At 36.9% G+C, this 144,179-nt stretch overlaps 1 protein-coding gene across 2 annotated transcripts; it reads left to right on the top strand.

The window, feature by feature from the left end:
- Positions 1 to 54,785: 54,785 nt before the first annotated feature.
- Positions 54,786 to 131,050, top strand: FBXL4 (F-box and leucine rich repeat protein 4). 2 transcript variants are annotated; one of them, XM_054557908.2, is made up of 10 exons: positions 54,801 to 54,985; positions 73,097 to 73,214; positions 73,861 to 74,444; positions 83,192 to 83,537; positions 89,069 to 89,313; positions 101,372 to 101,585; positions 124,342 to 124,413; positions 129,244 to 129,319; positions 129,479 to 129,556; positions 130,533 to 131,050. In XM_054557908.2, the coding sequence occupies exons 3-10, from the start codon at positions 73,933 to 73,935 to the stop codon at positions 130,694 to 130,696; spliced, it is 1,707 nt and encodes a 568-aa protein (XP_054413883.1). In that variant the 5' UTR covers positions 54,801 to 54,985; positions 73,097 to 73,214; positions 73,861 to 73,932; the 3' UTR covers positions 130,697 to 131,050. The 2 variants fall into 2 exon arrangements, with proteins under 2 accessions (XP_002817221.1, XP_054413883.1); XM_002817175.5 differs by having other exon boundaries at positions 54,786 to 54,985; positions 129,244 to 129,556.
- Positions 131,051 to 144,179: the final 13,129 nt, after the last annotated feature.

Genomic DNA, 144,179 nt, shown 5'->3' with positions numbered 1-144,179 from the left:
GAAAGCTCAGACTGGCTAGCAGGCAAATCTGACAGCTACTGGATCTTGCAGCAATAACATTCTAACCAATTAAAAGCTGAGCTAGAAATAGTGGTTTGTTACTGAATGGTGTTTCAGAAACCAATTGGTCCAGATTAACCAGAGGATCAACTTTTCCAACTGAATTTAAAGGTCGCAAGAAACTGACTAATTAAAGAGAAAAGCATTCAATTAGAAGGGGAAGTCTTACATATAGAAATTAGTTGAACAGACCTTGCTGTATTATTTATAGATAACTAAACTGCTGTCTTATTTTATGGCAGGAGTTCATAGCCAAGAATAAATATGTTCATTATTTTAAAAATTAAATGAGCAATCAGGTACTTCTAAGAAATTCGTCTACTGAAAAATGGCATTCATGGGTTTCTAACATCCACAAGTGTGTTCATTTTTTAAAAAGATTTTTAGCAGGTAAATACAGCCTACTGTTGACTGATACTCAACTCTGATGGAATCAAAGTCAAGTTAATGGTTTGGCTTTTGATATGTGGGGGCTTCTGAGATCAGCTCTTCAGATGGTGCTTGCATAGATAAGACCATGCCAGTGGTCCATTCTTATCTGGGCCACTGAAACAGGTGTGTGTGAAAGGAAGGCTTCAGTACCTTCAGTGCAACTTGCCAGGCTTTCACCCACTGTATTCGTGATGACATTTCCTCATTGGAGATACCACTCCTTTAAGAATCACTCTTCCTGCAGTTACCTCCCCAACAGGATCCATCTCCTGTGGGAAACTGTGCCCCTCACACACATAGTAAGAGTAGCTTGCTATGGGTGGAAGGATGTTGACATAGACTTTAACTGAATGAATGGTGTACAGGTAAGCATTAAAATGATTTCTTGCTAATATTATTTCCTGTACCTAGCACAATGCCTAGCACATAGTGGGTTTTAATAAACATTTGTTCAGAGAAGTTTGGGTGTAGGGAGTGGAATTGTACAGAGGCAAAGAGAGAAGTGTTAGTCTGAGGGAAGCAAGGTATTGCTACTGACTGTAAGGAATTAGAATGGCCAAATAACCCAGTCAATTTCAGTTTTTATTGTACACATATAGAACTTGAGTTAAATGAACTGGATTTTGATGTGACAAGTACTATTGTGTCAGAGGTGTGTGCTAAAAGTTAAAGTATGACATCCCCATTGGTTAAAGGAAACCTTTTGATCTCTCTCTGTGATATGTGTCAACAGCCCCAAATAGGCATCATTTGATCCAACCCAAGCTCAACAAGAGATCACACTGGATCTACCAACAGACAACCAGGGAGCTGTCAATTTCCTGGACACTTCCCTTTGGTTGCTTGGCCCAATGTTCAGTCCAGCTGGAATGTTCTTACGAATGGGCTTGAACACTTGAGCACTAATAGCAGCTCCTCATGGATGAAAACCAGATTTTATGTCCATATCAAGGAGGTAATTTTCAGCAAGTGTACACTGGTTTGGTTGTACTGACTGTTAAGAGATCAAAATATTTTTGTACCAGTGGTAAATGTCTGCTGCCACAAACACTACCCACCCTCCTATACCGAGTGCTCCCAGCTTGCTGCCTTGGTTTCCCTCACTATCCAGCAATGCCTGACCCAAAAGGGTTCTTCCCAGACTCTGGACCATAGCTGCAGCCAGTGTCCATTCTTAGGGGTCAGTTGTTGCATGGTTTGAATATTGCTCCTGCCTATATCTGTGCTAGGCTCTTTTCAGTTACTCCTCAAGTGTTTTTGTGTTTCTTCCTCACTGATTCAGTCCAGAGAGGTTACCACATTCACTCCTGTTTATTAGAAGCATATAAGCGAACTACCTGCAGTTATCAATGAAGCAACTAGTTAACATCTTTAGCCTATCGACACAGAGACTGGGCCCAAATATCCCAAGGTGAAGTTTAGAGGTTATAGTTATCTGGTTTGTTTAGATGTGAAGGCAGTCAAACTAGTTTTCTTCATACCAAATACACTTTGCTGACTGAATTATTTAGGTTGGCTAGTTAGGGAGACTAAATAAATCAGATAGTTGACAATCTCACTTTGTTCTAGGTAAACCTCACTGTTAGCATTTTATAGAAAGAAATACAAGCACTTCAAACATTTTTAGCATTAGCAAAATTCCTTTGTTGATAGTTCATTTTTCTAAGCTATCAATTTGTTTTCTTTTCTTTTAAATCAATTTTATTCAAATTGTAAGAAGTAACCATGACCAAATTAGTTGACAAATGTCCATATTTTAAAATACAAAGCCCTTATCCTTCTAGTAAAACTTCAGCTTAAACTAAAGTTATTCTTCATGTATGGTGGCAGAATGAGCCTGAGCACAGCACTGTTTTTTCCACTTCTAAGACTCAGCTGAGCTACAGTTGATAGGTTTTGCCAGAAGTACATTCAACAAATGCTGATTGAGTTCTTATTATGAGCCATGCACTTTTCTGGGTTATATGGATTCAGCAATGAGGAAAACGAAGTCCTTTCCCTCCTGGGGCTTAAATAACCCTAAACTACTATGCTATTGACTAGAAAAGAATCACAAATTCCTTAAGTGTTTTGAAGATCTTAAAAAAGATTCTGCTAAATTATTTTTTATCTTACTTTTCATTAATTCTAATACTTTTCCATTCTATATTATATCCCACCTGACAATGCATAAACCTGTAAAGAATTTTTAAAATTTTAGAAAGATCCTTCTGATTGTATTTACCATTTACTTATGCTACAAATCATTAGATGTATTCCTACAACCTGTTAATAAACTGCTTTCCCCTACATGTTTCAGGAAAGGGCCACCTTATTTGTTGGCTTTAGTAAAATGTACAGTGCTTGGGAGGATGTATCCATCCTAGAACCCTCCCTGCACTGTGCTGAATTAGCCCTCACACCGGCATCTCTGAATGGAAAGCTCTTCCCTGCTCATCTCCACCTGTGGAAGTTCTATCTTCCTGGTCATTTACAGAGTAACTTCTTTGCTCCACACTTTCTCCATTATACATGATATGAAGGGGGAAAAAGGCGGGGTATTACAGCTATCTTAGTTTGTCCATCTGCTGTAATAAAATACCATAGACTAGATGGCTTATAAACAACAGAAATTCATTTCTCCTAGTTCTGCAGGTGGGGAAGTCCAAGATCAAGGCACTGGCAGATTTGATGTCTGTTGCAGGCCTGCTTCCTCATAGATGACACCTTCTTGCTGTGTGCTCACATGGTGGGAGAGGCAAGCCAGCTTCCTCAGGCCTGTTTTTATAGAGGCACTAATCTCAGCCATGAGGGCTCTGCTCTCATGATTTAATCACCTCCCAAGGGCATTTAACCTCCTAATACCATCACCTTGGAGATTAGATTTCAACTTACGAATTTCAGGGAAGCACAAATATTCAAACCATAGCAACAGCTATGTGAAGACCAACCCTTCCTTCAAAGCCTTGCTCAAGCATTGGTTGCTCCAGGAACCCTTCTCAGATTCCCTGGGATGGAGAGCGCATCTCTCTTTCCTGTCTGCCGTGGTTCATTATTTGGTACCCTAGGGCTCTTTGCGTATGTGCCTGCCTCTTCCTCTAAAGTTGGCACTTGTAGAGGGCAAAAGCTGTATTTTAATCACTTTTGTATTTCCCAGAGTGCCTAGCACAGTAAGCTATACAAAATAGTCACCTAATAAATGCTCATAGAATAGAATAGAATAAGTTAGTGTTGATGCAATCCTTTATTACTCACTTGAAAAGATGGAAAGAGAAAAAATTGGGTTGAGCTAAACCATACTATGTTTGCAATATACTGTATCAGACATAAAGGTTGTTCAACGTATTTGTTTCAAGTTTCTTCTAGAACATTCCTTCAAATCCTAGATATACTGTAGACTGGAGTGCTGAAGTGAATTACACATGAGGTGCCCAGTCTCACGTACACAGGATTTACAGAATTCTCTGTGCTTTGTGGGACCCCCAAAATGAGGAAAATAAAGCCCATCAAACTTTTTTTGAAATCCACTGGAGAGGAATAAAATACAAAAAGGCAATCATGCAGTAGCAGCAGCAACCAGGCTCTCTAAGTTGTGTCAAACTGCCTGACTAGTTAGAGTCGTGTTCAGGGCGTCTCTCTCGCCTGATTCTCTAACTCTCCCTCTCTCCTTCTGCTGCCTTGGGAAGCTTTCTCTCATTAAAAGGGATGAGAAACTAGCCACATCATTATATTCACTTAAGGCAGAGTTTAGCTGGTCAGTTTTTGCCACTGTCAGTAATAGCTGCCACTTTGGGATTTTGAGCTCTTATTGGCATCATGGTTTGGGTTGGGATTTTTATTTGTCTTACTTTGAAATTTACATGTCTTCAGAACAACTAAAATTCACAAGAACAAACTAATTAATGGATTCCATTTTTGACAGCTACAAGAAGACGGATGAGAAAGTAACATGCTTCTGGCAGTGTGTTATCAATTGGGAGGCAACAGTGCATTCCCTCTATGTGGAACAGTGAGCTGGAACCGACACTGACAGATGACATGGCCCTTTGACAGTGACGCCTGTATAAGCTGACAGCTCCACTTGCAGTCAGTCAAGTCCATGCTTTGCAGTGAAATTTTAACGGGCTTGATTTGCAGAATATTTTTTGTCTACTTCTCAGCTTGTGGTAGAAGTGAATAAAAATTTCAAAGCATTCACATTAAAAGAGGATTCTAGGATCTGTTATCCAACCTTCTTTTCCCCTCAAAGCTAATAGTAATAATAGTAAATAAAGCATAATCTTGGGGGCAAAAACCTGTAGGATATCTAGGAAAAGAACAATTCTCCTCCTGAAAATTAGGTTTTCTATAATGCAAGGTAATTTATATATTAGTAAAAATCTTTTAGGAATGATGAGATACCAAATTTCCCAAATTAATTATAATTAAATCATAAAATATGTGTGTATGTATGTGTATATATATAAACACACATATGTGCATATACACATACACAAATCATATTAAAGGAGACTGATTTAATTATGCTTTTAAAACGTATTATATGATCAAGTAAACTGCTTCCAAATACTAGAAAATATTTTTCTGTAAGAGAAAGAATCTTGCTCATTCACTTTCAGGTTTTGGGTCATGCTTTCCATTTTACCTTTTTACAATCTATTCTCTTTGAACAAGACATAGGCATGAAGCTGATTTCCTGTGTGACTTTTGTAAAGTTACTATTCTGTGTTTCAATTCCTTCACCAACAAAATGTAGCTAATCACTCTGTCACCACCAACATCCCTCACAGGCTAAGAGCAAGAAATAAGGTCATCAGGGGTTGCAAACTAGTGAGTGGAAGGCCAAATTGGACTGGCAGGGGTGTTGTGAATTTTTGCATTTGAATGCCCCGAGGCTGGGCAGGCACCTCCAGTTTACATAGCCTCTGCTCCCTGTCTAACACTGTATCTCTTTACACATTTATATAACTTGCTTGGGCCCTGAAGGCAATTGAATTTGTCACTGTGGCATCATCAACCAATGTGTTCGCACTACTCATAGAAACACATAATAATTCTAACATTCTTGGTTTCAAAAGACTCACCATAAATGGATAAAATAAATAGAATGTAATGATGGAGACAGGCAAATACAAATGAAATAGACATACAATGACAAAGAACAGCTAAAGTTAAAAGCTAATATTGACATATAATGCAAACTCTGTTCCTAGGGTAATAAGCTAGCACTGCGCCACACACTCTGCAACTGTCCTAACTAGTCCTTCCTCTTGCTCCCCACTTCTCCATAAACAAATACAGCAGAGAGCTGAGTCTAGCAATCTTATGCCAGGCAAAGATAAATGATTCACTTGTTATTGAGATTATCTAGCCAATTAAGGCGACTGATGCAACTGCTATGGTTTTAATGTTTGTCTCCTCTAAAACTCATGTTGAAATTTAATTTCCATTGTAACAGTATTAAAAGGTGGGACCTTTTAGAGGTGATTAGGCCATGAAGGCTCCACCCTCATGGGTGGAAATGGTGCCCTTGTAAAAGGGCATGTTCAACCTCCTCTTGTCCTCTTTTGCCCTCTTACCTTTGACATGGGATGATGCAGCAAGAAAGCCCTTGCTGCAAGATGCCAGCTTCTTTATCTTGGACTTCCCAGCCTGCAGAACTGTGAGCCAATAAATTCCTCTTTATTATAAATTACCCTGTCTCAGGTCTTATGTTATAGCAAAATAAAATGAACTAAGACACCAACCTTCATATATGTATAATTATAAATGATTAAAGAAAATGAGATGGAAAGCATATTAGGAGAGATGAGTTTTTGAAATGTCTTGGAAGAAAAATAATTCATAGATTGGGAGAGGAAAGGAAAAATCCATTTTATGCAGAGAGAATGGTTTATGCAAAGGTTCAGAGATGGGAAAGTCTTGAGTTATCATTGCTAGAATAGAGCACATGCAGTTCATAATGAGGAAAAGATAAGGTTGGGTTCCCTGGATTAACTACATATACAAAGTATTACAGCATATTAATTTGTAAGGAAACAAAATTCACAGACTGCATACAAAAACCAAGTAAAATATAATGACCTTCCATTTGTTTTATGGTAATTGGACATTTATTTCATAAAGTAAGTACTGCTATTATACCATGACCCATGATGAAAAGGAAAACTTCTCAGTTTACATTTCACCCATCATAACCTTGAATATTAAAATAAACTTACGTGCTTCATTAACTAGAAAATAATTCTCTTCCATGCTTTGAATTTGCCTAGGGTGTGGTTCTCGGTGAAGACAAGTTCAATTGATATGCTTGAAGAATTCTAATTAAGAAACAAGGTAATTTCAAAGGTATGACATTTAATGTTTTACTAGCGACTTTTTAATGCCTACTTTTATTCCATCCTTCAGTTTCTTGAAACTTTATATGGTTTTTGAGATTTAACTTTGTGATTTCTATATCAATTAAACCTTATTGGCCACCTCTTATACCAGAGATGAAAATTATCATAGGCTGATAAAGAATATTTGATTAGTGCCTAGTATGCTTAGAATAATGTATCAATGAATATTTGTCAGATGTCTATGTGTTAGGTGCCCTGGTGATGAAGCAGTTGATAACATAAAATAGATAATTGTGGAAATAGATTTCCTCATCAAATTAATGCTCCTTGTCAGGTTTCTCTTTTTCTTTAATCTCTGAACAAACAATTTTTATTGGGAAAGCCATTGATCAATTATATGATAGAAAAACACAAAGTGGTTATACTATAATATCAAGTATTCAGGTTACATAAGAGTTTAAAATAAGATGAGTAAATTGTAAGAAATTATTAAACATTTTCCCATTATAGATTGAAAAATGGAGGAACCAAAATTCAAATGAATAACTCCACTCAGGTAGCAGAGAGGTATTTAAGTCAGTTGGGACTCTTACATACTCAGGACATGCAGCGCTCTTGTCAAATCTCTCATTGCCATTTCTGTGGACTACAGACCATTGCATTCCCTCAGTGGAACTGAAAGCCTATTTGTAGGAGAGCCACAACCAAACACCACATTGTATGGGAATGAAAAAATGAAGCCAGTCAGGAAACACATGGTGAGATAGATTACTTTTCTGTGACTGGATTCCTCACCCCTGCCATTTTTAACCAGGATAACAAATGTTCTTTGTTTGGACATCATTCTGAGCATATAAGGATTCAGGACAGGATTACAGGTGGCTAAGATCAGAAGTAACGGTTCCTGAATTGAATGAGCAATATGTTCAAAACATTAATCTTAAAATTAATTAAAAACTCTATTTGATTATTTCTGTATACCTAAATCAAATTATCTGTGTTATGAATTTCCAAGAAAATAGGTTGTGTGGAATTATGTTGGTTGGCATATTCCTCTTTCCTCATAAGTCAAGATAAAATTGAAAAATGGAACATTATCTGATATTAAATGACAATTTTAATTAATAAGAATTCTTTAATAGCAAATATAACTAGTAATGAGTATATTAACTACAAACAGTCTTTGTTTTTGAAAACCTATTGACTTCATTTATTTATTTTTTCTTTTCTTTCCTAAACATAATTTTGGACTCAATTTCTTCGGTGTTTGCCTTCTCACATCTTCTGGGACTCCACTCAGTCTGTCTTACAAGAGCCAGGAAAACCAAGACAACAGCAACTGAGTCGGCTCAGGCTACAGATATCTTCCCTTCCCCTCTTCTTTTCTTCATTCATTTAACAAACATTTATTGACTGTGTGCTGGACTGTGCTTAATGCTGAAGACAGTGATGAACAACATAGGCATGGTCACTGTCCCCTGGAGCTCACAGTCTCAGCAGAGGCAACTACTCAAGCAGTCACAATGCAATATAGGAGGTGCCATAATGGGGAAACATAGGAAGGGAACCCAACCCAAAGGCCTGGGAAGACTTCCTGGGAGAAATGACACTTAAGCAGACACCTCAAGGATAAAAGGGAATTGGCCAGTGAAGAGGTGGAACATGTTCCTGGCAGATGGTACAGCATATGCCAAGGCCCATAGGCAAGAGACTCTGAAAGAAATTCGATATGGCTAGAATAGAATGGTGGGGATGAGACTGAAGTTAGATAAGTAGGCAGGAGCTAGATCACGTGAGGCCTTACAAATCATGCTAAGTTAAGACTTCATCCTTAGAGCAATGGGGGAGCCACTCCAGGAACTTCTATTTGAAGCACATATACATTATCTATACTCCCCTTGATGTCACAGGCAAGGAGGGGAAGGGGGACGTAATTCCTTTCACTGACAAATACCATATTATCCTCTTTATCTCATTATGGGCTCTCTCTTTCTCCCCCCACCCCCCACCAAGTGTGTATGTGCATATGTGCTGGCAGAAAAGAATTTCCCATCTATCTGGCATTCTTTCTCCCCCAGAATGGTCTTCCAAAGGCCTGTCTGTCTTCTTTAGCCTCCAAACCTCCTGTAGGAAAACAGCCTGTTGCATGGCAACAGTGATGCCATCTGGAAGCAGAACTGCCATGATGACCGATGTTTCATCCCTGCATGCCACGGTATTCTGCAGCAAGATCTTCAAACTATGCTCATAGCATAGATAACCCCTCGTAAAGAAACAATACCTATAGCATGGACAACTCTTCATGAAGATGCTTACTCCCCAGTGATCATGAGTTTCAAAAGAAAGTATGCAACACGACCACCTGCACATATTTCACCAAAAACACGACGTCTCCCAGCCACTGAGACATCGTGTCTGTTGGTAAGTCCCTATTACATGTTTCTCTTTGAGAAACTAGACTTGTCAGCCTCTCTCTTCAGCTTCTCAGCTTCTTTTGTCTTTGGGGATATGTTTGCATAGATCTGTCACCGTGGAACACCTCCTTTCTAAAGTGGGTCTTCATTGATGATACTATAATATAATATATTTATATTATATTATTATTGTTTCTTTTTTTTTAAGAGACTGGGTCTCATTCTGTTACTCAGGCTGGAGTGCAATGGTGCGATCATAGCACACTGCAATGTCGAAATCTGGGCTCAAGCCATCCTCCCACCTCAGCCTCCTGAGTAGCCGAGACTATAGGCATGTGCCAAATATATATATATTTTGAAGCCCCTACTATTGCCAGTCATTGTGCTAAGCAGGGAGATAAAATTGTGGGCAAAGACACCCTCTGCCTGCTCATTTGGAATTTACATCTTTGTCACAGTTTCTTAAAAAAAACCCCACTAAGTTAAATAAATAATAGATATTTTCCAGCAATAAAGGAGTAAAAGTTTAGAAGCACAGAGCAATGTTTTTTTCCTAAAAAGAACCCTTCAGAGAATACAGATCTGGATTGAAATGAATTATTGGCTCATGTTTAAGCCCTGTTGACATGATGATAAATAAATATTTAGGCAAGTTATAAACTGATGTGTGAAGGCCACAGCAGTATCTTAACTTCCTCATCCCCTCTCCCTGCTTCACTCAGAAATGTTTTGTGAAAATGTTTCAAACTGCTGTAGAATACTGTCACACCAAAGGCAGGTTTCCAGGAAAAAAAAATGTGGCAGCAGCTTCTCTGCCACCACAGAGATGAATGTTTTTCAGTTATTTATATCCCATAGCATGTGACTCTATGGCAGGCCTGAAGGTGTTAGAGAGCAGGAGAGAATAGGGTACTTTCACCAAGGAGAACACGTGAGAGGTGATTGAAACACATGATGACAAAAAGAGAAGACATGAAGGCAGGAGAAAATAAAATGTATGCAGTTTTTCATAGGATTCAATGAAGATGATATTAATTAAACGTCACTTGAGAAATTCACATCCCATAGGTGATACGTATTTTGCTGATATGATGGGAGGTTGACTCTAAGCTTATGATAATTAGTCAATGAGTAAGTATTGACCACTTTTGATTTGTACTGGATGGTGCAGGGACATACAGAAGAACAGAAATCCAATGAGGATGTGAGAGAGTTTTGCTTTATCTTATTTCTATGCCACTCGTTCCCACTCTCTGGTGGGGAGGAGCAACTGATCCCTTGGGTGAAGGTACCAACACCTTGGAAGACACTCAGGGTCAGGTACTCTTCCCTCTGGTTTCTCTCATGCTGTTCTGGGACTTCCTCATATTGGCCAAAGCTTTAGAGAGTTAAAAAAAGACACTTCTGTAATGAGGCTGTAGATGCTGCAATATGGACATTCTTTATCCAGGAACACTTGGGATGCGGTTACCATCTATTGAAGGCTCATCTGGCTAACAGAAATGCTGGGGAAAACTTCTACTGAATTGAAAGTGCATTTCAAGTAATGTTCCAAAATATGACTATCCATCTGAATCCCTGTAAGGGCTTTTAAAAATATGCACGCATAGCCTAATACCAGACCTACTGACTGATTCAGAAGATTCAGAGCACCAGAATCTTGATTTTTAAAAAGATTCCCCAGGTGAGTCTTATGCAACCTACACTTTGATGTGTTTGGGAAAGACTAAATGGCAACCCATACAAAGACTCTGCTGTTTAATACTAAACACTTTACCTTTTGAATTTCATTTCAATTCAACAATGATATTTTAAATATCTACCAGGTGCTATTCAGAAGCCATCCATAAAGATGTTTGGAAGTGTTTTTTGTTTGTTTTTGAGACGGAGTCTCACTTTGTGTCCCAGGCTGGAGTGCAATGGCACGATCTCGGCTCACTGCAACCTCCGCTTCCTGGGTTCAAGCGATTCTCCTGCCTCAGCCTTCTGAGTAGGTGGGATTACAGGTGCCCGCAACCACACCTGGCTAATTATTGTATTTTTAGTAGAGACGGGGTTTCACCATGTTGGCCAGGCTGGTGTCGAACTCCCAACCTCAAGTGATCCACCCCCCTCGGCCTCCCAAAGTGCTAGGATTACAGGTATGCACCATTGCGCCCAGCCCGGAAGTGTTTTTTTTAAATGTAAATTAACAACTGTAATCCTTAGCCTCTACTGAGCCTATCACAGACATCAGCTAAACAGTTACAACAGTCCTATGAGGTAGATACTATTATTATCCCATTTACAGATGGAAACACTGAGGCTTAGGCAGTTTAAATATCTTGACTAAGTCACGTCAGGATTTGAATTCAGGTGAGTATAACTCAAGAGCCTTGAGCTCGTAACCTTTCTGCCTATTGAATCTCTCTATATACTTTACCTTAGAAAGAAATACTATTCAGTGTATTGTTAAAGTAACTGGAAAAATTGTTGCTTTCTGGATAAAATGCTTTAAGTGGGCTACTTGCCTAAAGAACTATTTTTTAAAGTTAAGTTAGTGGGTGAGCAATATGTCAGATCTACTCACAGGTAAGAATCCAAATTTATAATATTGCTGAATTAAATATTTATGAATACGAGTAGACAGTTACTTATTTACATAGATCGGTGTGAATATAGCCAAATATAGATGTCTGTAATTTTTTCCTCAATCAGCCTTTTCCTAGAATTCCTACTTTGATATATTTTAGCTGACTTATATTTACCTCAATGCTGTGGTGTTTATGCACTTCAAAGTTGGCAGATTTTAAGGTATCTTCTAAATTTGCCTGTGTCCAAATTTAGACAAATAACAAAATGACCTTGATGCAAATGCCATACTTTATTGAATTATGGGAAATAATATGTGACCACAGAAGAGGGTACATCAGTTTGATCATGCTTTTTAAAATTATCTATTTTTAGTACAGACCTATATAAAATAAATGTTTTCATATAAGGTTATGCTGTTTGCTAATGATTTTGGTTTGGCCAGAAAAGAGAGTATGAAAGATAAAAAAGCATTTATAATAAACCCATTGGAAACCAATAATATATGTCATAATCTTAGAAACTCCTTCACTTTTTAATTACATATTTAATTATGGTGTGACTGAGCAGGTTACTTAACCTCTTTGTACTTCAGCTCCCTTATCGGCAAAATAGAGTTGAGAGTAGTACCCTCCTCTCTGGGTGGTAGAAAAGATGAAATGAAATAGTGCATGTAAAGCTGTTTCAACAGTACTTGTCACAGAGTAGGCACCCAATATTAATGGCTCTCATTATTAATTCAATTCAGCAAATATTCACTGAATGACAATCATAAAAACAATTGATCATTTTACAAATAATAACTTGTATCTCAGACACTAAGCCACACACTATATTCATATTATCTCATTAAATGTTCATAATAACTCTATGGAGTCAGTATACTTTTAATCCCACTTTACAGATGAATAGACAGGCTTAGGGAGGTGATATAGTTAGAAGATGCTGATACCAGTGTTTTAACGAGCAGTCGAACTCCCTGGCCCTCCTGACTACCAGACTGTGACTCTATATCTAGTACCACACCTGGCACTGAAGGCAATGGTGAGCTGAAGAGCCAGGGTTGCTTACCCTTGGGAAGGCTACCGTCTAGAGGAGAAGGCAGCCATCAATCAAAACATTACAAAAATAATTATGATCCAATGCTTCTCTGAGAAATTGACATTTAAACGGATTACAGATCCCCCAAGGAGTTAGCCTAGTAAAGGAAGGGTGGTAGTCACTAGGGGAATATTTTAGGTCAAAGAACAGTACAGGCAAAGCCTAGAAGTGGGAAGGAACATGGCTCACTCCAGGAAATGCCATTTAGCTTCAAACAGCAGAACACTCATGTGAGGCGATCCCTTTTAATCCAAGCAATAACAACAGAGGGAGATATTCCACAGAGGAAGAACTTCTGAGTAATGGGGCAAGAGAATCTTCCAAATCACAGTCAACACAGAAAACATGTAAAACCTAAAACCTGAAGAGTTATAACTCCATTCTTGTCATGGGCACCACAGACATTCATGGACACGAGAAACTCATAAATCTAAAAAAAGCAGGATTTTGTAGGAGGCATTTGCAAATAAATTTGCATATAAAGGGTCATGCCTCTAAGGACCAGCAGATTATGGTTGGTAAGCCAAATCCAATTGTCTATCTGTTCTTTTACAACCCACAAGCTATGAATAGTTTGTACATACATTCTTTCACAGTTGAAAATCATTCCAAAAGAGAATAATATTTCACAACATATGAAAATCACGTGAACTTCACATTTTAGTGGCCATAAGTAAAATTTGAGTAGAACACATCTACATCCATTTATTCATATTGCCTCTGGCCACTTTTATGATACACAGGCAGAGCTGAGTAGTTGTGACAGAGACTGCATGGCCTGAAAGACCTAAAGTATTTCCTAACACCTATATGGCCTTTACAGGAAAAGTTTGCCAAGCCCTAATCCAGCCTATCGTCATTGCTGGGAACTATGTAATTGCAAAAAGGAATTTAAAAAATAAGTACAAATGCCCCAATGTCTACAAGGCAAAAAGTCTTTGCATTTTAAAACCTAAACTTCGAACCATTGCAGACATTGAAGGAGCAATCTCAGTGCAATTAGTTTGTAATTTTCTATACAAAGAAATTGCCAGCCCAGCAAGTTCTAGTATGGATCTGTGATGCAAGGCAGAATTAGTGGCTGTCTTGTTTGCCTTTGTCTATCCAGTGCCTAGACCAATGCCTTGTTCATAGTAGCATATGTTCAATAAATATTTGTTGGATGAACCATTGACATGTCAAATAGATGAGGCAGAATCAGTATAATGAAAGATAAGGCTTTTGGGCAGCATTAGAATAGCAACACCACCCTAGCCTCCTAGCTGAGAGCCTCACTGATTCTTTAGTGGTAAAAGACCATGGTTATACCTATAATCAATTGTGGAGCAGTCTGGTATTGATAGAGTAGAAACATAATCACTTTTTCCCTTTCAAATCACAGCTTTTAACTACAATCTGAAAAATTTTCCTTTCTCATCATTCCATAAGAACATTATCAACAGTCTCTTTCAATTAAAAAGTCCATTCTAATTGAAACTTCAGTCTCACATCTGATTTAGTGTTCACTTCTTCTTCCCTCCCCAGCATCAGCCTGGCATCAGCCTAGCTTTGATAGAGGGACTTGGCTTTTTCCCCTTTTCCTCTCACAGGTTTGCACAAGGAGGAGGATAATGGAAAGGGAACAGAATCTCTTATTTACCTGGGTGTAGCCATGGGCCTGTCAGCTGTCTCTGCTTTCCTGGCCAGGAATGACCCTCTGGGTGGCAGGTATCTACATCCTGTCTCTCTCATGAGATGAAGGTGTTCCAGGTGTTCGACAATGAGGGCTCTTGCTCTTTAGGAAACTTTGCAGGGATGTTGCATCTCCCACTGCACCATGCCCTGACTTTTGAGGCTCACTTGGCTCATCTCTTCCAATGCCCCTACTTTCTTCTCTAGGAATACACCCCACTATATCTTGATTCCAGTGTCCTCTCACTCTTGACTTAAGTTCAGCTACCTTAAGTTCAGCTAATTATCTCCTTTGTGTCCATTTGATCCATGGAGAACCCAGCCATCTTTGCCAGACCAAATGGTGGGAGTAAGGCCACTTGTATAGTCTTCTCCTCACCTTGCCATCTCTCTCTGTTCTTTCTACTCAAAAAGACACTGCGAGTAACATAAGTACATGTTCAACCAGAGAGTGAGAGGCCAGTCTCTTCTTTTGACAGACAATCTCTACAAGCAATCCTCTTAAAGCCTTCTTCCTAATTTGGAAACTGTTAGGAAAGAGGAAATAGAAAGAAAACTCACAGTGTTCCCCATTGAGTTGATAACTTATGACTCCAGTAATTCCTTTGAATTCTCCCTCCCTGTTGTTTGGCCAATTCTTAATAAGCTCTGAGGAGGTATTTGTTTTTAATTGTTTTCTGATCTCTTTATAATATGAGGTAATTGATTCCTCTTTAGTTTCAGTCTTGGGTCCTAGATGCCAATTCTAGGGGAATAAAAAATATTTCTAATTAATATCTTATTATATCTTTCACATTTTCCAGTTTACTGTTCACAATTTCTGCTACCACCTGACATCTTGAGGGGAGGAGGGGAGGCATTTCCTCAAACCCCAGCTTCTGAACACAGGCCTCCCTTCTGGCTCTATAAGTCCTCCATCCCATATATTCGTATATTCTTTCTGCTGATATTTTTGTGGCTTACTAGTGCCAGGTGCTTTTTGGGGGATGGGGGCAATAAAGAAAACAGAAAAATTGGCTACCCCATGGAGCTTACACTCTAGGTTAGAGCAAACATTCTCCAAACATTCTAGTTTAGAGCAAACATTCTCCAGGAGTTTAGCCGTAACTCCTTTCAGGTTCTAAGGTATAATAATCTACCTACATGAATGTCTTGGGCTGGCCCAGATTCTTGTTCTTCTTCTGTCTGTCTGTCTCTCTCATTGACTAATTCTTAATCTGTCTTAGCTATACTCCTTTGGCTACCTACAAGACCTCTTTCTTTCTAAAACTGTCCTCTGCCTCTTGATCCACTCCACTGAGTTTAATTTTGATCTCTTGTACCCTGAAACGAGAACCACTGAACTCCTGGGTGATCCACACCGCTTCCTCATCTTTTAGAATAGATGTCTCCTGCCCCTTTGCTCCCTGCCCCTTTGGACATGCCTCCATTAGAGCATTGACCATACTTGAGGTCAGGGACTAGGTCATTCCTTTTTGTAACTCTCTCCCCCTCACAGACGCACACATACCACCACCTCAACCTCCATCACCATCACCCCCGCCCATGCTACAGCTGTCAACACTACCATCTTTTTGTGTTGGACAGAGTAAGAATTCAACAGAAATTGTTTGAGTTGAACTGTTTATCTATTAGCAATTAACCTTTCACAATGCCAATGTAGTCTTTTAATAACTCTGCCAGGTCATGCAATATAGAGCCTCTTCCACTTCCAAGCTGGCAATGAGGACAATTTACTGCAGATGATTCTATGGGAAGTGACTGACTCTCACTGCTCAGCTCCCCAATAGCTGTGACTATTGTAAGAATAACCAGAGGCCTCCAAATTCCATGTCCTCTCATGATCCATGAACTCGAGAAAGATAGAGACATAAAGGAGAGGTCTGTTTCAAAAAAGCTTTGCAGTGTTAAGCCAGCTTTTGAAACCTTATTTATTGTGTTTCATAATACGTCAATTTAGGACTCATGTTTGGTCAACTCTGCTAAAAAATGTTAGAATTGCAATCTGAGCTTCCTTTGTTAGTTTGAATTTTCCATAAAAGAATTTCTTCTATAATGAAAATAACCAAAAGGCCTTTCATTCATGAAAATATTTGAGGCATCTGAAAGCCTAGTACATGTAGGAGTACTTTTGTACTGGTCTTTTTGAAGGAAATTTCTTTTAACTCTTTTTTAACTGTATCAAAAATGTTATGACAGCTCTCTCGGTACTTGCTTCTTTACAAATGACCAAAACATAGATGCTAATTTTATAAAAATATATTTTCACTGGGAATGGACAAAATCAAGGTTAGTCACAGTCAAAGAAAATAAAGATCAAAAAGCCTCCTGGGGTAATATGCTGAAAAAAAATGAATTTTCCAATGCCAATTTATGGCAAATTTTCTATGTCAATTACTGATTAAACAAAAGAATAAATAGAGAGCTTTACATGCCACTTGTTCTCCACCTGACTTGGAGAAATTGTGAACCGTACACACTTTCCCTAATTTTCCCCCTCATTACTTGAAACTGAGCCAAAGCCTTGGTCGTTGAGTTAGAGAATTGGAAGAGCAATCCCTGGAACCTTTAGCCACTCATTGTTCATTAGTAATGTGGTCTTTCAGGAGATCTTGGAGGAAAAAAGTCAAGTTTAACATTACAGAGGAGAATGTAAAGGAGGATTACATGAGGGATAGACATGGAGGGGATGATAGTCATTAATTTAAAGTGGTTTAGAATAGAGCTGGCCGTTATTTGTTTCTACTTGAGAAAACAGTAGATGATTCCCCTGTTAATCCATTCAGTCATGTTACAAATATTTATTTTTCATCTATTATGTGTCGTGATGAAGAGTAATAGATAATTAAAGCTAGAGAAAAAAGCACTCAAGTAATAAAATTAAACTCATTTATTTTTAAATTTTTAAATTTTTAAATTCTGGCTTCCATGAAACCTTAAAAATTTTTATATTTCTGGGGTTTTCTCAGAATTATGAAAGGCAAAGCAGAGAGGTTATGTCAGTGTGTTGTTGAAAACAACACACTGACATAACAGGATTGGTGATTACATTTGGTGTGTCTCATAAAACAAAGTAAGTATCTAACATGTTAGAAAATTAAAATTTTAATAATAAAATTGTTTATAATTGTAATAATATGTTAAGAGGGAGATTCTTTCCTTTCTATCCCTACAGAATAAATTCCAAACAAACATATATGAATAATTCAGTAGCTTAGTAATTAAAAATACAAATTAAAATAACAATGAGATACCTTTTTGCCTTCAAATTGACAAATATCATTTACAGTGATAGTGCCTGTTGTTGGTGAGAGTTCTTGAAAATATGCAACCTCAAATAGCTATCGGTAGGGGTGTGAAGTCATACAGGCTTTCTGGAGGACATTTTAATAAATATAAAAAGCTCTAAAAGTATTCATTCTTTTTAATCCCGCACTTCTGCTTTGAGGAATGAAAGCTATACAAAGAGATAAATATCCAAGGATGTTTATCACAGCATTACTAAAATAGCTCAAAATTATAATAATCTAAATGTCCAACAGTAGAGAATTGTTAAAAAAAATTAGATTGTATCCATATTTTGCTATATTTTAAAGTAATTCAAATCACACTGTAGAATTGTCAATGCATGGAGAAATGTTCACAATGTATTAAGCAAAAAAACCCTAAATGCAGAAGTGTATTAATATGTGTGTATTAGTCTGCTTGGGCTGGGCTGGCATAACAAATACCATCAACTGGGTGGCTTAAACAACAGAAATTTATTTCTGGTAGTTCTGGAGGCTGGAAGTCCAAGATCAACGTGCCAGTTGATCTGGTTCCTGGTGAGAGCTGTCTGCCTGGCTCATAGATGGCTGCCTTCTAGCTGTGACTTCACATGGCTTGGGAGAGGACGTGGCAGGGAGTTCTCTGGTATCTCTTCTTATGAAAACATTAGTCCTATCAGGCTAGGGCCTTGCCCTTTTGACCTCATTTAATATTAACTACCTTCCACAGGCCCTATCTCCAAATACATTGGGGCTTAGGGCTTCAATATTTGAATCTGGAGAGTACACAAGCATTCAGTTCATAATAACACATATAGTGTCAAATATACAATGTGTGCTATATATATACGTGGGAAAGAAGCCAGAAGGATATACATGAGGTATATTAAAATGTTAACAATGTTTGTGTTTGGGTAGTAGGATTAAGGGTAGTTTATATTTTTTCTTTCTTTGTGCATTTCTGTCATTTCAAAATGTTCTATTGAAAATGTATCAGAAAACCACTATAAACAGCATATGTGTTTTTAATTTCGACACCATAGCACCAGCCCTCACTGAGCAGACCATGTGCAGAGCAGGCTGCCCGTTTCAGGGCTGGCCCCGGAATCGCTCTGGGCAATGTATGCACAGCACAGTAGGGAACAGAGAAACTTGCTGAACTTCCAAAGGAACCCATAAGACAAAGCTTTCATGGGATTTCAAGAAACAGCTACTTTTCCGGGAAAGCCTTATTATAAATGGGGTTTCCAAAGAATATGAAAGCCAAATAGGAATAACTAACGCCTGAGTGGCACTTTTAACTTTTCCAAAGCACTCTCCCATTTATTAATTCATTTGATCTTCATAACAACTATGCAGGCAGGGCGTCTATTAGTATTCCTATTTTAACAATGAAGACATAAAGGTAGAGAGCGATTAAGAGGCAAACTCCAATCACAATTAGCAAAGTGGGATCCAGATGTCCCAGCTCTCAGTCCAGCGCTCCTGCACCTGCCTGGGCACCCTCACACATAACACAGCCTCTGGGAAAATCTAGGATTTTTTCAGCTCTTATTAAAAGAAAAAATTTCCTTAGCTTTCTTGTGAAAAGAATGAAGCCAAATAGGGCTGTAAGAAATAATATAATTCAAAAGGCAAAATACAGCCTGCTATCACCCAGACGGAAGGCTTTGCAGCTAGCGTGTTATGTGGTTATTTCTGGTCTTAAGAAGGTGTCAGTTTTTTCATTGACTATATACTGTTGCTCATCTGCCCTGAGACCCAGACAGGTAACAACTCTTTGAAAGCTAAGTGCAGTGAATCCCACCATGGTAAAGTGCTTTAGGGACAGTGAGTTGAGTGACTAGTTGTGTGATATAGAATTATGTGGTCCTAACCTTCATCTTAATTAAGAATGATTTCCTATCTAAGGACATTGTTTTCTATACTAGATGACTTCACAGTTCTACTTAAATGCAGTGTAAGAATATAATCTAAATTTTTTTTTTGTTTTAAACCCTCAAATATGGCAGCTTGGGAGATACTTTACAACTCTATTTTTAATGAACTGATTTAACTATAGATATTATAACTGCAAATAAAACACATTTACAAAAAGCTGTTGTCTTTAGAATTGTAAATCTGGCAAGGTTTTTAGCAGTAGAGTCTTAGATAAATAAAAAGTTGCATCTTTTTAAACTGTGGGTGTTAATTGGGCTTTTCTTATCATCATGAAGAATAAAAGCAGATGTTGATCTGAAACAATGCCTTATCATGCATAGTGGTCTTAAGGGAATGCATTTTCTTTGATGCCCTTATTTGTTCTGATTTATTATCAGCCAGATTTACCTGCTGGTCACATACTTATTCTGACTTGGAAATACCAACCAATGGTAATTCAGGAGATAGCTATTACTAGAGAGAAAGTATCCAACAAGAATGTCACAAACGTGTTTTGTCAGTGGACTATAGCCGTGTCAAGGTGAGATAAACTAATCGTTTCACCTTGACGTGCTAAATTAAGTAGTGTGAAGAAATCAGAAGACAATGGTGAATAAAATGAGCTGAGTGAATAACTTGCTATTTCTTGCATAAATAAATTTTTTTGTGATGATTAGAGCTTAGTGAATAAGTTCAGGGGTGGGGGTGGGAGAGGCAATTATTTCACATAACAGAAGAAAGCATCTATAATTATTTCATGATGACTATTTAGAGTCAAACAGAAGTTATCAGAAGGGATGTAGTTGTATATTTATTTAGTGAGCTAGGAAAGGCAGACTTTGCCATTCAAACTCTGAAAAGTTGGATTCAAACCCATCTCTTTCCAAATGAAAAAGAAATACTATGAACATGGTCATTTAGGAGAAGATCAAGTATTAAGAGAATGAATGTAAATACTAGAACCTGTTGGGTGTAAAGCAAGTAGTAGAAGAATGAGCAAAAACAAGAAAGCTTGCTCTTGTCGTCCTGTCTTTCTTGATTGTACTCTTTTTCTCCTTCATTTAGTTCATTTCACTTCAAAGACAGTATTCATTGAGCATTTTCTAAGTTCAAGGTTCCATGCCAATAGGCCCTGTGAATGCAGCAGAATCAGTTACTACACACCGGGAACTCTAGGATAGAGAGGTAGTTCTAGTAGATGAATTTCTTGCTTTATTTAAGTGCTGCCCAACTGGGAGACTTTCCACATCAGATTGGATATGAAAAAGTAGCTTCAGAGCAGCTAATCAAGGCTGAACAAAACAAATACATATTACTAGATAAAATGTTGATGAGCAACAGCTGCTTCTTGGGAGTGTCCAGTTAGCCTCTCCCTCAGCTGTGTGTGCATATGTATGTACATGTACATGTTCGTGTATATGTGTACATGAATATGTGAGTGAGCACATGTCTATGTGTACATATGTGTGTATTTCTGTATATATATATATATATATATATATATATATATATATATGTATGTGCCTCTAGTAGATCAACAGTCAGTATGGCATGGAATCTTGCAAGTTTAAGTGCATAAGTCCAGGACTTTAACAATTCTACTTTTATATTACTATTTATTCTATTTCTAAAGTTGGTGATTTTCCGTTGTGTATGTATTCTAACAGAAAACTTCCCCAAATTTCCCTCACTTACATTGTTCCCACTTGTGGGTTTACATTATGCCAACATTTTGGTTGAAACTTCTCTTGCCTACCCTAACTCTCTTCGGTTTATACTCTTTTTTTTAACCAGTACTGACTAAAAAATTACTTTACCAAAGCTAGTGCAGCACACATGTACTTGGAATTTTTTTGCTTTCCTTACAGAGGAGCAAGCTGACAATGTCACCGAGAGTTGTAACATTGCATTTTTTCCATTAAAATGGGGCAAAGCAAGGTCAAATGCCAAACCTATTATGCTTGGCTGCTGCTTACAAGAGTGTGAATTCAGGTTTCCTGCTTAGCACCATGTAAGTGTCATGACATGCCATTGTCATAGGAAGGGCACCGGGCTTAGGCTATGTAGTGAAGGGAGTCTTCCTGGAGGAGGCACTGTCTAAACTGAGATGTGAAAGATGAGTAGGAGCTAGTCAGGCAAAAGGGAGAGGGAGAGAAAGCATATTTCAGGTAGAAGGCCCAACAAGGGTTATTTCAGAGGTTAGAGAAAGTTATACGTTTAAGAAGCTTGTATTAGTTTGCTAGGGCTGCCATTAGAAAAGGCTGGATGGCTTAAACAACTGAAATTTATTTTCTCAGCATCCTGGCAGCTAGAAGTCTAAGATTAGGCTGCTAGCATGGTTGGTTTCCCCTGAGACCTCTCTCCTAGGCTTACGGATGCCTACGTCCCCTCTTGCTGCCTCTTCACATGGTTTTTTGTGTGCACACTCGTATCCCTGATATCTCTCCTTTTGTGTTTAAATTTCTTCTTCTTATAAGGACCCCAGACAGATTGGATTAAGGCCCATTTTAACAGCATCATTTTAACTTAATCATCTCTTTAAAAGTTCTATCTCCAAATACAGTCACATTCTGCATTTGTACTACAGTGCATAAATACTGGGGATTCAACATATGAATTTTGGGGGACACAATTCAGCCCCATAACACAACTTAACACAAAATTCAATATTATAAAAGCACTTATTAAAGACAAAATATATGCCTAAATCTCACAACCAAACCACAACATCAAACACATCAATATTCTGAGACAACTCAAGAGACTGCATTAACTATTTCACAAGGAACTACTGGTCTATCTCCTTTCCCCTCCAAATGGAACTGAAGACAATACTTTTTCTACATGAGTTGAAGATCTGGGGTTAAAAACATCTTAGCAACTTGATAGTAGCAGTTTCTGGAATATTTGTTAGAAAAACAAAACCTCTGCTTTAAACCTGAAGGACTTTGGGGAAGAACTAACAACACTACCACGTGTGATTCTTGTCCAAGCACCTAGAGTGACATGGCTGTGAAAAGGCCTGTTGGCCAAGAGTCACTTTTGTCAGCTAATGACACAGAGTGTCATCATTTTTATTAAGACTAAAGAAAGTCTGTACGTGTATAGAGCATATGCCTGTCTGGGTAAACTTGTAATGAAAAAGGTAATCACAAATAAGGTTTGGGCCTTTAGGGCATATCACGATGGTCTAACTAAAGAGAGTGACCTCTGCCTGAGCTGTCAAGAGACACCATTTGAGTACAACAAGTTCTGCTTACTGTGATCCTGATGTCACTTTTGGCACTGATATTCTGTGATTCTATATCCCTAGTATATCGAGTCATGTCTGAAAAGTATCACAGCTAAAGAGTTAATGCTGTACTTATTCTTTGTCAACATCTCCAATCACGAACGATGAGCTGATGTCAGAAAGCTGGCCTCACATACCCCCAGCCCTGAGACCGTGGGGATGGCACTATTAATGGTAGGACGCTTCACTTTTCTTTTCTGGGTCTCTGGGCACTAGGCAGTGAAACCGTGCAAAACTTAGAAAGCTCTTGCCTTCATGATTTATGGCTATAGCCACTTCTTTATTCCCTTACTTTCATAAGCACCAAATTCTGTTAGAAAACTTAGGGGAAAATCTGCCAATCCTGGGCTATTTTGAGGTTTCTTCATCACCTCTTGACCTTTGATTTGACAAGCCAAATAGCAAAATGAAAAATGGGCTCTGTAGTCTTGCCTATGATTACCAGCCAGGATAGGCAGCATCCGGAAGGAAAAACAAAAAAGCCACCAACCATTTGGAGTAAAAGGCTCTGAGCTAGTAGCAAAGGAGAAACTTGAGAATTTGGACACAATGTCCCAATAAAGGAAAGTAAATTATTTTAAGTTTGACAAATTATGTTTCTAATTTGCATCTATCTTTGTGAGATAGAAATGGAAGCTTCAGGAATTGCATGCTGTTTTAAGTGGCCGTCTGTATCAGGCACATCTTAAAGGGTGATTTTGACATTCTTGACTTCTGCGAGAGTGAGGCTATTGGGTCTATATAAGCTACTTGGTATTATTAATATCTTTAAGATAGTCTGCAAAGTTAACATTTTAAAATTTTGCTTGCCAACAATCATGATTTTCCTGTATCGTGTTGTAATTTTGTATGAACATCAAGGTATTTCAGTATTGTTGACAGTTTTCCATTCTTGCTATATATAACATGTCTAAATTTGAAAGTGAAAGCAAAGTAATGAGGAAATTTGCAAAGCACAGAAATATATTCCACTCGTTCCCTTCCTGAATTTTTCCTTGCAGGTAAGGAAGAAAGTGCAATGTGCCAGTTAATCTATTTAAATGAAACCATAGCTTTTTAAGATTTGAGGGAAAATATTTTTCAGACATTTACATGCATAAACAATTGCTCTATGAAAGCTAAACTTAGTCATACAATCCACCTAGATCTTTAGAACATGCGCATATATTAAACCACTTCAAAATTAATAAAACTCTCTAAATTATGCATGGCGCAAAGGGTGAAAAAAGTTGATAACAGGAACTGCTGCCTGGCTGGTGCCATGCATTTGGTAATGCACTGAGAGCAACCCTATGGCTATGCACTAGAGAAGATCATAATAAGGTATAATTGTTGCTTGCTCATTTGTTCGAACTCTAAAACTATATCAAATAACACTTAATTATACACATAGAATACCATTACAGCAAAGAACTCACACTTGAATAGCTCAGTATAAGTGAGGACATTTAATATTATTTGGCTCCAATAGGTGCAAAAAAGATACAAAGTAGCAGCTGCTAATTAATCTGGAGTTCTAGGTTTGCAACCTCAAAAGAAAATCTAAAGAATATTTCCTGGAGTTTGAATATGTAAAGTTTTAACTGCTCCATCTGGTACATGCCCTCTGATTACCCACAATGTTGGCTGGCAGTTTGAGGGACGCATTTGATAGCCAGCCAAGTTTAAAGGTCTATTGGAGGTAAAACAATGCCCACCCTTTAACAAGAGTGCCATTGTTCCTTAACAATGAAGCTCTCTGGCTTATTTGAATGTCAACAATTCAGAAAAGTTGATGTTTGGAGCCATCAAATAAAATGTTTTTGTGAAACAGTTTATTATTTCAGTGGTAATTATTTGAATCATTCATGGTAAAGGATGTTTGCTAATGAGAGCTTGGCTGCTGTAAATTCCAGAGAGACTGAATGCTCTTTGTGCTGACAAAAAGACCCAAATCACTGGAGAGTGACTGACTGGACAAATCATTCATCTATGCAAATGCCAGCCGAAATGGTCAGATGCATTTATTACCCTCCTCATTATAGTAAACAAGGCAGGAATCGTGACTGGCAGTTATCAACTTGCCCTGAAGTATGATTTGTTCTCCTACCACTATTTAAATGAGAGGAAAAAAGGCATGCCACCAGGGACTTTGTTGGTTTATAAAAGAGTAAATGTCACATAGCCCAGTGCTTAAAGACTTTTGATTGACAAATGTTTTATTTGACATATCAAACAATGATGGTTTTCACATCAAATAGTCCATATTTGTTAGCAAAAATCTTAACCCCTTGAAGTTTGGCCAAAGCTTTTAGCTCGCTTCTGCCAATGCTTAGAAACTAGAACACAGATGGCAAGTTACATTAAAGGCAATACCAAATATCTCTACACATAATGTGCAAAGACCTAAAAATACTCTGCATTGGGTGACAGAAATGACACAGTGTTTTATCACAACACATATAGTGTAAAATGTTCTTCTGAACTGATAATGCAAATTAAAGTGATGTTGACCTACTTGCACTTACTAAGTATTCTTCTGCTGTTTAGTGCAAGATAAGCTAAACATTAAAGAATTTATACAGCATATGTCACAGTGAAATCTAAATTGTCTGGTGTAACTCTTCTTAAATGTCACAACAGTGTCACAACACGCTCAGGGTTTCAGGGCTTACAGTTAAAGCCACAGCACCCTTACATAACCCCTTGTTCTCATGTGCTCAAAACTTTTCCCTTCTTGTTTCCTGTGACTTAAGTTTTATATGCTTCATTTCAGCCTGGTTGATATTTACAAGTATACCTCGTAATACAGAAGCATGCCAGGCAGATATGTGAGCTTACAGAATTTGTAATCGAGGTCGTCACTTGATAAACAGCATATGACAACTTGCCTGAGAGACACTTAGGGCGATGTGTTCCCACACATGCTCTCCTCTCCTTTGTTGCTATATTTTAGGCTGTCACCACTGCTGGAGTTTGGTGCCTCTTCATTCTTTGAACTGCGATGGAACTGTTCATTTTCAAAAGCCAGAAGTAACTACAATCACTGGAAAAGGTTCTAAACAAACCTAAAACTGTGGTTTGTTTTCCTAGCATAGAATACAATATGAAATTTTCATGGAAACGAAAGGTTTTTCAGGCCATTGTGTTTCATTCAGTTAAGCTGACGTATTTTTTGGCTTGTGTATTATTATTCGAAACATAAAAATACATTTAGTAGGCTTCACTGATATAATTTGAGTATTTATGCATTTTATCAGAAGGAATAATAGCATCCCTCCTTTAAATATATGATTATAAAAGTTTGGTGGTTCTTAAGTAAAATCATATCATCTTGGATTTGAACTTTGTCCATAGAAACATTTCTATTTTTATGATAAGTTGTAATCACAAAAAAGAATATAGTTGTTAGGGGATAACACTTATTCCTAATGCTCCTGCTTCCTTCCATGTGCGTGGGGGGCCGTCCATTAGGAAACCCTCGGCCTATGTTGTCCCCATCACTCAGTGGTTTCTGGGCCTGGTGCACTTGGGAAAAGACTAACCTTTTCTCTGACTATCACTTTGGGTTACATCTGCCTGGAGAAAGCATGAGCTCTGATCTGCCTCTGGAGGGGGAAGGTTGGATCTTCAGCTCCTCCTGATGCTGAGTGTAAATCTGCCTAATTCTGGGTGCAGCATTAGGAAGCCCACAGGAATGCCATGGTCTTCAGTAGTTCCATCAGAAATTTGATCGTTATCCCATTGACTCTTTTATCTCTCAGTCAGTTCAGAACTTGGATGAGCAGGAGAAGTATTTTAATATTAATGTATAATGAAATTAATTTCATTAACAAGGTTTTGAGAACATATTTCTTCTGTACAAGATGGCACAAATGAATTAAGAAAGTCTGGACTCAGCTGGCTCTGGTAAGTTCAGAGATTTGGGGGTTGAACAAGAGATGGGATCATGGGAAGTAGCAGCACAAAATAAAGTTACTGGGTAGTGCCTTGATAGGGCTGCATGAGAGGGGAAGTCCCTTCTAGTGAGAGACCCTCCAGTAACAGCAGCAAGAGGCCACCACCTAAAAAAGGGTATAGGGCAGGGAAACTCACAAGGGAGAGGGGAAAGTCAGAGAGGGGGCTTCCAGGTCTAAGTGATGTTGCTCAGCAACAAGGTGGGTGTTTCTAGGTCAGAGAACTCTGAAAGGCAACAGAGTTTTGGCATCTTTTATAGCTACACGCTTTGTCTTATCTATGGTGAACAGATGTTGGGTGCGGTTTCATGGAGTATATAAGTAGGTAGGCTCTGAATGGCTAAAAATATGTTTATTTGGACTATATTTAATGGATGTGAGGGAATTTGGGTTTGCTGTTGGCTTTGGGCTAATGGTTCCAGCCTACTGTGAGGAAGTAACATTGGAGCCATTCTAGGCTAATAAACAAGACCTGTCTCTGGCTCACTTATATAACACTGGCTCAGTCAAATTTCATTTCTTTTAGAGGATATATATATATATATAACAAATGCACTAGGCTTTGTTTGCTAACTCACTAAAATTTCTCTGGGGTGGGAGATTTTGTCTTAAGTAGAAGGGAATATAAAAGGTCCAAAGTGAAAGCACTTTTCTGATCAAATGAAAACTTGTAGTCCTGAAATCACACTATGTACATGGCTACCTATTTCACTTTCTGTATGGGCTGAGAAGTACATTTCTTGATGGAAAGCTTCCTGAGGGCATACTGTTTCAGATCAATGGCATTTGCTTTGGCTCCAGCTATCGACTTTGCAGTTTTTCATTGACAGTGAGATTCCATGTATGAATTTGTCTAGTCAAACCTGGACTAGACCAGCTATTTTTCTTACACTGTCTATAGTCAAACCCTGTCTTTTGGTCTGTGGTTAAAGCTGCTCCTTAAAGAAATAATCATCTTTGTCACAGGGCTTTTGCTGAAGAAATGGTTTCATCTTGCACGGTAATTTCTGTGTACTGCTATTGATGATAAGTATGACATGGTGTTACTCTTCCGGTTTATGCCCCAAACACAGCCTTCATTTTCCAGCTATAAGAGTGTCTTCATCCAATTGACTCTGCCGATTGAAATTCTGCCCTCTGAAGTGTTACCTTGGTCACCTTTGGATGATAGGATTATGAGCATTGAGATTATTTGCTACTTTAGCCCACTTTATATTGTCTCTATGCTATGCTATGTTTCATTTTATAATTAAGAAAAGGCTATGAAGCTATAAATAGAAAATACTCAGATTCAAATGATGTCATCAGTTGCTCTCTGGTTCCTCTTTCTTTACTGCTGGACTATGCTTTATTTATGTTGATCTTTTTCTCCGTCTTGCATTCTTTTCATTTATGCAAGATGGCTGCCAATTGTCCTTAGGGTTACAGTCTTCCTGGCTCATGCCCAACAGGAAAATGTGAGAATATTAGTTCCAGCATTCTCATTAAAAATCCTGAAATTTACTTTTTTGGACCAGGTTAGGTCATGAGTTTATTTGAACCAATCATTGTGGTCATAAAATATGATGTATTGATTGGCTTAGGCCTGGGACTACCCCCTAGGGCCAGGAGAGAGCCTCACCTCACCCCAACAATGAGAACTGAGCATGGGGGAGAGAAGCATCACTAGTCAGGAATTATCCAGTGAAGAACAAATGTCCACTCTGTGTTTCTGGCCACCTTCATGTGAAGTGGCCAAGAGAATAGTTACTAACACTACAATGTTGGTGGGATTCTTATGACTCTCTTTAACATACCTGAGTTACCTTTTCTGTGTTGGTAGCTATGATTTTTGTCATAAAGATTTTTAAAAGTTATTTCATTTTTCAGAAGTTCCATATAGTTTCATGTACAGCACCTTGAGTTCCAGTTATTCCAGAACAAAATTTAAAAATAACAATACATTAGCACACATAAAGTTTTGTAAATCATGCAGACCTGCTAAGGCAACCGTTGATAGATCTACAGTGGGAGACTGAATATACAAACAGGCATTAGCCAGGCTGTGTATGAAAATAGAACTCTGGCCCACAGCGTGCAGCAATCAGTCCACGAAACTAACTCATTATCTGCAATAACCAGCATGGAAGCCAGTCTGCTGTAAGTCAGATTTGTAGGAAGTAAGACCACCATCTCTAGCAATTGATTCTGGAAGCCAAATAATAACCTTTGTAACAATTGGCCCCAAATGGCCAAGATTTGATTAGTAACAGAGAGCTTCATAGTTTTTGTTCTTGCTCCCAACTCAGGACCAACCAGAGAAAGCCAAATTTGAACACTTAACCAATCACATGGGATGTCCCACTTTTAGTTAGTCTGCCTACAGCTTCCCCATGCCAACAACCTCCAATCAGGGCATACCTAAAGATTTTTTTTTTTTTCTCAACTATAAAGCTTTCCCATTCTTCTGCCTGCCTGTGAATCTTTGCCAAAATGCAAGTGATGGTGGCTGACTCCTTTGATATATTATAGCAAGTTCTGAATAAAAAGCCTTTGTTTGTTCTCTTATTGATGGTCTTTATTTCCATAAGTTACTTGAGAAACCACCTAATCAATTAAAGCATGTATCCTATAGTCTTTTGTATGCCTGCAAATAAGTTTGTAATTCTGTTCACTAAAATGGTATTTTTCAGTTACATAGTAGCAGATATTTAAAAAATATTAATTCTGGCAGGGTCCTCATATTGGTATCTCTATTTTACAAATGAAGTGACCTAAAACCGCTAAATTGAGTTACTTATAATGAATAAAAGGCAGAGTTAGAATTTGAATTTGACAGTTTTGTTTCACAGCTGATCTTTAAACAAACAGATAATAGAAACTATAAGAGAAAAATAGGGCTAAAATTAGATTTCTTTTTTATATCAATGTCTGAAGAGAGAAAAGATTGAAGTTTATGAAATAAAGAAATATATCTATACTATGGATATCCTCTGATATTTGAAAGGCAACATTAAGACAAATGAAATAAATTGCTATTTTGTTTGGGTGACGTAAAACATATTTCTTAGTTGCTGTGTTCTTTGGACTGGTAAAGGATAATAGAAAAGTGGAAGAATTGTGTAGTTAAGCAAAAATCAAAGGCCTACCTACTTACTTCCCAGGACTGATTATACCCATCTTAGCAATCATGGACAAGCCACTTTACCTCTCTGGACCTCAATTTCCTCATCTTCTAAAATGAGGTTTGTAACCTCTATCTGCCAGACTATTGCAGGGATTAAATGAGGTAACATGTGAGAATATCCTCAGTAACTGGCATTTAATACATACTGGTTCCTTTTTCCTCTCTGTTCAGGGTGTTGTCACTATCAGAATCATAGCTGTACATAGATGGTATAGTATCATCATTACTGATTTGCCAGTCAGTCATTGTCTCTCCAGATTGGATTTCTCCAGGATAGGAATGGAAACTTAGTTATCTCTGTAAAATTAGTGCCTCCTTGGACATAAACACTCTGCAAATGATCACTAATGTAGATAATCTTGGACTTCAGGAAGGAAGTACGTATTCCACAAGAAAAGAATAATGTGTGTGATATGACAAAGGAATGACATAAGATAGCAAAAACTAAAGTGATAAAATGGAAGGCACTGAGTAAATGAACAAAAAAGAGTAGGTGATGTTGGGAAAAACATCATTAGAGATGGATGAGCCTTGAGGTAGACATTAGCAAGGGAGAGGATTTTGCTACTAAAAAGAGGTACAAAATGTAGTGCAAGAGGAATGTGTAAAGGCATAGAGGTAGAAATAGACATGAATGTCTTGGAGGGATGCTGAAAATATAAGCTTAACTAGCAGAAAATTCATCTGACAATGAAAAGAAAAAGAAGATTGAATAGCTATGGTCACTAATGTAGATAATCTTGGACTTCAGGAAGTATGTACTCCACAAGAAAAGAATAATGCATGTGATGTAATAAAGGAATGACATGAGACAGCAAAAACTAAAGTGATAAAATGTGAGGCACTGTGTTTATGTCCTATCAGGCACTAGTGATACAGAGATAACCAAGTTTCCATTCCTATCCTGGAGAAATTCAATCTGGAGAGAGAATGACCGGCAAATCAATAATGATGATACTATGCCATCAATGTACAGCTATGATTCTATTTAATCTGTTAAATGGGGTCTTGAGTTTGTCAACAGGTATGTCTGAGTAGCTAATAATTGCCTATACTTGCAACAGCCTACATCCTCTGCCAAACAAACAAAGAAAGTCATTAACATAAAAACAGACTATTCAAAGAGTAGAGCCAGAGTCCTTAAAAGGGCTCCCAAAGCGCTGCTGATCTGATCCTCCATGGTGCTGCCCTGACTGCCTCTCCTTCCACTATCCTCCTGGCCTGCTCCACTCCACTTACACTGGCCTCCAGTTTCTGGAACATTCTAGGCAACGACCCACAGTAGAGTCTTTGCCCTGCTGTTCCCTCTGCCTGGAATGCTCTTTCTTTCTGGCATTTCCTTCACATCCTTCAGGTTTGTGCTCCTTTCTCACCTCCAGGAGGTTGGCTTGATCTCCACCTCTAAAATAGCAGCACCTCAACCCCACCCTACTCTCTTTATTCCTTCCTACCCTGCTCTACATTTTCTTCGTCTCAGAGCACCAATCACCTCCTCACCTACCATAGATGTACTTATTTGTCATTCTTATTGTTTTATATCACCACTCTGGTGTAAGCTTCATGAGTGAAAAGTCTTAGTTTTATTCACTGAGGTATACCGAGTACCTGGCACAGAGTAGGCCTCAACAAGCAATCATTCACTGAATACATGAAGAAATAGAAAATATTCAGTTTTACCAAATGAAAACAAGAATGAGGTTCCAGATTCAAGTAAACCCTCTCTCTGGAAGTCAGTTTTAGGATTATTGATATTTTAGCATTTCAATTTAAGATCCTGACCATTTTACTACTCAGACCTATACAGAATCTGGACTTGTATGTTTTTCATTCATTTACTCCACTGAAAGTCATTTGAACTTTATAGAAGTTGGAGAAAAGAAGAGAAAATAATAGATGGAGGGCCACAGATTTCACACTGACATTAGCTGCAGCCAAGGAGACAAATGCAGAACAGAAAGCCCTCAATCAATGAACTTGGTTTCAAATGTGTATTAAGAAATCCTGAAGTCTTAATTCCTTTTCTCAGAAATGTAGAAAGGTCAGGAACCTTGGTGACAGAATTTTGTTTGATCTTTCAGCTGAGGTTTCCAAGTGTTTTTCAGATATTTAAATGTGGATAAAAAGGTCAAACATCTTGAACTAAAAGTTATGACTAGGCTTTAAAACTTGATGCGTTAAACAGCTACACAAACTAAATCATCCTTCATCAGGGAGCAAGAGTAACTTAGAAACAAAAGCCATGACACTTACACATTGTCAGCACAAATGGTAATTTGGCAATCAGCGTAATTCTGAGCAAGAAAACTTCTTTTCCCAATGGGGATAATCGTTCTAAGTATAATGAGAATCTTGTGCCAAATGGAAGAAAATAATTTAATCATAAACTAAAAATTCAAAGAGAAGTTTCTTATTAGGATGAATAATATTATTTACCCATGGTACTCCAATCATGTGTCTTTGGTACTTTAGACAGGAATTAGAAATTGAAACACAGGAGTCATCTTTAACTTTTGTTTTTTCTTCTTAATACACTGTATTATATTAATCAATCATCAGAGTTTATAAACTTTTCTTTTTTTTTTTGTGAGACGGAGTCTCGCTCTGTTGCCCAGGCTGGAGTGCAGTGATGAAATCTCAGCTCACTGCAAGCTCCACCTCCCAGGTTCATGCCATTCTCCTGCCTCAGCCTCCCAAGTAGCTGGGACTACAGGCATCTGCCACCATGCCCAGCTAATTTTTTTGTATCTTTAGTAGAGACAGGGTTTCACCGTGTTAGCCAGGATGGTCTCGATCTCCTGACCTCGTGATCCGCCCGCCTCAGCCTCCCAAAGTGCTGGGATTACAGGCATGAGCCACCGTGCCCGGCCAACTTTTCTTTTGAAATAGAGTGGGCTGGGTCAAGCAGCTCCCTCTCCATCTCCACGTCATCACCATCTCTGTTCCTGTCCTCGGCCACCACTGCCGTGGACCATTTGCTGGGTCCCCATGAAGTGGCTAGGAGCTCTGACCCTCCCAAATTACTCTTTTGAAAATTCACTAATGCTTATACCTGTTTTTTGCTCTGGGCAGGTGGTGGGGTCTGAATACCTGAGATCAGTCATATGTCACTGCATGCCTACATGACTTCAATAGACTAAATATTCTATATATGGACACTTAATTCCTAAGGTGATATATTTGGAGGTGGGGCCTTTTGAGGTGATTTGATCATGCTAGTGGAACCCTCATGAATAGGATTAGTGCCCTTATATAAAAGAAACCCCAGAGCACTCCCTTGCCCCTTTCTGCCATTGAGGTTAGAGTGAGAAGGTACTGTCTATAAAGATATTATGAACCAGAAAATGGCCCTTCTCCAGATACTGAATCTACCAGTGCTCTGATCTTGACCTTCCCAGCCTCCTGAACTGTGAGAAATAAATTTCTGTTGTTTATAAGTGTTATGGTTTGTCCCCACCAAAAGTCACATTGGAAGTTTAATTGCCAGTGTGGCAGTGTTGGGAGGTAGAGCCTAGTGGGAGGTGTTTGGGTTATCGGGGTAGATTCCTCATGAATAGATTAATGCCTGTTAATCTTTGAAGTAAGTGACTGAGTTCTCATTCTCTCGGGAATGGATTCATTCTCTCAAGAATGAGTTGTTATGAAGTGACTTGTTTAGTCCCTCTTTGCACATTCCACTTGCCTTTCTGCTTACCCACCATGCCTTGATACAGCACAGCACATGGCCATCACCAAAAGCTGAGCAGAGGCTGGCACCATGCACTTGAACTTTCCAGCCACCACAATCGTGAGCTAAAAAAACCTATTTTTTCAAGTAAATTACTCAGCCTCAGGTATTCTATTATAACAACACAAAATGGACTAAGACAATAAGCCACTCAGTTTATTGCATCTTGTGATAGCAGCCTGAACAGACAAGACAATGACTGACCCCCGGTGAAAACCCTGAACCCAAGACTTAGTTGAATTGCTTGTTTGGTAACACTCCATGTTTGTTGTCACCTATTGTTACTGGGAGAATTAAGTGTGTCTTTGTGCAACTCCATTGGGAGGGGACACCTAGAAGCTTGTGCCTGGTATTTCTTGAACTTTGCCCTATGTCTTTTTTCCCTTTGTTGATCTTTATCTGTATCTTCTCACTGTAATAAGCCATAATTATGAGCATATTAGTTTTTTTGACTCTTGATACAGATGCATATGCACGCAAACCCACAAATTATTTTTTAAAAAGTAATCACATACTTAGATTTCAAATATCATCTTTTCAGTCAAATTTATGTTTATTACATTATAAACTATTTTCATCATCTACTATTAGCTTAATGCCATAGTTTTCCTCTAATTTATGGGACAGTCAGGAGATCAAAGAGTGAAAACATTAGAAAGTGACATCTGCTTTGGGCATTATCCTCAAAAGTACAACCAGCTGGGACATATCCAAGTCCTCAATAGGCCATGCTCTGTTCCATACAGGCAGCCTCTTTAGGATAATGGGGCAATGCCAGTGGCTCATATCAACCCTATTAATATGAAGTGAGTTTCTTGGTTGGTGAAAATGTTTTGTAGAAGGAAATGAGGGTTATAATGTATTCCATGAGTCAATGAAAAGAATTTATGGCAAAGGCATCAGGTGTCAAAGGTGGGTAGGGAAAGCAAATCCAAATTCAGAATAATTACCTATTCCCATAAGGACAAACTGCTCTGCTATCTATGATGAAAAGAGGCTAAAATGATCAAATTGTCAGCTGAAATCTGTCATTTCCCACCCAGTCTTATGCTTTAGCTACTTTGGTCTCTTTGTGGTTCCCCAGATGTATCACACTATTTTACATCTCTTGGTGTTTGTGCATACTCTCCTCTGTGCCTGGAATACCTTTCCATTGCTTCTCCACATGGGTAACTGCTACTCGGATATTATGTAGTTTTTTTTTTTTTTTTTTTAACTGTCATGCTTAGCAGAGCAGAAACACAGTGAATGTTTTTGAATTAAAATGGAAGATGATATTACCAAAAGAGAATAGAGTGAGAATAAAACCTGATGAAAAACCTTGGAGAATACTTAAATTTAGGCCATATGATACGTAATTCTCTATCCAAAGCCTAAATATATATATAATGATATATTATATTATATATCATTACATATAATCAATATATAATTATATGTAATATGTATCATTATACTATTATATATAATGTGTTATCTATAATAATAAAATAGATTATATCAATTATATATATTATGTTATGTATAATATATAATACATATAGTATACTATTATATATCATTATAAACTCTATGTCTCCAATAATGCAACTATATTTGGCTATATATATGATGTGAAGTCAAAGAAGTGAGAATCTCAGGAAGGAGAGTTGATTGACTATCAGATATCGCAGAGAAGTCAGGGGACCTAACTGGATCTCATTCTCCAGGCTCCTCATTGGACTTTATTCTCAGACTGACTCTCTCCAATTCAATGTTTATATCCTCCTGTTTAAGAATTCCAGTGAAAAAAACAGCATCTGTTTCCTGATAACTTCTTCAAGAGACCTAAGTCTAACACTCACTGACTCTGATGAACCAGTCACTAGCCAGAGGGACACGGTGCTCTGCTGGGCCAATCCTGATTCAAGTGGCCAACCCAGAGCTATTGGGATGGGGTAAGCCCCATCTGAATTTCTTCAGTGGATTTTCCCTAAATAAAGTGCAAGTGGGCCAGGTGCGGTGGCTCATGCCTGTAATCTCAGTACTTTGGGAGGCTGAGTGGGGAAGATCATTTGAGCCTAGGAATTCAAGACCAGCCTGGGCAACATAGGAAAACCCCATCTCTACAAGAAAATAAATAATAAAGAAATTAGTCGGGCATGGTGGTGCAAACCTGTGGTTCCAGCTCTTTGGGAGGCTGAAGTGGGAGGATCACTTGGGCCTGGGAGTTTGAGGCTTCAGTGAGCCATGAGGGTGCCACTGCACTCCAGCCTGGGTGACAGAACAAGAACCTGTCTCAAAAAATTTTTTTAAATAAATTTAAAGAAAAGAAAGTGCAGGTGCTGTCACTAGAGGAAGGTGAATGAGTGTTAGGCAAAAACAATAGAAATCTACTCTAGCAGTACTTGAAGTAGCATAATTCTCAGTGTAATTAGTAAAATACTCTACCAACATGTAGATCATAAGAGGAACTACGGAAAGGAAAATTATTTTTAAAAATTCTGTACATATTTGAATCTATCTCCCTCTTTTGGTGTGGAATGGCAAAATGAGTTAAGTCAGCCCTTTCTGAATTGTGGATGGTGGAGAGCAGTCAGTGCCTCTGGAGTGACTGGAGGAGACCTGTGTGAATGCTTACCTAGAGTTCTGTTTTTGAGGCAACAAATTCAGGACATATGTGTGTGTGTGTATATGTGTGTATATGTTTTCCATACTATCCCTTAAAATTGGCTACAATATATATTTCAAAGTCATAGAAATTAAATTCACTATTTTTTCATTCATTAGTTATATTTTTATTTAAGCTTGAAATATTGGTTAGGAGAAGAGGGTACAACAAAACCATATTTGTATCTACCTTATTATTGCCCATATCTGGCTATATCCATGATGCATTACTTCAAATAATAAAATCTGGCCAAAGCACTTCCTATTAGTAAATCCAGCTCCTCATATCAGCATCACAAAGGTATTCTACTATCAGTGTAATGTGGATTTTAGAGCAGTAAGGGACTACAATTCTGAACTTATCATCTATCTGAGACTGGTCATTTTACAAATGAATAAACTGAAGGTCAGAGAAGTGAGTAAGTTGCCCAAGATCTATCAATGTCAGAGCCAGGTCTACAGCAGGAAGACTGGGACTAGAATTGTGCTTTTGTTATTATATCCCAACGCTCAGTGCTCTCAGACCCTAATGGAAACATCCATAAACATTTAAATACATGTTGCATTTTGATATATGTGGCCCAGTCAAGAATTCTGATCTTTATTTGAGTCTGTCTCAAAATTTGAAGGGTGAGATACTTAGTACACAGGAACTCATCTTAAATCATCCTCTTCCTCTTCTACTGTTTAGCCTGAAATTCCTAGGAGCTTATCAGTCTTTTATTCAAGATCTCTGTCTCTCTCTCTCTCTGTATCTCTCTCTCTGTGTGTCTCTCTCCCTGTCTCTCTCTCTTGTTCTCTCTCTCTCTGTCTCTCTGATCCTGAACCATCAGCATCCATTATCTTACTCTCTCAGTTATCTGTTTATTCCATGCGACCTTTACATGACACATTCTTGTGCCACTCACGACTATCTAGGGATTATTGTTCTTTCTTCTGCTTTGACTTTTTTATTTTTTAAAGAGAATCCATGTAGATGTTGTGCCTGTTTTCCTCTAAGAGCAAGGATGGGTAGAGAAAGTACCAGGAGAAGCTAAAAAGGGCAGTGTGAGGGAAGGCGTACATCTGTGGAGGTGTATAGTAGTGATACTGAAGAGCATATCCTTATTATATTTCAAATCTGGGCTTGCTCTCTCAATAAGCAGAACTGCAGCTCACCCTTGCTCACGACATCTTTGTTCTCATAAGAAACGATTGTGTGGATTTGCCACCAGTCAAGAAAGAATGCTCCATTTAAACAAGGTTTGGCTCCACCATTAGGTTGCCTTTGGTTCCTATATCAAACTCTTCTCCAATCTGCAGTGTTAAAGTGGCAGAGTTGTTTTGCTTGAAGCTGGAGGCATATCTCATGCCAGCTTTTGAGGAGGGATAAAACACAGTTTAGTAGACTCTCCTTAAAAAGTGGCTGAACATCCTGCAGGCTCTTAAGTCTTCATGGACTTTTGTAACATGACAAGCACACTCCTCCTTCCTTACCCTACAGGTTGTACAACGAACTTAACTATCAATAAATATTCAAAACTACAGTGCATACCCAGTATGGTTCCAGGTGTAGCTAAGGTTATGGTTTCTGTCCTGTTCTAGTTGGCTACTCTTCTTGTATTGAACTGGCTTATTGATTTTTTTTTTTCTGTGTCCCACACTGTTCAGGTTCTCTATAATCTGTGTGTTACAGATCACCGCCTCATACCAGAGCTGTTATTGTCAGTTCCAGAGCATGGGAAGCCTTTCTATCAGTATTTGCTTCTTTATCAGCTGTATTTCTCCCTGACAACACGTTCAGCAAAATGCCTGCTGTAGCTGCTTGTTTTCTAGGAGTGGGGTTTTTATATCTGTGCAGCGTTTTCTGCTTCCTACCTTGTCTCCCTGTACACTATACCCTCTCTGCTCCAGGGCAGTGCTGTGGGAAGCACTTTGCAACCCATTCTGAGAGAAAGGAATAGATAGAATTAGACCAAAACAAATTCCTCCACTGTACAGAATGTTTGGAGTTTATGATGCTTTGTAGAGTCTCAGGGTTTTATTGTTTAACCACTTCATACCCATTTTAAAAGTAGATGATAGTTACGGCAAACATGGAATATGCATGCATCTTCCTACTTCAAATTTATCAAAACAAATGACCTTTTTGTATCACAGGATGATGATATGATTTTTCTCTTTTGATCTATTAATAAATTTTCTACTATCAAATTAACGTTGCATTTCTGAAATTAATTTACTAGGTCATTCTCTAACATTTAAAAATATTTAAAATAATTAAGTGTATCTTTTGTTTAGGAGTTTTGAGTCAGTTCTTTTAAGGGCGATTGTTCTGAAGTTTGTGCTTTCTTTGTTAGATGGATGCTGACTTCATATAAAGAATAGAGACAGTTTCTTTCTTTATCTGTGTTCTGGACCAGTTTATATAGCATAGAAACAATTTGTTCCTGGAAAGTTTGAAATAATTCATCTGTAAAACCATCTGGGTCCTGCACATTTTTGAGGAGTAGTTCTGTGACAACTTTATTTTTTCCATGAAAATTGATTTATTTAGGTTTTCTACCTCTTCAAGGGCCAATTTTGGTAATTTATTTTCTTAGACTACTGTTCATTTCTTTAAGATTTTATTAATATAGAGTTGTGCAAAGTATTTTCTTGGAGTTCTTTTAATAGTCTCTTGGTTCCCTTTTCATTTCTAAGTTTGTGTATAGGGCACTTCTGACAGCATAATTGGTTCTTGTACAATAGTTAGAAGTCAAGTCATGCTTAGGCAAATTCTTTTTATCCTATTTATACAATCTTACAAATTAGAGTTCTGGTTCTGTTCATACTATAAAAATAGCAGTGTTAATCACAGAAGCAAATGCAAGGAAAATACAAAATATACTTGTTAACTAGAAGCAAATATTTATAAATACATAAAGCAAATATTTAGAATAAAATATAGATTTCAAATATTTCAAATACTCCATTTGAAGGATTTTTCTCTGTGGAATTATACTAGGTAAGCTTTTTCAAAATGAATTTAGAAGGTTTGGATTGAGGGGTTTTTTTTTAATTTTTTTTCTTTTGCTTGAAAAATACTTTGAGGCACACAGAGGTACTGTTCGTTAATTCAGTGAAGATCTGCCTTGAAAATTTCTATGGCACAAAGTTATTGAATGGTAAATTCTGGAGGATGGGTTTATTTTCATGATAATTCTATATGGCTGATCACAGGATGACAAGGTAGAGGTGAATCTAGAGACAGAGGGAGGGAGCAGAGAACAATGTGTCATGGATATTTCGTACCATATATAGAATTCAGGGCCAGATCTTGTAGATCGTGGGAGGCTATTGAAGAGTTTTAACCATTTGTGTGTTAGGTGGGTGTAAAAGGAATCGTGGTTTTGCAATTACTTTTAATTGCAAGAACCGCAATTACTTTTGCACCAATCCATTTTGCACTTCATAAATACAACTCTGACAGCAATGTGAGGCATAGATTAGAAGGAAGAAAGCATGAAGGCAGGGAAACCAGTTATAACAGAAGGGAAATAAGTTAGAGGTCAGAAGGGTCAGATCCAAGTAATATTTAAAAGGCAAAAGGGCAAGACTTAGAGACCAGTTGAATGTGAGGAGTAAGGGGAGAAGAAACATTTAGATTGGTTTACAGATCACCCATGGCCTGAATAATTGAATGAAATTATGGTAACAGTTCAATTACTTAAGGTAATTCAGAGAGACCCCTCCATTTTAGGATTATTTCCTCAATTTTTTTTAATCTAAAACTGCCACCCCCCTCCCTAGTGGGTTTCAGCTGGAGTACAAAGTAATGCCTAGTGCCTGTACTTGCATTCTCAGCTGAGAGACTCTTACCCCAGTGACCTCTTATGCCTTCCCAGACATCTTCTCTGTATACTGAGCTTGTCAGATGGTTACCAACATAGCATTGCCAGATGACTCACTTTTCCATTTTTTTGAGTACTCTGTAGACTCCCAGTGAATGTTTATAATGTTAGTGAATGCAATCCTCAGTTGTCCTGGGCAATTTAAAGAATTAAAATTATTGTGTATGTGCTCCTTAGAAAATCACTTTCTGATTTAGAATTTCTTCACATACCAATCTGTACTCAAAAACTATTTTCACAGTCTTGATGAAAGCAGGTGAAATTCTGGATAGAACACTTTGAGGAAGGAGAAGCTTTACTGTTTTTTCCATAATCCCTCTCTAATCACCAATCCCAAAATACTTCCAGCCTTTTTCTCCCTTTGTCTTAGTCTGTTTTTTGCTGCTACAATAGAATACCTAAGACTGGGTAATTTATAATGAAGAGAAATTTATTGGCTGACAGCTCTGGAGGCTGAGAAGTCCAATATCAAGGTGCTAGCATCTGGTGAGGCCCTTCTTGCTGTGTCATCTCATGGTGGAAAGAGGAAGGGCCAAGAGAGGACTGAAGTCATCCTGTGATAATGGCACCAATCTCATCCATAAGGGTGGAGTCCTCATGGCCTAATCACCTCTTAAAAGTCCCACCTCTTAATACTGTTACAATGGCAATTAAATTTCAACATGAGTTTTGGAGGGGACAAAAATTCAAACCACAGTACACCTGAATGCTTTTGTTCATGCTACTGTCTTTGTTGGGAAATCCTAGAAATTGTACCTATTTTTTTTAAGCTCAGTTCAATATGCCAACTCCTTTAAAAAGCTGGTCCTAGTGGCAATCTTGTCTTATTTTATGCTCCCATAGAATTTTATTCATGATACTTTTAAACCCTCTTCTTGTGGGTTATTTGTACACATGGATTATGTCCTTGGCTTGATAGTGAGGTCCTTGTTAGTCTTTATTTCTCCTACAACATTTAGCATAGTGCCTTTCACATAATAAATCATCAAAACAAATTTGTTGCGTTAAATTTCTAACTGAAAAGGAATGGTAAAATATTATAATTAGGTTATAATATTATAATAAGGTTTATATGTTATGATAAGCTTTAGGTATTTTAAACTGATGAGAGGCCTTGACTTGAGACTAGGGGTGTGTGTTCATGTATATGTGTGTGTGTGTGTGTGTGTGCACATGTATATTTCATGCAATATATACTGATATGTCATTTCCTTCAGCGTTTCTACAAAGTATTGTTCCCAGTATTTGGACTTAACTTTGTGTATAAATTTGAAAAGGGTCTGAAGGGCCTACCTGGGAAAAACCAAGGAATTTGAGTGATGGCAAGTTAAGACACACATCTAGTGTTAAATCTGGATAGTAACTGGAAGTTTATACTAATTATTCAGGTCTGATTACAAATTAATAAACCCTTATAGCAGCTAAATGTGAAAATTTGAACATCAAAAGTGATAGCAAATATTATAAGAAAGAGCAAGAAAGAAATTTCAATACTTTACTATAGTTCCTACTTTAATTTTAAAAATGTATTAGCATTTTGCTATCTCAAAATATTAGCTAGATATATGGAATAGTGTCTATTTTGGAAGAGAGATAAACCACATAAAATAGTTATTTAGAACAAGTACACATTTATGAATTATATCTCACTAACAATATAATATACATCTTCCATTCAATTATATTAATATCAATTATTTGATATTTGAGATTTTTTTTCAGTTGCAGCATTCCAACTAACGTAACCATCTCTTTCCATAAACAGAGATCTGTGCTAATTTTACACTAATTCCTAAGATGATTAATTGATATATTGGATGAAATGCTTTAAAAAATCTGAACCTTGATTGGTGCTTGAAGTAACAAGTCTCAAGCCATGGGTTAATCAAGAAAACTATACATTGGTCTTCATTAACATATCAAGAATCAGCCCACCAATAACAGAATCACCGAACATGTACATTTACTGTGGAAAATTCAATTACACTTAACTCAGCTTGAAAATATCAGTGTCTTAATAATCTCTTGTTTGATATAGACTAGAACTTTTCCTGTGGAGAGAGCATAGTTCTTTTGCACATTTTCTTTGATTAACCACATTTAAGAGCAGATACAATTATCCACACTTGACAAAATATCTAGAAGGTGAAGTAATTCAGCCAAGGTCACACTGCCAGAGAGAGACCTAAATCAGCTCTAGACATCTTGGCTGCAATTAACACTCTCCTGAATCCAGAAATAAGTAGGAGAACATATATTTCTATGCTTGGACAGTTCCAAGTTATTGTAAGGTCCCAGATGATGTTGTCACCAACCTCTGCTTCCCTCCTAATGCTAATGAAGGGTGAAAAGTGATGGAGGAAACATCTGACAGGAGTTTTCCTGGAAAAGGATACAAATGAGAACCTGAGACACAGCTATGTGTCCCACTATTGTGAGCTGTGGATTGGCAACAAACATTCTATAGTATGGTTTAAGTTTGCTATAATGTGGTCATTCATGAGTGTGGAATGAGTTACAAAGCCCCAAGGCAATATGTGTCCCTTTGAATATGCCGGAGAACAACAGTTGCCATGGATGTGTTCTGGGGAGCCCCTGGTGCTGGTTAATGATAAAACAAGAGGTAGGAGAAGTTTGAAGGTAAGGTGAAGTTGGTAGAGTTGTCTTAGGCTCTTGGTATAATCCTTCCTCAGATTTAATTTTGGTGCCTGGTTAATACTTTTATCTTACATAGAGGGTGCCAGATAATGGGGAAAAGAAAAGGAAAGAAAAGAAAAGAAAAAAGGAAAGAAGAATATGGAATAGAAGCTGTGGTTGGTATTAGATCTGGATTAGAAAATAAAAGGCACATCTACTTACATTTCTCTATCGTATGGCACTGGAAGTGAAACCTATTTGTCACCAAGGACTAGATGCTCTTTAGAAATCGTTCTTAGTTGTATCATTATTTTATGGCACTTAAGTAAAGAGCTTTCGAAAATTATAGAACAATAAAATTTATTCCCCACATGCCTTATTCTCATTAATTGCCCTCTGTGAATGCGCAGAAGTGTGGCTGTTTTTTTCAGACAGATAACTTAAGGCAAGTAAAGTGTTGACAGCAACAGGTAAAAGAGCAAGACGTCCTCTATTTAGATATAAAAACAGCAAAGCTCAAAGAGAATGTGAACTTACTGATTCAACGTGTTTTCAGAAGATGAAGGTCTGTTAGAGTCCTGAAGAAAACAAGACTGAGAAAACTTTGCCCATAAATCAGCAATTACTGGTAGTTAGTCAATATTACAGATTTGATAAAGTGCCAGAGCCCACTAATGATATGAGAACATTAAGTTTTTGGTCACAAAGTCACAGCAAGTCCTTGCTCAGATTTACTTTGGAGCTGTCTGGACTTGGAGCTGTTGCTATGAATAATAAATCTGATGTTTTTCTTATGCCCTCATTTCTGTGGCATTGTGCTGCACTCACACTTGGTGAAAACAAAGGCAGGCTGAAATGCAACAGCAGCTGGAGACGTGACATTACTGGTTTAGAATTTTTACATATAGAAAGTTAAACTGATGAAGCTCATGTATTCTTGGTAATGCCAAAATTCTGTCTCCCAAATTCTGCTGATATTGGTTACTGGGTTGCTCAGTTACTTGCAAGAAGGGTCAGGTATTTAGTCTTCTGAAATGAAAGGAATGCCCACTAGTGCCATCACCTCCTAGGTTTTTATCTTGCACCTGCCTTTACAGTAAAATGGAAATAGAATATGGAATACCTCTCTCCATTCCCAAGAAAATCCAAAAACTGTCCAAATGAGTCAACACAGATGTTTAACAAGATTCTATCCATTTGCTTTGCCCGTGTCTCCAGCTAAAGTTAAGGCATTGCTTTGTAATTTTAGTACCTGTTCATGGTCAGTCTTCGTAGTTCAGATAAAATATTCCGCAAGTGGAATGGCCTACAACTTTCTACTCAGGGTGTAGTTCTGGGTTCGGTGACATCTGTATCACCTGGGAGCTTGTTATTAATTCAGAACTCAGGCCCCACCCAGAATCAGAATCTGCATTTTAACATGATCTCCAGAAGGTTCATAAGCACATTAAAGTTTGAGAAGCAGTGGCCTATAGGTCTTTTATTACTTTGACTGCAAATGGTATTTATCAGGCATTTTATGTAAAAGAATGCCTGCTTAGATACCTATGATAGCAGTTGGAGGCATAGACAAATTGGAATAGAATATCATACCAAACACAATTTATATGTAAGATCTAACTTTTAGTTTAAGTAAACAAATTCTTATTAGTGAGTGAATAAAATACTAATACTGTTATTGTCAAAAAATGGCCTCTCCTACCATCAAAATGCTACCTTCAAAGAAAGTAGCTCAAAACTCTACTCTTCTGAGTTTCAAATACTTGTATTAGTCCCCTAAAGAGTTTTTTTTTTTTTTTAAGTAATTGCATTAGGATTCCCTTCTAGCTGCACTAACGGCTATGGAAGAATATTCATTTTTAGGGAAATAGAACATACAAATATGAAATTAGCTCAAGACCTCTCATCCTATAAAATGGTCCAACACTATATGAATAGCAATCTACTTAGTAAATAGTAAATAAAGTGCTTGGTTCCATAATGGATCCATCGCACTGACCATCGTTAAATTTTGTCTGATCCAGCTCCAATTTGTTTATACTGCCCTGGCAGCCACAGGCATTCTCAAAGGGCAAGAGGCCAGGAGTCAGGTGGAAGGAAAAATGCTGCCTGCAGCCCTTCCTGGATTATCATCCTCTTGTAATCCTAGTGGCTTGCTTTGTGAGTCATCTGTTTTGGAGGAAAAGACCCCTACTCTAAAGCAATCAAATTTCTTACCATTAAAGGCTGAAATGATAAGCAAGAAAAAAATAGTAAGAGAATAATGTATAATAAGGAGCTTTCTCCTTTGTCACTTTTTTTTTTATTATTATACTTGAAGTTCTGGGAAACATGTGCAGAATGTATGTGCAGGTTTGTTACACAGGTATACATGGGCCATGGTGGTTTGCTGCAACCATCAACCTGTCATTTACATTAGCTATTTCTCCTAATGCTATCCCCACCAACCCCCCAACCCCCTGACAGGCCCCAGTGTATGATGTTCCTCTCCCTGTGTCCAGGTGTTCTTAATGTTCAACTCCCACTTATGAGTGAGAACATGTGGTGTTTGGTTTTCTGTTCCTGTGTTAGTTTGCTGAGAATGATGGTTTCCAGCTTCATCCATGTCCCTGCAAAGGACATGAACTCATCCCTTTTTATAGCTGCATAGTATTCCATCGTGTATATGTGCCACATTTTCTTTATCCAGTCAATCATTGATGGGCATTTGGGTTGGTTCCAAGTCTTTGCTATTGTGAATAGTGCTGCAATAAACATACATGTGCATGTGTCTTTATAGTAGAATGATTTATAATCCTTTAAAAGGTTATGTACCCAGTAATGGGATTGCTGGATCAAATGGTATTTCTGGTTCTAGATCCTTGAGGAATCGCCACATTGTCTTCCACAATGGTTGAACTAATTTACACTCCCACCAACAGTGTAAAAGTGTTCCTATTTCTCCACATCCTCTCCAGCATCTGTTGTTTCCTGACCTTTTAATGATCGCCATTCTAACTGGCATGAGATGGTATCTCATTGTGGTTTTGATTTGCATTTCTCTAATGCTTGGTCATATTTTTGATCAGCACATTAAAGAGGCAAAGGCATTTGCACCTCAAAATTCTAGAGACCTTCTACCAATGTATAACCAGAAGAAAAAAAGGGAAAGAATTTTTTAAAAATCATTTTCTTTATTTCTTTTTAAATGACCTGAAACAGAGGAATTTTTCCTAACAAGGCACTGAAGAATCTGACCAAGAAACCCCTTAACAGTTATAGTATCACAAAGGATGATATTTAAAGTTGCGCTTTTAGGGAGCCTCTTATCAGTTTACCTTTTTCCTTTCACAAATTATTCAGGAGAGATACAGGGCTGCCAGATGAAGGAAATGCATTATTGAAGGGTACTGGGTTTGGGGAAAACTTTATAATAAAGTCTCATTAATTATTATAATTATTTAATTTTGAAATACACAAATTATTCTTCAGTCGTTTGTATTTACTATGTACATTATATTACTTAAATATTAAGTACAAGGGGAAATATATTTATGGCTCAATAACAAAAACAAGATACACTTTTGTATGTTTCAAAGGAGATGGGTAACCCAGGAAAGCATTATCTTCCATTTTTTGTTTTAAATTCACAAGTTGTGTTAACATGGGGAAGGAACATTAACAGTTGTGCAAGGGCATGTATAAAATGTATATAAAAAATCCATATATATAAAAAATCCAGAGTTTATCTGGATAATCCAGCCCCCTCAAGTCTTCCACAGAGGACAAAATAATTGCAAGACGTTGAAGACCTTGAATTATATGGAACATTCATATTGAAACTCTCAGACAATCACTTGTCGCTTTTGAGTTACCTGTATGGACAGAAAATCCTTGTTTTTCTATAGATTAGCATGTCACTGTATGAACAGACCACAGGCACCTGCCTAATACAGATACATAGGAGCTCTTTCAAAAGCATCTCCACTTTAAAAAACGAAAAAATAGGGAGGAAAGGAATTGTAGCCTCAGTTGAGCTTACCCAAGGCCCTGGCGGTAAGCTTCATTTTCCTAGCTGTTGGTAGGTGTAAAGTTACCTCAGGAAGAGGGCTCTTTGGTCCTTTGTCTCTAGGTAGTATTTCTCCTGAATTACTCCTGACCCCTGACAATCTTGATTAATGCTAAGTTTTTGAGTATGTAGCCCAGGCTACAGAAAAAGGGACAAATCAAATCAAAACAGCATAAACAGAACAAATTAGAGAGGCTTTTGTTTTTTAAATGCATTTCAAGATATTGCTTGTAGGCCTGTGTAAATTCAGTTTTAAGTTTTATCATATTATTTTAAATAATCTTGCAATTGGTATTCACTTATTAAGGATATTAGAAATTGTTCAGTGTAAGCTGCAAGTTAAGAGACCTACATTCAAGCCTTCACTTTGCAAGCAACTTGTCACAAATCTTTGGGTAAGTCATCCAGTCTTTCTAGGCTTTTCTTTCTTCTGGTGACAATTGAAAGGGTTAGACTAGAATGAACTTGAAGGTTCTATTCTGACATTTTGTGTTGGAAAGGCTCAATTACTGATCTTTCACGTGTTTTAATAAATATTAATAAAATTCACACATTTGCATACTACCTTGTAGCTCACAAAGTACTTTCATATATATGATCTCTTTTAAATCTCTCCAGTACCTGTGAGTTAGGAACGTTTCATAAAAGTGAGAAAACTCAGAGAAGTTGCAACTTATCTAGGATCACAGAACTACTAAAATGGCAGAGCTGGACAGCAGGTCTTCCTACTTCCAAGTTCAATTTTTCCTTCTATTATATTCAGCTACTTCAAGGTTATGGTAATATGGGAGCATATTTAGTTAAGTTTATTGAAGTGTAAAGAAATATGACATCATTAAAAAAACCCAAATTTCTGGATTTAAAGTCACAGAACTAGATTTCATTGACAGCTGTGTCACTCTGATTTGGGGAATTCATTTTGCCTTTCTAAGCCTCAGTTTCCTCATCTATAAAAAAAAGCATTTGGACTCCATGGATTTGGGCTTCTTATTTGAAATTCTAGTTTTTGGGCCAGGAGTGGTGGCTCACCCCTGTAATCCCAGCACTTTGGGAGGCCCAAGCAGGCAGATTACTTGAGGCCAGGAGTTTGAGACCTGCCTGGCGAACACGGTGAAACCCCATCTCTACTGAAAAAACAAAAATTAGTGAAGTGTGGTAGTGCACGGCTGTAATCCCAGCTACACGGGAGGCTGAGGGATGAGAATCGCTTGAATCCAGGAGGCAGAGGCTGCAGTGAGCCGAGATCACTGCACTCCAGCCTGGGCAACAGAGTGAGACTCTGTCTCAAAAATAAATAAACAAATCGGTTGGGTGTGGTGGCTCATGCCTGTAATTCCCACACTTTGAGAGGCAGAGGCAGGTGGATCACTTGAGGTCAGCCTGGCCAACATGGTGAAACCCTGTCTCTACTAAAAATACAAATAATTAGCTGAGTGTGGTGGCACATGCCTATAACCCCAGATACTCGGGAGGCTGAGACAAGAGAATCACTGGAACCTGGGAGGTGGAGGTTGCAGTAAGCTGAGATCATGCCATCGCACTCCAGCCTGGGCGACAGAGTAAGCCTTCATCTCAAAAAATAAATAAATAAATAAATTAAATAATTAAATAAATAACAAAATAAAATAAATAAGTAAATACAATAAAATTATGGTTTTCTTTTTAAAAACTGTGACTATTTCTAGATCAACAAATATTAAGTGAAACCTTTTTATGGACAATAAGAGGTTAAAGAAAAAAGTAGACTCCAAAATTAGTCCCCCTGGCTACTGTTCATGCTCTTTGGCCACTGGGATATTAAAAATCTTGAACCAATATGATTGACTGAACTCTACTTTCCAGCAAAGCAGTTAACCTAAGATTTCACAGAAGGATAAATTATTTTAGCAGAGTTACGTAGAAAATGTATGGAGCTGCATTTTCTGAGAGGCCTTGACTTGAGAGAACTTTCTTAGAAACCAATGATAGAAAACCAAAGGGACTTATTGTAAAGACATTTTTGGCCCTCTGCAATGTTCTGATTCTCTACCCTCTGACATCGTCATGCATACTGACAGTCCTGAAAGTTAATAATTGGTAGACATTTTATTTTAAGATAAAGAAAAATTACTTGAAAATAGTAAAGGGGATGATGGTGAGTGTTTCAAGAGTTAGGGACAAAGAAGAGTTTTGAACCTGCTGCTTTTTTTGCCCGCCTCCCCATCTGAGTAGAACATTGCAACTTTTGAAGCTCACATAGAATAGATCACAACCAGCTTGCTGAGTTGGTGACTTTATGCACAATTAAGCCTTGTTGGGACTTTCTTTATTTGTGATAGTGCTGTTACAGCGTGGGATGCTATTCATTTCCAAACAACATTCCATTTAATAACGAGGCATTAGTTCACCCATTAAATCAGGGCCATCACTAACTGATAAGCATCGCCCTTTTTTTTTCTTTGGCCTCACTTGGCTCTCCTGCCCAGCAAACAAAGCATGGCAACAACATGGCCCTTGAGATGTAAAGGTTGGAGGAAGGGTAGATTGAGCAATGATGACCAAAATTCCATCTAGTCACAGAAATCTAACATTCCCCTAGGCCTTTCCTTTCTTTAAATAAGAACTTTTTATTTCTAAGAAGTACTTAAAGTGCCATTACAAACAAAGCTAAACAAAAAAACTAAATAAATAATAGCACCAACTTCCACATCTCTTAAACATTGAAGAGATGAAAATGTATGGAGGGAAATGCAACAGATAGGCACCCAAAAGATAAGCACAAGAATGTTAATAGCAGCATTGCTTACAATAATCAAAACTAAAAACAGCTCAATGTCTATCAAGAGTAGAATAGATAAATAAATTATGGTATATTTATGTAATAGAAACTCAAGAAACTATCACTACACTTGACAACATGAATAACACTCAGAAAGCTAATGTTGTGAGAAAGAAGCCAGACTCAAAAGAGTGTGTAATGTATGATCCCATCTACCTAAAGGACAAAACTTAGGAAAATTAATCTCTGGTGTTAAAATTCAGGTTACCTTTGGGCAGGAGTAAGGAGAAGATATTTAGGAGAGAATCTGGGAGGTTTCTGAGTACTGGTGATTACCTACTTTTTTATCTGAATGGTGAATACAAGGGTGTGTACACTCATCTTCTGCGTTCTTTTCTGAATATACTTTACACTTAAATAAAAACTTATTTAGAAGTTATCTAGGATTAAGAAACTACTGTTAGACTGAATGTGAGCATTGAGTTCATGCTTATCAAATCAATGAAGTCTCATCAGCAACCATAAACAGATCAGTCTTATTTACTTATTATATTATTTTTTAATCCAGTTTTAATTTTACAATAGATTTAGATTTACAGAAAAGTTGCAGTGAATAGACTGACATTTACAGAAGAATTGCAGTGATAATACAGAGAGTTCCATATATCACTCATCTAGTTTCCCCTTATTGTTAAGAGCTCATGTTACAATAGTATGTTTATTACAACTAAGAAATCAGTATTGGTGTGTTATTATTAAATAAATTCTACTCTTCATTCTAATTTCACTAGTTTTTCTACTAACGTCCTTTTTCTGTTCCAGGATCTCATTCAAAATATCATATTAGATTTTTTGAAAAGATAAGTAAAATCAACAAACCATTAGCCAGACTAAGAAAAAATGAGAAATGACCCAAATAAACAAAACCAGAGATAAAAAAGGAGACATTACAACTGATACCAGAGGAATATAAAGATCATAAGAAACTATTAGCAACAATGATATGCCAACAAATTTGGTAACCCAGATGAAATGGATAAATTTCTGGACACATACAACCTACCAATACTGAATCATGAAGCTATAGAAAATGTGAACAGATCAGTAACAAGTGGCAGATTGAATTAGTATAAAAGGTCTCCTATTAAAGAAAAGCCCAGGACATGATGGCTTTACTTCTACCAAACATTTAAATAACAAATTGTAATTCTTCTCAAACTCTTCCAAAAAACTGAAGAGGAGGAAATACTGCCAAGGTCATTCTATGGGGCAGGCATTACCCTGATAGCAAAATCAGGCAAGGACACAACGAAAAAAGAAAGCTTATAGGCCAGTATTCCTGATGAATATAAATGCAAAAATCTTCAACAAAAGAGATCACTAACCATGGTCAAGAAGGATTCATAGCAGACATGCAAGAATGATTCAACATAAAGCAAATTAATAAATGTGATACATCACTTTAACAGAATGAAGGACAAAAACCACATTGATCATTTCAATAGATACAGAAAAACATTTGACACAATTCATTATTTTTCTCGATAAAAGCCCAATGAATTAGGTATAAAAAGAATGTACTTCAATACAATAAAGGCCATATATGACAAGCCCCCAACAGCTAATATACTGAATAGACAAAAGTTGAATGCTTTTCCTCTAAGAACTGGAACAAGACAAGGATGCCCACTTTCTCACTTCTATTCAACATAGTACTGGCAGTCCTAGCCAGAGCAGTTAGGTAAGAAAAAAATAAGGCATCCAAATTGTATAGAAGTTAAATGGTCCTTGTTTGCAGATGACATGACCTTATATATAGAAAAACCTAAAGACTTTACTAAAAAAAACTGTTATAACTAATAAATTTAGTAAGTTTGCAGGATATAAAATCAACATACAAAAATCAGTAGCATTTCTATACACAAAAAGCACACTATTTGAAAAAGACATCAAGAAAACAATTCCACTTACAATGGCTACAAAAACAACCCATAAAATAAAATACTTAGGAATAAATTTAACCAAGGAGGTGAAAGATCTGTACACTCAAACTATAAAACCTTGATGAAAGAAATTAGAGAAGATGCAAAAAATGGAAAGATACTCTATGTTTATGGATTGGAGGAATATTTAAAATGCCCATACCTACCCAAAGCAATCTACATATTCAATGCAATCTCTAACAATATATCAATGATGTTCTTCCCAGAAATAGAAAAAAAAATCCTAAAATTTGTATGGAACCACAGAAAATCCTGGATAGAGAAAACAATGTTGAGCAAAAAGAACAAAGCTGAAGTCATCACAATGCCTCACTTCAAAATATATTACAAAGCTATAGTAATCGAAACAGCATGGTAGTGGCATAAAAACAGACACATTAACCAATGGAACAGAATATAGAGGCCAGAAATAAAGCCACACATCTATGGTCAATTGCTTTTTTTTACAAAAGGTGCCAAGAACACACAATGGAGAAAGGACAGTCTGTTCAATAGTGTTGGCAAAAACTAATGTCCACATGCAGAAAAATGAAATTAGAACCTTATCTCTCACCATATAGAAAAGTCAACTCAAAATGGATTAAAGGCTTAAATTTAAGACCCAAAAGTATGAAACTTCTAGAAGAAAGCATAGGGAAAAGTCTCCATGACATAAGTCTGGGTAAGATCTTATCTTTTTGGTTAAGATCTGAAACACATAGGCAACAAAAGTGAAAATAGACAAATGGGATAACATCGAGCTAAAAAGCTTCTGCACAGCAAAGGAAACAATCAAGCGAAGAGACAACCCACAGAATGGGAGAAAATATTTGCAAACTATTTATTTAACAAGGGATTAATAACCAGAATATTTTATATAAGGAGCTCAAACAACTCAATAGGAAAGCAAAAACAAAAACAAAAACAATCCAATTAAAAAATGGGCAAAAGATCTGAACAGGCATTTCTCAAAAGAAGACACACAAATGGGCAACAGGTATATGAAAAAATGCTCCGTATCACTAATCATCAGATAAATGCAAATCAAAACAATGAGATATCTCACCCCAGTGAGAATGGTTTTTATCAAAAAAAAAAAAAAAACCAAACAAACAAAACAGGGAACAAGAGATACTGGTGAGAATGTGGAGAAAGGGGAACCCGTGTGCACTGTTGGCGGGAATGAATATTACTAGAGCCACTGTGAAAAACTGTTTGAAGAGTCTTCAAAAAACTAAAAATAGAACTACTATATGATCCAGCAATTCTACTATTGGGTATAGATCCAACAGAAAGGAAATACATATATCGAAGAGATATCTGCACTTCTATGTTTATTGCAGCACTATTTACAATACCCAAGATTTAGAATTGACCTAAGTGTCCGTGCAACAGATGAATGGATAAAGAAAACGGGGTACATATACACAATGGAATATTATTCAGCCATAAAACCCTCCACAAAATCCTTTTATTTGCAACAAACATGGTTAGAACTGGAAGTCATTATGATGAGTGAAATAAGCCAAGCACAGAAAGACAAATAATGCATGTCCTCACTCATATGTGGGAGTTCAGAAAGTGGATCTCAGAGACTGAGAAGTATTGGGGGCGTGGGCCGTGGGAGAGCAAGGGGAGGTAAACATACACTTAGAAGAAACATACACTTAGAGGAAATAAGACCCGGTGTTCCACAGATCAGTAGGGTGACTACAGTTAACATTAATCAATAGTACATGTCAAAATAGCCAGAAGAGAACAATTTGAATGTTCCTAGCACAAAGAAAAGATAAATATTTAAAGGGATGAGTAATCCAGTTATGCTGATTTGATTACAGAAATGAATCAAATTATCACGTATACCCTGAAAATATGTACAGCTATTATGCATCAAAAAGTTGAAGAAAATAAAAATTTTATTTTTTTGTATACAATATATACTGCATATCATATATTGATTCTGTTCATATATAAGTAAATATCCTTACTGGTTTGCCTCATTGGAGCATTCAGACAGCAAATAATGTGTAGTTCAACATTTTATTAAATATTTTCCATCTTAGTGGATATTTTGTAACAAGATAAATATAATGCAAACTAAAAAAAGTGCCAAGGCCGGGCGCGGTGGCTCACGGCTATAACCCAGCACTTTAGGAGGCTGAGGCAGGTGGATCACAAGGTCGGGAGATCAAGACCATCCTAGCCAATATGGTGAAACCCCGTCTCTACTAAAAATACAAAATATTAGCTTGGCGCCCTTGTAGTCCCACCTACTCCGGAGGCTGAGGCAGGAGAATCGCTTGAACCTGGGAGGTGGAGGTTGCAGTGAGCCGAGATCGCGCCACTGCACTCCAGCCTGGCGACAGAGCGAGACTCCGTTTCAAAAAAATAAATAAATAAAGTGCCCTACTGAATCTACCAAAAATAAATCAAAATGAGTAAGAGAGACTGCCAGACCATCTTCTTCATCAGAGGTAATGGTCAGAGGCTTCTGAACGTTGGTATGGAAATGAGCCTGCAGGCAGGATTTGTATGCAGGGCAGAGGAGGTTTGTAAACTAGGTGAATTATACCTTCAGAGTGCATATAATGTATATTATACTTTTCCTCTGCGTATGCGTACCAGCCGTACGTATCACCTGATCCACCAAGTCTGGACTGAAGAAGTCCTAGTAGGACCACACTACACATGGCGAGCCGGTACTCGGAGGGGATTATTCCGAAGAGGATTTGTAGACACTACCCGCTGTGTATGACCTAGGCCCTTTACACGGGCACCACTGGAGCGGGGAAGCCCGCAGGAATCTCCTCCCCCTGGCCTGGGAGCGGGCTGTCCATAGGACCCAGAGCACCTCCCACGGGAAAAACGCTCGGCTTTGCTTCTGGCCCCGCCCTGCCTCCCTCCAGGCCCCGCCTCCCCGCCCCGCCCTGCCCCCTCGGCCCCGCCCCGCCTCCCCGGCCCCGCCCCGCCTCCCCGGCCCCGCCCCGCCTCCCCGGCCCCGCCGCTCCTCGCGGCCTTCGCGTCTTCCTTCCGGGTCGCGCTAGGCCGGGCTTGCGGCGGTTGTGCCGCAGCCAGAGAGTTGGGGAACCGCCCCCGCACCCAGGCCTTCTCGCGCTGCCTGGTCGCTCGTGAAGCCCGCGGCGCGCGCCTCTCCCGGACCCTGCAGGGTACGGCCCTTCCTTTACTTCTCCCTCCCGTGGGTCTCTGTCTTCTTCCTTTGGCGCCGGGGCGGGGCCGGGGCCGAGCCAGCGCGCAGCTCCGCGGTTTGGGGAGTCTGGACGCCTGGCAGAGGCCCCCTTTGCCCGCCCTCCCCGCCCGCGCCCCCGCGTCTCCGCTTCACGCTTGCGGGGCTTGCTGGGGCCCCTGAGAACTGCTGACGTGCGTCGGGCTGTTTCTACGCTACAGTCTGCTTGCAGGCTGTGAGGCGTCGTCCGGACGTGTGCGCGGCTCAGGGTTATTTACACCGCGGGGGACTGCGGGTCGCCCCACACCCGCGCTCGGTGCTGCCCCGGCAGCCACGCGTTGGCCACATGCCCGCCGGTGCTTGTGATTCCTGTGCCTGCTGCCTTGATTTCCCTCTGACATCCGATGGTTTTTGCCTGACCAGGCCTGTTTTCTTTCTTCAGGACTGCTACAAGGTGCCCAGCTACAACCTTGTTTCTGTGTTTAGGTTTAGGGGTGCCCCTAGAGTGTGATGATGACCATCTACTTGGCCTCCTTGTCAACATATTTATAACGGGTAGTTTTGGATTTCCTTGATTTCCCAGTAATCATTGCCACAAACCTTCGAGATGCATTCACAGATTGAAATACAGTATACAAATAACTATTATAGAAGGTGAAGATGGTATAAGCCTGTGGTCAGGTAGTTGCGTTGGCAGGATGCCCGTCTGGCTTTGTGCTCCGGAGGGCACATTACCACCAGGTGCAGGGATCTCTGCTTGCTTTGGTCTGTTCGCAGACACAAGCTGACTTTTCTGCTTCTTGCGTGCACTCCTCGGTTTCTTAAGTTCAGCTATAGGTATATATTTTTTTCTTTCAGGCTCACTTCCTGCTTCCATTATCCTGTACCGCATATTGTATCTGTTGGTTGAGTAGAGAGAGATTCATCCAGAGTCATCAACGCTCCAATAGTCCTTTATCAGATGAAGGACTTGAGGGAAATGTGCATTATGCTCTAGTAGGCACTCTAAAGTTCCTTGAATTGGATTCGTCTTTCCACACTTATGTTCTGAGTACTAACTTTGTTTTAAAACTTCTGCGCCAAAAGTTGGCTTTTCTGAACTCTGCATTTTCAAACTCTTCCCTTCTGTTATTTGAAAATCAGATAAATCAGCTCATTGTAAGATGGATAATTTCTTTACTCATGCCATGATGAAATAAGGCGATTATAGTACTCTGTACAGTGGTACATATGGTACTTACACATGGTCAGTTAACAAAAACTGCCCCTTCTTTCTTTACTGTGTTAGTCTCATCCTCTTAATTTTGCTGTGGTTAACATTCTCGATCTTAACTTCGCGAATCTAACTCAGTGTCCTTTAAAAAAGGCCTTTATCTACATGAATTGTATATAAAATCCACCTCCGTTTTCTTCTAGTGTAGTTAATGATCTTATTCATATTTAATGTGAGATAAGAAGGCTCTAACTTTATAATTTTGTTAGTGACTCCATCATGATTTGTTGAATTCTATTTTTCCCTGCTGATCAGTCCTATAAATACCATAGGCCCTAAATTCCCGTGTATTCTTGGGACTTTCTGAACTGTCGTCTAGTATTCTTTGGCTCCCTGTGGTGATCCTGGCTTCTGTGATGCTCTTATTGCTCTAGGTTTATAATGTGTTTTAATATCTAGGGATTTGAACGATGCCTGACATATTGTAGACATCACTAAATATTTTTGAAATGAACACATTTAGTGGGGGCAAGTTGATTCCCTTTCTTTACCTCTTGCCTCCCTCCCCCCTTTAAAATTTTCCTGCCAGTTATTGAGATTCGTTTATTTTAGCTTGCTTTTTCCATGGTCAGTTGAATCATTAACTGTTAGTAAATAAATCCCTTCTGTTGCTCACTCAGAACTTACGACTAGAGTTGCTTCTTACAGTTACACAGAGAAGCAGCCTGATTAAAAATCTGTATGCCTTTTGACTTTGCATCGTGTCATAGTAACTGTAGTGTGTCTCTCCCCATCACCTGTGATTTAGGATGTTCTGTACCTGGTTTCTAAGAGAAAAATGGTTATCTAAGAGATAAATGACTGTAGAAGTGTTCCCTGGGACATCCTCATATCCATTTGTATTTTACCATCACAACTGGATATCTAAAATGTAATAAATTTTACAATGGACACTTAAAACCTTATTAGCTCATGAAATAAATGTATGCATTCTTTAAAAAAGATCAAGCAATACAGAAATCCTTAAAGGAGGAAGTGAAAGTGCTGTGTGCCCACCTACCCAGTAACCTTGTTCCATAAAGATGATCACTGCTTGCGGATTTTAAAAATACATATATTTAAGTCTACTTTTGTTTCATAAATGGCAGTGTACCATCTATAATTTTTATAGCTTCCACTTAATAATAATAATTGATGAACATCCTTCTGTGTCAGTGCATATAATAGTATCTTGTCTTTTTTGTAAGTCTTTTGGTATTTCATTGTAGGAATAACCCAAAAGTTATTTATCCAATCCCCTGTTGGCATTATTCCAAATTTATTACAAACATAACTGCAAGGATCATTTTTGTGTTTATTCTGTATACTGTCATGTTTGCATGTTTATTTCCTAAGATACGGAATTGCTAGGTCAGAGGCTACATATAAGTGTTAAATTATGAGAGATTCTGCCAAAGTGCTCCTCAAAAGTTGTTGGTAAGAGTAAATTTATACAGTTTGTTAAAATGCTGCTTTTGCCATATCACATTGCCAAGAATTGTCAAGGATCTGAGATCATACCCTACTTGCAAGCTAACAGTTTCATGGAAACTGGCAGAAAATATGAGACTCCTGACTCAGAGACAAAGCACAACAGTAATGGTAGCCAGAGGATCATCTTATGCTGATTTGCTGGAGCCCTGATTTCCACAGGGTGATGTGACAAGAGCCCAGTGACACTAGCAGGTGAAGTAGGTTATGTTACAGGAGAGGAGTCCTTAGTTTAGGGAACCGGAATCTTTCATAGTGAGCTGCAAATAAACCTGTCTGATCTTTGCCAGAGGGGGAGACATTATCTTTATTTTCCCGCATGGTAAACAAACCTGCCCTCTGTACCAGAGGGAGACATCTCTTTATCTGCCAAGGATATTTGCTGTATAAACACCACTGAAAAGATAAAAAATAAAGGCCATCAGTGCCTCTACTTATATGATATGCAGAAACTTGAGAGACCTGCTAAGATGAAATGATTATTTTTTATATTTAGTAATTTTGTGGATGAAAAATGCTATTTTATTGTTTTAGTATTGCATTTCTTTGCTTATTGATGGGGTTGACTATCTCTATGTTTGTTGGTCATTTGTATTCGTTTTTACTTGCATGATCATATCCTTTGCTTAGGTTTCTGTTGAAATGTTCCTCTTTTCTAATTGATTTGTCATAGCTCTTCACATATTGTGGCTATTAATAATTTGGTTCACCATTTGCTAGTATTTTCTCATAGTCTATTCTTTAGTGTTTCTTGGGGCTTTTGCTTTATAAAAATCTTTAATATTTATGTTGCCAGTTCTGCTGTTGTTTTCCTTTATGGCCTCTGGGTTTCCACCCCAAGATTATTAAAATACTCTTTGTACACATTCTGTTATCATAGATATAGATTTTTAAAAATGGTTGCTATGGCATACTATTACAAATTTATTTTTCCAAACTGCTGGACATTTTCCTAAAACATTTATTTTGATAAACTGTCCTTTCCCTGTTATTTGATTTGACACATTTGTTGTAAGATACTATATCCTTAATTTGTTGTTTTTCTCAAAGCCGACAAATTAGTAAGCAAAGTATGTTAGATGTTTACTGTGATTATGATTTTGGTTGAATTCAGCCTTAAAGATAATATGTGTAATTTTTCTTAGTGGATTTTATCTTAAAGAATATAAAGTATCTTTTTTGCCCTATTTAGTGATTTTTTGGCTGGGAGTCTGCATTGTCTTATATGACTCTTGCCTCTCTGTCAGTTTTGTGTGTACCTGATAGGTCTTTTTTGCCCATATGTTTATTATGTTTATTTTCAGTCATTTTACACCATTTTGCTTTACTTGCCTTTCATAAACATCAAACATTCATGTAACTGAGCTGGACTTTTATTTCTCCCTGAAATCTTCCTCCTTGCCAATTTGGAAGTTTGTCTTCTTTTTTTTTTGAGACAGAATCTTGCTCTGTCACCCATGCCAGAGTGCAGTGGTGTAATTTTGGCTCACTGCAACCTCCATCTCCTGGACTTAAGTGATCCTCCTGCCTCAGCCTCTCAAGTAGCCTGGACTGCAGGTGCACGCCACCATACCTGGCTAATTTTTGTGTTTTTTGTAGAGATGGGGCTTCACCATGTTGCCCAGGCTGGTCTCAAACTCCTGGGCTCAAGTGATCCACCCGCCTTGGCCTCCAAAAGTGCTGGGGTTACAGGTGTGAGCCACTGTGCCCGGCCTGGAAGTTTGTCCTTTTTTTTTTGTTTTGTTTTACATTTCATAAAACTTTTTAAAAAGATCATTGTAGATTCATATACAGTTGTAAGAAATAATACAAAGAGATCTAGATCCTGTGTACATTCACCCAGTTTGCACCTATGGTAACACCTTGCATAACTACAGTACAATATTATACTCAGGAAATTGACATTGATACAATCTATAGACCTTATTCAGATTTCACCAGTTTTACTTGTACCCATCCCTGTGCCTGTTTAGTTGTAAGTAATTTTATGTAGATTCCTGTGAACACCACCGCAGTCAAAATAGAGAACAGTTCCATCACAAGGTTACCTTGTACAAAATTGGGTTTATCTCTTAATAAGACAATTTAACCTAGTCATATTAACTATTCTTTCCCCTCTCCTGCAAGTTGGGAAATTCTGAAACCATCTGTAACTGACTCTTTTTTGTCCTCATTCTTCCCATTAATAAGTTGAGACCTGGATCTCTTGCCTTCTTTACATTCTTGGTTTTATTGATTTGATTTCTTTTCTGTAGTTGTAATATTCTGTTCCCACATTGCTATAAGGAAATACCTGAGACTGGGTAAGGTTTAATTGGCTCACAGTTCCATAGACTGTACAGGAAGCATGGTGCTGTCATCTGCTAGGCTTCTGCAGAGGCCTCAGGAAATTTACAATCATTGTGGCAGGCAAAGCAGGAGCAAGGGTCTTACATGGCAGGAGCAGAAGGAAGAGAGTGGGGGGTGCACTGTGTACTTTGAAACAAAAAGATCTCTTCAGAACTCTTATGAGAACACCACTAGGGGCATAGTGCTAAACCATTAGAAACCACCCCCATGATCCAATCACCTTCCAGGTCCCACCTCCAGCACTGGGGATTACATTTCAGCATTAGATTTTGGTGCAGACACAGATGCAAACCATATCAGTAGTTCTTCTGTTTGTTTGGGTTTTTTTTTCTAACCATTTTTTAAAATTTTACTAGTATCGTATCACTTAGATTTAACTATAAGGTCACTGGTTACTTGAATAGTATGTCTTCCCTGTTTTTGAAGGATTTAATTCTGTTTTTTTTTTTTTTTAACTGGCATACATTTTTAAGTAATAGTTTTAGGAAGAGTTATGGGACGTATACTTGCATATCTAGAATATTTTTTATTTAATTTTGTTTTTTCTATGTGAATAAGAGTTTGAGCCATTTTTTTTTTCCTTTAGAATTTCCTTGAACTTAAATCAGCTTCAGTCTTTATCTTATATAGATGTTAGATTTCTTGTATATGTGCTCTAGGTCATTTATTTGTCTCTTAATTTTCAATTTATTTCAGTCACCACCTCTTCTAAGAATTTTTTAAGTTAGTTTGTGCTTATTTCATGGATCCTATAACCTATTTATTAACACTAAACAATGATTTTTTTAAAAAAACTATTGTCCTAATTTTGGCATTAACTTTTCCTGAATGCCATTTGCTGTAATTGCTTAACTTGTTTCCCTGTCTTTAAAATGGTTAATACTATTCAGACATATAAATGCAGATCTATGTTGACCATCTTGGTCCTGGTCTGAAATATTTCATGTCATAAGGGTCACTATTCTTTTTTCCAGACAGGTAGTTTCCTAAGGCAAGATGAGTGGTTGGGGCTGTGTGAGCAGGCTTTGCCCTGGGCAGAATAAGTGGCCAGAACATGCCAACTGGTACATATCTTTAAAGAGAACAGACAAGTAAGCTAGCATGTGCATAACCAAATCAATGCTAGAGTATCGGATTTACAGGTTGACTTGTTTTGATTGAAAACAAAAGCACAAAAACAAAAAACTGGAGGTGTCCAGTTGCTATTGCAGTGAGCTCAAATATTGCAGGTATCAGCTTCCAATGCTGTGTGAAGCTAATCATTGACACATGAGCAGTTTGTTTCTCTAGTAAATTGTGTATTACAGTAAGAAGTGATTTCTTGTGATTCTCACGTATTTTTGATCATACTTAGTGTAATACCATAAACTTTGAATAACACCATGGGACCCTTAGAAAGTGCCAATGGTAATGTCGGAAGTGATTCCAAGAAGCAGACAGAAGTCATGACATTACAAGCAAAAATGGAATTGCTTGTTATGTACTGTAGATTGCAGTCTGCGGCTATGGTTACCTGTCATTTCAAGATGAATCCAGCAAAAGGACCACTGTGAAAAAAGAAAAGAGAATTTATGTAGCTGTTGCTACAACTATACCAGCAGGTGCAAAACCTTGCCCTTTTTGTGAAATACCACTTTATCTCATATTGAAAATGCAGCTGTTATGTGGGTGCAGGATTGCTATAAGAAAGGCATACTTGTAGACTCTAATTAATGATTTGAGAGAAAGTGAAGTTAATGTATGACAGCTTAAAGCAAAAGGAAGGTGAAGGATCTAAAGCTAGAGAATTTAATGCCAGCAAAGGATGGTTTGATAATTGTAGAAAGAAGTTTGGCTTTACGAATGTTAAGATAACAGGAAAGCAGCTGCTACAGTTCAAGAGGCAGCAGATGATTTCCCAGATACCATTAAAATAATTGAGGAGAAAGGATATCTGCTTAAATGGGATTCTTTCTCTCTCTCATTTCATTTTGTTTCGTTTCGTTTCATCTCCCTTCCTCTCTCCCTCCTGTCTTGTCTTGTCTTGTCTTTTCCTTTCTCTTCTCTTCTCTTTTCTTTTTTTTTTTTTTTTGAGACAAGGTCTTGCTCTGTCACCCAGGCTGGAGTGCAATGGCGTGATCACAGCTTACTGTAGCCCCAGCCTCCTGAGGTGGAAGCAGTCCTCCCAAGTAGCTAGGATTACAGGTGCACACCACCACACTTAGCTAATTTTTTTATTTTTTATTTTTGTAGAGGCAGGGTCTCCCTATGTTTCTTAGGCTGGTCTTGAACTCCTGGTCTCAAGTGATCCTTCTGCCTTGGCCTCCCAAAGTGCTGGGATTACAGGCATGAGCCGCTGTGCCCAACCTCAATCAGGTTTTGAATGCAGACAAAGTGCCCTATTCTGGAAAAAAAAATGCCACAAAAGACATTTATTATTAAAGAAGTAAAGCAACCACCAGGATTTAAGGCAGGAAGGGATAGAGTAACTCTGGTGTTTTGTGCAAATGTATCTGGGTTTATGATAAAAACTCTGCTTATTTGTAAAGCTGCTAACCCCCAGCCTTAAAGGGAAAAGGTAAATGCCAGTTATCAGTCTCTTCGTTATGTAACAAGGCCTGGACAATCAGAATTCTTTTTCTTGATTGATTTCATCAATGCTTTGTCCCTGAAGTCAGGAAGTATTTATACCTTGCTATAAGGGACTGCCTTTTAAAGTTCTTCTGGTATCAGACAATGTCCCTGGCCACCCAGAACTCCACGAGTTTAACACTGAAGGTGTTGAAGTATATTCCGCTTGTCTCCAAATGCAAAGTCCCTAATTCAGCCTCCAGATCAGGGGGTCGTAAGGAACTTTAAGGCTTATTATACATGGTACTCTATGGAAAGAACTGTGAACTCTATGGATGAGAACCTCAACAGAGAGAACCTGTAAGTTTGGAAGGATTACACCATTGAATATGCCATTGTTACAGAAAAAACTGTGAAGGCCATCAAGACTCAAACAATAAGAAAACTAAAGAAAACTGTACCAATAGTGTACATGACTTCACAGGATATATGACAGAACCAATCAAGGAAATCATGAAAGAGATTGTAGATAGGGCAAAAAAAAAAAAAAAAAAAAGGGTGCAGGGGGAGGATGAAGGGTTTCAAGATATGGATCTTAGAGAAATTCAAGAGCTAATAGACTCCACACCAGAGGAGTTAACAGAAAACGACTTGGTGGAGACGAGTGTTTCCAAATTAGTGCCAGATGACGAGGAAGAAGACATAAAAGAGGCAGTGCCAGAAAACAAATTGACATTAGACAATTTGGCAGAAAGTTCCAATTATTCTGGACAGTTTTGACTTCTTTTACAACATGGACCCTTCTATGACGTGGACACTGAAACTAAAGCAAATGGTGGAAGAAGGATTGGTACTGTATAGAGATATTTTTGGAGAAATGAAATAGCAAAAAGTCAGGCCGAATTTATAGTATATTTCCACAAAATTGCACCGAGTGTGCCTGCCTCTCCTGCCTCTTTTTAGACCTCCTCCATCACTTTCACCCTGTACCCTGAAATGGCAAGGACCACCCCTCCTCTTCCTTCTCCCTCCTCAGCCTACTCAACATGAAGATCAGATTGAAGACCTTTGTGGTGATTCACTTTCACTTAATGAGTAGTCAATATATTTTCTCTTCCTTATGATTTTCTTAACAATATTTTTCTCTAGCTTACTTTATTGTAAGAATAAATTATATAACTTACAAAATATGTTAATCAACTGTTTATGTTATTAGTAAGTCTTCTGGTCGACAGTAGGCTATTAGTAAAGTTTTGGGTGAGTCAAAAGTTATATTCAGATTTTTTTTTGAGACGAAGTCACCCCAGGCTGTAGTGCAGTGGCACAATCTCGGCTCACTGCAACCTCTGCCTCCCAGGTTCAAGCGATTCTCCTGTCTCAGCCTCCTGAGTAGTTGGGATTATAGGTGTGTGCCACCACAACCGTTTAATTTTTGTATTTTTAGTAGAGACAGGGTTTTTCCCTATTGGCCAGGCTGGTCTCAAACTCCTGACCTCTGGTGATCCACCTGCCTCAGCTTCCCAAAGTGCTGGGATTACAGGTGTGAGCCACTATGCCAGCCTATATTCAGATTTTTTACTGCATAGGGGGTCAGTGCCCCAATCCCATACATTGTTTAAGGGTCAACTGTATAATGGAATTTGATTCAGAATAAAAAGGAACTGAACTACTCTTACACATAGCATCATGGGTAAATTTGGAAGATAGGCTGAACAAAATAAGGTAGAGACAAAATAATACAGTTGATCCTCAAACAACATGAAGGTTAGGGGTGCTGATCCCCCATGCAGTTGATCCAGTTATAATTTTTTACTCCCCATAAGCTTAACTACCACTGAATAGCCTATGATTGACTGGAAGCCTTACTGATAACATATACAGTTGGTTAATATATGTTTTATATGTTATATGTATTGTGTACTGTATTCTTACAATGAAATAGGCTAGAGAAAGAAAATATTAAGAAAATCATGAGAAAGAGAAAATATATTTACTCTTCATTAAGTGGAAATAGGTCATCATAAAGGTCTTCATCCTCATTGTCGTCATGTTAAATAGGCTAAGAGGGAGGAAGAGGATGGGTCAGTCTTGCTGTCTCAGAGATCGCAGAGACAGAAGAAAAGGCACATATAAGTGGACCCACACAGTTCAAACCTGTGTTAAGGGTTAGCCATACATACTATATTATTTCACTTTCATATAATTCTGGAATAAAGGACAATCTGATTTGTAGTGACAGAAAGCAGATCAGTTTTTGCCTGGCACAGGTTGTGGATAGGTGATTGACCAGGGAACCTTTTAGGCTAGTGGTTATATTCTGTATCTTGATTTTGGTGGTGGTTGTGTTGGTTTCTGTCATTGTCAAAACTCATCAAATTATATGCTTAAAGTGGGGTACGTTTTATACTAAAGTTAATTTAACAGTATTACACCATTTTAATTAGTTGCTATTTTAGCTATAATGGCAAGCTATGACAAGCGTATTGTCCTTGAATTTTTGTTAGGCAGGGTGTAAATCCACTATATTTTTTTCTAGGTAAAATGTTTTCTATGTTAATGTATAAAAATATATGGCTAGTATTTGGCTAAAGTAAATTCACATAATTAGCATGACTTTAATAAACAAAATATCATTTTTCTTTCTTCAGTAAGTTCCTTAAATTTATCCTCAACCAGATATCTCCAATTTTTAATATTTTAGTTAAATATCATTGCATATCTGCTAAAGATTTAGGGTTATTCTAGAGTCACAGTTCTTCTCATTCAGATGGCTTATTCTTACCCATCGTTAAACATTGAAGAAAAAGGTAATATATAGGTAATATAGCAGTGGAATCTATTTCTAAGTTATGTTGTATCATCGTACCTGTGTAATTAGAAACATATCCTTTCTTGTCACTTTGTGAGATAGCATGTTGGGCAGGAAGAGGGTTTCCAGATCCATTATATCAGAAAAAAAAAAACAAACAAACCATTCCACTCATCCTATAGCTCTACTTTAAAAAAAAAAAAAGATTCCTTCAATTCCTTTTTCTGCTTTTCTTGCTACTAAAGATCGATTATGAAATATTTCAGAAGTTTAGATATGCTTGTTAAAGAAAGTCTAGGAAAGAAAAAACATATTCTGCAGAACTAACCTTTATCAATTCCTAGTTTAAATTGGTTCTAAATCTTATCTCGTTTTCTGATAAATTCATTCCTACTTGACTTCTTGGGTACCTCTTGCTTAGTTCCTGCCCTTTATTCATTAACTCACCAGAGGTTTTTGCAGAGTCTAATGTATTCCAGACTTTTTGCATTATTTCCTTGCATTTTTGAGATCTACCTTGATTCCTTGAAGAGAGTGGTACTGTTTACCTCTGGTTTTCGAGATTTTTGCTCTGCTTTTAGATTTTTCTTCCTGGCCTGGTTCCCTTGCCTTCTCCATTTGCTTCATTCGCTTGGATTGTCAAGAAGCTTTGAAGCGGGATAGGAGTCTCCAGTCTTCCTCTTGATCCATATGTTTTAGATAAGAACGCCCCCTATTTTTTCTACTTTGGGGCGTTATTGATTAAAAAATACAGTCATAATAAAAATGTTTTAACTGGGGAAGAATTTACTTACAGGAAGACAGAGGCACATAAAGCCTTAAGGTACCATCCTGAGTAGTTTCTATGCTGACACTGTTACATTTTTTCAATGTTAGTTTTTTAAGATCTAGTACAATTAGAATATCAATAATTATGATGAAGAAAAAGGGGAGCTTTTTCTAATGCTTGGCCTTTGCTCCTTTATATCATCACATCTAATACGAGAACAATATTAAGCTGTCTTGTTACCTTTGCTGTTATATTACGGCCTGTCTCTTCTGTCTCTCTCTCTCTTTTTTTTTTTTTTTTTTTTGAGATGGAGTCTCGCTCTGTTGCTGAGGCTGGAGTGCAGTGGTGCGATCTTGGCTCACTGCAACCTCCGCCTCCCGGGTTCAAGTGATTCTCCGTCTCTTCTCTCTTAACTTGTAGGTTATCTCTTTAAGAAATTCTTTTTCAGCCATAGTTTTTCCAGTTCTCCATAATCAACGTACCGTTTTAACATAGATTTGGAGTGCAAAAACATCATTGTATTTGAGGAAATGGCTTTTACCTCTCTAATCATCTCTTTCATGAATCTTTCTTTAATTTCAATCAGAGTTTCTTTGTGACCAGAGTTAAGACTCTTTTATGTATTCAGAAGCTGCTTTTGTACTAACAGAAGTTACTACTTTTTTCATTCTCTTTGAACAGTAAAATTTCAATATATGTACTATTCCTTCTTGGATGGCTTCAAAGAAGTTCATACATTTGATTCTTACCTATTGCGTTTCAGTTTTTATTACCTATTTCCTCTCTCTTTTCCTCTGTATCAAGATATGGAACATTTCTTGCATAATTTTTTTGGTTTACGTGTGCCTTAGGAAGAGTTGCTGGTTTCTTCTCTGTGTTTATTTTAAACTTATTTATTTTAATTCTCTTATGCCATCTACTCTTCCAGTCTCCATAAAACAACAAATGTTTGTTGAGCATATATTGGCATGTGCTAGGCCCTAAGGGTATAGTTATAATTAAGGCATGTTCTCCGAACTTGAGGAGTTCATAGTCTATTCAGGTAGAGAAATATTTCAGCATGTAAGAAATAGCAAATAATACGAACATATAAGAGCAGAGGAAAGGTGCATGGTAGATAAAGTATGAACCTGACCTTGAAGGATGAGTAAGAGAGTGCCAAGCAGTGGAAGAGAGGGGGCATTCCAGAGCCATCCAGCCTCAGTTGAAGATTTCAGGATGCTGAGGCATGAAAGCAGGAGTGCTGCTGAGGGCATGGTGGAGGTTCTGGTGGGTCTACAGCAAGGGTGGTGGGTGTGGACATGAAAGGGAAGGGGAAGGCGGGCTCAAAGTTAGATTGAATGTTCTTGTATATCATGTTATCAAAAAGACAGCCTTCCTTTAATGGTACCTCTGTGTATATGAGAAGAATTAGGAAGAAGAAAACCTGGGAGGAGACTGAGAAGTTACCAGAGGCAAGAGGGGGCATAAGAGCACAAGTTGGTGTAAAAGCTAGAGAGGGCCAGCCAGGAAAGAGAGCTGATAGGAATTTCAGATGCTACATCAAATTCACATTATCATTCCCCTCTTTTCTCCATTGATGCTTTCTTTCATTCCCCTATGTTTTGATTTCTAGATTAAACCAGAAAAGTCCTTCCTCAAAATAGTATGTCTTGATCAGTTTCAGCAGGATTCAGAAATAATGAGCATTTAAGGGTCGTCCTTTTTTCTTGATTCATTACCACATTGAGCATTCTAATTACATTTTGGTACTATGTAGCAAAGCTGTCTAAACTTGCTCTTTTTTTTTTTTTCTATGACTTCATTGACACGTCTCTGTGGGCTCTTTTGCAAGTAAATATTGTGTTACAATTTGCCTTCTATGTATGCCTGTGCCTTATTGCCTGTCCTTTTTGTGTTTTTCCATGTTTTTTCACTTTAGTATAAGTTGAGAATAATCCTCTTTTGAGTTTTAAACTTGTTTTCAGGTTCTTTCATCTCACTGTGAACCTAGCCTTTACACTGTCCTGGCTCTGGTTCATTCTCATTGCTGCCTTTGTTATTTTATTAACAGTCCTTTTCCTTCCTCTTTTCCCCTTCGAAGTACAAGCCGACTTCTCGGCAGCTCCTGCCATCCTGCTTCTCTCCGCCTCATCGATTCCCCATCTCACTTCAAATCTCAGTAGTAAACATATGTTCTCCCTAGTCTATACCTCTTAATTTCTCTTTTCCACTGTTACTGCTTTCTCTGTAATTGTATTATTTAACTTCGTTAAGCATTTTATAATATGGAAGATGTGGTTTAAACCTAAGTTGTATTATAATAAAATCATGTTGTATAAAAGCAAGTTGTTTCCCAAGGAGTATGAAAGTCTCATGATACAAGTTAAAGTGGCTGTTGTTTTGGTATTCCTTGATTGTGCTAGTATAAATGTTCAGTGTAGAGAATTTCTCACTTCATAGTCATTGCTTAGATTAAGCAACAAATGAAATGAAGATCACCCTAATTCTGACTTATTCTAAATGGAAAATAATATTTTTATATGTTGTGAGTCCTTAAAATTAAAATAGCTCTTTGAATGAACAAAAAAAGAAAATGTCTCCCAGAAGGTCCATTTTATAATCACTCTTTTGGACAAATTAAGTGTTCCTGACTAATATTTATTTATTTGCACCAGGTGGGAAAAATAATTTTATCTTTGAATCCCATTCTCCTCATAAAATAGAGTTATTGTATCTTTTACACTTGGTTCATTGCCCATTGGGATATTCATTGGTTACCACAAATTGCCTCCATGCCTTGGCAAAAGTCCAGACAGCGCCTGGACAATTTGGACTTCTGCGTTTGAGTCCTGAGACAATGGCTTCATTCCTTTTTTCAGCTTCATTTCCCAGGGAAAAGTAGAGAGAGCTATCCTTTCTTCTCCATATGTTCTTCCCCACCCCTAAAACACTTTCATGTGTCATCTTAGTAGATTGGAAAGGAGTTTAGAATCAGTGAAGGACGTTAGCAATGGGTTTGTACATTTCTCTTTTTTATTTCTATGCCTTGCTTATTTTCAAAAACAGGTTTTAACTTCTATAGCATTTTCTGAATAGCACTTCTGGGAAAAGAATAAATATATTTGCCTTTTTGGTATATCAGACTCTGCATTTCCTTCCTTTAAAAATTTCTTTTGCCATTTTTAACTTTATTTCCTGAAAAAATTAGCATTAAATATTATTTTTATCCATAGTTGAAAAAAACTAAAGCATCCATTTTACATTTCTATATTGAAGAAGTTTGAACATATAACACATATATTTACAGTTTATAACTCATTTTTACATATGTTGCCTCAATGCAAAATTTTGCTTAACTTTAACATAGCTTAAACATAATATTGCCCATATGACAGTCTTGCTGCTTTTGATATTATCTTATAATCTACAATGGTAAAAGCTGGGAAACAGTTTCAAAGTTTGTGGCTTGGTATGTCAAACAGAATTTGACTTTCACAATTTGTCTAAAATCTTTTTGCCAAAAATGCACAACACAGTTTTATAAATAAAGGGGGAGGAGCTTGGTTGAAGCAATTTGTAGACCATGGAGTGAGAAGTGATGTCCAGAGATTAAGCAGTCAACTTATTCATCCACTGTGGCAGATGGTTTTCTGTCCTTCCCTTGATGGTTTCCAGGAATAACACATCCATAGTCTTCTAAATTAGCTGATTTGTCAATTGGTTTGAATACGTGTTATAGGTTGTTCTTTATTTCCTAAATTTTATTTTTGCAGTTTAACTTGTTAATTCTTTTTCTTTTTGAAAAGAGGATACTCAAATGACTTCTTTGGAAAATGGTTCTTAATTTATCTGCAGCCCTATTTTGAAATAAAGTGTATATGATAAAGGAAAGATTTGTACCATTTCAATTTTTTTTGTTCAGGATTGAGACTTGAGTTGCAAAAAGTTGTCTGTCTGTTTTTGAGACAGGGTCTTGCTCTGTGGTCCAGGCTGGAGTACAGTGACACGATCATGACTCACTTCAGCTTTGAACTTCTGGGCTCAAGTTATCCTCCAGCGTCAGCCTTAAATATATATATTTTTAAATTTGACAAATTTATACTTGTGGTAGGTGAAATGTTTGAATAAAGAAGTAATATAACAGGTAGTTATTTTTCCCCCAATTATAACATGACATACTTCAGTACTTGCTATTATATGTTCTGAGGTGAATCTGGTTCATTGACTCATGAGTACATCCATTAAGTGTGTGCTACAGAAACACCTTATTTATTTATTTGTTTGTTTGAGACAGGGTCTGGCTCTGTCACCCAGGCTGGAGTGCAGTGGTGCAATCTTGGCTCACTGCAACTTCTGCCCCGCCGGGCTCAAGTGATTCTCCCACCTGGGCCTCCCGAAGTGCTGGGATTACAGGTGTGAGCCATTATGCCCAGCCTATTTATTTTAATATATGCTTTGTTGCCCTTCTTTGGAAAAAGTCTTATTCTGGTTATTCTGTTATTTCTTGTTCTTGTGCTGCAAATCCCTCCATTTGGTGAGTCCACTGATTATCTCTCATCATGGTTCATTTTCTATTCTGGTCTGTAACTTTTTACTGTGATGCATCATTAGTAAAGGTTTAGTCTGTTGTATGTTTTGGAAGCATTCCTGCAAAGAGTTTTCACATTTGCTCTTCCCAGGTCCTAAAGTTTTACCAGTTCAGGACTACTTTTCTTTTTTCAGTTTTTGGCATGAGGATAGGGTGGGATTCTAAACCATGAAGGTTGTGTGAATTTAGGCCCACACTCTATGCATGGTTAATGGCTAATATGGTTCTGATTTCCTCTGGTGACTTTCCCCCCATTGCCTTAGTTGATGTCATGCCTACTTGGGCTTCCTGGCCAGTGAGCTAAGTTTTTATGGTCCTGGTTTCATGGATAGGGTGATCCTTTCAGAGTTTTGGCTTTATGAAGGTCCTTCCAACTGTGACCTGTGTTTTGAAATAATGTCTCTGAATGGGTGTTAGGGAGTCCTCTTGTAACCATTATGGCCTGTAACTGGTTCCATGAGTCATGTTAGCTTCAGCCCCTGACCTCTGTTCATTGACTTTCTTTTTTCTGCTCATTGACTTTCTTTCTTTCTTTTCTTTTTTTTTTGGTTTTTTTTTTGAGACAGAGTTTTGCTCTTGTTGCCCAGGCTGGAGTGCAATGGCATGATCTTGGCTCACTGCAACCTCCACCTCTTGGATTCAAGCGATTCTCCTGCCTCACTCTCCTGAGTAGCTGGGATTACAGTCATGTGCCACCATGCCTGGCTAACTTTATATTTTTAGTAGAGACGGGGTTTCTCTGTGTTGGTCAAGCTGGTCTCAAACTCCTGACCTCAGGTGATCCACCTGCCTCAGCCTCCCAAAGTGCCGGGATTACAGGCATGAGCCACCATGCCCAGCCAACTTTCTTCTTAGTTTCTTACTACTGTGGATTCTCTGCACTTGTTTCAAGTTCAGTTATTTAAGTAGTGTTTCAGTGCTTATATTTTTAAATATTTCAGTGTGTTTGGATCTGTTTGGGTTTGAGAGGCAAAGAGATGCTGTTATACAATTTAAAATTATTTTAGATTTTTATAATTTTTTAGTTTGCTCATCACCTTTCTATCAACATGTCAAATATTTTGTGCCTGTTATGTACTGTGTACTTTGAGAAATAAAGATCTTTGGCTAGATTCCCTCCTTCAAGAGACTTATTCCTAATATAAACCCTAGTGGAACTAAGGTATATATCTCATAAAAATGCAGTGCCAGTAGGTATCAGAAAGTAAGGCTACTGATGTGGAAAAAAGTGGTTGGAAAAGAAATAGAGGAAGCGAGACAATGTAAAATACGAAGAGTGGTTAGAACTTGATTGGATTTGCTGGGTTAGACAAGAAGAGATTGGTCCAGCTTGAAGACAGCCTTAAAATACCAAACCAAATAATTTAGATTATATCTTGCAGATAAGAAAAAGGCATTGGAGGTTTTTGAGTGGAAGGGACATTTAGTGCAAATAGTGTTTTATAATCTTAGTGCTGAAGTTTTGGAAGACTAGTGCATTGCTCTATTAAAGAAAAGTTGGGGCCAGGCGTGGTGGCTTACACTTGTAATCCCAGCACTTTGGGAGGCCGAGGCAGGCAGATCACCTGAGGTCAGGAGTTCGAGATCAGCCTTGCCAACATGGTGAAACCCCATCTTTACTAAAAATACAAAAAATTAGCTGGGCATGATGGTGTATGCCTGTAGTCCCAGCTACTCAGGAGGCTGAGGCATGAGAATCGCTTGAAACCAGGAGGAGGCGGTTACAGTGAGCGGAGATTGCGCCAGGGCACTCCAGCCTGCGGGGCAAGAGCGACACTCTGTCTCGAAAAAAAAAAAAAGTTGGTACATCTCCCTTCTTAGAAGTTAAACTGAAGACTTTACAGGTACAAAAATAAGTTTGTTTTATAGTTCCTTGTTGTCAACAAAAGTTTACCTACTCAATGAGGATGGGCCCCAGCCTATGTTGTAAATGAGTGGAGCTGGCTGGGAATGAGAGTGGCCACTGAGAGAGCTCATGCCTCTTGGGATCTTGTTGATTGTTAAAGGTTACAAACTAGATCAAATTTTTAAAAACCACTGTTTGGCCTCAGTGAAATATGTATACAAACATAGTTTGAAACAAAAGCTGTGAGTTTGCAACCTCTTTATAGATAGCGTTCATTATTAAATCTTTATTATATTCTATCATAACATTTAAAAAATACATTATTTAAAATTGTGTACAAAATAGAAAAATGTGGCCTGTTTGATTTCAAGGGTTGAATAAGTGGCTATTTATAATTTTGGATATTTTGACTTTGTGACTTGGACATAAAAATATTTTCTAAAACTCTTGTCTTACAGGTAAAAGAATGTTACATGTCAGCATTTGTACCTGAAGTCAGCATGCAAATTTCAGGGTACATGGATGAATGCCAACTTTTGCATTTCCCATGTGTATCCTGTGACCATTCTATCTGGGGTGAGTAATTTCTAAGTGTAGCTGGCAACAAACCAGATGCCAGCCAGCCATGGACTGCCCTAACAAATAATGCTAAGAGTTATAAATTAAACACTAATCTGTGATCTGTGATGTGTAAGACAGTTAATTTAGTTCATCTGGATTAACTATCAGCACCAAAGAACTATATTCCCATCATGTGAAATCTGAATTTTGTATGTTTGGAAGAGAGTACTAATTAACAGTAGGGAATTTTTGTTAACATGTAAAATTACAGCAATGCCTAAGATTCTTTTGAATTTACAGCAGTATTTTAGTTGTTCACCATATAATTTAAATAATTTTAATTTTCAGATTCAAAGACTTAGTATTTCTTGAGTGTTGGTTATAATTTTGTATAAAATACGGCTTTTTGGATTGTGTATCTTCCATTGCCTTATAATATAGTTTTGCTTCCCATATTGTATGCATAACAATATTTAGGTTTCTTAAAAATACATTAGAACATTTATTTATACCAGACTTCACATTTGTATTTTAAAACTTGTTTTTTTAGTTTCATTCTGAGAAATTACATTGAGGGTAGTAGAGCCTGTTCATTACCTTATCCATGCATTTTTCTGCTTATTTAAATTATTTTACTTCACCAAGCCATTCATTTTTTTAGAACGTCCTTCAAAGAGTTCATGCATCTTACCGAGGACACCTGACCTTTTGAAGCTTCATAATTCACATCTAGATGTCACCGGTCTTTCCCATGTTAACAGTTCTGACCATGTTTTATTATATATGCCTTCGGCGCCGAGCCAGGACAGCTACAAGAGGAGAAATGATGAACAGCCATAGAACTATAGAATCAAACAGCCGGCCTTCCCCTCTCAATGCAGAGGTAGTCCAGTATGCCAAAGAAGTAGTGGATTTCAGTTCCCATTATGGAAGTGAGAATAGTATGTCCTATACTATGTGGAATTTGGCTGGTGTACCAAATGTATTCCCAAGTTCTGGTGACTTTACTCAGACAGCTGTGTTTCGAACTTATGGGACATGGTGGGATCAGTGTCCTAGTGCTTCCTTGCCATTCAAGAGGACGCCACCTAATTTTCAGAGCCAGGACTATGTGGAACTTGCTTTTGAACAACAGGTGTATCCTACAGCTGTTCATGTTCTAGAAACCTATCATCCCGGAGCAGTCATTAGAATTCTCGCTTGTTCTGCAAATCCTTATTCCCCAAATCCACCAGCTGAAGTAAGGTAAGACTAATTTTTTAATGACCTAAGTTATTGGTAGAAAGGTTTTGGTTGCTTTAATATTGGAGATCTTTTTTATTGCAAGCATTGTTTTAAGTAACTTAATTGAATTTGATTTTGAAAATTTTCCTTAGTTTTCTGATGGGGAAGAGAGATCACTCATATAAAGATTTAATGCAGGCTTTATACCTGTAATACCTCATACTATAATATTCATGGCTTACGATATTTGCAGCTCATAAAATTTACCAAAAGCAAAAAGCACAATTTGAACTCATAGGGACATGGGCCATTCTGAGACGTTAGTACAAAGTATGACTTTGAAAATATTTTCAAACAGGCATCATGTTACTACTTTTAAATCTTTTCAGCAACTCACAATAGGCCTGTGAGTGATACGTCAGAGGGGGTCCTTAGGGGATTTGGTTTAACGTTAGTTGAATGTTTTTGCAACACTCATATTCATTTAAAAATCAGTGTTGCTTTAAGTAATTCATACATTCTCCCTACAAGCCTATTTTGCATAACAGCTCCTTGGCTCTTGTTTTTGTCATTCAACCTCCTAATTTTAAAAAATATTAATGTAATGCAGTCTCACTTGTACCCTGTTCTCCATGTGCCTAGGAGAACATTCTTCCCTCGAAGAAACCACTTTTATCAGCTCATTTTCTATCTTTCCAGAATTTCTTTGTGCAGACACAAGCAAATTCAAATATAATTTTATATTTTTATACACAAAAGTAAGCATATTTATCACATTGTTCTGCACCTTGTTTGTTTCACACAGTAGTATATATTGGATCTTTTCTTGTAAATACAAAGAGAGCTTCCTCATTCTTTCCTGCAGTTGCAAGTAATGCATAATGTGTATGAACCCCAGCTTATTAACTAGTCCCCCATTGATGGGCACTTAGTTGTTTCTAGTCTTTTGCTGTTATAAACATTAATGCAGGGAATGACCTTATCATAAGTCACTTCGCATGTGTGCAAGTATATCTGTGGGATAAATTTCCTAGAAGGCTACTCAACCAAGGATAATTTGATAATTTTGTAATGTTTAACATTTTTTTTGCATTTTAACAATTTATTTTTAATTACATTTAATTTTAATTTTTCACAGTTGTAATTTTGATATGTAATGCCAAATTTCTCTCCAAAGGGTCTGTACTATTTATATTCCCACTAGTAGAGCATGTACGTGGGTGTTTTGCCAAAGCCTCGCCTGCAGAGTATGTTAATAAATTTCTATATTTTTGCAATTTAATAGGTGAAAAATGTTATCTCATGTTAACTGTTAAAATTCTTTTATTATCTCTGAGGTTGAAATCTTTTCATATGTTTAAAAGCCATTTATATTTCTTTTTCCTTTAACTATCTGATCATATTATTTGCTCATTTTTTCTATTACTCATGATCTTAGCAGTTTCTAGGACTTTATATGACTTTATTAAATCACTCATTCATTAAATATTTTAGTGCCTACCTAATGTGCTAGGTGTTGTTCTAGGTATTAGAGATGTGTCAGCGAGCAGTGAACAAAATAAATAAAAATCCCCGCTCTCATTCTAGCCTGAGAGCATATCAGGGCACCTGTTCAACTGTAGGATGGCCAGCTGCCAGTGCAGGAGGAGGCGGGCAGGGGTCAGCTGCTACCTCTGTAACATGCAGCTCCTCTGATATCTCTGTCCCCTCATCTCTAAGGGAATACTTCCTGGGCCTGCCAGAAAACATACAGAGTACAGCTCAACTTGGAGATTGCTGGTATAATCTTTACTTTTTTTTCCAGAACTACCTAATAATTCATTGTGAATAATGTTATTAGTCATTTTTTAAACTCAGAAAGCCAGCATACTTTAATTAAAATCAGATTTGTGTTTTCTCCCTAAGAGGAAAAAATGGAGTAGGATCTTTTGTTTTGTTTTGAGACAGGGTCTCACTCTGTCACCCAGGCTGGAGTGTAGTGGCACGATCTTGGCTCACTGCAACCTCTGCCTCCCGGGTTAATGAGATTCTCCTGCCTCAGCCGCCTGAGCGGCTGGGATTACAGGTGCATGCCACCATGCCTGGCTAATTTTTGTATTTTTAGTAGAGATGGGGTTTCACCATGTTGGGCAGGCTGGTCTCGAACTCTTGACCTCAGGTGATCTGCCCGCCTCAGCCTCCCAAAGTGCTGGGATTACAGATATGAGCCACCATGCATGGCAGGATCTTTTCTTATATGAGAATTGTTTTATTAGGACTCTGTCATTCTTCTTACAAAGTTACCTGCTTTTTTCCAAAAATCTGAAAAGATTTAAGAAGGAGATCAATGGAACATGTAATGTGTTTTCTCCAGTCTAAAACTTAACAGCTGCATAACTAATTTTAAGTACAAATCATGCTCTTGGCTTACTGAGAGTTATTGGTATGTGATTGTGATTAAAGTTAACACTTTATTTATACCTGTATCTCTAATTTTCTTTACTGATTTTCAGCTTTACTCTACTGAAAATACCATTACATTTTAAGAGAAAAAAAGGTGACCAATATATTATTAAAATATAAGAAAAAGCCTTTTTAAATTTTACTGATTATGAAATCAATAGATGTTTCATTGTTTAAAAATAATCTAGAAAATACAAAAAAAAAAGGAACATATATGTGAAAAAAAACTGTAATTCTTCTGCCCAGATTCAGTAACTGTTAACATTTGGGTGAATTTTTTATACAATCAGAAACATTTATTGAATACCCTCTCTGCCAGTTCACTGCTAGGAACCAAGTAGAGAGTCAGACAGAGATGGCTCTGTTTTGAGCTTACAGGCCAGCCTAGAAGAGGACCATGAGGAACATGTATTGGCAGAGGGGAGAACCTAATCTATGGGCTCAGAGAAGGCTTCCCTGGGGAAGTGACTTACCTGGGACCTGAGGGTTGAGTGAGGCTCCAGTGTGGATAGGAAAGGAGGAGAGACAACAGCACATTTGAAGGTGAGATCATGAGCTAAGATCATGGTGTTTGAAGAAGTGAGAAAAGTCCAAGAATGCAGAGAATAAGCTGTTGGCAACTGCAGACATGGGAGTAACATTCTTAAGATCTAAACTAGTGGTTTCTAGACTTTGGGATTTTATAGATTTTTTTGGATCCAGCTTCCCAGAAGAATATCTTGAGGTGACTATTCCTGTGCAATTTTTTATGGAAATTTTTGTGGAAATTTTTTATGGAAATACTCTGGGAGAAGCTAATAAAGGAGTAGGGAAAGCATGATGGGAAAAATCAAGCAAGGATGCAATATCATATGAAGTCCCAGTCTGCTGGGAGGCAAAGTTGCTAGAGAGCTGGGCCCTTATACTCCTGCACCAGCCAGATTTTGACCATGGGCTGGAAGGGTGGGCAGGGGGACTGTCAATCTCCTAGGCACATGTCACTCCCTAGATGAAGCCCAAGGTGGTTCTGTGAAGAAGGTTGTAGGTATAAACCCTTAGGAGCAAAGCAAGCCCATCTGCAGGGTGGCACATAGAACTGATGAGATGGGGGGTGTGCATGTGAATGGAGTTCATGTGGGAGGAGTCAGTCACAATAAACTAGTAACATAATAATGATCATAAAAATTAGGGAACTCATAGACTTGTCAGATTATTTACTTTGCTAAATTAACATACAGTAAAAAGACAAAATGCCAATTTTGTCTGTCATCACCATTATTTCATAAAAGTTTATGCATCTGTTTAAAAAAAATTAACCAGTGAAGAGCTTGGTCAATTCTGAGTTAAATGACAAAATCATGTTTCTTCGCCCACAAAGTTGAAAGGACCAGATCATGACAAATTTGTGAAATGATTACTTAAGCAACTCAGTTTATACCAAGAAATTAGCGTGATCAGAATCTTGAATAAAGATTTCTTTCAATGTTATAAGAACATATATGTGTGATAGGTGCATACTAAGTGTGCATTCTCACATTTAGTGATGGAAAACTCCATCATGTACTACTGTTTGGGAACCCACTGGGCTACAGTGCCTATTATTTTAATTTTATATCCCTCCCTTAGGAGTTAACAAACAAGAGTGTGTTGGAGTAGCTCAGGAATTTGCAGGAAATTGACTTCTTTTAGTCCCAGAACATTTAAAATTTAAAAGCAGTCTTTTCCTATTTCATGTGATTGCATTTCTTTGTTCAGTAAATGAAGTGGAAAAGTTACAGGTAGTTCTGCTAGATCTTAAAGTCTCTTCATTTCTTGCCTAGTACCTTATTAAGAGGAAAAGAAAAACGCTGGGCATGGTGGCTCACGCCTGTAATCCCAGCACTTTGGGAGGCCGAGGTCAAGAGTTCGAGACCAGCCCGGCCAACTTGGTGAAACCCCGTCTCTACTAAAAATACAAAAATTAGCCAGGCGTGGTGGTGGGTGCCTGTAATTCCAGCTATTTGGGAGGCTGAGGCAGGAGAATCACTTGAAACCAGAAGGTGGAGGTTGCAGGTTTTATAGAGTGCCCTAGTCCTGTGAATAATATCTTAATGGATGCTTATGTAAGACTCAGAAAATAGGCTAGCTCAGGGTTACCATTTGGAAGAGAGACACAAGGAAAAGGGGAAGAAGAAGATGACAAATAGAGGTCAGATTAAAGAAACCAATTGGATTAAAGTTATTTGGGAATGAAATTTAATGATGTGGAATTTTTTTTCAGTGTTCAAAGCACTCCAACTGTATAATATTGAAATTAAGAAAGCAGGGAGAAAAAAAGAGGCTTTCATAGAATTTGCTACCAAATCCAGTTGCTTAAGTAACGATTTCACAAATTTGTCATGACCTGGACCTTTGTCATGTGGGCCAAGAAACATGATTTTGTCATTTAACTCAGAATTGACCAAGCTCTTCACTGGTTAATTTTTTTTAAAGCATATGCTAGTTTATTAGTTTCCAATTAGAGATGGGCTGGGAGGCAGGGAGTGAATAGATAGACCTGTCAGAATACTTGTTACTTTTATTTCTGTTTTCCTATTATTCCTTCACTTTCAGCTAGTGAAATGGAACAGGGTTGGCAAGATAACTTTCTTTGCTGGCTACTAGATACACTTACTGGCTAGGATAAATTTGGTTGCAGGGAAGCTTTTTGTACTCATCTGCCTGGCTTCAAGCCTGAATACAGGTTAGAAAACTTGCTTTCTTTGGTTTCCATTAATGAAACATCTGTCTTCCTCTCATCTACCCACTGCTTCCTGGTTGCCCTGGAGAAAGTTTCTTAGTGGTATAACAGCAGGTCAGCAGTCGTAGAGAGAGTGGTTTATTGTTTCTGAGCACTGGACACATAGTAGTCATCCAGTACAATCAACAGAAAGAACATTAAATGGGCTGTGTTGGTTACTATCCCAGAATTGAATGCTCCAGATGCAGACTGTAAGCCCAGTCTCAAAGACATTCCAGGCTGAATTTTGCACATGTGATAGTCGAGATTTAAAATACTTAAAGAGTACATTAGAGTTTGTCAGATTTGTCCAGTAAATAAATATAGTGTATGAGAATAATACAAAGCATGTAAATGTACATATTACAAAAGCCATGACTTAAAGGAGTTTAATCATATTAACACTGCCCTGGGGCTAGAGAATTAAAAGAGTTGAGCTTTCTCCAGAATGTGTGTGTGTGTGTGTGTGTGTGTGTCGTGTATATGTGTGTGTACCCATATGTACATGTGCATATGTTTATGTTTGTTTTCTTGTTTTCACTGACTAGTTTTTATTATTCTGGCTTTAGTTTTCCAGAATAAAAAGAAATTCTCATGTTCTCATGTTGGGTAAGATAGATACCTTTCTCATTTTAACTTAGAAATGATACATTTTAGCTCTATTGGGGAATTTTAAACGAAAACTTTAATGCAGGTAGCAGAAAATCTATTTGTATTGGTCTCATAGTTAATTCAAGTGGCCACAGACCTATAAATAATTTTTCTGTTTTTTTTTCTTGTTACTTTTTAGGTTATCAAGAAAAATAAAAGCAAAATATAAAAACTAATAATTTACTTGGAAATTTTTAATATTTAGACATATTTTTAAATCTTTCTAAAAACAGATAAAATCCTGATATTCTACTTTAAGTATAATTTTTGCAGCTTCTGATATATGTGTAACTAATCTTTATGCGATATATAAGTCAGAAGCAAGAATGATGCTAAAATAACATTAATCCTAATATGTTTAAACATGCTAGAAATGTTAAGGAAGTCAGTTTAAAGCATCATCTTAACCCTATCTATTTTGCATGTTCTGCAAGGTAGCTAGAGAGGACTTTTTGTAGATTAATGCATTATTAAAATTGAATATTTATGTTCTAATCAATGTCTTTATGCTTATATTTCTAATTTTTTAATTTGATTTACATTATAATGTATTTCAAATTATACATGAATACCTGTATTGTGTGCATATTTATTTATTGCTAAGAACTTGGCAGAGGTTATTTCTATATTATATTTTCAGTGTTTTTCTTAAGCCTCACAAAACTCCCCATTGAAACTAAACAACAAAGTAGGCTGGTTTAGTTCACATGTGCTGTAAACCAGTATAGGTGGTTATTTCACAGGGTCTTGAGGGGTCCTTGTTTCTTGGAGATGTTCCTCCAGCATCGTCTGGTGTCAATTTGCAGTGGCGACAAAAAAGTAAGACTTAAATTTGAATTTCTTCATGTATTCTATAATTTACTCTGTGATTCTTGGAAATAAGGTATCCAAAATTAGGCATACATTTTCTCACCAGCATTGTTTTAGATGTTTCATGCTTCTGTTCCCCGGCACCTATATGGCTAGCTCTGTTTTACTGCATGTATTTACATTAGAGTATTCAAATCAATTCCTTTGTTAGGAACCCTTGATTTTAGCAATTAATATTTAGGGACATTCTTAGGTTCAGGATGGCACTCCAGGTTTGCCTTTCTGCCTTGTCACCAGAAGAAGATACCCAGCCTGCTTCTCTTTCCTCATTAAACCTGCCACAGCCTGCTCTATTCTTTGGAACTCTTTCCCTGCCTTGCAAGATTGGTTATAGGGTGTAACTAATTTATCCATTGCTACTTTAATGTTGCCTCTGAATACAAATACTCACAGGCTGTTTATGTTGATGGATTTTATTCCTACATTTCAGGAGGGAGTCAGCAAAAATAACAAGTATGGGATTTTAAAGGTTCTAGAAACTGTAATAAAAGTCCCTACTGCTAAAGTTCCCTATTCTGTGGTTCCTGATTCCCTTCGTGATATGTTTATTAGAATTCCTTTGGAGTTTGCTTTTATTCCTGAAGGTAGAAATTGCCATACTTCCCTCTTCATTCTTCCAAGATTGTGGCTATATGCTTTTCTTGGTCCCTTCTGGGCCTAAAAACAGTTGGAGTACCTGTATGTTGATGGTTTCTATAGTTTTGGCTCTGATTTCTCCCTTGAGTTTCACATTCTTTTTTTTTTTTTTCTTTCAGTTTCTTCTGTGCGTTGCCATTATCAGTTATTACTTAGATCTCAGTAGGTCATTGGGCCAGGGAAATAAATGAACAATTTATTGGTGGAAAAAAATCTCATATGATTAATGAATATATAAAAAAATTAAGTGTCATTAGTAATCAGTGAATTACAAATTACATCATAAGGAGATATGGCTCACTATGAAACTAGAGATTATTTTTAATGCTTTCAGTGATCATTCTTATATACTATTGGCATAAGCTTTTTTGAAAGCAGTTTGTAGTGTGTATTGAGAGACTTAAAAATATTCTTTGATGTAAAATCTTTATTAAAAAATTTTACTAGCAAAAGTAAATAATGAGAAATAGAGGAAAGATGATAACTGAAGTATTTTAAAATGTTTCTAATTTTCTCTTCTCTATTAGAAACAATGTTAGAGAAATAGTTAACTGACATATGAGTATAAGTACCTGATGATATTATTATGAAGAATATTTAAATAATTTTGGAAAATAGTTTTATAAGAAGACTTATCTGGAGATGGAATATAAGTTAGGCCTTGAAGAATAGATAGGCAGATAATAGTAGGTTGGGCATTTCATGGGAAGGAAGATAACAAGAGCAAAGACATAAAGGTGGAAATAAGTTTATTGCATGGAAAATAATGATTAATCTGGCTGGGAAGCAGGAGTTCATTTGGAGGAATGTTATTCCCCTTTTATGTGTTTAGATATTTGCTAGATACTAAGGACATAAGGATAACTTAAATATAGCAAAAATGGAAATTCAGGAGAAGGGCATATACAAGAAACAGTTTCTTGAAAAATTTGATGAAACAATGATTTGATAAAATAAAGAGAAAAAGATAATATGAAAGTTTTGCATTTATATGAGGCTAGTGACAAAAATGGAAAAGCTGAAGCAGGAGACCTTTGTGAAGCAAAATGATCAGTTTAGTTTCCGCAGTTTGTTTAAGCCATGCACACAGGGAGCTTCATCTTTGTGTGTTTTATTCTTTGGGTTTACTTATCTTGTAAAATGTAATGTTGTTCAGATACCTCTAACTACATGTTCCAGTTTTTAAACTGATCAATGTGAAATCTATAAAAAAGGACTATTTGGGGACTTATAAAAATAAATTAAGTAATAAGGCCTGTGGCATTTGGTTTTTTAAAGTTTTTTATATCTTGGGAACAATACTTATATTGGATTCTATTTATTTTGATGACTTTGTTTCACACTGTGACATATTGGGCGTGGGTCTATAACCTTAAGGGACCAGTAGATCTCATTCTAAACTGTATTATAGGGAAGTTTCTTTTTTTGGCAGATGGGAGATTCTTTGGTCAGAGAGACCTACGAAGGTGAATGCTTCCCAAGCTCGCCAGTTTAAACCTTGTATTAAGCAGATAAATTTCCCCACAAATCTTATACGACTGGAAGTAAATAGTTCTCTTCTGGATTATTACACTGAATTAGATGCAGTTGTGCTACATGGTGTGAAGGACAAGCCAGTGCTTTCTCTCAAGACTTCACTTATTGACATGAATGATATAGAAGATGATGCCTATGAAGAAAAGGATGGTTGTGGAATGGACAGTCTTAACAAACAGTTTAGCAGTGCTGTCCTCAGGGAAGGGCCAAATAATGGGTATTTTGATAAACTACCTTATGAGGTAAGCCAAAAATATTTAGCAGCAGTATTGGTTTTTAATCTTTAGATATTAATGTTTACTGAGCATCGGTAATTGAGCATTGGTAAGGTATATATAATTTGATGTGTTGTATATTTTGATTTTGGAAAAACTAGACAAAATCATGTTTTAACTAATTTCACTGCTTTTGTTTTGGTTTGGCTTTAATGTTCCTGGATAAACTATTAAGTATATATTTTCATATTGCTAATTAATAATAACCAAATACAAAAACCAGTAATAAGTAACAATCCACTTTAATTCATATTACAGTTTAAGTATGGGCAATACATGCTTAACTTTATATTAGTTATGTTAAAGATGATTTGCTATTAAAAATAATATTAATAAGATTGTGAGATGAATGCTTATTCTATTTAATCCGTAGTTTCTCTAAGTGTCATTTTTTTTTTTTCTATACTAACTCTATTTTATATTCTCCTAACTATAATTTTTGGTCTAGGCAGGTAGTGCTATTACCTTGGAATTATTAATTTTTTTTTTTTTTTTTTTTTGAGATGGAGTCTCGCTCTGTTGCCCAGGCTGGAGTGCAGTGGTGCCATCTCGGCTCACTGCAAGCTCCGCCTCCTGGGTTCACGCCATTCTCCTGCCTCAACCTCCCGAGTAGCTGGGACTACAGGTGCCTGCCACCATGCCTGGCTAATTTTTTGTTTTTTTTTGTATTTTTAGTAGAGACGGGGTTTCACTGTGTTAGCCAGGATTGTCTCGATCTCCTGACCTCGTGATCTGCTCACCTTGGCCTCCCAGAGTGCTGGGATTACAGGTGTGAGCCACTGCGCCTGGCCCGGAATTATTAATACTTTTTTGTGTGTCTAGTCTTAAGTCTTGTTTTCAGTGTGTCCCTACTGGAGTGTTTCTGAGGTATATTTAGCATCCCAGGTTCCCAGATGTCAAATGCTAGTAGCATTCTAGGGCCATGTGACACCAAAACCTCTCCCTACCAGTTTCGAAATATTCCTAGGGGTAAGAGTAGGGCCAAGCATTTCTGTCTCCCACTGAAAACTACTGTGTGGTTAAAACTGTGTATCAGTTTTCTTTTTAAGAAAACTTTATAGAATCAAATTTTAACCACCTTAGATATCCCTCTTCCAAATTGATGTGTATTTCAGATTTCATGGAAATAACACAAATAGCTTAACTTTCATGAAACAATAAGATAGCCTCTTGAATGTCTTAGAGTAATAGTAACTATAATGCTTCTCCAACATATTACAGTTAAAATGCCATGGCGCATCCTGTGAAATAGCTAAAGTTGCCACATAAAGATGAAGTTAAGTGTCCAAGGTAATTTGGTCTTTAAGCCATGGGACCAGGATCCCACCCAGACCTCATGTGATGGAAAGGGAGCTTCACAGATTGGACAAGACTGGCCTTTACTGGGAGGAGGGAGGAAAGATGAAGGAAAAGCTGGATTTGGGGAGAGAGAGGAGCATGAGATACTGACAGTGTTGCTCCTCAGGTCTCTGCGGAGGGTCTGTTGTGGCATCAGTGGAAGCAATTCATCTGGAGGAGAGTGAATCGCTGCTTTGATTCTTACCCACTTGCAAAAACTGTAAAATAGAAATTTAATTTCAGCAAATACATTTTAAACAGTTCATTGAATTTTATCCAGACCTGATAAAATGCTTGACCCATAGAATTTGAATGAAGGCCAGAAGACACTTGAGGCAAAGGGAAGACAAGGTACAAAGATGAGAAGTGAAACTGTGTGACTTGTTTGGGAGCTCCAGTATTTCAGTGTGACCAAAACATAGGATTTGATAGGGGAAGCTGCAGGAGGTGGAATTGAATGGAGGCCCAGGGCTGCCTCAGTGCACAGCTCCATGCACATAGATGACAGTGATTGGGACTCCCTGTCTTTGGCAGTGTGGAGTCTATTCTGCTGCGTCATAAAGGGCTGTTTGGGTTTCACCAAGAGATTTGCATTTTATCCTTTCAGCCAGTGATCTTCAGGGTGGTCCAGTATACAGCCAAATTAGTCAAGGGGAGTCACAGATACTTTACACTTTGCAGATAATTTACTTTTGCTAAAAAATTAGAACATGCCCTAGAGTAGGAAAATACAATAAAGTAAAAATATCAGTTTTCCTTAATCAGTGTATTCAATGAAGTCCCAATTAAAATGCAAACAGAATTTTTTAAAATTGAAAAGTTTGCCTAAAAATTGAAAATACTCATGAAAATTCTGGAAAAGAAGTGTGATAGAGGAGTATTAGTCCTGATTCTCATTTGCAGTCAAACAGTCCACGACATTCCAACACATATACTTTAAAAAACTTAGTTATTTTACTTGGAGGACTATTGATATGGGAGAAATAACATATAGATAAATGGAACAGAATAGAGTCCAGGAACAGGTCAAGAGGATAGAGGGAAATGTATTGACAACTCCCCTGGGAAAGTGTTATATTTCTGTCATTAAAAAAAAAAAAAAAGAAACACAAAAACAGTTTTATATCTTTTCTTCCTTTTTTGCCTTTCAGAATAAAAACGTTTTGATACCAATGTTGTCTAGGATATAAGCAAAAGGGTACTTTCATACAATTTTTATGGATATATAAATTGATATGAACATTGTGAATGGCAATTCTCCACTTGCATCAAAACTTTTAAATGCATGTAATTTACTATAAGGATATATTTTCAAAGTTTGCCAAGATGAACATACATGCATAATACATACACACAATGATATTGCAGTATTATTTGCAATAGGAAAAAAAGCAGGACATACATCAATGAGAAACTAGTTGAATTGTGTCACTTCTGTGAAATGGAAGGAGGTGGGTCTGTATGTGCAGATCTAGAAAGATCTACAAGATATATCATTAAATGAGAAAAGCAAGTTGCTGAATGGTGTATATAGTATCATTCTTTTAGTGCAAATTGAAGAACAGAATTTCATACACATTTATTTGGAAGAGATCAGAAAAACAATGCTTATCTTTGGGGAGAGGGATGGTTAGAACTGAGTGTAGAGAGGAAGAAACTTCTCATTTTAGACCTTTCTTAAATGTTTGGGTTTACTTTTTACTTGAAATTTTTGATTTTTGTGTAATATTTTACACATCAACAGGTGTATCTGGATGATGAGATTTGTTAAAGAAAAATTATTCAATCGTGCTAGGTATAGGGACCACTACAATGGGATTTTGCAGTGTCTGAGAGATTGGGTTCAACAGCATGGGCAAGTGGGAATTAATAGCCAAGGAGCAGGTTGGAAAGTCAGTAAATTACTAAGAAAATTACTAAGAAACATCAGGAGTAAGGGAGATTCTGGCTACACCCTCTTTAAACTCATTTTAAAGATCATGTTGTTGTTACTCTGCGTTTTGTGGTATTTTGGCTTAAAACAGTGAAATTCTGACCTGAAATTAATACTGAGCCTAGATAACAAAATAAATTGAAGAAGAGCATTTAGGTTAATTGCAAAACAAAAAGTTTAGCTAGATAAATACATGAAATAAAAAAAAACCCTCTCTCATCTAAATAAGATTTTTAACATTTAGCAAATATTTAATATCTTTTTGTTTATAATTGTTAGTTCAGAATAGGCTATTTAAGCAGTAGTTCTTTGAAACTAGAAGCCCCCAACTGTTAAGAAAAAATAAATCTTGGACTAGTTCAAGAAGATAATTTTAATTAGAGATAACAATCTCTTGAATTCTGCCTTCTTAGTAATTCTTGTTTCTGTTTGATACTCCATCATCACTGCCAGCTGCCTTAAGCAGACCCCTTATTTCCTATTTCCTAGAATTCTGTATTAGCCCCATGACTGGTTTCTCTTCCTGCCTCCTTGCTTCCAGTAGCACCCCCCGCAATGATCTTTCTGAAACACAAATGTGAACATGTCACTCTAGTTTAAAACCCCTAGTTTAAAACCGTTCAGGACTCCTCATTGCTTTCAGGATAAATCCAAGCTCCTCTGTGAGGCTTTCATAACACAGTCTTTACCACTAGACTCTCTTTTCACCTGGTTTGTCCCTGACTCTCTGAAGCTGAATGTTCCAGCAAAAGAAACTATCATCAGAGTGAACAGGCAACCTACAGAATGGGAGAAAATTTTTGCGATCTATCCATCTGACAAAGGGCTAACATCCAGAATCTACAAAGAAGTTAGGCAAATTTACAAGAAAGAAACAACCCCATCAAAAAGTGGGCAAAGGATATGAACAGACACTGCTCAAAAGAAGACATTATGCAGCCAACAAACATAAGAAAAAATGTTCATCATCACTGGTCATTAGAGAAATGCAAATCAAAATCACAATGAGATACCATCTCATGCCAGTTAGAATAGTGATCATTAAAAAGTCAGGAAACAACAGATGCTGGAGAAGATGTGGAGAAATAGGAATGTTTTTACACTGTTGGTGGGAGTGTAAATTAGTTCAACCATTGTGGAAAACAGTATGGTGATTCCTCAAGGATCTAGAACTAGAAATACCATTTGACCCAGCAGTCCCATTACTGGGTATATATCCCAATGATTATGAATCATTCTACTATAAGGACATATGTACACGTATGTTTATTGTGGCACTATTCACAATAGTGAAGACTTGGAACCAACCCAAATATCCATCAATGATAGACTGGATAAAGAAAATGTGGCACATACATACCATGGAATACTATGCAGCCATAAAAAAGGATGAGTTCATGTCCTTTGCAGGGACATGGATGAAGCTGGAAACCATCATTCTCAGCAGACTAACACAGGAACAGAAAACCAAGTACCGCATGTTCTCACTTATAAGTGGGAGTTGAACAATGAGAACACCTGGACACAGGCAGGGGAACATCACACACTGGGGCCTGTCGGTGGGTGGGGCGGCTAGGGGAGGGATAACATTAGAGAAATACCTAATGTAGGTGATGGGTTGATGGGTGCAGCAAAACGCCATGGCATTTGTATACCTATGTAACACACCTGCACGTTCTGCACATGTACCCCAGAACTTAAAAGTATTTTTTTTTATTTTTTATTTTTTAAAAAGCTGAGTGTTCCTGGCACAGGTACACTTTCACTTTGGAGCTAGGCCTGCTAGACTTTAGTAGCATTCTGTGTTTCTTTTTGTCAAAGCTATTAAAACGTATCATTGTCCTTACCAATCCCCACTGGACTGTAAGCACTCTGAGAATGGGCACTCTTTCTTTTCTGTCGCCAGTGTCTGGCACGTAGTAGCTGTTCAGTAATGCTGAGTATGACAAATTGTATTAGTCAATAGATTACCAAAGTGTGTATTTGCACCTAAGAAAATGAGTAGGCAATATGAGCTGAGTATACTTTGAACAATCTTGAAATGCACTACAGTCAAATGTATGTATGATTTCTTCTATTTGGATACTTCTGTTGGATGTTTATTTACTATATGAAATATTGTTATAAAATGTATGACACTTTTATTCCTTATTAGATCATGTTATATGTTTCTTAGAATGATACTGCTTTTCACTCTTGACGATCTTGGTTTCTCTGTCTCATTTAGCTTATTCAACTGATTCTGAATCATCTTACACTACCAGACCTGTGTAGATTAGCACAGACTTGCAAACTACTGAGCCAGCATTGCTGTGATCCTCTGCAATACATCCACCTTAATCTGCAACCATACTGGGCAAAACTAGATGACACTTCTCTGGAATTTCTACAGTCTCGATGCACTCTTGTCCAGTGGCTTAATTTATCTTGGACTGGCAATAGAGGCTTCATCTCTGTTGCAGGATTTAGCAGGTTAGTACAAAGCCTTGATGAAGTTTTTTTTTCCCCCCTCAGCAGCAGGCTGTACTTATTATGTAGTGGTTTTCATAATAAAAGTTTGAAATTATGTAACATGTACTTACAAAAATGAAAAGGAAATATATTTTGAGTGTCATGTTTAGAATGCTGCTGCTTATAAAAAATAAGTGTTTTACTATCCTCTTCAGCTAAATTTTATATGAATATGAAGGGAAACTATACCCTTTACTTCATGTTTTTTAAATCCCAAGTAACTTTCAGCAGAGCTCCTGTTTCTTCTTTCTCATATTTGCAGCACAGATGATTAACACATTTTAAAAACTATTTCCAAATCAAAATCTATCTCTCTAATGTGATTTGTCAGAAATGGAAAACAATTTATTATAGAACATTTTAAATTAAATCTTAATTACATGTGCAATACATCACCCAGATTTAGAAGCTCATTTAAACTAATTATGTTGAAAATGCAATTGCATGCTAAATAGACGACCACACTTGCAGACCTGCCCAGGTGTTTCCGCTCCTTTCTATTTAAGCATTTAGTTTCCTTACTATTAAATGTCACCTGTTAAGCATTTGAAAGCTTGCACAAGTGCATATTCATTTAGTAATGCCATAGTAATTTTTCTTAGGATACAAACAGGTGTTTTTCTCCTAACTTTGATCATGGTTTTTCTCCTTTTATGTTAATATAATCTCAGCATTTTCATGAAGTTAAATAATGAAGGAGTAGAAACTTTAGAGAAATTTTCTGTTATTTTTAATTAATGAATACTCTTGTATTCTATTTTTAAAAATGAAAAGTGAACTATAGCAATCCCTACACATATCCCCAGTGAATATATTCTAGCTAGAACAGTGGTTTATGAATTAGAAATTCGTATGTGGAGCCTTGTTTCCTTAACTCAGATTATAAAAATAAAGATGCAGTTCCAGAAATAAAGATTTGATATTGTTAGATTTAAATGAAGTAATGATGTTTGAAATAGTAACAATGTGTTCCAAATACTGAGCTTGATAGTTTATGCATCAAAGTGAAAAATAAACCAAGCAGTAATGACTAGTAGCACATGTTGAAACCGTGGATGCACTGAGTTTCTTTTCTGCCAGAAATTGAACCAGGGGAAGGGGTTCGTTGCTAGATATTTGGCAGCTGTCCAGTGAAACACAGTTTAGTCATTTCTACTTCCCTTTGCCCCAAACACACATATTTCAAATTCTTTTCTCTGCTAATAGGACCAAGAAAGAACTGAAGCTAATGAAGTCTGTGAATATTTAGAGTATACATTATCATAAACCAAGACTAACTGAATATGAAAACAGATAGAACAAGCGGTGTCAGTAAGCATTATTTTACATTATGTAGACCATTAGGGTATTTTAATTACCCTCATAGCTCTTTCCCAATGTTTTCCATTATTAAGAATTTATTAAACGTTTGTTTTCACCCTTTGTGTGCAAGGCATTGTAGTAGGTGTTGATCATATACAGAGACATATGAGATATATAATATAGTTCCTGCCTTCAGGCTACAGAGAAGATAAAGATACTAAGATAAACATATAAACATATCCCTTATTTTTATAAACAGAGTAACAGGGTAGTAACTAATGTGTAGACATTAAAGAAAATATTAGTCGTGAATGGCTGAAGTCCAGCTTCACTGGCAAAGTGCTGCATGTGACTGTGATAATAACGAGTAAAATATAAAGCTAATATTAATCAGTTTTAAAAACTTTATGCAGCTTCTGGCGCTTGAGAAGAAACATCACTTATAAGAAGAAAACTTAGCCATGCCATTTTTAAAATTTTTATACTAGTAATGGATAAGGATCTTTTGCAAAGTTAGAGTTTCTATCTACTTTCTAACCCACAATTTATCTTCCATTTTCAATTCACCCAGGATAGTTGCTGTAGAGCAGTTTGAATAATCAGAAAAAGCCATATATGAATTTAAGTTCTCGTATTTTACTGTAGTACTTCAGCCAGTAAAATCATAAATCTTGATGGCATTCCTCTAAGTGTAGTCACTATTCCCACCAAGAAAAGAAAAAGTCGAAGTAAGAGGGAGAGAGAACCTTTTCTTGGGCGGGGCATATTGGAGTTTTGCCTACTGGTTACTGTTGGCCCCCATGACTTGACTGCTGAATTGATAGTTATTATGGCTTGTAGGCAGCATTCCCAGAATAAGCAATAAATATGCATGGCTTGATTATTAATAAATAATCTATGAATAAGTATGGTCTATTTATGCTCATTACTATGAAGAAGACTTATTTGTAATACTTTAAAGAAGAAAAGCACGTTTAAAAACTAGAGACCAATGTTGATGAGCTGCTTTTTGAACAAATCTTTGGGGAAAAAGTTTGATGCAGTTTATTTTTGTTGCTTAAAAGCCTTATCTCACAAGTTAGAACTGTTTAACTGGATTTTAAATAACTTTTTAGGAATTTTTATTATTTAGAATAGTGGAGAAATAGGTTACATTGGAATAAAGATAACTTAAAACTTTTAATCAGTTATTAAAATCCTATTCTAGCTACAGATTTGTGATTTATTACTTTGAGTACTGTTCATGCATATCATTACTCATTAAAATCACATCTATTATAATTCCACTTTTCTAATATGGTTCCCCGAAGTCTTGGATGTTCCTTTCCCTGCCTGCCTGTTTGTGCTTTAGAACTTAATTGTATCATTCTGTTCAAAAAGCCTTAGGTTCATTTTCTCCCTACCATTTTTCTTCAAATATTTGCTGAATGGCCTTGATCTCCCCCTCAGTTATGTGTAGGTTTTTACTCTAAACTCCTCTTACTTGTTCTCAGTAGTTTATATTCATTCCTTTAGGAAACATTCTTGGATGCTTTCTAGATTTGAGAACTTAAGTAGGTATTTTGACATAGAGCTAAAGTTTTATGGTATAAAGAGCTTATTTCCCACTAATATATTTATTCAGTTGCCTGCCTATATTTTATACAGTTGTGTCTTAGATTGTCAACTCTAGAAAGTAGAGACCATTTTAAGATGTTCTTTTCCCTTCTTTCTATCATTGTTGCATAGTACCCATATACAGTTAAGCAGGAAGTTTTGTTTTTAATGGCTTTATTTTGGATCTGCTGTATTAAATAATGTTCCAAGTTATTTGGGATTAAAATGATCTTGAATATATTGGTTTTTTAAAAAAATTATTCTTATTATACTTTAAGTTTTAGGGTACATGTGCACAATGTGCAGGTTAGTTACATATGTATACATGTGCCATGGTGGTGTGCTGCATCCATTAACTCGTCATTTAGCATTAGGTATATCTCCTAATGCTATCCCTCCCCCCTCCCCCCCACCCCACAACAGTCCCCAGAGTGTGATGTTCCCCTTCCTGTGTCCATGTGTTCTCATTGTTCAATTCCCACCTATGAGTGAGAACATGCGGTGTTTGGTTTTTTGTCCTTGCGATAGTTTACTGAGAATGATGATTTCCAATTTCATCCATGTCCCTACAAAGGACATGAACTCATCATTTTTGATGGCTGCATAGTATTCCATGGTGTATATGTGCCACATTTTCTTAATCCAGTCTATCATTGTTGGACATTTGGGTTGGTTCCAAGTCTTTGTTATTGTGAATAGTGCCGCAATAAACATACGTGTGCATGTGTCTTTCTAGCAGCATGATTTATAGTCCTTTGGGTATATACCCAGTAATGGGATGGCTGAGTCAAATGGTATTTCTAGTTCTAGATCCCTGAGGAATCGCCACACTGACTTCCACAATGGTTGAACTAGTTTACAGTCCCACCAACAGTGTAAAAGTGTTCCTATTTCTCCACATCCTCTCCAGCACCTGTTGTTTCCTGACTTTTTAATGATTGCCATTCTAACTGGTGTGAGATGGTATCTCATTGTGGTTTTGATTTGCATTTCTCTGATGGCCAGTGATGATGAGCATTTTTTCATGTGTCTTTTGGCTGCATAAATGTCTTCTGTTGAGAAATGTCTGTTCATATCCTTCGCCCACCTTTTGATGGGGTTGTTTGTATTTTTCTTGTAAATTTGTTTGAGTTCATTGTAGATTCTGGAAATTAGCCCTTTGTCAGATGAGTAGGTTGCGAAAATTTTCTCCCATTTTGTAGGTTGCCTGTTCACTCTGATGGTAGTTTCTTTTGCTGTGCAGAAGCTCTTTAGTTTAATTAGATCCCATTTGTCGGTTTTGGCTTTTGTTGCCATTGCTTTTGGTGTTTTAGACATGAAGTCCTTGCCCATGCCTAGGTTTTCTTCTAGGGTTTTTATGGTTTTTGGTCTAACGTTTAAGTCTTTAATCCATCTTGAATTAATTTTTGTATAAGGTGTAAGGAAGGGATCCAGTTTCAGCTTTCTACATATGGCTAGCCAGTTTTCCCAGCACCATTTATTAAATAGGGAATCCTTTCCCCATTGCTTGTTTTTCTCAGGTTTGTCAAAGATCAGATAGTTGTAGATATGCAGCGTTATTTCTGAGGGCTCTGTTCTGTTCCATTGATCTATATCTCTGTTTTGGTACCAGTACCATGCTGTTTTGGTTACTGTAGCCTTGTAGTTAGTTTGAAGTCAGGTAGCGTGATGCCTCCAGCTTTGTTCTTTTGGCTTAGGATTGACTTGGCAATGCGGGCTCTTTTTTGGTTCCATATGAACTTTAAAGTAGTTTTTTCCAATTCTGTGAAGAAAGTCATTGGTAGCTTGATGGGGATGGCATTGAATCTATAAATTACCTTGGGCATTATGGCCATTTTCACAATATTGATTCTTCTTATCCATAAGCATGGAATGTTCTTCCATTTGTTTGTATCCTCTTTTATTTCATTGAGCAGTGGCTTGTAGTTCTCCTTGAAAAGGTCCTTCACATCTCTTATAAGTTGGATTCCTAGTATTTTATTCTCTTTGAAGCAATTGTGAATGGGAGTTCACTCATGATTTGGCTCTCTGTTTGTCTGTTATTGGTGTATAAGAATGCTTGTGATTTTTGTACATTGATTTTGTATCCTGAGACTTTGCTGAAGTTGCTTATCAGCTTAAGGAGATTTTGGGCTGAGACAATGGGGTTTTCTAGATATACAATCATGTCATCTGCAAACAGGGACAATTTGACTTCCTCTTTTCCTAATTGAATACCCTTTATTTCCTTCTCCTGCCTAATTGCCCTGGCCAGAACTTCCAACACTATGTTGAATAGGAGTGGTGAGAGAGGGCATCCCTGTCTTGTGCCAGTTTTCAAAGGGAATGCTTCCAGTTTTTGCCCATTCAGTATGATATTGGCTGTGGGTTTGTCATAGATAGCTCTTACTATTTTGAGATACGTCCCATCAATACCTAATTTATTGAGAGTTTTTAGCATGAAGGGTTGTTGAATTTTGTCAAAGGCCTTTTCTGCATCTATTGAGATAATCATGTGGTTTTTGTCTTTGGTTCTGTTTATATGCTGGATTACATTTATTGATTTGTGTATATTGAACCAGCCTTGCATCCCAGGGATGAAGCCCACTTGATCATGGTGGATAAGCTTTTTGATGTGCTGCTGGATTCAGTTTGCCAGTATTTTACTGAGGATTTTTGCATCAATGTTCATCAAGGATATTGGTCTAAAATTCTCTTTTTTGGTTGTGTCTCTGCCCGGCTTTGGTGTCAGGATGATGCTGGCCTCATAAAATGAGTTAGGGAGGATTCCCTCTTTTTCTATTGATTGGAATATTTTCAGAAGGAATGGTACCAGTTCCTCCTTGTACCTCTGGTAGAATTTGGCTGTGAATCCATCTGGTCCTGGACTGTTTTTGGTTGGTAAGCTATTGATTATTGCCACAATTTCAGATCCTGTTATTGGTCTATTCAGAGATTCAACTTCTTCCTGGTTTAGTCTTGGGAGAGTGTATGTGTTGAGGAATTTATCCATTTCTTCTAGATTTTCTAGTTTATTTGCATAGAGGTGTTTGTAGTATTCTCTGATGGTAGTTTGTATTTCTGTGGGATTGGTGGTGATATCCCCTTCATCATTTTTTATTGCATTTATTTGATTCTTCTCTCTCTTTGTCTTTATTAGTCTTGCTAGCGGTCTATCAATTTTGTTGATCCTTTCAAAAAACCAGCTCCTGGATTCATTAATTTTTTGAAGGGTTTTTTGGGTCTCTATTTCCTTTAGTTCTGCTCTGATTTTAGTTATTTCTTGCCTTCTGCTAGCTTTTGAATGTGTTTGCTCTTGCTTTTCTAGTTCTTTTAATTGTGATGTTAGGGTGTCAATTTTGGATCTTTCCTGCTTTCTCTTGTGGGCATTTAGTGCTATAAATTTCCCTCTACACACTGCTTTGAATGTGTCCCAGAGATTCTGGTATGTTGTGTCTTTGTTCTCGTTGGTTTCAAAGAACATCTTTATTTCTGCCTTCATTTCGTTATGTACCCAGTAGTCATTCAGGAGCAGGTTGTTCAGTTTCCATGTAGTTGAGTAGTTTTGAGTGAGTTTCTTAATCCTGAGTTCTAGTTTGATTGCACTGTGGTCTGAGAGACAGTTTGTTATAATTTCTGTTCTTTTACATTTGCTGAGGAGAGCTTTACTTCCAAGTATGTGGTCAATTTTGGAATAGGTGTGGTGTGGTGCTGAAAAGAATGTATATTCTGTTGATTTGGGGTGGAGAGTTCTGTAGATGTCTATTAGGTCCGCTTGGTGCAGAGCTGAGTTCAATTCCTGGGTATCCTTGTTAACTTTCTGTCTCGTTGATCTGTCTAATGTTGATAGTGGGGTGTTAAAGTCTCCCATTATTATTGTGTGGGAGTCTAAGTCTCTTTGTAGGTCCCTCAGGACTTGCTTTATGAATCTGGGTGCTCCTGTATTGGGTGCATATATATTTAGGATAGTTAGCTCTTCTTGTTGAATTGATCCCTTTACCATTATGTAATGGCCTTCTTTGTCTCTTTTGATCTTTGTTGGCTTAAAGTCTGTTTTATCAGAGACTAGGATTGCAACCTCTGCCTTCTTTTGTTTTCCATTTGCTTGGTAGATCTTCCTCCATCCTTTTATTTTGAGCCTATGTGTGTCTCTGCACGTGAGATGGGTTTCCTGAATACAGCGCACCAATGGGTCTTGACTCTATCCAATTTACCAGTCTCTGTCTTTTAATTGGAGCATTTAGTCCATTTACATTTAAAGTTAATATTGTTATGTGTGAATTTGATCCTGTCATTATGATGTTAGCTGGTTATTTTGCTCGTTAGTTGATGCAGTTTCTTCCTAGTCTCAATGGTCTTTACATTTTGGCATGATTTTGCAGCGGCTGGTACCTATTGTGCCTTTCCATGTTTAGTGCTTCCTTCAGGAGCTCTTTTAGGGCAGGCCTGGTGGTGACAAAATCTCTCAGCATTTGCTTGTCTATGTAGTATTTTATTTCTCCTTCACTTATGAAGCTTAGTTTGGCTGGATATGAAATTCTGGGTTGAAATTTCTTTTCTTTAAGAATGTTGAATATTGACCCCCACTCTCTTCTAGCTTGTAGAGTTTCTGCCGAGAGATCTGCTGTTAGTCTGATGGGCTTCCCTTTGTGGGTTACCCGACCTTTCTCTCTCGCTGCCCTTAACATTTTTTCCTTCATTTCAACTTTGGTGAATCTGACAATTATGTGTCTTGGAGTTGCTCTTCTCGAGGAGTATCTTTGTGGTGTTCTCTGTATTTCCTGAATCTGAATATTGGCATGCCTTGCTAGATTGAGGAAGTTCTCCTGGATAATATCCTGCAGAGTGTTTTCCAACTTGTTTCCATTCTCCCCGTCACTTTCAGGTACACCAATCAGACGCAGATTTGGTCTTTTCACATAGTCCCATATTTCTTGGAGGCTTTGTTCGTTTCTTTTTATTCTTTTTTCTCTAAACTTCCCTTCTCGCTTCATTTCATTCATTTCATCTTCCATCACTGATACCCTTTCTTCCAGTTGGTCGCATTGTCTCCTGAGGCTTCTGCATTCTTCACGTAGTTCTCGAACCTTGGCTTTCAGCTCCATCAGCTCCTTTAAGCACTTCTCTGTATTGGTTATTCTAGTTATACATTCGTCTAAAGTTTTTTCAAAGTTTTCAACTTCTTTGCCTTTGGTTTGAATTTCCTCCTGTAGCTCGGAGTAGTTTGATCATCTGAAGCCTTCTTCTCTCAGCTCGTCAAAGTCATTCTCCGTCCAGTTTTGTTCCGTTGCTGGTGAGGAACTGCGTTCCTTTGGAGGAGGAGAGGCACTCTGCTTTTTAGAGTTTCCAGTTTTTCTGCTCTGTTTTTTCCCCATCTTTGTGGTTTTATCTACTTTTGGTCTTTGATGATGGTGTTGTACAGATGGGTTTTTGGTGTGGATGTCCTTTCTGTTTGTTAGTTTTCCTTCTAACAGACAGGACCCTCAGCTGTCGGTCTGTTGGAGTTTGCTAGAGGTCCACTCCAGACCCTGTTTGCCTGGGTATCAGCAGCGGTGTCTGCAGAACCGCAGATTTTCGTGATCTGCGAATGCTGCTGTCTGATCGTTCCTCTGGAAGTTTTGTCTCAGAGGAGTACCCGGCCGTGTGAGGTGTCAGTCTGCCCCTACTGGGGGATGCCTCTCAGTTAGGCTGCTCGGGGGTCAGGGGTCAGGGACCCACTTGAGGAGGCAGTCTGCCCGTTCTCAGATCTCCAGCTGCGTGCTGGGAGAACCACTGCTCTCCTCAAAGCTGTCAGACAGGGACATTTAAGTCTGCAGAGGTTACTGCTGTCTTTTTGTTTGTCTGTGCCCTGCCCCCAGAGGTGGAGCCTACAGAGGCAGGCAGGCCTCCTTGAGCTGTGGTGGGCTCCACCCAGTTCGAGCTTCCTAGCTGCTTTGTTTACCTAAGCAAGCCTGGGCAATGGCGGGTGCCCCTCCTCCAGCCTGGCTGCCGCCTTGCAGTTTGATTTCAGACTGCTGTGCTAGCAATCAGCGAGACTCCGTGGGTGTAGGACCCTCCGAGCCAGGTGCGGAATATAATCTCCTGGTGCGCCGTTTCCTAAGCCTGTCGGAAAAGCGCAGTATTCAGGTGGGAGTGGCCTGATTTTCCAGGTGCTGTCAGTCACCCCTTTCCTTGACCAGGAAAGGGAACTCCCTGACCCCTTGCGCTTCCCAAGTGAGGCAATGCCTCACCCTGCTTTGGCTGGTGCATGGTGCACTGCCTCCACTGTCCTGCGCCCACTGTCTGGCACTCCCTAGTGAGATGAACCCAGTACCTCAGATGGAAATGCAGAAATCACCCGTCTAATGCATCGCTCACGCTGGGAGCTGTAGACCGGAGCTGTTCCTATTCGGCCATCTTGGCTCCTCCACGAATATATTGTTTTAGAAAACTCGGTGAGGGTCAGCTAAAAAAACATGAGATTAGGAATTAAGAAGTCATAGATATTTATATCTAATTCTTCTCTTACCTTTTATACTTCAGGCAATTTCTGAGGACTATTACCTTTTATTTTGTGGTAAGTAAACTCAAATCATTCATGTGATCTTAATTATTTTAGGGTGCAAGTTACCATTTAGTAAATTATTTCTTATGTACTTGTATTATTTTGGACAAATTAATCACCTCATAATGATAAACAATTTATTTTTCTCTCCAGAGATTCCTTTTCTCATAGCAGGAGACCTAGTCTGGGATTGTTTATCTGAACTTAGGTCCTCTCATAAAACCTTCAGTATAAAAAAATACTTTGTGGGCATTCACAGTGTAGAATGAATTGACTGCAGGAAGTAAACAAGCTGAGTTCTCCTTTCAAATGATCAGTGGCACAGTTGAGATGAAAAAATACATATATGTAATTATGCATTAAAATAAAACCTGCATGAGAAGCGTTAAGGAAAGAAGTAAGAGCTGTGTTCAGCTAATTGAGTCTGCCACTCTCTCTGCCCTCTTGGGATGTAGATATGAAAAGGTAGGTAGTATACATTTTGAAAATTTAAGTAGAGATAATATGAGGATATTAATCAAATAATCTGCTCAGAGTAAAAGTATGCAATATGGGATTCTTGAGAGAGAGAAAGGAAGTCAGAAAGGTAGTACAGGTATAGACTTTATCTTATTTTGCTTTCAAATTCGATCATTCATTAAATCAAGTTGGGAAGTTTCCTATTGTCTCCTAACAGTTTGCTTTCTGGTATAAAGCCAGTCTTTATAGTGGCACACACTATGTGAACTGTCCCTCATCTCTGATCTACTCATCTCGCCATCATTTTGTGCCTCCTGCATCCCCCGTCTCACTGTTCTTCACTCTGCTTGTTATCCTGCCCTGGACTGCCCTTCCCTTTGCCTAGAATGCTCTTCCTCCAGATACCTGCTTTGCTCACCCTCTCGCTTCCTTCAGGGTTTTACTCACCACATCTCTGAAGCTTCTCTGACTACTCTGTCCATCTTTGACACTTTCTATTGCCCTTCCCTGCTTTTATTTCCTCCTGGGCACTTTTCACAAATTTGCGACTTACTTTACTCATTTGGTTATCATCTCCTTCTCTCTTCAAAACATTAGTAAGCTTCATGAGAGCAGGGATTTTGTTTTGTCCACTGCTATCTCCCCAGTGCCTAGACTATTGCCTGGATGATAGTAGAAGCTCAGGGCATATTTGTTGAATGAATGAATGAATGAATGTGCTTCATGTGGACTGCAGTTTAGCTAATACAGCTAGCAAAGGAAGCAGCAGTGAGAGGGGTTGGAGGAGATCCAAGAGAGGGAGTTATGTCAGGAGTGTCAGAGTTTTAAGGAAGGAGTGTGCAGTTGTATGAAATGTCACAAATCAAATAATGCAAGTTTGAATTTAGAATAAACGGGTGTTCAGGTGTAAATAAGATGTGCAGGCTACTGGGTTATTTACAATACTTAAATTTGCAGCAACTGAATTTTTTTATTGTTTAAATGTGAATTGGCCAAGATTTAACTTATACTTAATGTTTATGGGGTGCTTTGACCTTTAAAAACTGCATTTGCATAGTATTTCAGCTTCAATCCCACGAGGCAGTGTGGTGAATGTTGTTACATACTTCAAGTCTGCATTTACAGCTGAGGAAATGCTAAGACTTGAGTAAATGCCTTTTCCAAGGTCTCTGCTAGGAACTAGTAGAACAATGCAAAAAACCCCATCTTTTAACCAGTGTTACTTTCTTTACACAACTAATCTGATTTAGTCAATTTTATTTTGTATGTGTATTTGTAAGCTCATTAAATCATTTAGGAATAAAGATGTGGCATAAATTGACTAACAGTTTATTACTGATGTGACACTGCTGGGAAGATTATATGTTAAGAGGGTTCAGTTTGCTTAGTTGATAAAGTTTCATGGATTCAAATACTCCTAGATTCATGTTTACTTTTAGATTGTTTTCAGGGGATGATCATGGACAGGACTATTTTTCCCCCAACTGTAACGTAACTGAGATAAATATTGTGATAACTACTCTGATAAAGCATTTTGTGACCTTCATCTTGGTTTATTTCTGTATATTTTATGTGAAGCTGCAATTGAATATTTTCAATATCAAGCAGTCTAGGTGCTAAATAGTAACAGCTGCAAGGACCATAACAGTGCTATAGTTAAACCCACATAGACATTTTCTGAGTTGAGAGGAGCCTAGTCTGATTTGTTTTGAGGTTATTTAATTAAAGTTGTCACTTTCGTGTGCAGTGGATGGGTACTGTTGAGGGAGAAATATCTCCCAAGAGTTTAGAGTTTTGTTATGTTTTGCTGCTTTTTTTTGTTTTTTGGCTTTACCAACTCAGATGTGAATTATAGGTAAGTAGGAAAAATACATCATCTACTTTCTTAACTTTCCACTTAGCATTAGCTGACTTTTTATATGATGTGAATTCATTTTGTCCTCTCAAGTTGATTTTTTTAGCCTAACCATTCATATTTCAGTATGCAGTGAATAAGAATTTAAGCAAAACAAATTTTACATTTTCCCTAATAGAAATCTATTCTTTCAAATGTATCTACTTAGAGTTGCTAAAATTCCAAAATTCTTGCAAAAATATCTTCTAGTTTTATAAAATTCACATGGAATGTTGTTTTGGCAGGTTTCTGAAGGTTTGTGGATCTGAATTAGTACGCCTTGAATTATCTTGCAGCCACTTTCTTAATGAAACTTCCTTAGAAGTTATTTCTGAGATGTGTCCAAATCTACAGGCCTTAAATCTCTCCTCCTGTGATAAGCTACCACCTCAAGCTTTCAACCACATTTCCAAGTTATGCAGCCTTAAACGACTTGTTCTCTATCGAACAAAAGTAGAGGTGAGAATAATTCATAATTTTCATCATTGCTATTATAGTGGCCAACTGAATATTTGGTTTTCTGTAATTGCTCATAATAATGTGTTTTTTATTTTTAAATCAAGGTTATGATGCCATCTGGCTACTCTGAAATCAGTAGAGCTGATTCAGTCATTGTGAAGTTATTTCAAACCTAATATGCTTTTAAATTATAAGGAAATGTTTTTATCTGTGCTCTTAAAATTTTTGTGATGCTATTTATGTTCCCAGGAAAAAAATAAGCAGTTGGTTGAGGTAAGCCAAAATGCTGGCAGGGAATGAATTAGAGAAAGGTAGGAGGATAGTATGTAAGAGGACATTTGCTTGCAGTGGGAGGAAGCAAAGTTGTATTTATTCTGGACCAGACTTGGGGGTTAAAATTTGTAATACCATAGTTAATAAGTCTCATTAAAAAATGGAATCATGTCATATATGTTAGTCTACTTGCTTTTTCACATAATATCTCTAGGACATGTTTCCAGGGTCAGTGCATATATTATCTAACTCTTTTACTGTAATAGTATATGTTATACCATAATCTATTTAACATTCTCCAAATGATCAACATTTAGTTTTTCCAGTTGTTTTCCTTTTACAAACTACCTAGCACTAACATTCTTCTGTGCATATTTTTTTTTTTCTCTTTTGAGACGGAGTCTCACTCTGTCGCCCAGGCTGGAGTGCAATGGCGTGGTCTCGGCTCACTGAAACCTCTGCCTGGCCAGTTCAAGCGATTCTCCTGCCTCAGCCTCCTGAGTATCTGGGATTACAGGCGTGTGCCACCGTGCCCAGCTGATTTTTGTATTTTTAGTAGAGACGGGGTTTCACCATGAGCCTGTGCATGGTTTTACACATACTTACTATTACTGCTGTTGGATAGAGTCCTAGAGGTGGTATTGCTAGGTTAAAGAGTATGTGCCTGGGCCCCTGTAGTACATACTGTTTGTCATATACTTTTTCCCTCTGTTCCATGCATATTGGCCTTCTTTCTATTCCTTGAATGTTCTGACCTGGTCCCAGCTCAGGGCTTTTGTTTTTTTGCCTGTCTGGAATGTTTGTCTAGCTCATTATGGCTGCCCTTTTTTCAGCTCAGTGTTCAACTTGCATATTTATTTAGAGATGGCTTCCTGGACACTGATAAAATATAGCACCCCTTCTAGTTTGTTCCCCTCATATCATCAAGTTTTATTTCCTTTTTAACATCCTTGTCACTCTCTGAAATGATACTTGTTTTCTTGCTTATTTTCTGTCTTCTCACATTAAGATATAATGGTAGAAACCTTGTTGGTCTTTTTCATTGCCATGTTTCCAGAATCTAGAATAGTACTTGGTAAAGATTGGCCATTCAGTAAATACTTGTTAAGTAAATGAATAAAGATAACCAAATTACTTTTCCAAAATGATATACCAGTGACTTGGGAGACTGGATTAGTTCTGGTGGGAATGGTTTGGTTCCCAAGAGAGCAGGTGGTTGTAAAGCAAGGATGCCCTTTGTGTTTGGCCTCTTTGCACTGTCTGCTTCCCCTTTGATCTTCTGCCATGTTAAGACACAGCAGGAAAGCCCTTACCAGAAGCCAAGCAGATGACAGTGCCATGCCCCTTGAAATTCCCAGCCTGCATACCTGTGAGCTAAATAAACTCTTTTTCTTTATGAGCTACCCACCCTCAGGTATTTTGTTATAGCAACACTGAATAAATTAAGATGGCATTATTCTCAATTTTGGGCAAAATATTTAGCTAGACTTTAACAGGTGACCTGGCAGGGTGGAAAGAAGACTTTGATTCTAGTTCTAGCCCTGCCAGCAATAAGCGTGGTAATCTAGGTGAAGACATTGCCTCAGATTTCCAGATTTTTTATTTGTAAAATGAAATAATTATTGTCCCTGAATGCCAGATGATATTAGCCTGTGTTTTCATTGGTCTGTGGTGAAATGACTCCCCATTTGTGTGGGTATAAAATTGCTAGCTGTCTTTTCTTGGGTAGGACTGTTCATTCTGAAATTATGCCATGCCTGTTTTTTACTGGCACATTTACTATTTTATGGGCCTGTGTACTATAAACTGAAATCCTCTGAGCAAGGAGGATTTAAATGCCTCATTTAAAATTTTCTGATTGTTTAATAAGAAATATAGCATGCATAATTATTAAATGTAATTATTAAATGAGCCTTTGAGAAGAAAAATAGGGTAAAAACCAAAAAAATATTAACTTGCTAGGCATCTTATATCTATTGTGGCTTGTGAAAATACATCCCATGAGATGTTTTTGAAATGTTATATAGTAATGTGATCTAAGTGTCAGAGAATTATTAGTCTACAGTTTTCTTAAATTTGTTTCAGACTGATAGATATGACCAAATTTTTTAAGTGTGATTTATGAGGATTAAGAAGATTTCATATCTCAGGAGTGGAAATTTATGCATACTTACCTAGGTCTAGATAGCATAAGCTCTGGTTTCCCTCAGCTACTTAACTACAGATGTGAAATCATTGTATGAATATATTAAATAAAATTTAGGTTGTACCCTCTGTTACTTCCTATTAAATTTTTTTATTGGCTCATCTGGTAAAATATAAACACTGTGCAATTTTTCTGACATTGAATATGTAGAAAAAAATTATAAAACTGAGTTTTCATTGATCTATGGTTGACTTAAAATTAAAGATGCTGTTATTTTAGTGATATAAGTGGCAAATGTGAAATTTAGAGAATCTTATCGAGGCAGTGTTTACTTTTAATGCCTCTCAACTCATTGCTTTCTACCTATACTTCACTCTCTTATTATCTCCTCATTCTTGGGATCTATGTCAGAGTCCCACATGGGCACTAAGTAAATTAGAAAAAGGAGAGATGGCAAAATAATCAGCTGACTTCTTTGAAAACAAACAGAAGCTACAGCACTAGTATTCATGTCAATCTGTAAACACCTCCATTGTCACTTAAGCAAAGCGTTATGTCGCCTCCTTCTTCCTTTGATACACACACTCCTTTTACCTTGCACCTAATGATGTTGGTGGATGAGAGCAAACAGAGAATGAGAAGACAAGATGTAGGAGACTGGTCTCTCTTTAAATGTTCCACAAAATCACTGGCAGTATATTCTCATATTCTAGACTCTTGTTTTGAAGAAGGAGCAGTAATTGATTTCAAATGCCTCTGCTTGCTCTAAGGACATACGTGAAAAGAAAAAGAAGATAATAATTTTAGTTTTCTTGGAGACGTTATTTTGTTTTAAAAGGGCTACAAATTATCTGGTACCACTTTAACCCTGTTTTCCTGAACCCTACAAAATTCTAAAATAAGCAAAAATTAGTATTATACAATATGGATTGTATTATAGCATATTAACCTCACAGAGACCAGTTTATGATACAATACTGTTACATTCTATGTGCCTTTACATAATTTGCATTAATAAATATAGTATATTTATGCCATTTTACAAGACTTAGACAAGTCCGTATGCATAGTGAATAAAGCTTTTGAGGATTTTGAAGACCTGGATTTTTAGTCCCAAAGTTTGGGAAAACCTACTGAATATACTCTGTTGGCTGTCCTAGACATTTTGCATTATTATTTCTTTACACCAGTCTGAATAGGGTTGGTGGTATTCTCATCTTTACACATAATTAAATTAAGGTCTCAAAAGATTAATAAATTGCCTACTGGCACAAGCAAGAGAGTCAGGATTTGAACTCAGGTCTTGTGGCCTTGGTGTTGTAGTTAAAATCATAACATATATAAAAGCATAGAATAGTAGTTATTCTGATAGCTTGGCTATTTATCTAAAACAAGGATTTTCTTTACTACTTACTATTTCTAATTTGTAGTTGGTAAGGAGATACAACATAGTAACTAACATATACAACATTATAATCCATGATAAAATACAAACTATTAAGTTTATGTTTTATAAATATCTTCTGCAGGAAAATGGATTTTTTGTCTTTTTACTATGAACAAGCTTAGTTTGAAGTCTTAGTTCTGAATTTATAAATCACAATTTGTTATTCAAATTACATTTAGAAACATTTAAGTGAAAGTTTGTAGAATCAATACATAATTAACTGCTTTAAGTAAATAGTTTATATAGGCCTACTCTCAATTTTATACTGTAATGGAGAGCAGCATTGAGACAGATAATCCTCAAAATAATTTTGACATGTAAAATGATGTGTTGTTGATAGCTAGGTTATGTGTTCTTAAGTGGTTAGCCATAGCCAGGCATGCAGCGGGCCTGATGACTCAGTAAGAATGAGACCTCAGGAGAATAGAACTGTGGCAGGGTCAGAATTGTCTTGTATGCTGATGTGGTCCCTCCCTGCATCAGTGGTTGTTCAGAATTTTTAGCCTTATAAGATAGTAAAATATAGTTCAACTTGGTTTCTTAATTTATTTCATGAGATCTTTTTCTTTTTTTAGATGTGTTTAGGATTACAATGAAAAATGACTTCAACAGAGAAATAACAAATGTCTTATACATTTAGCAAAGAAAATTCACTAAGTAAGCTATGTGCAGAGTCAGTGGCATATATTTGTTGAATTTCATTAGATGCAGAGCATTAAATACATGCCTAGTAAAGAACAAGATACTATTACATTAATAAAAGAGTGGATGGGTATACAGTAAGCCCAAATATATGCTAGCATTGTCACAGGCTTGTCCTTAGTTGGAGGATGATCTGTGTTGGGAAACCTTTTTAGAAGAAATTACTCTTGAGCTGAGATTTATGCCCTGTTTTCTGTGTAATCCCAGAATTACTAGTGAAATGGGTTGGTAAATAGGGTAATTTTTTTTCCTCCTGAATTTGGTGGATCTTTTAGAGTTGAATAGACAGCACTTTCTGCAACAGATGGGAATTTAGACAGGAAGGACACTTTAGTTGTGCTTAGTTTCTTCTACCATCCGTGGCATGGAAATAATTAGGTATTATAATGATTTAAAGGACTTAAGTTCAGTCTTTTTGGTTCTTTTCTTCTCTATTCATAAGATTCTTATTATGTACGATAAAGCATTGATTGCAAGTACTTCTTTAACCATACATGATGATGTATTTTCGTGAAAGTAGACCTGTAAAAATCTAGCCCATTCAGCTGGGCTCAGGGGCTCATGCCTGTAATCCCAGCACTTTAGGAGGCTGAGGCAGAAGGATCACTTGAGATCAGGAGTTCAAGACCAGCCTAAGCAACATAGCAAGACCCCATCTCTACAGAAAATTAAAAAAAATTAGCTGGACATGCCACTGTAGTCCCACTCAGGAGACTGAGGTGGGAGGATCGCTTGAGCCCAGGAGGTCGAGGCTACAGTGAGCTGTGATTGTGCCACTGCACTCCAGCCTGAGTGACAGAGCAAGACCCTGTCTCAAAAATAAAATAAATCTGACTCATTAAATTGATTTTTAAATACTTGGAAAAAATCTTTTATTTTGAAATAATTTCAGACTTACAGAGAAATTAAAAAAAATGATTTCTTATGTATTTCACCCAGGTTCCCCTACTATATGCATAATTGTTTTATTGAACCATTTGAAAATAAGTTGAAAACATAATAACCCTTTACCCCTGGGGCATTATAAGTGAAAGACATAATTTGCCCCTAAAAGGGCATATATCTGTAATGTACTTTCAAATACTTGTGTTATGGGCTGAATTGTATCTCCCCAAAATTCGTACATTGAAGTCCTACCCCCCAGTACCTAAGAATGTGACTGTATTTGGAGACAGGGTTTTTAAAGAGGTAATTAAGGTTAAATGAGGTCATTAGGGTGGAGCCTAATCCAATATGACTGGTGTCCTTAAGGAAGAGGAGGAGATTAGGAGACACACACACACAAGGAAGACCATGTGAAGACAATGGAAGAAGATGACCCGCTACAAGCTAGTAAGAGAAGTCTTAGAGGAAACCAACTCTGTTGACATCTAGATCTCAGATTTCTAGCCTCCAGAATTGTAAGCAAGTAAATTTCTGATGGTTAAACTACCTAGTCTATGATACTTTGTTATAGCAGCCCTAGAAAACTAATACACCTTGTATAGGATAGCATAAGAAAAACTTTTTAACATAGTACATGAGAGTGTCTTAAAGATGAGTCCCACACATATACTAAAACAATCTGGACTAGTGTTAGAAGTTTGAACCTGTTTACCTTTTCTCTGTTTGGGGAAAAAAAAATCTGGAGTCAGGGGTGAGAGTGGGGCATGATAGGTAGCTCAGTAAGAATGTTATTCTGTTGCTTAGCAGCAGACTAGAAAACCAGGAGTGTTTTTTAAAAGTTGGAGTTATAAATGGAACACCTGCATCCAGTTTTGATTGCCTCACTTCAAGAATGATAGAGCATAAATTGAAAGAATCTGAAGAAGTGAAAAAACTGATTGTAGGTATTGTGGGGGACTAGTATATGACAGTAACCCATAAGTATGGTTCAGCATCTGTTTACTTGGCCTACTCAGCTGTGTCGACAGTTTCAAGGACCCCTCTGCTTTTATCTTCATGAACTAGAAGACAGCAAAAGAAGTTGATCTTTACTTCTGTAGGATATTAACACTCTCCTATTTTTTTCTTTCTGTGCCAGTTTATTTGGCAGAGCATATATATAAGTAAAATTGCACACCACCCTGACTGTTGGTGAAAGTGGCTGGGCTTTCTACAAAAGATGTATTAACTGTCTTTTGAAAGAGTGTGATTTAATTTAGTGCTATGAATTTGTTTTCTGACATGTGTATATGGTAGTCTCCTTACTGCATTCTTATTTGATTTAAACAATACATTATTGTATTTTGGTAAGTAGTGCAGGGATGGCCTTTCTTTTAAAAGAGCCATTGCAACTAACGAAGTCAGACTATAAGACCAAACTGATTGGCAAATGAAGAGGGTGGCTTCTCACTTACAGAGCCAGTGCTGGTAATTAAGACCAGGGTGAGAAATTAAAATAGAAAGAACCGGCTTCGGTCACCTAAATTAACTAATGCAGGATGGTGTTAGTTGTCGTCTAAAATGCAGTCTATTTAAAACAGAAATGTTAATACAGCTAGATAATATATAAAACAAAGATATTAGTAATTACTTCGTTCTTAAACACAATCAAGAATCAATAGTTTTAATAGCTGATAATAAGTTTAATTATCACAGATAAAACTAACAAACTTTCTTAGAGTCCTTGGTATGTGTCTCTAGGCTATATTTCTGTACCCTGATTGGCCTTGTAGAACTTTCAATGGGAATAGGCGACTTGGTGGGGTGAGTGTGTGTGCCCTGAATGAATGGATTGTAGTCCAGTTACAGTCAAGAAGCCTAACTTGTGAGTGCAGTGATGGGGGAGATAATCTTTTAATGGGGGCAGACTCCTTATCAAACACAACTATGACAGTGACCAATAAGCCAGGTATAAGAAATCTACCTGGAAAGGACACCATTCATTAGAGATGGCTGATTAACCCATCCTCTCACTGTTGGCATGTCCTGAGGAAAGCCAAATTAAAGTTATAGGACTGTAATATGTAAACTGCCATGTCTTTAAATTTTTTTTTTTTTTTTTTTTTTTTTTGTAGAGATAGGGTCTCACTGTGTTTCTCAGGCTGGTCTCAACCTCCTGGGCTCAGGTGATCCTCCTGCCTCAGCCTCCAAGTGCTTGGATTATATGCATGAGCCACCACATCCAGCCCCATGTCTTTTTGACTGCAAATCTCTGCATCCATTGTAGGTTGTTATGCAAGTTGATAAGTCGACTGATCAGTTGATCAGTTGAGTACCTGTGAGGAAAGATGTATTCGACTATATTCTTGTAGGAAAGATCCAATACAGTGATAAAAATAGGCTTCAAAATGGGACTGCAGGGCAAGGCAAAGGTGTATGAACATTTAATCTTAGATTTTGTTTCATCACACACAAGGATTTTAAGAATTTGACAAATTATCTGAACCTTAAACTGAAACTTGTATGTTAGAGCTAAAATTCTGAGTCTGTGGTCTAGGGTAGCTATTAAACATCTACAGTTAGGTTTAGAGAACTTTCTTCTTTTTCCTCAAAGGCAGTGTAAGGAACTTTATTAATTTTTATGATTTATGATATTTAGCCTTTTCTTTTTAGAGATCTGTCAGAATTCTAACTCCCCACCACAATGTTGATCTTAAAGTTGTGAAAGACAATATTATTTTCAAGTTGTGATTATGTATCAGTGTATAATCTATACCATATTGTGTATTTGAACTGTATAAAAGAATAACTTCTAGTAGATGGTTCATAGCAAATCTGGATAAAGTAATTGAATTTAAATATTCTAAAATGGTGATTATTTCTACATATGTTTAGTTTCAAGTACTTTAAATAGTTCTTAAAATACTTCAACTTTTTTTTTGTTTTTTTTTTTGTTTTTGAGACGGAGTCTCGCTGTGATGCCCAGGCTGTAGTGCAGTGGAGCGATCTTGGCTCACTGCAACCTCCGCCTCCCTAGTTCAAGTGATTCTCCTGCTCCAGCCTCCCGAGTAGCTGGGACTACAGGCATGTGCCACCATGCCCAGCTGATTTTTATATTTTTAGTGGGGATGGGGTTTCACCATATTTGCCAGGCTGGTCTCGAACTCCTGACCTCAAGTGATCTGCCGACCTCAGCCTCCCAAAGTGCTGGGATTACAGGCATGAGTCACTGTACCTGGCTTTCAACTTTTATTCTATATTCTTCTTCACCAAGTTTATTGAAATTGGAAGAGTGGAGCAAAAAAAAATTTAATTAGAGAAAGATTTACACTTATACATGTATTTTACACTCCAGTAATTGAGTGGTTGTGTTCTTAGGATTTCTTTGGAGATATTTGTTATGCAAATTTATGAATTTTCATTTAGTGAATATACTTTTATAAAATTTCACCACCTTAAACTGAGATAGTGCTCTGATGTGTTTGAAATGTAGTATAATCAATGAAAGTACATTTGTTTCTGATCATATTATATAACTAATCTATATTTTAGCTAGTCTTTGTCTGTAATGTGTACACTTGTTACCTGTCCCTTATTAATATGCTTTCTAGGAATCATGTTTTAGAATGGAGAATACTAATTTGGAATCCTACTGTCCTATATTGAGTGTTATAATTAAGGGTTACATTCTTTATTAAAGATAACCTATTTGATTCTTCTCTCTTTTTTTCTTTATTAATCTTGCTAGCGGTCTATCAATTTTGTTGATCCTCTCAAAAAACCAGCTCCTGGATTCATTTATTTTTTGAAGGGTTTTTTGTGTCTCTATTTCCTTTAGTTCTGCTCTGATTTTAGTTATTTCTTGCCTTCTGCTAGCTTTTGAATGTGTTTGCTCTTGCTTTTCTAGTTCTTTTAATTGTGATGTTAGGGTGTCAATTTTGGATCTTTCCTGCTTTCTCTTGTGGGCATTTAGTGCTATAAATTTCCCTCTACACACTGCTTTGAATGCATCCCAGAGATTCTGGTATGTTGTGTCTTGGTTCTCGTTGGTTTCAAAGAACATCTTTATTTCTGCCTTCATTTCGTTATGTACCCAGTAGTCATTCAGTAGCAGGTTGTTCAGTTTCCACGTAGTTGAGCGGTTTTGAGCGAGATTCTTAATCCTGAGTTCTAGCTTGATTGCACTGTGATCTGAGAGATAGTTTGTTATAATTTCTGTTCTTTTACATTTATTGAGGAGAGCTTTACTTCCAAGTATATGGTCAATTTTGGAATAGGTGTGGTGTGGTGCTGAAAAAAATGTATATTCTGTTGATTTGGGGTGGAGAGTTCTGTAGATGTCTATTAGGTCTGCTTGGTGCAGAGCTGAGTTCAATTCCTGGGTATCCTTGTTGATTTTCTGTCTCGTTGATCTGTCTAATGTTGACAGTGGGGTGTTAAAGTCTCCCATTATTAATGTGTGGGAGTCTAAGTCTCTTTGTAGGTCACTCAGGACTTGCTTTATGAATCTGGGTGCTCCTGTATTGGGTGCATATATATTTAGGATAGTTAGCTCTTCTTGTTGAATTAATCCCTTTACCATTATGTAATGGCCTTCTTTGTCTCTTTTGATCTTTGTTGGTTTAAAGTCTGTTTTATCAGAGACTAGGATTGCAACCCCTGCCTTTTTTTGTTTTCCATTTGCTTGGTAGATCTTCCTCCATCCTTTTATTTTGAGCCTATGTGTGTCTCTGCACGTGAGATGGGTTTCCTGAATACAGCACACTGATGGGTCTTGAGTCTTTATCCAATTTGCCAGTCTGTGTCTTTTAATTGAAAAAAAGAGAGAAGAATCAAATAGATGCAATAAAAAATGATAAAGGGGATATCACCACTGATCCCACAGAAATACAAACTACCATCAGAGAATATTACAAACACCTCTATGCAAATAAACTAGAAAATCTAGAAGAAATGGATAAATTCCTCAACACATACACCCTCCCAAGACTAAACCAGGAAGAAATTGAATCTCTGAATAGACCAATAACAGGATCTGAAATTGTGGCAATAATCAATAGCTTACCAACCAAAAAAAGTCCAGGACCAGATGGGTTCACAGCTGAATTCTACCAGAGGTACAAGGAGGAGCTGGTACCATTCCTTCTGAAACTATTCCAATCAATAGAAAAAGAGGGAATCCTCCCTCACTCATTTTATGAGGCCAGCATCATCCTGATACCAAAGCCTGGCAGAGACACAACAAAAAAAGAGAATTTTAGACCAATATCCTTGATGAACATTGATGCAAAAATCCTCAATAAAATACTGGCAAACAGAATCCAGCAGCACATCAAAAAGCTTATCCACCATGATCAAGTGGGCTTCATCCCTGGGATGCAAGGCTGGTTCAATATACGCAAATCAATAAATGTAATCCAGCATATAAACAGAACCAAAGTCAAAAACCACATGATTATCTCAATAGATGCAGAAAAGGCCTTTGACAAAATTCAACAACCCTTCATGCTAAAAACTCTCAATAAATTAGGTATTGATGGGACATATCTCAAAATAATAAGAGCTATTTATGACAAACCCACAGCCAATATCATACTGAATGGGCAAAAACTGGAAGCATTCCCTTTGAAAACTGGCACAAGACAGGGATGCCCTCTCTCACCACTTCTATTCAACATAGTGTTGGAAGTTCTGGCCAGGGCAATTAGGCAAGAGAAGGAAATCAAGGGTATTCAATTAGGAAAAGAGGAAGTCAAATTGTCCCTGTTTGCAGATGACATGATAGTATATCTAGAAAACCCCATTGTCTCAGCCCAAAATCTCCTTAAGCTGATAAGCAACTTCAGCAAAGTCTCAGGATACAAAATCAATGTACAAAAATCACAAGCATTCTTATACATCAATAACAGACAAACAGAGAGCCAAATCATGAGTGAACTCCCATTCACAATTGCTTCAAAGAGAATAAAATACCTAGGAATCCAACTTACAAGGGATGTGAAGGACCTCTTCAAGGAGAACTACAAACCACTGCTCAAGGAAATAAAAGAGGATACAAACAAATGGAAGAACATTCCATGCTCATGGGTAGGAAGAATCAATATCATGAAAATGGCCATCCTTCCCAAGGTAATTTACAGATTCAATGCCATCCCCATCAAGTTACCAATGACTTTCTTCACAGAATTGGAAAAAACTACTTTAAAGTTCATATGGAACCAAAAAAGAGCCCGCATCGCCAAGTCAATCCTAAGCCAAAAGAACAAAGCTGGAGGCATCACGCTACCTGACTTCAAACTATACTACAAGGCTACAGTAACCAAAACAGCATGGTACTGGTACCAAAACAGAGATATAGATCAATGGAACAGAACAGAGCCCTCAGAAATAACGCCACATATCTACAACTATCTGATCTTTGACAAACCTGACAAAAACAAGCAATGGGGAAAGGATTCCCTATTTAATAAATGGTGCTGGGAAAACTGGCTAGCCATATGTAGAAAGCTGAAACTGGATCCCTTCCTTACACCTTATACAAAAATTAATTCAAGATGGATTAAAGACTTAAATGTTAGACCTAAAACCATAAAAACCCTAGAAGAAAACCTAGGCAATACCATTCAGGACATAGGCATGGGCAAGGACTTCATGTCTAAAACTCCAAAAGCAATGGCAACAAAAGCCAAAATTGACAAATGGGATCTAATTAAACTAAAGAGCTTCTGCACAGCAAAGGAAACTACCATCAGAGTGAACAGGCAACCTACAAAATGGGAGAAAATTTTCGCAACCTACTCATCTGACAAAGGGCTAGTATCAAGAATCTACAATGAACTCCAACAAATTTACAAGAAAAAAACAAACAACCCCATCAAAAAGTGGGCAAAGGACATGAACAGACACTTCTCAAAAGAAGACATTTATGCAGCCAAAAAACACATGAAAAAATGCTCACCATCACTGGCCATCAGAGAAATGCAAATCAAAACCACAATGAGATACCATCTCACACCAGTTAGAATGGCAATCATTAAAAAGTCAGGAAACAACAGGTGCTGGAGAGGATGTGGAGAAATAGGAACACTTTTACACTGTTGGTGGGACTGTAAACTAGTTCAACCCTTGTGGAAGTCAGTGTGGCGATTCCTCAGGGATCTAGAACTAGAAATTCCATTTGACCCAGCCATCCCATTACTGGGTATATACCCAAAGGACTATAAATCATGCTGCTATAAAGACACATGCACACGTATGTTTATTGCGGCATTATTCACAATAGCAAAGACTTGGAACCAACCCAAATGTCCAACAATGATAGACTGGATTAAGAAAATGTGGCACATATACACCATGGAATACTATGCAGCCATAAAAAATGATGAGTTCACGTCCTTTGTAGGGACATGGATGAAATTGGAAATCATCATTCTCAGTAAACTATCGCAAGAACAAAAAACCAAACACCGCATATTCTCACTCATAGGTGAGAATTGAACAATGAGAACACATGGACACAGGAAGGGGAACATCACACTCTGGGGACTGTTGTGGGGTGGGGGGAGGGGGGAGGGATAGCATTAGGAGATATACCTAATGCTAGATGACGAGTTGGTGGGTGCAGCGCACCAGCATGGCACATGTATACATATGTAACTTACCTGCACGTTGCGCACATGTACCATAGAGCCTAAAGTATAATAATAATAATAATAATAATAATAATAATAATAATAAAAAAGAAAAAATAAAAAAAAAAAAAAAAAAAAGATAACCAACAATTCTTAATACTGAGCAAAAAACGTCATAAACTAGTTGTAACAGCTAAAAACTTACATTAATGTAAAATAGCAAACATATTACTGCATACATTGATTATACAAGGTCTCAGTATATTATAAAATGTACAGGTATGCATAAATATAATTCTAAGCTATAAATCTGGACTATCTAAAAGTTATATGTGAGTATAATAAACATTGGTTATTTTTATTAAGTGGTTTTGCTTAGCACTTTAGAAGTCTAGAGGGTGGGAAGTTATGAAGTTTATGGATAACGTTTCTTAAAAAGCTGTCAATGAAAATTTGAATTCATGCCTTTTATCTATAATAAATTTCTTCGTAACAAGTAAAGGCATTAATAATAATTCTTTATAACTGAATGGCACTTCATGTCTGCATACACCAAACTTCCACATCTGTTATCCATCATTTCACTAACTAAAACTGTTTTTGAAATTGAAATCATTGTTTTTTTTTTGAGACAGGGTGTCACTCTGTCATGCAGGCTAGAGTGCAGTGGTGTGATCTCAGCCCACTGCAACCTCTGCCTGCCAGGTTCAAGTGATCCTTCCAGCTTAACCTCCAAAGTATCTGGGACTATAGGCATGCACCACTGTGCCAGGCTAATTTTTGTATTTTTTGTAGAGATGGGGTTTTGCCATGTTCCCAGGCTGGTCTCAAACTCCTGAGCTCAAGTGATCTGCCCACCTCAGCCTTCCAAAGTGAAATCATTTTCTTAGCAATAGTCATTGTAGTCATTGTAGTAGTCTGAGTATTTGGAGGCTTCACTAAAGGACACTAGGGGGAATAAACTTGCTAAACAAACAAGAAGGCAGTTGTGAAAGTAGGGGGAAACAGTCTTCCTCCTGTTATAATCATTGGAGTATGGTGTTTATGGACTAATTCCTTTACAGTCCTTTTCTGAGTTGTATAGGAAGGTCCAGAACCCTGATGCTATAAGTGTGCTTTACAGTTGTTTTTGCCTAATTGCATTAATAAAAACTGTTCACGTTGAACTTGTCTCTTGCTTTTCTCTCCAGTTATAACTTGTTATAATATTTTGCTGTTTACTTCTTTACCTTTGGCATTTCACAATGGCTGAGTGTCATGTAACCCACTTGAATATTTAATTATGTGTTTACTCTTCCAGTTTGGTCCCAGGTTAAGAAGCGTATGCTTCTTATGTGTGGGGAGTTGTTGAATTTATTACTTGAAGTTATTCATTGGGTTTTGAAGCTGCTGAACAGGGTTAATAGGTAGATTTTAGGTGGAATGTAAAATAAATCTTTGTTTATGAACATGTATGCTACTGCTAGATGACAGCATGCACCTAGAGTATGTTTTGGTAATTCTGTAGAAGAAATTATCATGGACCCAGTCACTCCTTAGTGAATGCCTTGCCATAGTTGTTTAAGTAAGGTTGCCCTTTGTTTGAAAATTACAAACTCATTTGAAAATGAATCTGCTGCCTTGCACTATTAAAGCTGCTATTTTAATTATATTTTAGTTTTATAGAACTACTCTTGTACTTCTATTGAATGAGTTTTTGAGACCTAACCAGCAGAATGTGTAGACTTGGGGACCTGAAAGATACTTTATGTCTTAAATAAGAGGTTCATAGAATTTTTCACTTTTCATTTCCGAATAAATAAAATACTGTGCCATTTTCACAGTACACCTAATAACATAGCTTTGATCCATCCATTTGTGTGTTCTAGATATGTAGCAGTGCTGCATATACTCATTATAGTAGAATTGTTTTGTTCTCCTAAGTAGAGATTGGCAAACTTTTTCTGTGAAGGGCTAGGTAGTAAATACTTTAGACCTTGTAGGCCCTATGGGCTCTATCACACCTACTCAATCCTGCTGTTGTAGTGTGAAAACAGTCACAGACAATACATTAATGAGTGGGTATGTCTGTGTTCCAATAAAACTTTATTTACAAAAACAGGCAATAGGCTGGATTTGGCCTGTGGACAGTAGTTTGCCAACTCCTGCTCCAAACTATTGAGTTGGTGGTCTCTACAAAATCAGGTCATTTTGTATCTGGAAATGAAGAGTTAATTTCTCCATAGTTTATTCTCTTTGCTTTGACATCAGTAACAACATTTTAATTCTGAATACTAATGGCATGGAGAAATAATATTTTAAAGATATTTTAGGAGGAAACGGGTTAACTGGATTTAAAGACATTATAAACTGATTCCATAGGCATGTTCTCTAAACCTGGGCACTCCCAGAGTCTCTGGCTTTTGCTGATGAGCTTTGCTGGAGAAAGCCATGAAACTGTGTTAATTTGTGCTTACTCACCTCAGTGCTACCTGTCAGCCCTTTGATTTGTCTCTGTTTGACCTCTTGTTAATTCCTCACAGTATCTCTTTCAAGGTCATCGTTGTTCTTTCCATTACCATCACCTCCATCTCGCAATATCTTGGTCTCAGCATTTGATCTCACATCTCTTATTCAGCAAAGATCAGTTATATCATTCAACATAAATCTCTTTTGTTCTATGTTAATTCCTTTTCAAGCCGAGGATTTTAAAAATGATAGTTTTAATATTAAATGATTTTTTTAATTCCCAGTTTAATGTACAGACTGATATGTTACTGTAAAATATTTGCTGTGAATTCCTTTTCTATGACTTGAAATTCTCCTGGAGAAAATAATGCATCTACCATTTCACAAATGTTTTCTAGACATATATAATTAGACTTTAGTTCAAAAGTGAGTTAGAAGGATATGCTGTTAGGTCTGTGCCTTAAAGTTACAATCTTTAAGATACACAATAAGCAAAAGTTGTGATTTCTCTGAAGAACAGTCCAGACAGGTTAATATAGTATTCTTGACAATAAATATTTTTTCTTACCATTATCTTACTTTGTTTGTTTGTTTCTTTTGCAGACAGGTTCTTGCTCATTCGCTTAGGCTGGAGTACAGTGGCATGATCACAGCTCATTGCAGCCTTGACCTCCTGGTCTCAAGTAATCTTCCCACCTCAGCCTCCCAAGTAGCTGGGACCGCAGACATGTGCCACTATGCCTGGCTAATTTTTTTTATTTTTATTTATTTATATTTTTTGTAGAGATGAGGTCACACCATGTTGCCCAGGCTGGTTTTGAAATCCTGGGCTCAAGCTATCCTCCCTCCTTGGCCTCCCAGAGTGTTTAGGATTATAGGCGTGAGCCACCACACCTGGCCTTACTCTTACTTTTAATTCAAAGAACTGATTGTATGGGGAATTTATCTCAAACTGTATCATGAGAATGTTATTGTCCCAGTCTGGGGATAATCAGCTAGGTGACAGTGTTCCACCCCACCCAGGAGTTTGGATGGAAGTCTTAGAGAAAGAAGAGATTTTGTTCTGGGCAGATATATCAAAAAGTATATAGTGACCTGGCATTGGCCATGCCTCCTGGTCAGAACTGAGCTAAGCCTTCTACTGGTCCTGCAGTATCCACAGTGCCACTGCAGAGCAGGACCTCTATACCTTCAGCAGAAGTCCTGGTTCTAGAAGGGAGCAATGTGCAAGACCCTTAGACAAGGAGGAATAAAAAAAGATGGGGTCAGGAGATGGCAGTTCAAAGAAATAAGTGAAAGTACCTTGTGAAAAAGAACTAGAAATTTTGAAACATAAATAGACTAAAACAAGAACACATAGTTGTGAAAAAAACTGATTGGAAATCTAGCAAACAAAGTATAGTTATTAGGAAATAATCAATAGATGTGATAAATTCTAAATTGGACACAGGATTGCTAAATTAGAAGAGAAGTCTGAGGAATGTACTCAAATTTGTAAAAGGTATGTCAGACACTGCTGTAAGTTTTATACACACCCATACAATCTCAATCAATCAATCTCTCTCTCTCTCATTTACTCCTAAGGCAAGGCAGTCCTACTCATTTAATAAATATATATTATGCCTACTATATACTAGTGACTCTGTTATTTATCTATTGCTATATATGAATTGCTTCAAAATTAGTGGCTTAAAACAACCTACATGTATTATCTCACACGTTTTCTGTGGGTCAGGAATCTGGGAGTGGTTTAGCTGGGTAGTTTTGGCTCAGGGTCTCTAAGGAGGTTGCAACCAGGTTGTTATCTGGTGCACCAGTCATCTCAAGGCTTGACTATGACTGGTGGCTCAGCCTCCAAACTCAGGGGGATGTTGCTACAGTTACCCTTCAGCTTGTGACTGGAGGCCCCTGTTCTCTCCACACCGGCCTCTCCATAGGCTGCCTGAGTGTCCTCATGACATGGCAGCTGGCTTCCCCCAAGGGAACAAGTTGGTAGGGAGGAAGCCAAGACAGGAGCCACAGCCTTTTTATAACTGTATTAGGAGGGTTCCAAATCAGAACCAATAGGAGATAAAGATATTTATTATAAGGAATTGGCTGACATGATAATGAGGCTGGCAAGTCTCAAAATCTGCAGGACGAATTGGCAAGCTGGAAACCCAGGAGAGCTGATAGTGTAGTTGTAGTCTGACAGGTAGCAGGCTTAAGACCCAGGAAGAGCTAATGTTTCAGTTTACAACCAAATTCAGGAAGAAACCAGTGTCCCAGTTTGAAGGCCATCAGACATTGTTTTTTTTCCTGAATTTGGAAGAATTCTCTCATTTGAGGGAGGGTCAGCCTGTTTTTTCTATTCAGGCCTTCAGCTGATCAGATGAGGCCCACCCACATTAGGTAGGGCAATGTGCTTTATTCAGTCTACTGATTTAAATGTTAATCTCATCCAAAAACAACCTCGCAGAAACACCCCGAATTGGCAGGGCGCAGTGACTCACACCTGTAATTTCAGCACTTTAGGAGGCCGAGGCGGGTGGATCATGAGGTCAGGAGATCGAGACCATCCTGGCCAACATGGTGAAACCCCATCTCTGCATAATATAAAAATTAGCTGGGCGTGGTGGCACATGCCTGTAATCCCAGCCACTCGGGAGGCTGAGGCAGGAGAATCGTTTAAACCAGGGAGTCGGAGGTTGCAGTGAGCTGAGATTGTGCCACTGCACTCCAGCCTGGGGACAGAGTGAGACTCCATCTCAAAACCAAACAAACACCCAGAATTATGTTTAACTAAATATCTGGGCACCCCATGGCCTAGTAAGGCTGATACATAAAATTAACCATCATAAATGTAATATTGAAAGTGACCTGTATCACCTCTACAATATACTGTTTGTTAAAAGTGAGTTGCTAAGTTAAGCCCACTCTCTCAAAGGGAGAGGAACTAAGCTCTACCTCTGGAAGGAAAGCCTATAGAATAACATGTGGACATACTTTTCAAACCACTCTAACCGCTGGTACTAGGAGACTCCAGTGTTATACTCCAGTGTTCATTGAATAGAAGTTACTGAAGAAAAAAATGGAGGGAATGGTAGAAAAGTAATATTTGAAGAGAGTTAAGAATCATTATCTTTCATGAAGAGAGATACGAGTCTTCAGATCAAAATGGGCACTTGGGGTTTTAAACAAAATAAATGAAAATGCATTTTTAGACAGATTGTGATGTAATTGCAGGAGATCAAAAATAAAGGGACAAGAGCTATCAGAGACAAAAGATATATTACCTGCAGAGGAAAACAGTTAGATTGACAATAGACTTCTTATCAAGTAAGAGACTGATAAGCAATGGAGTAATGTTTCCAGAGTGTTGAAAGAAGGTAACTGTCATCTGAAAATTCGAAATCTAGCTAAACTTTCGTTCTAGATTGAGGAAAAATCTCAAATATGCACAATAAAATTTATTTTAAAAAAAGATTGAGGGTAAATATTAAACTAAGTTATTTAACTTTCTGTCTTTCTGATTCCCCATTTATAATGATAGGATAGGTAAATAGTGATATTTACCTTATAGGTTGTTAACTGTTCTGTTCACTGTTACATCCCAAGTGCCTAAACAGTGCCTAACACATAGTAGGCACACAATAACTGTTTATTAAATGAATGGATGAGTGAATAGGATTGTTGTGAGGATTTATATATATAAAGAATTTACAGCAATGCTACCTGACATGTTAATAAGTACTCAATAAATGTTTGTTGTTAAGATTTTATCACCTGTAGACACTCAGTAAAAGAATGATTAAAAATATTTCTCAACAAAAAGACAAATTCTGTAAGGAAGTATCAGATATAAAAACAATTATGACACAGAAATTGATAAAATGCTAGTAAATTAACTAATGACCATGGAGGGGAGATTAAGAAAAATTAATCTTTTTATATTATTTCTGAAAGGTAAAAACTAAAACCTTTAAGGTGATTCTAAAGTTCACATGAAAGAGCAAAGGGCCAACAGCAGCTAAGAGATGTTTGAAGAATGAGGAAAAGCTATTTGCCATACTAGATTTAAAGACTTATGAACTATAATAATTAAGACAGAAATGTTGGTGCAGGGAATGGAAAATAGACCAGTGAAACAAAATGACCCAGAAGTAGACTCATGCATATATGGAAACCTTATATATGACAGAAAGCATTACAAATCAGTGGATACAATGAAGTCTTCAATAAATCAAACTGGAACAATGTGGGGAAAATGAAATTTGATATCCTACCATATAAGAATCAATTGTAGTTGGGTTAAAAACCTAAGTGCAAAAAAGAAAGACTCTAAAACTCTGATTTAAAAAAAAAAGAATCTTAGATTCTTCCTTAGCTAAAGAAGAACTTTTTGGAAAAAACAACAGAATACAAACATAAGGGGGAAAAGGATTAATGACACATTTAATATAGTCATATTAAAATTTAAAATGTTCACGTCTCAGAAAATCCAGTAAACAGTGAAAAGACATGCCTCAGAGAAGGTATTTATAGCTGATATAACTGACAAAGATTGGTATCCAGCCTGAATAAAGAATTCCAGAAGTCAAGAAGGAAGAAACAACCCAATGGAAAGAAAAATCAGCAAAGGATGTGATTAAGCAATTTACAGAGCAGGAAATATGAATGGCCAATGAACATTATGAAAAGATCTTCAGTCTCACTAGTAATCATACTAATGCAAATTATACCATTCTGTGCTCATGAGACAGGCAGACATTAAAAGGGATGAAAAGTCTACGTATGTTGGTAAAGATGTGGGGACCTAACAGTCTCACAGTACTGATGGGAGAATAGGTTAATTTAAGCACTCAGAAGAGCTATTTTGCAAAGCCAAATAAAGTCAAAGAATACATAAACACCTGGAAATTCTCCTTCTGGTATGTTCTCGAGAGAAATACTCTTCTATAAATGCACAAGGAAGCACATAAAGGAATGTTTATTCTAACACTGTTTGTAATGGTGAAAATTGTAAGCAACTAAATATCAATCAAATGAGAGTGTATGCTATAATATATTTACATAATGGAATATTATACAATTTCTAATGTTAATATTATATGCTACTTATGGATACATAACGTATAGTAAAATTGTATATTTTCAAGCATGTTTTAAACACCAAGTCATAATAAAGTTTACCTCTGAGGAAGTACGTGAATGGATGGAAGGATACAAAAATATCGTGAGGTAAACAAAATATTGAGTTGATAAATTGAGTGGTGGCTACATGGTTATTATGGGCATTCTTTTGGACCCTACACTTGTTTGTATATTTGAGATTCTTCATAGTAAGTAATTTAAAAATAAATTACCAAACAAGTTTCATTGAAGATTAGTGGACTAGAGCTATACATGTCAACATGGACAGATTCCTCACACTGATGAAGAAGATGCAGAAGTATATTCACATTGTAATACCATTTATATAGAAACCATGTATAACAATATTATGTGCTACTTATGGGTACATAATGTATTGTAAAATTATATATTTTCAAGCATGTTTTAAACACCAAGTCATGATAAAGTTTACCTCTGAGGAAGTATGTGAATGGATGGAGCCATACAACAATGTAGCCAGATAAGCAAAGAATATCAAAATGTTGAGAGTTGATAAAACTGAGTGGTGGCTACATGGGTGTTATATTGGAACCTATACTTGTTTGTGTATTTGAGATTCTTCATAGTAATTTAAAAATAAATTACCAAACAAGTTCTGTGAATTATATGTATGTGTATATTTATCTGTATGTGTGTGTATTTTTTTAATTTAAAATTTCTTACCAACAAGAATTTATGAGATTCTTTCTAAAAATTCTAATATTCTCTGGATCTTACTTAAGGGAAAATCTTATAAAACAACCTTTTAATATGGATATGGTCCTGTAATTAAAAAAAAAAAAAAACAAACCTAATGTTATGTTCCTGTCTGTTAATTAGTTAACATGGCTAAGTATTGTGAAGAACCTGAAAATTAAATTATCTTAATATACCCTTTCTAATGTTAACATTCTGAGAGCTACATGGGATTGTTTTGTAAATGTTGTTATCTTGAAACTTAAGTATAAAATCAATATAAACTTTTTGTTTAAATTCAAAGAAATGCTCAATAATGAAATAATTAGACTTAAGTATAATAGTCCTCTGTGGCCTATTGTAACTATTATTATTTTTGCTTTAAGTAACCTTACATTTTGAGAAATATTTTATTACTTTATTTTCTCAATGAGAATCTTTATCTGGGATTTGACCAAATGTTTTACATTTTCATTGACACATTCTTCACCTTTCCCTCAACTGATATTTTTTAGTTTCTAATCACTTGGAACAGATTTTTACGGAAGTTGTATAATATCTTAATTTTTAAATATATTTAAAAATGTATAAGATATTTTGCCATGTAAGTTTGAATAGTTTTCTCCTTCATTGATAAAAGAAAAATTAGAAATTTGAATATTTTGCATTATTTTGTTTTTCACAATTTTTCATAGCAGACTTGTTTAAAAAAATATTTTAGGGTGCCATGATTATGTAGCAGTCTTTGGGTTTCTTTAGTGGTGAGACCGTTTTCATTGCACAGGATAGATGGGCTTAAATGGCAGGAACATGACTAGAAAGCTCATGTTATATATATTTCAGTCAGCATGTTGCTACTGACAGGTGCTCAATGGTTGTTGGTATCCTTGTCAGCAAAGAGAATCCTTTGACATTAAAGTCACCAGCTCAATCCTGATTTGGGGTGACTCTATTGGCAGTTCCATCAGGCTGCAGCTGATCAGTGAATGTCAGAGCTGCAGCCGTTCTTCAGGCGTGTCACCAGCCTGCTGTGGGTTTTTGTCTTTTTGTTTTTGTTTTTGGAGGGAGGAGTGGTTTAGCTTGTCTTGTTGTTCAATCTTAGCCAGACTTTCAAATTGCTTACCTTTGGGAAATGAACCGAGAGGTCATTGGGAATATAGGTATCTTTAGGGCATCCAAAACCATATACAAAGTGATTACTTACATGGAGACTAGTAATGATTACCTTGACTCCAAGCCAATCAATGGTGGAACCTCTGGGGACTCATTAAATGGCATTTGTGGACTCTGTAACCTAGCTTTTGAGCTGCATTTCAGGAAAAGCAGTGACAGCCTTTAATGTCTAATTGACCTCTTCTCTTTGTTTCACTTTCATTCACTTTCCATATTTGCCTCTGATGTGGTCCCTAATGGCAGCAAACAGCACTGCTCAGCATTTTGAACTTCTGTTCAGAGCTTCAGCACCTCAGTTTGGGCAGTTGTGTCATGGTAAGTGTTTGAGAATTCTTTATACTACTCAATTACTTGTTCTCTTTTTCTTCCGGTGGGTGAAATGTGTCCTGACTCACCCTACCCCACACACACCCACAGTTTTTCAGATTTATGGTTCTCTTCTTTGTCCCTTGCTTTCAAACATTTTTCTTAAATTGGAAAGTATGTCTTTGAAACACTGACATTATTTATCCAGGAGAGCAAGGAAAGAAGTATAGTATGGTGGAATAGAGTATAGTTCTGCCTCAAGCCAGATGTTGTCTCCGACAAGCTAATCACCTCTCTAGGTTTCTTCACAAACTAAGGTGTCAGTCATACCCAACTGCCAATAGTTCAGTAAGTTTTTCACTAAGCTCATTTTAGCTTTTAAATCCTGAGATACTTTTCTTGAAATTTTAATGATAATAGGTAGGTTTATTTTATCTGTTTGTTTTTGTGTTTGTTTTACTGTCCTTACTGATCAAAACAGAAAGATTAACACCCTATGTTGGAACTCTTTTGTGTGTGTGGAAATTTTACTGGTCTGTGAAATATAAAAGCCTAGGGACTGTTGGACTAGATAAACTTCAAAGTCCTTCCAGATTTTTTTTTTCTTTTTTTGTTTTTTGAGATGGAGTCTTGCTCTGTTGCCCGGGCTGGAGTGCAGTGGCGCGATCTTGACTCACTGTAATCTCCGTCTCCCGGATTCAAGCAGTTCTTCTGCCTCAACCTCCTGAATAGCTGGGATTACAGGCATGTGCCACTACGTCCGGCTAATTTTTTTGTATTTTTAGTAGAGATGGGGTTTCACCATATTGGGCAGGCTGGTCTTGGGTTTCACCATATTGGGCAGGCTGGTCTTGGGTTTCACCATATTGGGCAGGCTGGTCTTGAACTCCTGACCTTGTGATCTGCCCGCCTTGGCCTCCCAAAGTGCTGGGATTACAGGTGTGAGACACCACGCCCAGCCTAGTCCTTCCAGATTTAAAATATGATTTCATGTGCCCTTGAAAGAGCTCATGGGAAAAATTAAATCTTTTCATCTAAACCGCATAATTATATAGCTTTTAAATAAAACTGAGATATAAAGGACAATAGAAATCTTGTGTGGAGAAGGTGTGCATGTGTGTGTTTGTGTGCACACATACCGTAAGTGAATCTTCCAGTGTAACTGACTGGAAGAATTCATTCCTCCTCACTTCCTCCCCTGTTCCCTAAAACAATGTAGGTTTAGGAGATCCCCAAACCATTCCATTTCTGCCTTGCATTCACTTAGTAGGAAGACTTGAATAAGCAAAATGATTGCAAGATTCTAGATAACTTCTGGTATGCTAGGGAGTATTTGCTTTAAGTAACCTTACATTTTGAGAAATATTTTATTAGAGTCAATAGACAGGGTCCCTGACCTAAAATAAGTACCATTTGAACACCTCTTAGAGCTCAGCGTGGCTTCAGAAATGCCCCAAGATTTGGCAGTGTAGACTAAGTAGGCCTCTTATGATGACATATTTATCTCTGTGTCCCCATGGTCTTTAAAATCTTATGGTTAGGTCTTACTAAACCCCAAGTATGGGCTCAGGCCATCTCAGTCTCTAGAAACAGGCTTGGGAGCCCACTAGATTTTCCTCACTTCTGGTCAAATTCTTTCCATAGTAAGCCATTTGATAGGCTTCTGTAGGTCTCTCTAGTAACTCTTCTTGATGGGCCCAGTGACATTTGATGGCAGTTTCTGTCACAACAAACCAGCCAGTTACTGCCACTTGGATCTTCCTTATTGCTAGCCTGCCCTCTTTAGATTGGTAAGGACCGTTTAACTTTGCTTAGACGTACCTTAATTCTGCTTGTTATTTACCTCCACTTAAACTGGAGCAACATTCCTTAGAAAATCAAGCCTCTGGCCATAGACTCTTTACTGTTGGAATTATATATATGCTTATAATTGAAATTATATTAAGTTAGCATTTTCCAGAGTTGACCCATGGAAAATTAGCTCTAAAGGATAATCAATTTTAAAGGCTGTGTATTTGGGGGTGGAGTGGAGATTCCTAATGAAATTAGGAAGCCAGGTATGGTTGCTCACACCTATAGTCCCAGCTACTCTGGAGGCTGATGTAGGAGGATTGCTTGAGCCCAGGAGTTCGAGGCTGCAGTGAGCTATGGTTATACCACTGCACTCCAGCCTGGTCTTAGAGTTTTACAATGGTGTGTCCTACAACAAAGAAACTGTTTACCTTTGCTAAAACCAGTGTTTTCAAACCTTGCCTGACTACTGAACTCATTTTTCTATATTACATTTTCCATATTACATTTTATTGTTGACTGTCAATATAATAGCAATTTTTAGATTTGTGATATTTATGAAGCAACTGTTCACAGTATACATACATAGAGCACTGTGCTGACTTTCCCATGGTGATTGTGATCTATTATATACCTTCGCTGAGTATTCACCTCATGGCATACTTTCTCTGTAGTGAGTTTAATGTAGATACTAAATTAGTTGTGTCACTTTTTTTCTGAAACTAATCTTTGTGCCACAAGTGCCAGTTAGACAGATTTGCAGTGACAAAAACTTCTGAGGAGTAGTGTCTCACCTGTAATAAACCTGAATATTCTAGTCAATGCCGTAAACATGTTTTTAGGACTACTTAGAAATATTTATTTTTCCTCTTGATTGGGAAAGAGACAAATTTTATCTATTTCTTCTTACTTTTAAAAATGACTTTGAAAAGTTTAAATTCCACTATTATATAATGCTGATTGAAGTAATTTAAAGTTGCCTAAATTAAAGAATCCTAAGACCTACCTGCTATTTTCCTAAGTTTCCTACTAATTATGTGATCCTGGTCAGGTCACTTAAGTTCTTGCCGATAGTTCCTCTGTGACATTTGCCCTATTTTTAAAATTAGATAATGAATAAGAAAATAAATATGTCTGATATTTTTGGGGAAAAAAGAGTCCTGCATAATATCTAAAATTTAGAAGGAATTATGGTTAATAAAGGAGGGATAGGTTGCCTTTGTTCCAGTAAAAAGTATTTAGTTTCATTTTTATTTTCCCAGCCCTGAATTTGGCATGAGTAGTGCTGCGAAAATTTCACAACAACAATAAAAAACTCTTGAAGGAATTTCTCACTGTGTTCTATGCTGGTAGAGAATTTGTTCAAATGCCACTGAGATTGCCCAGGCACAAATTGGGCACAGTCAGAATCATGGGTTTCAGAAAGTTTTTTAATTGTTTTTTTTTTTTTCTAAATAAGCTAATTGGCTGCCCTAATTATCAAACCCACAGTTTTGTATTGTTCAGGTATACTCACTTAAGGAGATATGTTTCCCCAAACCTGTTTCTCATAGACTTCTGCACGATTCCACCATACATACACTGACATCCAGAACCTTAGAAATCATTACCCCTATATCTAATCTGTCAGCCTTTTGTTCTAACTCAAAAATGCAGCCCCGAATCTGTCGGATTTCTCCATTCCACCATTGCCACCTTAATCCAAGTCCCTGTCATCTGTCCTTTACACTGTTGCAGGCCTCTTCAATGAGCTTTCTCCTCCGTTCCTCCCCACTATAGGCCCATCCTCCAGACAGAAGCCAGAGGTGGTTTTGTGTCAGTTTTTATGTAAATAATAATATGTCACTCCTTTGCTTAGAACCCTCCATTGACTTCCTTAGTACTTGAAAGAAAAATCTAACTCCTTCATGATCTAAATGGCCTGGCCACTGCGTGACTCTGCCCTCCATAGCCCATCCTCTCCCTCACCACCCTTGGACTATAGGGATCTCATTTTTGTTCCTCGAATGCATCAGCCTCATTCATGGAGATTTCAGCAATTACTACCTCTTCCCTCAACCCCTGACACTCTGATCACTCTCACATCACTCTGTTTTATAATTTTCCCACTGTATGTCACTCTTTGAATGTATTTTCTCCTTAATTAGTCTGTGTGTCTTTCCTAAAAATGTGGACAGTGTCTCCTTTTTTCAGTTTACTGCTGGTCCTAGCATCTGAAGTGATGCATAGATGTTTGTTGAAAATACAATTAAACAAAAGAACAAAAGGAAATAATCATTATAATTGTTTACTGTTTACTATTTTGTTTCCTTTTGATTTCTTGTGATAATTTTAATATCTGATTTTAGCAAAATCAAATGAACCTCTTAAAATAACCTATTTGAAGAAACGTTATTAAAGCATGTAAAGCCCAATAACTGAAATGTTTAATCCTTGATTAGTAGAGTCTTATCCTGTAATCATGAGGTAAGCACTGGACACCTCCAATAACTGACAGTTGATCAACATATTGTAATCTAAATTATTTTCATGTTGTATATGCAGTCCCCAAATGCCTCATTTAACCCAAAACTAGTATCCTTATTAGTATTATCAGCATTTCCACATAGTGTTTTAGAGCCTACCAGATGCACATCAGGGAGATCTTATATACCTGCCAAAGTATATTAGCCATATATAAAATGGAGGAAAGTAGGTGCTGTCAATGAGTAGCAGCAGCAAGGTTGAAATGGTGGGCATAAAAGAAGAACGCGTAATCCTTTAATTCTTCGTGAGAGACCGAAGACATCAGACTGCTTTGGGATTTTATTCATTAACATCTTCTGTCTGGAGTTCTCTTAAATGGATTTTTAAATAAATGAGTACTCCTGGCTGTTTTATGAAACAGTGGCAGATCCGTGAGGTCAGTGGGCAGATCTGTATTAACAAGGATGTGGATTTGTTTACATGGAAGCAAAGCAATAGGTTATAATTAAGAATCTGACTTACTCTAAACAGTTTGCATGTCTGAGCATAACACGTAAAAGATTGGAATTATTTGATTTCCAGATTGAAGACTATGATGTGATAGCTAGCATGATAGGAGCCAAGTGTAAAAAACTCCGGACCCTGGATCTGTGGAGATGTAAGAATATTACTGAGAATGGAATAGCAGAACTGGCTTCTGGGTGTCCACTTCTGGAGGAACTTGACCTTGGCTGGTGCCCAACTCTGCAGAGCAGTACCGGGTGCTTCACCAGACTGGCACGCCAGCTCCCAAATTTGCAAAAACTCTTTCTTACAGCTAACAGATCTGTATGTGACACAGACATTGAAGAATTGGCATGTAATTGTACCAGGTTACAGCAGCTGGACATATTAGGTAAGGTTACAATATATAAATTTGTTTTAAATGTCTGTTTCCTTGACGTAAAAGCCAATCTCAGACTTTGTAAGGAAAAAGAAAATTTTTGGATACAATAAAAATTTTGTCCTGATAAGACTGCTTGGTTTGATAGGAAATGCAAGATAGATCAGTTAATATAGGGAATAATTATATATGTACTTTAATAAAATAGTGAGGACAATAACAGAATTTTATAATTGAAATTGTAAAAAACTATAACCATTAATTCTTGATCTACTTGTAAGAGTGAGAATTTACATGAGCTGCGCTCTCCATTTTTATTAAGGAGAGAAAAGAAATTAATTCATTTGTATAATGAATTCAAGCTAGTTTTTTTAAAGTTTCTTAATTAAAATTCTTGATTAAGGAATATCATGAAATCTTTATCCCTGATAATTCTAGCGTTTAGGAGTAGTTCTACCCCAGGCAGATCTATTGAAAATCTTTTCCAGCTCTGGGATTTCTTGAATCCTTACTGCATTCATCAGAAAGGAACCCTGTGTAATTTTGTTACTTCTTTCTTTTAGCCAGGGGTGCTAGCAGTGTCACAGTAGTTATCATTGTCCACACAATTGATACTTTGTGAAGTCACATCGCACTTGCACATTTTACATCAAATGCATGGTGAAAACCATTTTGAACTGGGGTGACAGAAATAGGAAAGTCTGGAGGAGCTGATTTGAAGGGGTAGGAGGTAGGAATGAAGATAGTGGGTAGGATATTGGCAAGATTCAGGTCCTAGATGCTAAATTGGCTGGAAAATTCAACTTTTACTTTTTTAACAGAACCATTTCAATATGAAGTCATGTTTGAAAAAATGATTTTAATTTGTAAAGGGTTATTTTAAGTTCATTACAAACAATAAATCATGGATGGATTCATTGTTAGCACATTATATAAATATTATACTTAAGGTGTTTTGTTTTGTTTTGTTTTGTTTTCCCTTAAATAGGAACAAGAATGGTAAGTCCGGCATCCTTAAGAAAACTCCTGGAATCTTGTAAAGATCTTTCTTTACTTGATGTGTCCTTCTGTTCGCAGATTGATAACAGAGCTGTGCTAGAACTGAATGCAAGCTTTCCAAAAGTGTTCATAAAAAAGAGCTTTACTCAGTGACTTAATATATGTTCTGTATTAAAATTATGTGCTTTGTTGGGGTTTAAATTTGGGATGGGTTTTGGGTTTTGTTTTTAGTTGTTTTAATGGTAAGAATTAAGACATTTGTAGATTTTAAAGAAAAATATGAAATTGTCCATTAAATCAAGTAAAAATGTGCACAAATGTTTTCATAAAATACTGCAAGCACTTCTCTTCAAGAATATGAGTGGATGATATTATTTTTACCTTATGTTAATCAGTGATATGCTTTAGTCAATAATATGATTGATAAAAGAATAACATGGAAACATGCTAACTTATTTTCAAAGGAACACTGAGCAATAAAGTATCGTGGCATTTATGCAAAAAAAAGTTAATTTTTTACACTTCCCTGTAAGGATATCTTATTAAGCCTGTGACCTGGCAAGTGTTTTGTTCGGTATGTACAAAATGGTCAGAGCTAGTTGGAGAAAGAGACATGCTTTTCCAGCTGTTTGGTTATTTCTCTGGATTAACTGTTCAACTGGAAAATTTGTAGTTTTTCTAGCCAGGTGTGGTGGCACACACTTGTAGTCCTAGCGACACAGGAGGTGGAGGCAGGAGGATTACTTGAGATGGGATTTTGAGATTCCAGTGTACTTATGATTGCACCTGTGAGCAGCCACTTCACTTCAACCTGGGCAATATAGCAAGTCCCTTTCTCTTAAAAAAATTGTAGTGTTTCCACTTTTCTTCTGATATTTTTGTCTATTTCACTACTGGATAATGCCAATATAAAAATTTGGGTATAATCAAGAATAAGAGGTAAACTACTAAATAAAAAAAGCTTTCCAACTGTTAGAAGCAGATGCCTTAACATTTTGTGAAAGCTAAAGTTTTGAGGTTTCTGAACTATATGTGGATCTTCTTTATATACTAAAAAAAAAAGTGGAGATATATATTATATATAATTATATATGTATATATTATGTATACACATATGTGTGTATGTATTATATATACACATATGTGTGTATGTATTATATATACACATGTGTGTATGTATTATATACACGTGTGTATGTATTATATACATGTGTGTATTATATATACACGTGTGTATATATGTGTGTATAATATACATACATATAGATTATATATCCACATTTATGATTTTTTAATATATATAATATATACATGTATTATATATATTATATACATGTATACATGTATATATTATATACATTATATATAATATATACATATATACATGTATACATGTATATATTATATACATTGTATATATATTATATATACATGTATACATGTATATAATATACATATATTATATACATGTATACATGTATATATTATATGTATATTATATACATGTATACATGTATGTATTATATTTATATTATATACATGTAATATATAATTATGTAATACATGTATGTAATATATACATGCATCTAATACGTGTAATGTATACATGCATCTAACACATGTACGTAATATATACATCTAATATATATTTAAAAATCATAAATATAGATATATAATCTATAATATGTATGTATATATTATATATATGTATATACACATACTATATATTATATAATATGTAATATATACATAATATATAATATATATATTATATATGTATAATTGTATAATACATATAATTATATACATATATAATATAATTATATATATTATATATGTATATAATTATATAGTATATATATAATTAATTAGTATTAATTATATATAATACTATAATTATATATATTGTATATTATAATTATATAGTATATATAATTAATTATATATAATTATAATGAATTATATATAATATATAATGAATTTTATGTATTATATATGTTATGTATTATATATAATATATATAATCATATATATTATATATATAGATATATATATCATGCTAGGGTGTGCGATTGCTGGGATATAACCATTTTGCACTGAACAGGACAATGAATTTTGTTATACTACAGTTAATATTAGTTTTCTGTTCAAAACAACTGTGCCTTTTCATGCCACAAAATATTTTCTGTCTACTTTCTGAGTAGCAGAATTAATTCATTTTTTAACAGAACAATGTATGTCAAGTGTTCCGTAGTCACATGAGGAGAATGCTTCCTTTGTGCCTGGCACTATTTCTTGTGCTTTGCATTTACTAATTCAATTCTCACAACAACCCTGTAAGATAAATGCCATTACTTACCCCCATTTACAGATGAGGAAACTGAGGCAAAGAAAGATTGAAGAATTTACTCATGATCATACAGCCACTAGTGGCAGAGCCATCATATAAACCCAGGCCATCTGGCTTCTGAGGCATTGCATTAAACCTGTGCTTTTAAGTGTTCAGGGTAGCTTCTGGCTCTAGGGCAGAGGTCAGGAAACTTTTTCTATAAAGGGCCAGATAGTAAATATTTTAGGCTTTGTGGGCTAAGAGGTAAAACTGAGATTGTTATGTAGGTACTTAAATAACTAGAGAGAAATAAAATTTGCACGAAAATTTTATTGACAAAATTCAAAACAATAATTGAGAACAATTTTTTTTGTAATATGGGTTTACTAATGAAAAGAATTAAATATTTACGGGGAGGATCAAAGTTAATGTTTCATGTCATTAAAGTTGATTATAAGTACTCATTTGTTAATGCTGATCTGTAGTAAAATTTTATGTATTTTACTTCTGAAAATTCCTTGCAGATGGGTATTGTCAAATACTTAGTCCATGAGAATATGATTTTTGTTGAGCATATTCGTCACTTGGAGGGTTACTTCGTCTCTGGATATTTTCCTTTTAGCATGTTATTACATTGCAGCTTAATCACTTCCAATTGAAGATTAGGTAGAAGCTCCTCAATTGCACTGTTAAATTGATTCTGAAAAATGGAAATTTCCTTTATATTCACAAACTCCAAAAAATACTGCGGGCACTATAGTGTGAGCTACAAATTTGTGTGAGAATGGAGATCCCACTTCTTTGTCTTACCTTTTGATAGCACAAGAAATGTGTAAAGCAGCTTGTTGTTACTTGTAATTCAAACAATGTTGTCATCAAAATGACTTATGTTTCACATGTAAACACTTGTTTTGCCTTGTAATTTTGGCTTGAATTCATTTCAAAATTTTATTAAGTCTTGAGCAAACGCTAAATTCCAAAGCCATTCAGTGTTCCATAATAGTGGTCGAGGACATGTCTTCTTTTTCAGCAAAATGTCAGTATCAGCCCTGAGTGCAAAAGCTCACAATAGAACTAACACTATTATGCCAATGTGGTTGGGCAAATCAGCATATTCATCTTCTGTATCTGACAAAAGATAACTGAACCATTGATGTTTAATCTATCAGAAACTATGAGAGCAAATGAAGCTCACCATTGATACTAGTAGTTCAGTAATACAAAATTGAGTCAAATATATCCCACAGAGTACCTGCTGATGAATAATACAGTAAATAACCATAGATTTTAAATACCTTCTTACCTTTTCACAGGCTTTATAAATTTGACAAATGTAATCATTTTGCTTCACACATTTTTAACACCACCAGTTGTAACACATCTTAGCAGAGTCTACTTCAGGTTGCATGAAATTTGTGTTTTCTTCTTATAAAATATTCATGCTTGTAATTGTTCCACACAGATAATTTATAGAGACTAATTTCAGTCACTTCAACATTGGCATTGACTTATCAAATAAGCAATAACTAGGTAGTATCAGTAACATCTGTTGACTCATCAAGAGCGAAGGAAAACCACTCAGGTCATTTGCCTTGTTTTTTATTGACTGTTGATGTTGTTGCCAGTGTTCTCAATTCTTTAAACAACCATTCTTGCCAAAAGGCTAATTTAATAGTCTTAAGTTTACTTTGGACACAGTCCTTCAGCCGATGGAATCAAACATAATTTAGTCATCATTAGTAAAATGTTTTCCTTGCTTGGTTAACATCTGAGTCACTTTGGCTGCAACTTTATTTTCATTTTTGAGTTGTTTTTTTTTTTTTTTGACACTGAGCCTCGTTCTGTTGCCCAGGCTGGAGTGCAGTGGCACAATCTCGGTTCACTGCAACCCTGCAGGTTCAAGCGATTCTCCTACCTCAGCCTCCCGAGTAGCTGAGATTACAGGCACACGCCACCACGCCTAGCTGATGTTTATGTTTTTAGTAGAGATGGGGTTTTACCATGTTGTCTAGGCTGGTCTTGAACTCCTGACCTCAAGTGATCCACCCACTTCAGCCTCCCAAAATGCTTGGATTACAGGCATGAACCACTGCACTCTCCCTATAGTATTCTTTAAGAACAGCTATAATGACATTGCATATTAAACATCATACTCTGACATCTAATCTGATTTTTAAAAATTCATATACTAATGTGCCTTAAAAATGTCACTTTAAGTCTACTTTTCTTTTTTTCTCTTGTTTTGATGGTACAGGTAAGCACTAGTAATAAAAAATTTAAAAATATTGTGGTATGACAATATATGTGGCACTCAAAATGCTGGTAACTGCATTACTGCAATTTTTAGTGTGCCAAGTAGCAGTGCAAAATGATGACAGCACCACATAAGTCTCCTTTGTGTTTGTTCAGCTCTGCCATTCTAATGTGAAAGCAATCATAGACAATACCTAAATGAATGAGTGTGGCCATGTTCCAATAAAATTTCATGAGCACTGAAAGTTGAATTTTACATAATTTTCATGTGTTACAAAATACTACTCTGTTAGCCATTAGATTTTTTCAGCCATTAGGAAATGTAAAACTATTCTTATGAGCTGGCTGGATTTGGCTTGTGGACCAAATTTGTGACCCGTATTCCAGAGTATTTTCGAGTCAGTTAATCCATGTTTGCCCATTCCTAATTTTATAAACCACATTCAAACCTGTTAATCCGCTGTTATCATTCTCATTTTGCCATTTAGATTTTAAAATGAAGAGCAGTGTTTTATTAGAAAAAACAAAGTGTTTACCATGACAAGAAAGATATGTAGACAAGATATTTATGTAGACTCTTTGTTCGTTAAATTTTGAAGCCAGATGATGCATTGTTAGCTTTGACAACTGACTTAAATTTTGTATAATTATTTATCTTTGCATTTTGCTCAGGTAAATTATCTTCCCAGAGTCTAGAAATAAAGATATCCCTGATCCTGTTTAAGAGCATAAATAATACTCTCAATGTAAATTGTTTTGAAATAAGATCTTAAAAATACAAAATGTAGACAATTAATATTCAGGTGCTTACTTTTGAGCCAATATGTAGCAGAGAAAAACTAATTTCTCTGTGGCAGTATTTTTATTTTTTGGCATTTCCCAGGAATTAACTGAAGACTAAAACTCTTATGTCCAAGTGTAATGACACTAACCAAAGAGTCAGTAAAAATTCCATTTGGCTACCATGTATGTGTGTATATATGTATGTATGTATGTGTGTGTTACATATTTGAGACAAGGTCTCACTCTGTTGCCCCAGGCTGGAGTGCAGTGGCATGATCTCAGCTTACTGCAGCCTCAATCTCCCAGGCTCAAGCAATCCTCCCACCTTGGCCTCCCGAGTACCTGGGACTACAGACACCACCACGCCTGGCTAATTTTTTTATTTTTTATAGAGACACAGTCTTGCCGTGTTGCCTATGTTGGTCTTGAGCTCCTGGGCTCAAGTAATTCTCCCACCTTGGCCTCCTGTAGTGCTGGGATTACGGGCATAAGCCACTGTGTCAGGCCCCATGTATGTTAATAGTGAATGTTTGGCTTTTCATTTGTTACTTTCAGCTATTAAAGGATACCTATTACAGACACAGGAATTTTCATTTTCAAAGTCATTTTTGACACATCAGTGCTGCATCTACTTTTCTCCCTTTAGCACATTTGATATTGACACTTCAGAGAAACTTTTTTAACTACCCTTAAAATCTTGTCAGTGAACATTAACTGCCAATCATCACCTCATTTGCTTTTTTTGACAACATACTACTAGAAACGTAGGCTGTGAGTATAAAACCATAGCTGTTAGTATCATTTTTTTGGCAATAGCTCACATTCTGTTAAGAGTCATTTGCTTTAATCAAAGATCATGATTTATTATATATTTTTTATAAGTAGGGATGGGGCCAAGATTATTCCTTTGGCACAGCAGTAAGTGTGCTCAAGATCTTTGCCTGTAAGCTTGAATATTTGGCTTAAATTTTGTACATATGAATACTTGTAAAGGTATATTTGACTACATTTTGAAAGGAAAAAGGTAGTCCTGCTAAAATTGACATTTAGGGATATTTTAATCTATGTATTTGGTAAAGTAATTAGTGAAGTATTAGTTATAAAAATTTTAAGGAAAACATTTAAAAGCAAAATAGTCATATCAGATAAATAGACTACACCAAAGATAAAACCAGTCTCTGTTACAAATGAAGTTGTCTGTACAGACAACTGAGATATTTTATTTACATAAAAATGCTGTTCAATATCTAATGATTTCTGTTGTTTGTATTCTGTACTTTAGAGTAATAAAATAAGTTTGAGTATCTCATTAGTTCACTTTCAAAATTGATCATTTCAGGACACCGCTGAATATAATGGAAGGTTTGGGTAAATAGGTTTGCGTCACAGCCCCTATGAAATTACCAGCCTAGATGAGGAGCCATCGCCTGTGTACAGAACTCTTAACAATCCATCCACATGCTATGAAATGACATCAACTTGGGTGCATTTTAAGCCCTGAGATTACAGGAGTCTGCAACTACACTGTTATTTATTTCTGCCTTCTCAATAATTCCTCCAAATTAAGATTTACTTAAAAGTTTGATTTGCTACTTAAACCAAAATTTGATACAGGGTTTTCCTCCTTTTACTCCTAAAGTATCATGTATTTGCCTTTTGTAGAAACCAATTCCTTCATTACTATAGTTCTTCAGTTGTTCCACAGTTCTTAGGCCCAAACTACTTTTGGTGAGCTAGGATGGAATGAATGACACAAGGTAAAACACCCGTCCATCTGTTTAATCGGTATATATTGACAACAATAATACATTGATAGCTTTGAGCTAGGCACAGATTGAGGTAAGGGTGCTGGGTATAGAAAAGGCATATAAACAACCACAGAGCAATTTCCTAAAATGGTTATGTATGAAGACATTTAGGTTTCTTTACTGCTGAACTTCAGGGACTTTAAAAGGCTAATGGACACTGTGAAGGTGAGTTAAGATTTGTACTGTTTCCCAGACTTCTGTGAATACCTATCAACTTCTCTTAGAAATTAGTTTTTCAGAGCACAGTTTGGAAAATGCCACTAACAGCATTATAGGATGTATTATAAAAAGTATTCACTAAGGTCACTTTTAACCTTCTCGTTAAAGATTCTGCATTGTAATTTTGTTTCTTTTAAAAGTATTTTTTATTAAGAAGAATCCTGGAAGTCACTAATACTTTGGTGATGTGATTTTAAAAATATTTTTGAGCATGATTACTTTTTATTTTGACCCTTAATTTCTAAGTCCAATTTTTATTAATGTATTAGATTTTTAGAATATTCATTTACTTTTAGTATAGTAAAATTCTGTGAAATACAACTCATAGTCTAGTAATTGGGAATACCTTAAGGGCCTGCTGTTCCAGCTGATGATTTTAATATGAATATCTGTATGTAGGATTTAACTGTCAAGTTGCTTTAATTAATATTTATATGTCGTGCTGGTCCATAAACTATTTCAACCATCCATTGTATAGTAATGGAAAAAAATAGAAATTTTAGATTAACTTCTGATAAGTGACTATTTTTAAAATGTTTAATATGTAACTTTTAAAAAAAGTATAGTAAAAATTCACTGCTAGCATGTTTTGTTAAAGTCTGAGAATGAAGGAAAAGGGGTAGTTTATCATGAGAATCATTTCTTTACAAATGAATACTTTAAATGTGAACCCTATTATATGTATAGTCATACATATATATACACACGTATATATACACACCTACAATTACTTATTTCTTCTCCAGTAAATATATGCTAATTTTGTTAAACTTTTTTTTAGTGGGAAGTTATATTTCTATAGCATATTTATAAATTGCTGCTAAGATTACAACCACCAAGGCAAGAGAATTGTTAATACTAACATAAATTCTGACACACTATTCTTCTTACTTGATATGTTTTTTGCTGACAGATAACCCACATAGAGTCAATATTGTTGAAGCCCAGTAACTTCATTTGAAAGTCATAAAATAACTCCATCCAGTAAAACCTAAAATAAATGTTCTTAAGTCCTAATAATCAGAAGTATTCGTCAAATTGAAAGAATTTACAATGTGTGTCCCTATCATATGTTATCCAACTGTCAACAGGGTATGTCTGGACATGTGCACAGAAAAGAGAAACACTTAGATTGAGGACGGTTCTGCCTTTGTCTTTCAAAGTGCCTTCCGCTTTACAATCTATATACGCTCCTTGCAAAATCAAGAGTCTTATTCATTTCCTGCTCTAGGTGCATCCATTTTACCAGGGCCTAGAGTATGAATGGAAAGTGCTCCTGGAGCATCATCAGGCCACATTCCTCGGTGCGTTCAGCCCTTCTAAACCTGCGTAGCAAGCCACTAGCCTCAGTTCTCTGTAGCCTTAAATCTCCCCTCATAAACCATCTGGGCGATTAAAAAAATATTTTAAACATTAAAATACGAAGTGTCAAGGCGAATTTCTTAAGCCTAGTGGTACACTGATAAGTGGTTAGCTACCAACTCTTGGGAGAAAAAAAGCTCCAGTTTGTAGTGCTTCCCAATTTTTGTCATGTAATACTCCCATCTGTCTGATTTCAAGCTATCAATGTGAAGTCACTTAATGCTGAGTTGGAATGAGACGCACATACTTTGCTCTTTTGAGATGATATGAACTGGCTCCAGGTCCCCTCTGCCAGATAAAGTTATTAAACATTGATCCCATGATTTCTGAAAAATAGGCATAATAAGCTATAGCTAGCTTTCCCTCAGAGGTGGTATAATGTGTACTTAAATGGTCCTTCAAAATCTATGAAATTCCTATTTGCCATCGAATACATTATAAAAATACAATTAAAAGAAATTTTCTAAACATTCAATAATCATGTAAGAAAAGCATATTAAGAAAAGCTTTGAAAAATTTTATAAGAAGCAAGTTATTTTGCTGATGTAAATCTGACATAAATCATATACATTGATAAGCATTGTATGTTTATGGGATTATAAGTTTTTAAAGAGTTTCCCTGTATTTCCATGGCTTTGAAAACTATATCCCCAGATAAATTGTGGCATTTCCTTTGTGCATGTTGGTGCAATTTTACATTATGAAATTGTCATGTAGATTCATTACACCTATTTTCCAAACAAAAATGACCATAATTCAAATATGTACCTATCATATACCAAGCTCTAAACTGTATAAAAACATTCTATCACTAATGTATTTGCAGGCACATTAATAAGATATTTACCCATTTTTATAACAAAGATTCTTGGTCAGAAAAACCTCAGAATTTTTACTGTTGATAATCTTTCTGTTTCAGGTACCAGACTTTTGATCCAGATTTGGGAGCATATATGTATTAGCTTTTATTAAAGTACAATGGGTAACAAACTACCTCAACTGTTTCAGTAGCTTTCAACAACATATATTTTTCATTGTGTGGCTTGTTGGCTACTGTGGGTTAATTGCTGTGGCTGCACTTCAGGATGTGATTCAGGTTCAGGTTTACTCTATTCAGGCCCTGGGCTGAAAGAGAAGGCCCTACCTGGGCTATGCCCTTCTAGTGGCAGAGGGCACTAAAGCAAGAGAACTGGCAGCATTGTGAAATGCATTGAAAAGCTCATCAAGTCTGTTTGCATTGTGTTGACCAAGCAAGTCATGTGGCTAAACCCAGTCATTGGTCAGCAAAGCTACTCTTCCTATAGGGAACCATTATAAGTCACATCCAAAGGTTTTGGGAACGAATAATTCTGAATAATAATACCCGAGGTACTACAATGTACTACAAATATTTCAGCTTTCTGTAAGTAGCCAAAATATCTCAATATAAAACAAAATAACATCTTAATTTTTTAAAAAGAAGTATAATATTGAATACAGTGGTTTAGGTTCAGAATTTTTAGAAAGAGCCTCACTGTTGGTAAGATTTTCCCAAATAATCACCTAATTCCATGGGAAATAAAAAATAGGATAAACTAACAAATATTTCTGAAACGAGTCATGAAGAATCCATAATCAACTGTGCTACCTTTTGACTATTTTGCATCTCAACTTCCTCGTCTGTAAACTAAAAGTTGTTCCACACTTTTACACTGTTGGTGGGAATGTAAACTAGTTGAACCATTGTGGAAGTCAGTGTGGTGATTCCTCAGGGATCTAGAACTAGAAATACCATTTGACTCAGCCATCCCATTACTGGGTATATACCCAAAGGATTATAAATCATGCTGCTAGAAAGACACATGCACACGTATGTTTATCGTGGCACTATACACAATAGCAAAGACTTGGAACCAACCCAAATGTCCAACAATGATAGACTGGATTAAGAAAATGTGGCACATATACACCATGGAATACTATGCAGCCGTAAAAATGATGAGTTCATGTCCTTTGTAGGGACATAGATGAAGCTGGAAACCATCATTCTCAGCAAACTATCGCAAGGACAAAAAACCAAACACTGCATGTTCTCAATCATAGGTAGGAATTGAACAATGAGAACACATGGACACAGGAAGGCGAACATCACTCACTGGAGTCTGTTGTGGGGTGGGGGGAGGGGGGAGGGATAGCATTAGGTGACATACCTAATGTTAAATGACGAGTTAATGGGTGCAGCACACCAACATTGGCACATGTATACATATGTAACAAACTTGCACATTGTGCACATGTACCCTAAAACTTTAATAATAAAAAAAAAGAAAGTTGTTCCAAAAGCTTTCTGAGGTCATTCTCAGTGTAAAGGTCTCATTCTAATGCTTTTTTATTGTCACCTAATTAACAAAGCATATCCTTCTGCAATTTTTATTATAGTTTAACTCAGTTTTTCTTAGAATTATGGCAGAGCAATAAAACTTTAATTTTCTTTTATTCATATCCCTCTATTCAAAAATGGATTTGAGATAAAGTAGTAAGATATGATCTGCCTTGTTTTTACTTAGTATTCAAATAGTGGAACCTAGCTTTAAAATAGTCAAGTCACTAAAATACTCTTCTTTTACCATGAGAGTCGCTGATTTAAACATGTATGTGTAAGAATCATATGGAAGCTTGTTTAAAATGTAAATTTCCAGTCCACAAACCCCTGGAGATTCTGATACTACAAAGAACCCAGAAAACTACATTTTTAACAAGTACCCCAGGTTTCCAAAGTAACCTAAGCAGTACAAACCATATAAATTATTTTGGTAATAGTGGGGAAAAAAAACTTTCACATGCTGGGATACTACATACTTAGTATAATTAAAATTAGTTGTTAATACCACGTGCCTCATTATTTGGTGTTTGTATTTTATCTTTATGAATTAATTTTTGTCACTACATTTAGTGTATTGGACTATACACTAGTCCAGTGCTATAAATTACCACTGTAAGTGATGGTATTATGTTTGTATATAAATTTTAAAAATGTAGAAACCAAAATACCTTAATGTTCCTTTGAAATGAAAGTTCTTTGATTAGTATTAACATTCCCCAGAAACATACAGGGTAGGTCAATCTCAGAATGAAATACTATGAAATGAGAACTACTGTTGAGTTATTACATCCAATCTCTTTGCTTCTTCCTTGTTTCCTTACAATCTAGTGCTCCTTTTAAAACATAGTCAGATTATGTCATTTCTGTGCCTAAAACCCTTCGGAATAAAAACCAAAACCCTTTATCTTTGCTACCTGTAAAACCTTATGTCCACAGCTCCTTCCCCTTTCCGCATATATCTTCACCACTCCAGGTCTCACTTTTTTCAGATGTCTGCTCAAATATTGCCTATGCACAGAGGCCTTTATTGACCACCCAAAATAAAACAGCATATTCCCCTCTCCTCATCAATCACTAGCCCTTGTAACTTGCTATATTTTTATTTATAGCACTTATGACTATTTGACATGTATTCATTTGTGTCCACTCCTCTATAATTTTACGCTCTTCAAGCACAAGGACTTTGTCTTGGCACTGCTATATTGCCAGGACTTAGAATAGTATCTGGCACATAGTAGGTACTCAATAAATAATTGTTTGACAAATACTGGTGATTATCCACAGGTTGGCCTGTCTCCAGTATAAGGCAAGGCTATTAAAGTCCAAATTTTATAAAGTAGGCAATGTTTTTAAAGGCAGTTTTATTTTCTGTTAATTTCCCATCTATTTTGAAAGTCATTTTAATTTATTTCAGAATTATCTCTTTTGCAAACTCTATTCTTTCCATCTTTTTCTTGTCTGTTTTTCAAATATATGAGAATTTATTTTGAATTATGGCAATTGAAAGTTGATATTTAATTTCAACAGGTTTTAATTACTTATTTGAAATATGAAACTCCAACTATGAATTCAATGTTGGTGAAAGGCACCAGATTTACATTCCCATAAAACTGAGCACTTGACTTTCATGGCATACATATATGGGAAAGGTGTATGGATGGCTAATAACATTCAGGATTTCCTCTGAAAAGTAGAAATCTTCTTGATTAAAAAACTGACTAAAAGAATAATTTGGCTAGGTGCAGTGGCTCATGCCTGTAATCCCAGCACTTTGGGAGGCTGAGGTGGGCAGATCGCTTGAGCCCAGGAGTTTGAGACCTGGCTGGGCAACATGGTGAAACCCTGTCTCTACAAAAAAATACAAAAATTAGCTGGGCCTGGTGGCACACACCTGTGATCCCAGCTATTCGGGAGGCTGAGGTGGGAGGATGGCTTAAGCCAGGAGGCAGAGGTTGCAGTGAGATCACGCCACTGCCCTCCAGACTGGGTGACAGAGCGAGACCCTGTCTAAAAAAAAAAAAAAAAAAGAATTTGTTCCTCAGCATCCTCTGATACATGCAGTCTAACACCAACATATGTAGTGGTAGAGGTTATATGCCATAAAGATATTCCTGTCTGTAATAAAACTAAGGTTATTTAGACAAAAGGTTCAAAGGACTTTGAAAATTGAAGGGAAAAAAAAGTAGCTGTTGTATGAAATATTTTTAGTAAAGTAAGATTGAACCACATTAAAATGTAAACTTTTTAGGACATTTCTCCCTCTGTGGCCCAGACTTTTCTGCTTATTACTTTACACCTGCTCTAGTGCTTGGAAATGCCCATGTGTCTATACACTGTCAAATGACCTACAGATCTGCTTGGGCTAATGCTCAAGTAACACCTGTCTTAAGAACTTAAGCTCAGCACCAAACAGTTGAGTAGTGGACCCAGCAGTTTCTCCAAATGATGTACAGCTTTAGGGTCCAATGAGACCCAGCTATGGAATCTCCTATGTTTAGCACGCGAAAAGTCAATTCCCTC

This window comes from Pongo abelii, chromosome 5 (genome assembly GCF_028885655.2).
Source record: "Pongo abelii isolate AG06213 chromosome 5, NHGRI_mPonAbe1-v2.0_pri, whole genome shotgun sequence".
In the NCBI taxonomy this organism is placed as follows: domain Eukaryota; kingdom Metazoa; phylum Chordata; class Mammalia; order Primates; family Hominidae; genus Pongo; species Pongo abelii.
Note: the sequence above shows the minus strand (reverse complement) of the source record. Positions and strands in the feature narration are given on the sequence as shown.

Coding starts and splice junctions, on each gene's coding strand:
- FBXL4 (XM_002817175.5), top strand. CDS start 73,933: ATGTCACCGGTCTTTCCCATGTTAACAGTTCTGACCATGTTTTATTAT. Junction 89,314..101,371: donor TCTGTTGCAGGATTTAGCAG/GTTAGTACAAAG, acceptor TTGTTTTGGCAG/GTTTCTGAAGGTTTGTGGAT. Junction 101,586..124,341: donor TCTATCGAACAAAAGTAGAG/GTGAGAATAATT, acceptor CCCTAATGGCAG/CAAACAGCACTGCTCAGCAT.